Below are 114,048 nucleotides of genomic sequence, written 5' to 3' on the forward strand. Positions count from 1 at the left end.
AACAGAAAAGTTTACACAAACACATTTACTTGAAGAACAGTGTAGATACAAAGGTTGGTTCCAGCACAAAGGACCGACGCTGGAGAAAAGCAGGTTGAACATTTAATGTGGAACAGACGTCGAACAGGACAGGAACAGCGTCAGAACCAGGTAACAAAAATGACAAACAAACATTTATCCGGAAGCGAGGAAGAGAGATAGGGAATAGACAGATATAGGGGAGGAAATTAACACAGGTAATTGAGTCCAGGTGAGTGCAATGAATCAAGGGGAGCAGGTGTGCGTAATAATGGTGGCAGGAGTGCGTAATGCCGGGGAGCCTGGCGCCCGAGGGAGAGCGGGAGCAGGCGTGACACAAATCATGGAAGCATGCGCTTTAATCTTCGGTCCAGGAAACTGGCCCTAAGGACCCACTTATAATTCTTCCCAACCCTGAGCATGGATCATCAGCACCGCAGAGGCATGCATGCACCTGGCCCAGACCCACCTGTCCCAGACCCATCTGGCTCCAGACCAGCAGTTTAAATCCTCTCATTTCCTTTCCAGAGACAACAGGATGAAGGAGCTCTGGAGAGTCTAACAACAGTATTTTAATTGGGACAGGTGGCACTGCAAACCAACCACCTCTGCGACAGGTGGCACTGCTAACCACCCACCTCTGGGATTAGGTGCCACTGCTAACCACCCACCTCTGGGATTAGGTGCCACTGCTAACCACACACATCTGGGATAGTTGCCACTGCTAACCTCCCACCTCTGAGAGTAGGTGCTAACCAGCCACCTCTGGGATTAGGTGCCACTGCTAACCACCCACCTCTGGGATTAGGTGCCACTGCTAACCACACACATCTGGGATAGGTGCCACTGCTAACCACCCACCTCTGGGATTAGGTTCCACTGCTAACTACCCACCTCTGGGATTAGGTGCCACTGCTAACCACCCACCTCTGGGATTAGGTGCTAACCACCCACCTCTGGGATTAGGTGCCACTGCTAACCACCCACCTCTGGGATTAGGTGCCACTGCTAACCACCCACCTCTGGGATTAGGTGCCACTGCTAACCTCCCACCTCAGGGATTAGGTGCTAACCACCCACCTCTGGGATTAGGTGCCACTGCTAACCACCCACCTCTGGGATTAGGTGCTAACCACCCACGTCTGGGATTAGGTGCCACTGCTAACCACCCACCTCTGGGATTAGGTGCTAACCACCCACATCTGGGATAGGTGCCACTGCTAACCACCCACCTCGGGGATAGGTGCCACCGCTAACCACCCACCTCGGGGATTAGGTGCTAACCACCCACCTCGGGGATTAGGTGCTAACCACCCACCTCGGGGATTAGGTGCTAACCACCCACCTCGGGGATAGGTGCCACCGCTAACCAACCACCTCTACTACCCCAAATATTGTTTAATGTTCTCTCACCAGCCCTTTAGCACTATAGATTTCCCAAAGACATACAATCAGCTTTTTGTGGACGAAGTTGTCTGAGGTATAAAAGTATTCAACTTTGTAATGAATTTGAACAGCAACAGTGCCAACAAACTCTTCAAACACTGGACAACATTTAAACAAGCATTTAGCTACACTCGCAATAACATCTGCTAACCATGCGTATGTGACTAATAAAATTTGATTTGATTTGAAACACTGGGCAACTTTTAGCAGAACTGTGCATTTGGTGAAAAACCCAGGGGATATTTGCACATTTGTTTTGCATACGCTCAATACAGCCTAAAAAGTGAATCACCAACATACAGCAATGGAATCAAACAACAGAATTCCTAGTCTTGCTCCTACACATGTCCTCTTCTTATTCTGTCCCCGGCATGACTATATCTTTATATCGCCTCAAACTTTGCGGTAGCAAGCTGTTGACTTCGAAATACTAGCTCATCCCTATAAAAATGGTGCTAAAATGCCGCTGGTCTTGTGCTAGCTGCCCAGCTGACGCAATGACCCATGGTGTAGTGTGTTGTGGTGTGGGCAGGAGCCAGCAAGCAGGGAACGCATGTACAGCGTGTATGCATGGGCTGAGGAAGCATCAGCTTTTAAAGAGGCTAAATTTAAGTTCTCCTTCGGAATGCAGAAGGCTTCCAGAACAACATCAACTCCAAATAAGCACTCTGCTGCTGCTACTGCTACTGCATGGGGGCATGGGACAAGGCTAGGGTCTGGGGAAGCGTCCTCTCTGGATTTAAAAGGGTTGACTACCTTCACAGTTCTGCACATCACCTCTTGAGTTAATGACGAGTATGACATCACAGCCACAAAGTTTTGAAAACTCCTTCAAACTACAAGGGCTCTTTAATAACACTGGACTACAAAATATAGATCCAAGCCTTCGAACTTCTGACTTCGCAATCACACTTTGGAACTGAGATTATGGGAAAAACAAGTCCAATTTCATACAACTGCTTCAAATTCTTTCATCGTGTTGCTTTCTAATTTGATCATTATTTTTTTGCTGAGAATTTTAATGCACAGCAGGAAATGCAAACTTGTAGTGCATTCAAGGTTAAAAAGGCTCCTAAAGTTTGTAATTTCCATTAAAAAAAGGTAAGATTTGATTTGCCCTAACAATTTTTGTTGATCAAACCCTACAAAAATCTCCATTAAATATAATCAAAAGAATAATTCACATTTCCTGTTGCTGCAGGAATATTTTCCTGCTGTAGCAAACTGGCATAAATTAAGATCCTACATCTGTAGCTATCGATCTAAATTCTCTATCAGATCAATAATAAGGCCTTGGCTAGCCTATACATCAACTCAACCACTGCCACTACTGCAGAAAAGTCTCTGTTCAGGCCAACAGAAAACACGCTGATTGGCACATTTTGTTTTTCTGTTGCTCATTAGAAAACGAGATTTCAGTCTTGGAGGTATGTTTTCAGTCCGATGCCGTGTTTGGTTAATGTTTGTCCCCCATGAGACACTGTACACGCGGAAGACTATTCAATTCATCAAAATCCCCGGAATGATTCTAATTCAAGAAATGTGTAATTCATTTTGACGTTTTTGCCGAGGATTGATTTAGTTGTGCAATTTTACATCTAACTATGGTGTTTGGTGCAGTATTTCTCAAGTTAAAAAATGTGCACCGTGCTGTCAGAGTGTATGTGTGTGTGCGTGTGTGGCGTCAGTATGCATGTGGGCCCGTATTATGTGTGTGTGTGTGTGTGTGTGTGTGTGTGTGTGTGTGTGTGTGTGTGTGTGTGTGTGTGTGTGTGTGTGTGTGTGTGTGTGTGTGTGTGTGTGTGTGAGCGTGTGTGTGTGAGCGTGTGTGTGTGAGCGTGTGTGCTTGGCGTCAGTATGCATGTGGGTGCGTATGTAGTGTGTGTGTTAAGGTGTCTGTGTAAGGATAAAATAAAACATATAAATCTGTGAGTGTGTGGGTAGGGTCTAGTGTGTGTGGGCCTTCCTCTGACACCACCTGGCATACAGGTCCTGGATGGCAGGAAGCTTGGCCCCAGTGAAGTACTGGGCCGTATTCACCACCCTCTGTAGCGCCTTGCATTTGGGTGCCTTGCAGTTGCCATACCAAGCGGTGATGCAGCCAGTCAAGATGCTCTCAATGGTGCAGCTGTAGAACTTTATGCAGATCTGAGGAACCGTGCCCCCAAAAAATTCTGCCTCCTGATGGGGAAGAGGCGCTGTCTTGCCCTCTTCACAACTGGGTGGGTGTGTGTGGACCATGTTAATTCCTCAGGGATGTGAACACGGAGGGACTTGAAGCTCTCGACCCGCTCCACTGCAGCCACATTGATGTGAAATGGGGCGCCGCTCTGTTTCCTGTAGTCCACGATCTTCTCCTTTGTCTTGCTGACGTTGAGGGAAAGGTTGTTGTCCTGGCACCACACTGCCAGGTCTCTGAACTCCTCCCTATAGGCTGCCTCATCGCCGTCTGTGATCAGTCTTACCAACGTTGTGTCGTAAGCAAACTTAATGATGGTGTTGGAGTTATGCGCGGTCACACAGTCATAGCTGAACGGGGAGTAGAGGAGGGGACTAAGCACACACCCATGAGGGGCCCCCGTGTTGAGGCTCACTACCCGGGGGTGCCTCGTCAGGAAGTCAGGATTCAGTTGCAGAGGTAGTTGTTCTGTTCCAGGGTGCTGAGCTTGGTAATAATCTTGGAGGGGACTATGGTGTTGAATGCTGAGCCTTAGTCAATGAACAGCATTCTTTACCTTGGCGTTCTTGGGCACAGGGACTATGGTGGTCTGCTTGAAACAAGTTGGTATTACAGAGCGGGTCAGGGATAGGTTATAAATGTCAGTGGAGACACTTGCCAGCTGGTCAGCGCATGCTCTGAGTATATGTCCTGGTATTCCTTCTGGCCCCACGGCCTTGTGAATATGAACCTATTTAAAGGTCTTACTCACATCAGCTACGGAGAGCATGATCACACAGTCGTCCGGGAACAGCTGGTGTTCTCATGCATGGTTCAGTGTTGTTTGCATAGAAGCAAGATTTGAAGGTCTTTAGCTCGTCTGGTAGACTTATGTTGCTGGGCAGCTCATGGCTGGGTTTTCCTTTGTAATCTATGATAGTTTGCAAGCCCTGCCACATCTGTCGAATGTCAGAGCTGACGTAGTAGGATTCAATCTTAGTCCTGTATTGACATCTTGCCTGTTTGATGGCTTGTCGGAGGTCATAACGGGATTTCTTATAAGCATCCAGATTACTGTCCCGCTTCATGAAACCGGCAGCTCTAGCCAATAGCTCAGTATGAACGTTGTCTGTAATCCATGGATTCTGGTTAGGGTATGTGCGTATGGTCACTGTGGGGATGAGTCATCTAAGCACTTATTAATGAAGCCGGTGACTGATGTGGTAATCTCCTCAATGTTATCGGATCAATCCCGGAACATATTTCAGTCTGTACTCGCGAAACAGTCCTGTTGCTTAGCATCCACTTTATCGGACCACTTCTGTATTGAGTGTGTCACTGGTATTTCCTGTTTGACTTTTTGCTGTAAGCAGGAAGCCGGAGGATAGAGTTATATTCTGATTTGCAAAAAAAGGAAGGTGAGGGAGAGCTTTATATGCTTGTCTGTGTGTGGAGTAAAGGTGATCTAGAGTTTTTTCGCCTCTAGTTGCATAGGTGACATGCTGGTAAAAATTACGGAAAACTGATTTAATTTTCCCTGCATTAAAATCACTGACTACAAGAAACGCCACCTCTGAATGTGCATTTTCTTGTTTGCATATGGCCCTATACAGCTTGTTGAGTGTGGTCCTAGTGCCAGCATCCGTTTGTGGTGGTAATAAGACAGCTACAAAAAAATATAGATGAAAACTCTCTTGGTAAATAGTATGGTCTGCAGCTTATCATGAGGTATTCTAACTCAGACTCAGCAAAAATTAAATAAACAGATACTTCTGTGCACAAACTGGAAAAAATTACTTATTGTGGAACTGCGGTTGAATCATCTATAACATCTCTTCCGACGTGCAGAAATTAAGTTATACTTATTTATCTGATTATGAATGTCAATGAATTACATATAAATCAGATCCTAACACATTTACAATCAGTGCTTTAATTAATGCTAAGGAGCGTGTTTTTGTATCGACTGACTACCGATAATCTCTCATGACAGCCTGATTAGACTATTGATGTTATGTGTGCTTGGGGCCTGTGAAAACCCCTGGAATATGGCTGTTTTCGCTAGATAATCAGGATGCCATTGAGTGGTGTGAGTGTCAGGTGAATCTGAGAGCCATCAGGATCAGCATATCACAGGCCTGTTAAACACTGTAGGCCGTCAAATACTGCTGACCGACCTGTCAAACAGCCACCTCTAGGTCTTCTCTCTATCGTAACATACTGGATTGAAGGATCAACTACACATCTGTCTTCACTTCTCTGGTTATGGATCAACTACACATCTGTCTTCTCTACTCTGGTAAAAGATCAACTACACATCTGTCTTCTCTTCTCTGGTAAAGGATCAACTACACATCTGTCTTCTCTACTCTGGTAAAAGATCAACTACACATCTGTCTTCTCTTCTCTGGTAAAGGATCAACTACACATCTGTCTTCTCTTCTCTGGTAAAGGATCAACTACACATCTGTCTTCTCTTCTCTGGTAAAATATCAACTACACATCTGTCTTCTCTACTCTGGTTATGGATCAACTACACATCTGTCTTCTCTTCTCTGGTAAAGGATCAACTACACATCTGTCTTCTCTTCTCTGGTTATGGATCAGCTACACATCTGTATTCTCTTCTCTGGTAAAGGATCAACTACACATCTGTCTTCTCTACTCTGGTTATGGATCAACTACACATCTGTCTTCTCTTCTCTGGTTATGGATCAACTACACATCTGTCTTCTCTTCTCTGGTTATGGATCAGCTACACATCTGTCTTCTCTTCTCTGGTTATGGATCAACTACACATCTGTCTTCTCTTCTCTGGTTATGGATCAGCTACACATCTGTCTTCTCTTCTCTGGTTATGGATCAGCTACACATCTGTATTCTCTTCTCTGGTAAAGGATCAACTACACATCTGTCTTCTCTTCTCTGGTTATGGATCAGCTACACATCTGTCTTCTCTTCTCTGGTTATGGATCAACTACACATCTGTCTTCTCTTCTCTGGTAAAGGATCAACTACACATCTGTCTTCTCTTCTCTGGTTATGGATCAGCTACACATCTGTCTTCTCTTCTCTGGTAAAAGATCAACTACACATCTGTCTTCTCTTCTCTGGTTATGGATCAGCTACATATCTGTCTTCTCTTCTCTGGTAAAAGATCAACTACACATCTGTCTTCTCTTCTCTGGTTATGGATCAACTACACATCTGTCTTCTCTTCTCTGGTTATGGATCAGCTACACATCTGTCTTCTCTTCTCTGGTTATGGATCAGCTACACATCTGTCTTCTCTTCTCTGGTTATGGATCAGCTACACATATGTCTTCTCTTCTCTGGTTATGGATCAGCTACACATCTGTATTCTCTTCTCTGGTTAAGGATCAACCATCAACCATCATAGTTTGATCTGGTGACACACACACCAGCCTGTTGGATCTTTCTAACTCTATGGAAGTGTGTTATCCTCCATTGTATGACGCTGGACAGTTTATCAGCACAGCATGTCTAAGGTATCACAAAATATCACACTCCAAGAGATATGTCAGGACTAGCCTATACGTCAATGGCGAACCAACTGTGATGGATGGTTATTCACACCAGGGCAACATACATACTGTACATCGTATCGTTTACAAAGATAAATGCCTTGTAGCCCCACATGAACCCTATGTAGCATAGTGTAAGTAATCTTCATCGAACCACTAAAATAGCTCTAAAATAGCAGAGCCATGCTTGGGGTTATCTTACTTGTGAACAGAACTTATTAAAACACCTCTCCCTGAGTCAAAGCAAAGCACACAGGTTAAAATAGTTTTAGCTTTTATTTCGATGATTAAATCAACAGTAGCCTTTTCACAAGCAACTACAACCCACACACAGACGGAAAGCCAGAAGAAAATCAAATAAACATTATGTTCTTTAAGTTTAGTCGATATATCATTGTCATTATAGAGGAAAACAGATACAACCATACTCCAAACTCAATTATATTAGAATGATTATGCAAAAATCACTACTTTTATTTTACAATTATGTAGGCCTAATTTAAATGTGCCATTGCACCTGCAGCTGGGACTTTCATTTAAATTCCAATGTGCCTCGAGCTCTGGCGACAGGTGCTCTGAGAGCCAATATGCAGCTCGCTCACTGCACAGTAGCCCATAGCGTGCACCATACACCTAGGTCAACTTCCCAACAAGGGCAGAATCTCATGAATTATATAAAACACCCAAAATAAAACTGCACCTATTTTATTAGAAGTCAGAGCAGTTTTCATATCCTGATTTTGCATTAGTCCAGGTATTCAAGCAAATGATAGACTCTCTATCCAGCAGTGACACCAGTTGTTGCCATTTAAAGCCATATCCAAGAACATTTCCTTTCAAGACACCCGGTCCCCCCAAAAAACGCTTTGGTTATGCATAAAAAGTAAACAAATAATGTAGCTACTTACAGTTCGTAAGAACTGGATATCATCCTCTCCTTCTCCGCCCTCAGCCATGGCTGTGAAGGAGCCTGTTTAGACTATGAAAGCCACCACTGACTGGAGATGCAGTAGGCTAGACAGAAACGCGATGCTGTAGCTCTCCTGCCGATATTAGCATGGAGCTAATTCCACAACCATATAGGGCAGACCGGGCAAGCCCCCCCCCCCCCCCCCCCCCCCCCCCCCACCCCGCGTCCACTGCACACCTCACCGCGGATTGTCACTCAATGCCTACCCACCCCGGACTGTGTGCTCCCTGCGGCTGCCAATGTCAGCAGTACGCTGAGTGAGCTATGGTGGGTGCGAGAGGAGAGGAGACGAGACGAGCACGCCTCGGCAAGCGGACGAGGCTACTGCTATTTAATGATTCAGAATGAAATGACAAAGTCTGTCACTATCACTCTGCCAGCCGTGTTTAAAAAGCAGGAGTAGGTAGTTTTATGTTAATAATAATAATAATAATGGGTCAGAACGGAGAATTGAATAACAATAATTGTGTTGAATACAAAGTTAGATTGTAGGGGCACCTCTCTCTCTCTTTCCCGCTCTGCCACTCTCTGTTGAGATAGAACAGACAGCTACCATATAAAAGTGTATACAATTTTACTACATTGATTTCTTGAAAACAATGATAACAATCGTATTCTTCTCAATTGAAAATGGATTACTCTTGTCTGCAAGGATGACTGTCCTCTCTTCAAAAAATATGATTATCTTTTGTTTGCGTACATCGCTACATTATTTTTCTAAAGAAACGTAAAGCAATGTACGTACACAGCCTTGGCATAGCCTACCTACCCAAAACACTGGACCCCAGGCTACATTGTAGGAAATGAATTAGCCCTATCTGGTTGACAAAATGCTGCCTGCTTAGCCGTTTTCCTCATGTCCAGGTGTTGTAGTTACAATACTAACAACCATGAATTCAATTTATAGGATTAAGTCATCAGGGATGGGCAACTGGCTGGCCAATTTGACAAAATCATTTTTTAAATAAATATATATATTTTGTAAATATATACATATATATATATATATATATATATATATATATATATATTTTAACTCAGTCGTGGCTCAACATACTGTTGAGAGTTAGACTAATATAATACATCAGCTGTAATTCCGAACTGTGGTTGTGCATCAGCCGTCACTAAATTAGCCCATGTCAGCAAATTGTTTTTAGATTGGTAAATGAGTCTAGCAGCCAGCAATCTAAATGTGTGGTAAACACGATCAAATGACTGACTGGGGTGGGGCCCATTGATTATCAGTTATCATATTTAAAACGGCAAACATTTGCCTCCACCATATAGCACAATGTGTATAATTGCAAGTAATTAGCTGTCGGTATGCTGAGTTCTGTTTTTTTTTTGTGTGTGGCCCTGACCCTCATCAAAGATGCTGATCCCTGAAGTAGCCTAACATAAAGTAGTCCTAAATGAGATAGACTTATTTAGAAACTATGTAGCGGCTACATTAGCCGAAGGATTCCATTTGGTTAGTCAACTCCAACTTTGAACTCTCTCTTTGCCAACACGTGCACGACCACATGCTTGCACTGCCTTAATCACACTTGAAGAAATGTATGAAAAGTGTCCGTCTACAGATTATGACGTGATAGCACACACATAAGTGTTTTGTTGTTGAAGTCACTGCTGACATCTAGTGGAGTTCACTTAGTGGACCATTCGTTGTAATTTTAATGGGTTGAAAAACAAAGTCACAACAAATAGATAGCACTTTATTATTTTTTAAACCAACGTTTATTCGTTTTTTCAATCTAACTCTTATTTTCTACAGGCTTTGGCAGTAGTTAGTCCATAATTCCAGTAGATGGCGCTGTTGCACTATAGTCGTGGGGGAAGCAACAAGTACTGGCCAAGCGCTCACACCATTCCTCAGAATGTAGTGACAAGAACTGTGTAAGTTTCTTTATCACTAATGTTACATGTATGTAACAGCATGTTTAAAATGTATAACATTGAAAGAACATCATAACGTTTGGGAAAAGGTTTGAGGTGTTATTTTTTGTTTAAAACTGAGTGAGTGAAGAACGTGATTGAGAATGACTGTTTGCTTTATGCTAGCTGTGGTAAAAAAATGTAAAATTAAATATATATATTTTTCACAAGTCACATAGAGACTTTGGGTTTTTCTGAGTAAATAAATGTACATGATTTCCTGGAAGTTATTGTGGTAAAATGGCGGCGCGCACGCTGCCTGTGGAAACAGACTTTAGTGCAAGTAGTGCAGGTGCAACTTTAGTGCACGTAGTGCAGGTGCAAGAGAGACTAGTTCATGTTGGCTACACTGTTTCGAAGCTGAATGTAATGTTTATCCGTTTTCTACATGTGTAGCAATATTCAGACATGACAGTTGTTTATCTTGATCTAAAAGTGTTTCCATTTGGGGAATGAGGAGATATACTATAGGTAAAGTGCTCTTGTGTTGTGTAAGTTAATGTGTGCACTTGTATGTGTATTAAATGTTTTGTTGTAAATAGTTTTCAATCGATTGAAATGAATTAATAAGGACATATTTGAAATGAGAAAAGGTATATAGAGAATAAAGAAAGTGGCAGAACTGTCAGGACGATAACTTTTGTGTCCGTTTCTCGTTATCACTAAAGGCCACTTTCAGATTCAGTTTGAGGCTGGTAACATAATGCATATATGAAAATCGTAAATGCTACGCAAATTATTAGAAATGCTAAATTGGCACTGACATTACCCCATTGAAGTTGACATTTAAAATGGTTAAGGTTCAGGGTAGGGGTTAGGGTTAAGGTTCAGGGTAGGGACATCACAAGGATCCCGATAGCACTAATCATGGTGTAAGAGTGTGCGACAACACAGACTGTTAAGGTGAACTATACAGGACATTACTCGAGTCTAGTGTGTCAAGGTGAACTATACAGGACATTACTCGAGTCTAGTGTGTCAAGGTGAACTATACAGGACATTACTCGAGTCTAGTGTGTCAAGGTGAACTATACAGGACATTACTCGAGTCTAGTGTGTCAAGGTGAACTATACAGGACATTACTCGAGTGTGTCAAGGTGAACTATACAGGACATTACTCTAGTGTGTCAAGGTGAACTATACAGGACATTACTCTAGTCTAGTGTGTTAAGGTGAACTATACAGGACATTACTCTAGTGTGTTAAGGTGAACTATACAGGACAGTACTCTAGTGTGTCAAGGTGAACTATACAGGACATTACTCTAGTGTGTCAAGGTGAACTATACAGGACATTACTCTAGTCTAGTGTGTTAAGGTGAACTATACAGGACATTACTCTAGTGTGCTAAGGTGAACTATACAGGACATTACTCTAGTGTGTCAAGGTGCACTTGCTGCTCTGCAAAGACTCTGGGTCGGCCAGCAGGAGGTCTATTTCCTCCTTCATCAACCAACCACATGACAGCTGGCTCAGGTGTCAGATTAGCCTCATATAGTGCACTCAGCGTGTGTGCGTGCGTGCGTGCGTGTGTTTTGTTTCAGATCTGCTGACCTGAATAGTGTGGGCACACATAGATAGGTGATGTAGCTCAAATAGATGCTGTTTTTTTTGGGGTAACGGTCCAAATTGGCCCCTCATACCGTAAGAGATGAAAGTGTTTGTCGAATAGGGGATGAGAATTGGGATGAATGATTATTTAACTAGGCAAGTCAGTTAAGGACACATTCTTATTTACAATGACGGCCTAGGAACAGTGGGTTAACTGCCTTGCTCAGGGGCAGAACCTGTCAGCTCAGGGATTCGATCTAGCAACCTTTTGGTTACTGGCCCTGGCTCTAACCACTAGGCTACCTGGATACATAAAACTCTGTACAACATCAGTTGCAGGTGGTCACAGTATTTCAATAAGCCTACCTTGTAGGTTAAATTCATTCCCCTATATGTTAATCTGTCTCCAGGTTTATTCTATTAGATAGAGAAACCCTGCACGGATTAAGGTTAAGGTATTAGCTACCCTTAAATCCCCTTTCACCGTCTGCCTGTTTATTCTGTCTGTCTGCCCCATCCAATACCTGTCACACGGTTCAGTCACTGGATTTCAGCCAAATGCTCCAATTGGAGCCGTCCCAATAGCCGGTGGACAGAGACGATTGGTTCATGACCTGTCAGTCACAGCAGCAGGCCGGGTTCTGTCGCTTGTCAAACTGAAAATGTACATCTCAGTGCATGCTGTTATGCCAGCGCTCTTTGGAATGTAGGGTCTGAGGATGCAAAAGAAAAGTGTAAGTATTTATCAATAGTTTCTATGTTAGTGTTTTTGAAAATTAACTTGGAGACATTTTAAATTGTACATTTTCATCATAGCTTTTGACACTTTTGTCGTCTTGGGGTAGCTTTAGCCTTTGTGTTCACTGATGCAGATCGTTTTTTTCTGTGCGTAATGTGTGCGTAATTATGACTTGCCCATTGGTGGTCTGTATTCAGGACTATTAGCGCAAAACTCATATCGGATTGACCCGAACATGTTAAAAGTTGAATACCATTGAAACAGTGCATTGTAATAATAGTACAATAACTAATTACCAGACATTGTCAGAAAATCACAATAGAAACAAAAAAATATTACTTTATTTTAATTGTGTTTAGCTGTTTTTATTATTATACCATTTCAATTTACAATACAATAACACAAAAACATAGTGCATCACTACACATATATTTTCTCTGAAGAAACAAAAATAACATTATAAAGTAAAAAAATTAAATCACAACAATTGACTTTCAAAAGTTAAAGTACCTCAAGTAAATTGAATAAAGTCCAGGGGTTACAGTTGAACAAACCTATGATAGAGTTGTAAGAATACAGTGGGTTTTTTTTGTGTTATTGACTAATTCTAGAGATTTTATTAAATATTGGATTTCAAGGAAAAATATATTGCATTTGAGGACATATTTCAAACGTGTGTTTTTGTGTATATCCAATTTACCAGAGAGAATGAAAAAATAACGACTAATTCAGTAGTTTTGTTTTCATTTGAACAATAAGTAAGCATTTAACTGTTGTATTCGGCGCATGTGACAAATAACATTTGATTTGCTAAAATTATCTAATTAATGTATTATTACATTTGTTATCCAGCAGGGGGCAACATTCCAACATACATTGTGCATCTACCTTGACTTGTTCTCCAAAACACAAATTAGATTTAATTAATTTAGTAAATCCTGAAGGTATTGCTTTGCATATGGAATTACATTCTTCATAATGTATTGGGAAGTTTTATGTTTGTAAGAACTTCCTATAAGAGAGTATATTTCCTTCTTTATTAAATATCTCAAGCACAAATATCATATTTCTTTCAAATCAATTAGGGAAGAATGTAGACTTGTTTTTAACAACAATTTTGTGGGACGAGGTTCCTTGTGTGGGAAGAGGTTGTGGACATAACATAGTTTCCAGGCTATAAGGGCTTGTTCATTACATTTGGACAGTTTGATGGGTCATTTTGCTGGAGAATGGTTGCAATTCCACAAAAATTGAAGACTGCCCAATTTCATAAAAATATGACAGGGAATGAAGTCCCATATAGGTTCATAGGTCAGCATACATCTTTTATCCAGTTTACTCTCAAGGTATTGTTGATATCATTGAAATCTAGTACTTCAAGTCCACAATCCACGCTCTTTGGTTTGATATTACAGACTTCTTAAGTTTGTGTTGTTTATTTTTCCATATAAAGTCTAGGAAAGTGTTGTTGATATCCTTGCTGGTTTGATCAGCTACAGATAGGGATGGAGCAGGGAGGACGAAACGTGACAGACCCTCTGCTTTGTACAGTTATTTTTTAAGTGCAATAGCAACTCGATCCTTATCTTTCAGAAACAGATTTGTATCGCTAATTGAGATATTTTGTTATTTATTTTCCAAATATTGAAATACCTTCTAATTCAGGGATGTCTAATATATAGTAATTCTACAACTAAAAGGAATAAGAAAGCTGAGATAGGACAACCCTGGCGAAGACCACGGTGAATATTAAATATTCTGGTTGTGTTACAATTAATCATAATAGAACTATTAATATTGTTATAAAACATATTGATATCAGAGACAAAGATAGTCCCGAAACCAAAAGTGTACAAGGAAGGAATTAGGAATTTGTGTTCTATTGTATCAAATGCTTTACAAAAGTCGAGGAATAAAATAATAGCCTGGGAGTCAACTGAATCAGCTCAATCAAGTCTAAAACAAACCTAATGTTACAGCTGCTGTGGCGATGTGGGTTGACACCTGGTTGAGGAGCTGCTGCACAGTGGCTGAGAGAGACTCCATTGATTTGGAGGTAGACTCTGTTGTCTTTTCATTAATGGCCAGTTTCTCAAAGATGGCTTTGAGAATGTCAGGGTTGGTAGAATAATTTTCGACTGCCCTGTATTTGGCAGGAGGGCTCTTACTCGGCGTAGGTGGCAGTGGTGAATATAAGGAGTCTTTTACCATGAGTTCTGGGAGGTCTTTAACTGCCTTAATTTTGCTGGACCCCAGGAAGAGTAGCTGCTGGGGATCCATACTAAATACAAATACGAAATATGTGGGCTGCATGCTTCTGTCTCGCTGCTTGCATCTGAGGTGATTAGCATCTGTTCAGCCAATGGAGTCGTGATCACCGTGTTTTCCAATCACCTTCTGTTACTTCATATAGGTAAGGGTCAGTTTACAAAAAAAATATTAAAATCCATGAGTATTGATCATTATCTTCCTGGTTTATCGGGAGGTACGTTCAAATACACCCACTCAAAGTGACGCCATCTTGGCCCTGAAAAGATAACTTTACTGTCTATTGTCCGGCACAGTGTACATATCATATATACATATATACCCATAAAACCTAGCCGTAAAACCCAGTAATGGTTCCAATCAGTTTGCGTATGGGATATAAGAACTACTCCATATAAGGTCAGTGTTTTGTGTAGGCTTACCCTGGTGTGCCGTTTTAATAGCCATGTAAATTCTCTCTTGGGTAAGGTGAGTTTTATGAATATATTCACCTCAATTTACTCCCAAAAGTTCAAAATACTAATTAGCAACAGAAAAGACCTCAGCAACACTACAACTTCCTGCAGGAAGCTCCTGCACTTCATCTCTAGCCAACACTAAGCTACCATTCACCAGCGCGGGTTCAGAGATCTTTGTGCCCAATCCATGAATTTAAGTCCCCTTTCTCTGTCTTAGCTAGCCAGTGACTACACTTTAGCTGGCTAGTTAGCAGAGCAGTACAGTGCATTCGTAAAGTATTCAGACCCCTTCCCCTTTTTCCAAATTGTGTTACGTTACAGCCTTATTCATCAATCTACACACAATACCCCATAATAACAAATTGAAAACAGGTTTTTATAAATACCTCATTTACATAAGTATTCAGACCCTTTGCTCTGAGACTCGAAATTGAGCTCAGGTGCATCCTGTTTCCATTGATCACTCTTGAGATGTTTCCACAACTTGACTGGAGTCCACCTGTGGTCAATTAAATTGATTGAACATGTTTTGGAAAGGTACACACCTGTCTATATAAGGTCCCACAGTTGAAAGTGCATGTCAGAGCAAAAACCAAGCCATGATGTTGAAGGAATTGTCTGTAGAGCTCCGAGACAGGATTATGTTGAGGCACAGATCTGGGGAAGGGTACCAAAACATTTTTGCAGCATTGAAGGTCCCCAAGAACACGGAGGCCTCCATCATTCTTAAATGGAAGACGTTTGCAACCACAAAGACTCTTCCTTAAGCTGGCTGCTCGGCCAAACTGAGCAACCGGGGGAGAAGGGCCTTGGTCAGGGAGGTGACAAAGAACCCGAGAACTATGACAGAGCTCCAGAGTTCCTCTGTAGAGATGGGAAAACCTTCCAGAAGGACAACACTCAACACAAATCAGGCCTTTATGGTAGAGTGGCCAGACGGAAGCCACTCCTCAGTAAAAGGCACATGACAGCCCGCTTGGAGTTTGCCAAAAGGCACCTAAAGGACTCTAAGACAATGAGAAACACGATTCTCTGGTCTGATGAAACCAAGATTGCACTCTTTGGCCTAAATGCAGAGAGATCCTTGTTGAAAACCTGCTCCAGAGTGCTCAGGACCTCAAACTGGGGTGAAGTTTCACCTTCTAACAGGACAACGACTTTAAGCACACAGCCAAGACAATGCAGGAGTGGCTTCGGGACAAGTCTCTGAATGTCGTTGAGTGGCCCAGCCAGGGCCCAGACTTAAACCCAATAGAACATCTCTGGAGAGACCTGAAAATAGCTGTGCAGCGACTCTCCCCATCCAACCTGACAGAGCTTGAGAGCTTGGTCGTGTGGAGAAGACCACTATCAGTCTGGCCATGTGGAGAAGACCACTATCAGTCTGGCCATGTGGAGAAGACCACTATCAGTCTGGTCATGTGAAGAAGACCACTAGAAATCTGGCCATGTGGAGAAGACCACTAGAATTCTGGTCATGTGGAGAAGACCACTATAATTCTGGTCATATGGAGAAAACCACTATCAGTCTGGCCATGTGGAGAAGACCACTATCAGTGTGGCCATGTGGAGAAGACCACTATCAGTGTGGTCATGTGGAGAAGACCTCTAGAAGTCTGGTCATGTGGAGAAGACTACTAGAAGTCTGGTCATGTGGAGAAGACCACTATCAGTCTGGTCATATGGAGAAGACCACTATCAGTCTGGCCATGTGGAGAAAACCACTAGAAGTCTGGCCATGTGGAGAAGACCACTATCAGTGTGGTCGCGTGGAGAAGACCACTATCAGTCTGGCCATGTGGAGAAGACCACTGTAAGTCTGGCCATGTGGAGAAGACCACTATCAGCCTGGCCATGTGGAGAAGACCACTATCAGTCTGGTCTTGTGAAGAAGACCACTAGAAATCTGGCCATGTGGAGAAGACCACTAGAATTCTGGTCATGTGGAGAAGACCACTATAATTCTGGTCATATGGAGAAAACCACTATCAGTCTGGCCATGTGGAGAAGACCACTATCAGTGTGGCCATGTGGAGAAGACCACTATCAGTGTGGCCATGTGGAGAAGACCACTATCAGTCTGGTCATGTGGAGAAGACCACTAGAAGTCTGGTCATGTGGAGAAGACCACTATCAGTCTGGTCATGTGGAGAAGACCACTATCAGTCTGGTCATGTGGAGAAGACCACTATCAGTCTGGTCATGTGGAGAAGACCACTAGAAGTCTGGTCATGTGGAGAAGACCACTAGAAGTCTGGTCATGTGGAGAAGACCACTATCAGCCTGGCCATGTGGAGAAATGCGGCTATAGTGGGTGGTAACTTACTGGTTTGGTCTGGGCCAGCATGAGGGTTAAAGTTTATCCTGTGTCGGTGAATGTAGATATTAAGTTTGAGAATCTGAGCAATACAATGTGTTTTATACAGCTGCAAACACCACAAGGAAAGAGCCGCTTAATCAATTATATAATCATTATCCAGATTACTGAGGATATCAGACTTCTAGAATGTTGTCACTGATGAGAATGAATCCCCAAATCTATTGACATTCAGAATTGACTTGGTTAGAATGGCCTATTTATTGCCTTAACTCCCTTATCTTACCTTGTTTGCACTCACTGTATATAGACTTTTTGTTTTCTTTTTTTCTACTGTATTATTGACTATGTTTTGTTTATTCCATGTGTAACTCTGTGTTGTTGTATGTGTCGAATTGCTATGCTTTATCTTGGCCAGGTCGCAGTTGTAAATGAGAACTTGTTCTCAACTGGCCTACCTGGTTAAATAAAGGTGAAATAAAAATAAATCAATAAAAGACATCCAGTCTGTATTGTAGTTTCATGACCAGAGACAAAACTTCAGAGGCACAGTATTTATTTATTCAGAGTGGTACATGCATTCACACAGTCTTGATCTATAGGATACTTCCCACTATGTGATTAATATGTCAAGTGATTCCGAAATGTCAAGTGATACCGATATGATATGTCAAGTGATACCGATATGATATGTCAATTGATACCGATATGTCAAGTGATACCGATATGTCAAGTGATACCGATATGTCAAGTGATACCGATATGTCAAGTGATACCGATATGTCCAGTGATACCGAAATGTCAAGTGATACCAATATGTGATACCGCCTTCGTGAAGACCGTCCCTACTGGCACCAGGATCCCCGGTCAGTTCAACATCCCTGGAAGAGACACTTGCTTCTTCGTTGTCGTGGACCACCAAAGCCCCCATCACCATCCTAGTCCAGCGTGACGACCTCTGGCAGAGTCATAATGCCGGACTGGAGTTATTCAAGGAACACGTGCTCCCAAAGGTGGCAACAGTGAACAGTACACATCTTGTAAATAGTTTATTCCACATAGTCCACACACACACACACACACACACACACACACACACACACACACACACACACACACACACGCACACACACACACACACACACACACACACTAGGTTCCCAGAATAGGTTATATTACATACAAGGTTTGCTCAAAGCAGCCACCTAAAGTAATGTAGTTAACTTTATCACGGGCGCATTGAGAATGTATATCTGTGATGTTCAAATGATGTCTTACTTGCTGAAGGCCCCGGTTATTCCTGCCTATACCTAAGTTCAATCACAAAGGCTGGTCTGCTCCTTTTCTGGTAAATGCAACTGCCATGTTTCTTTCCCAATAGAAAAGGGCAGCTGCCTGATCATTTCCAGTATTTACGTTTTCCGTTGAGCTCATTTTGCTGTTATACCAGGTCATTTACAAATGTAACAGCACAGCATCATGCCACTTGTACTCAAACTATTAATTAGCCAGGTGAATTTGAAGATATATCTGCACAGTATGTTTGCTAACTAACTAACTAACTAACTAACTAACTAACTAACTAACTAACTAACTAACTAACTAGCCAGCCAGTTTAAGACAAAGCAAAGCAACATCTAAGCAAAAGGCAACCTGCTATCCCCGGCACCTGTCGTCATCCCTGGTGCCTGGAAGTTCAACGTTACCATTGAACTCTAAATAAGTAGAGTTGGACACACACTACTAACTAACTAGAGAGAGAGAGCAAGAGAACATCAAAGGATGGGAGAGGCATCAGCTACAGCAGATCCTCTTGCTGAGGGTGATGTAGATCACGTGTTGCTTCCGCAGGTCAAGCCTCATGTCTAAAACATGGGAGAAAATTGGGGACAAAGTCCATTTCGATGCAATTTACAAATTCAATGTTTTACACAATATTGTATCATATTTGATGAGTTACTGACCTGTTCATCCACTACCTTTTATGGTAAATACAAGTGTAACAACGTGCAAATAGTTGAAGAAAACTATAAAGAAAGAAAATAAATAGACAGAGTTTGTATTTACAAAGATGTTCGTTCTTCACTGGTTACCCTTGCCTTGTGGAAACAGGTCACACATATTGATGCTGTGATGGCACACTGCAGTATTTCACCTAATAGATATGGGAGTTTATCAAGATTGGATTTGTTTTCAAATTCTTTGTGAGTTTGTAATCTGTGGGCAGTATGTGTCTCTAATATAGTCATGCTCTCTCTGTCTGTCTCTTTCTCCCTCTCTCTCTGAGATAATATAATATCTCATCAGTTATAATCTAATCTTGCAAGGTTTCTATTTCTGTCAGAGAAAGTTTGTGGTCAGGTGCTCTGTGAAGAGACAGACGGGATGTTTTTGCTCTTTAAAAAAGTTTTAGGTTTACATAAAAAATGTTTCCTTCTTCATTGCCGTATGCGCTTCTATTCCATTCTAATCCACTCATCTACCTTGGCTGAAGAAAACGGTCCCACAACTCAAGCCAGAAAGATATCCTAACATAACCAACCATTTCTTTTTCATTAGGAGGAAACCATTCCAAAGGAAACGGAAGAAAGTCCATTGATGAGCTGCTAGACTACGTTGTTCAGACACTTCAAGACACTTTTCAGACAGTTTACATGCCAACTACCACAGCCGTTGTTGTCATGGAAGGGACCCACAGCACCTTGCGTCTGTACCAAACCATCAGGGAGAGGAGCTCTGTGAGGCCGTTCATCCTCACCCCCACCCCTATCCAAAGGGGCCCCGGATCCTCCCTCCACAAGACCGCCTCTCTTAGGGCTCAACCAATCATTTCCCACCATCCAACGGAGGAGGGGCCAGTTGAGACAGTGCAGTGGGATCAGTCAGGAGAACTTGGGTTTAAAAAACAGAAACAGAGTTTTGTGGAGGACAGCAAGGCGGATGGTTTAGGATCATCATCAGACTCTGAGCTCCACTGGTTGGCTGACCTCCACCTGCTACCTCTCTGTTCGGAGTGTAAGGCCAGGGTCGGGATGGGGAACCAGGGAGGTAAGCTCAGGCACCTGGGCTCAGAGGAGAGCCAAGATGGTTGCTCACCCAGATTACCACCAGACCCCCAGGCGACCAGGAGAAGGAGGACTGGGGGGATGAACGGCACCAGTAGCCTCCAGCACACCCTCACCCGGTCCCCTGGGACCCCACGGACAGCAGGGAGCTCCAAGAGAATGAGGCTGAAGAGGTTGTGGAAGATGAGTGCTCGCCCAGCCGAGGAGACGCTTCAGTGGGGTGCAGTGGAGTCGAGTCCAGCCTATCCTTCTGATGGTGTCTCCAACTCTAATTTCACAGAGAGGAGGAATACAGTCATGAGAGGAGGAGAAAAGGAGAAGTTGGACTCCGTCCAGGGAGGCAGAGAGAGGGAGAAATATTCTAAGAGTCCAACTATGACACAGGAAGCAAAGAGGCCATGCACCGTACCCTCCAGCGCTGTTCTGGATTCCCTCAGGGGGGTTCTACTCTCTGAGAACCACTCTTGTTCTCTGAACAAAGTTCTCCCATTTGAGTACCACTACAGTTCTCTCACGCCCCGAGAAGTTGTAACTCTGAAAGAAGAGTCTGTTCACATTGACTCAGATACGGAGCTCTCCGAGTACGACAACGAATTCTGTAACATCTCTCCCTTCCCATCTAAACCTCAAGAGGTAGAGGATGCCCAGGACAGCACCAGGCAGTCTCCAGAGGGGGGGTCCAACCAGGCCCTGAGCCCCAGCCAGGAGGGAGGCAGAGCAGAGAAGGGGTGGAGGATGGAGATGAAGAGGAAGGAAGCAGCCTGGAGGGTGATGGAGAAGATCGAGGAGGTGGAGGGGATCATACGGAGGGTCAGTCTAACCAGCGCTGACTGGATCAAAGAAGGGAGAGAGGGGAGTGTTTTTGATCTATTTACCTCTACGCCAGATGTGTCTGAAGAGGAGTCAGTGTCCGAGACCAAACCTGAATCCTCTTTCCAGCTCCAGCCAGAGCTCCAAGATTGGGGGACTACTCTGGAAGATTCTCTCCCAGCTGAGGAGATTCATGCCCTGGGTGAGGCGTTGAGCCAGAGCCTGCGGAGAGCCCTGAGGATGGAGGGTCTTGGGGAAGACGAGGACTGGGAGGCAGTGAGGTGTAGAGAAACAACCTGGAACTTCAACTTAGAGCAAACCTCTCCAGAATTGTCATGGGATCCCATCGACCTCTCCAACGGCAACACCATGACCTTTGACCCTATGAGAGAATGGAAGCGTCCCTCCTCGCCCTCTCTCTTGGACAACTCGTCCCTAAGGACCTCCAGTAGTTTTAACAGCATGTCCCCTATGATGTCCCCCATCCTGTCTCCTCTGTCCTCCCTATTGTCCAGCCCCCGGCTCATTCGCCGTCCCCTGCCTCGGTCCCTCTCCCAGCCTGTTGAGGAGATGAGCGAGGGAAGAAGAATGAGAGATGAGGAAGGTCAGAGAGGGACGAAGAACTCGGCACCAGGCCATCTTGTCCTGCAGGGTGGGAGTTGTAATAGAGGTGACAACAGTGACGTTAAGGTCAACAGAGGACAGGTAGGGGACAAAAAGGGAACCAGGAAGCGAGTAGCATGGCTGGATCTGAGGCTGAATGAGCAGAACCAGAATGACGGTCAGAGAAAAGGAGACTCCAGTTGGGCTGAGCCCGGTATTTCCAGTTTGTCCACTGTGCTGTCTTCAGGTGAGTGGTCACCTTATTCAATTCATCATGTCCAAATTATAACAAGAGAAATAAGCTTACAGAAGGGGGAAAAGACACTGCGTAGAAGTAAGACACGTTCTGTTACGTAACTCATATCCAGTGTTTTTGTCTTTGAGGATGTATACTGAACTGCACAGGTTAATTGACCCTTACAAAGTAGAAGTTGTTTCTCTCCGACAGACCAGACCAGACCGACAGACACACAGACAGACAGACAGACACACAGACAGACACACAGACAGGACAGACAGACACACATACAGGACAGACAGGACAGACAGACAGACAGGACAGACAGACAGGACAGATAGATAGGGGTGAATAGGTTCTGACAGTCAGGTTTACACATCGCTTAGTGATCTGCTGTTTCTGCCTCAACCACTCTGCATTCTCTATAGTCAGGTGACTGTTATGGGCCAAGGCTTCTCAGCAGGGCTCTGACACACAAACGTCTCTGACACACACACACACACACACACACACACACACACACACACACACGGATGCTGGGCCTTTTTTACTTTCCAATTTATCACACTCCCTTTTAGGCCGTTAACTCTCATCAACCAGCATGGAGCCATCATTTTCAGAGTACAGGTGTAGGATCCTAATTTGATGCAGGAAATGTTAAACTTGCAGTGTATTTGAGGTTTTAAAAATGCTTCTGAAGTTTGTAATTTCCACTTTGAAATTTCAGACTTGATTTTCCCTTTTTTGTATCAAATTTTAAAAAATCCATTAATTATAATCCACATAATAATTCACATTTCCTGTTGCTGCAGGATTATTTTCCTGTTGTATCAAACTGTCTCAAATTAAGATCCTACATCTGTACCATCAATCCTCTCTACCCATGTTTAGTGTACCAGAAGTGTGTGTGTGTGTGTGTGTGTATTTGTGCGTGTGAGTGCGTGAGTGCGTGTGTTCAAGCATGGGGTCAGTGGGCACCTGACAGCAGCTCTCTCTGGAGGCCATGATAGAATGTGCAGTGAGCAAAGTCAATCCAAGGTTCAGGATTAAAGACTAGTGTTTGTGTGAACAAAAAAAGCTGAGGTATTTTCAAATGGGAAGGAACAGTCAGGAGTGCAATCTAGGGTTAATCAGCATGGTTCAGTGTGGTTGTGCCGGAGCTTCAAGGTCTTATAGGTATAGTTAGGGTTAGGTATAGTTAGGGTTAGGTATAGTTAGGGTTAGGGTTAGGTAGAGTTAGGGTTAGGTATAGTTAGGGTTAGGGTTAGGTATAGTTAGGGTTAGGTATAGTTAGGGTTAGGTGTAGTTAGGTATAGTTAGGGTTAGGTATAGTTAGGTATAGGTATAGTTAGGGTTAGGTATAGTTAGGGTTAGGTGTAGTTAGGTATAGGTATAGTTAGGGTTAGGTATAGTTAGGGTTAGTATAGTTAGGTATAGGTATAGTTAGGGTTAGGGTTAGGTATAGTTAGGGTTAGGTATAGTTAGAGTTAGGTATAGTTAGGTATAGTTAGGGTTAGGTATAGTTAGGTATAGGTATAGTTAGGTATAGGTATAGTTAGGTATAGTTAGGTATAGGTATAGTTAGGTATAGGTATAGTTAGGTATAGTTAGGGTTAGGTATAGTTAGGGTTAGGTATAGTTAGGGTTAGTATAGTTAGGTATAGGTATAGTTAGGGTTAGGGTTAGGTATAGTTAGGGTTAGGTATAGTTAGGGTTAGGTTTAGGTATAGTTAGGGTTAGGTATAGTTAGGGTTAGGTATAGTTAGAGTTAGGTATAGTTAGGTATAGTTAGGGTTAGGTATAGTTAGGTATAGGTATAGTTAGGTATAGGTATAGTTAGGTATAGGTATAGTTAGGGTTAGGTAAAGGTATAGTTAGGGTTAGGGTTAGGTATGGGTTAGGGTTAGGTATAGTTAGGGTTAGGTATAGTTAGGGTTAGGTATAGTTGGATATAGGTATAGTTAGGGTTAGGTATAGTTAGGATTAGGTATAGTTAGGGTTAGGTATAGTTAGGGTTGGTATAGTTAGGGTTAGTATAGTTTGGGTTAGGTATAGTTAGGTATAGGTATAGTTAGGGTTAGGTATAGTTAGGGTTAGGTGTAGTTAGGTATAGGTATAGTTAGGGTTAGGTATAGTTAGGGTTAGGTGTAGTTAGGTATAGGTATAGTTAGGGTTAGGTATAGTTAGGGTTAGGTATAGTTAGGGTTAGGTATAGTTAGAGTTAGGTATAGTTAGGTATAGTTAGGGTTAGGTATAGTTAGGTATAGGTATAGTTAGGTATAGGTATAGTTAGGGTTAGGTATAGCTAGGGTTAGGGTTAGGTATAGTTAGGTATAGGTATAGTTAGGTATAGGTATAGTTAGGTATAGGTATAGTTAGGTATAGGTATAGGTATAGTTAGGTATAGGTATAGTTAGGGTTAGGTATAGCTAGGGTTAGGGTTAGGTATAGTTAGGTATAGGTATAGTTAGGTATAGGTATAGTTAGGTATAGGTATAGTTAGGTATAGGTATAGGTATAGTTAGGTATAGGTATAGTTAGGTATAGGTATAGTTAGGTATAGGTATAGTTAGGTATAGGTATAGTTAGGGTTAGGTTTAGTTAGGTATAGTTAGGTATAGGTATAGTTAGGGTTAGGTATAGTTAGGGTTAGGTATAGCTAGGGTTAGGGTTAGGTATAGTTAGGTATAGGTATAGTTAGGTATAGGTATAGTTATGTATAGGTATAGGTATAGTTAGGTATAGGTATAGTTAGGTATAGGTATAGTTAGGTATAGGTATAGTTAGGTATAGGTATAGTTAGGGTTAGGTAAAGGTATAGTTAGGGTTAGGGTTAGGTATGGGTTAGGGTTAGGTATAGTTAGGGTTAGGTATAGTTAGGGTTAGGTATAGTTGGGTATAGGTATAGTTAGGGTTAGGTATAGTTAGGATTAGGTATAGTTAGGGTTAGGTATAGTTAGGGTTGGTATAGTTAGGGTTAGTATAGTTTGGGTTAGGTATAGTTAGGTATAGGTATAGTTAGGGTTAGGTATAGTTAGGGTTAGGTGTAGTTAGGTATAGGTATAGTTAGGGTTAGGTATAGTTAGGGTTAGGTGTAGTTAGGTATAGGTATAGTTAGGGTTAGGGTTAGGTATAGTTAGGGTTAGGTATAGTTAGGGTTAGGTATAGTTAGAGTTAGGTATAGTTAGGGTTAGGTATAGTTAGGTATAGGTATAGTTAGGTATAGGTATAGTTAGGTATAGGTATAGTTAGGGTTAGGTATAGCTAGGGTTAGGGTTAGGTATAGTTAGGTATAGGTATAGTTAGGTATAGGTATAGTTAGGTATAGGTATAGTTAGGTATAGGTATAGGTATAGTTAGGTATAGGTATAGTTAGGGTTAGGTATAGCTAGGGTTAGGGTTAGGTATAGTTAGGTATAGGTATAGTTAGGTATAGGTATAGTTAGGTATAGGTATAGTTAGGTATAGGTATAGGTATAGTTAGGTATAGGTATAGTTAGGTATAGGTATAGTTAGGTATAGGTATAGTTAGGGTTAGGTTTAGTTAGGTATAGTTAGGTATAGGTATAGTTAGGGTTAGGTATAGTTAGGGTTAGGTATAGCTAGGGTTAGGGTTAGGTATAGTTAGGTATAGGTATAGTTAGGTATAGGTATAGTTATCAAAGGCCAGGTGTCCAATGGTGGTAACAGTAATAAAATGGTCATTACAACCCAAAGTTTGAAATAAACTCCAATGGCGAACGTTTATAAAGGTGGAAGAATTCAGATATGATGTAATTGTTTTAGCGCTATCCCCTGAGTTATTAAAAAAAAACATTGCCGGCATATTGAAGCTAAAATTGGGATCATGTAGACTCTGCTAATGACCATACAAAAACAAAATGGAATGGAGAGAAATGTACAATATGGAGAACTTAGCAAAACAATAAGTGCATTGTGGGCCACCATCTTTATGCAATGGAGTGAATTACAGTTTTTTTGCACAAGAGGTGGTTACTGGTAACGGCATCTTCTGTTCGCGCGTGTGAAAACTAACAGAACCACAGGGCCAAAGTAGCAGCTGTCGATCTACACTGACTATACAAAACATTAAGAACACTTGCTCTTGACCAGGTGAAAGCTATGATCCCTTATTGAGGTCTCTTGTTAAATCCACTTCAATCAGTGCCGATGAAGGGGTGGAGAGGTTAAAGGTTAAAGAAGGATTATTATGCCTTGATACAATTGAGAGATGGATTGTGTGTCATTCAGAGGTGAATGGGAAATACAAAAGACGTAAGTACCATTGTACAGGGTATGGTAGCAGGTAGCAGGTGTCAGGCACACCGGTTTGTGTCAAGAACTGCAAACCTGCTGGTTTTTCCACGCTCAATACTTTCCCGTGTGTATCAAGAATGGTCCACCACCCAAAGAACAACCAGCCAACTTGACACAACCGTGGGAAGCATTAGAGTCAACATGGTTCAGCGTCTCTGTAGAATGCTTTTGACACCCTGTAGAGACGAATTGAGGATGTTATCTCTTTATCTCTCTGTGTCTCTCTTTGCCTCTTTGGCTGGGCGATGCCTATTGAATAACAGCAATGTGCAGACGAGCCGTCTGGTGAATTTGGCTCCCACATGGCCATTGGCCACACCCACACCCACGATGTAGCTGACCAATTAACACAGTGTCCATCACCCTGGTACTCCTGCCAACCAGACGTCTTCATCCAGACAGCCTCACCACCTCTGTTATCTGCCTGGCACATACATACACTATATTTATACAAAAGTATGTGGACACCCCTTCTAATTAGTGGATTCGGCTATTTCAGCCACAACTGTTGCTGACAGGTGTATAAAATCGAGCACACAGTCACGTCATAGGATGCCACCTTTCCAACAGGCCCTGCTAGAGCTGCCCCGATCAACTGTAAGTGCTGTTATTGTGAGGTGGAAATGTCTAGGAGCAACAACGGCTCAGCCGTGAAGTGGTAGACCACACAAGCTCACAGAATGGGATCGCCGAGCGCTGAAGTGCGCAGAACGTAAAAATAGTCTGTCCTCGGTTGCAACACTCACTACCGAGCTCCAAACTGCCTCTGGAAACAACGTCAGCACAAGAACTGTTTGTCAGGAAAAAGGTTTCCATGGCTGAGCAGCTGCACACGAGCCTAAGATCACCATGCACAATGCCAAGCGTCAGCTGGAGTGGTGTAAAGCTCGCTGCCATTAGACTCTGGAGCAGTGGAAACGTGTTCTCTGGAGTGATAAATCACGCTTCACCATCTGGCAGTCCGATGGACCAATCTGGGTTTGGAGAATGCCAGGAGAACACTACCTGCCCCAATGCATAGAGCCAACTGTAAAGTTTGGTGGAGGAGGAATAATGGTCTGGGGCTGTTTTTCCATGGATCGGGCTAGGCCCCTTAGCTCTAGTGAAGGGGATTCGTAATGCTACAGCATACAATGACATTATAGATACTTCTGTGCTTCCAACTTTGTGGCAACAGTTTGGGGAAGGTCCTCTCCAGTTTCAGCATGACAAAGCCCCTGTGCTCAAAACGTGGTCTATACAGAAATGATTGTCGAGAACGGTGTGGAAGAAGTTGTCTGGCCTGCAAAGAGCCCTGACCTCAACCCCATCAAACACCTTTAGGATTAATTGAAACGCCGACTGCAAGCCAGGACTAATCACCCAATATCAGTGCCCGATCTCACTAATGCTCTTGTGGTCCCCACAGCAATGTTACAACATCTAGTGGAAAGCCTTCCCAGAAGAGTGGGATGCCCATAATTTTGGAATGAGATGTTCGATGAGCAGGTGTCCACAAACTTTTGGTCAAGTAGTGTATCGCAGTCATTCACATCTCATTACAGGTTAACATGAAGGACATGAGCTGATTTGACTTGTGATTACAGTTCCATGCTGTTATATGGGCTGGGGCTACCAGTGGGGTAAAGTAAAAAATACTTTAAAGTACTACTGAAGTAGTGTTTTTTGAGTATCTGTACTTCACTACTTATATTTTTGACAACTTTTACTTTTACTTCACTACATTCCGAAAGAAAATCATATAATTTTTACTCCATACATTTTTCCTGACACCCAAAAGTAAATTTGTTATGCTTAGCAGGGGAGGAAAATGGTCCAATTCACGCACTTATCAAGAGAACATCCCTGGTCATCCCTACTGCCTCTGATCTGGAGGACTCACTAAACAGAGAACATCCCTGGTCATCCCTACTGTCTCTGATCTGGTGGACTCACTAAACAGAGAACATCCCTGGTCATCCCTACTGCCTGATCTGGCAGACTCACTAAACAGAGAACATCCCTGGTCATCCCTACTGCCTGATCTGGCAGACTCACTAAACAGAGAACATCCCTGGTCATCCCTACTGTCTCTGATCTGGTGGACTCACTAAACAGAGAACATTCCTGGTCATCCCTACTGCCTGATCTGGCAGACTCACTAAACAGAGAACATCCCTGGTCATCCCTACTGCCTGATCTGGCAGACTCACTAAACAGAGAACATCCCTGGTCATCCCTACTGTCTCTGATCTGGTGGACTCACTAAACAGAGAACATTCCTGGTCATCCCTACTGCCTGATCTGGCAGACTCACTAAACAGAGAACAACCCTGGTCATCCCTACTGCCTGATCTGGCAGACTCACTAAACAGAGAACATCCCTGGTCATCCCTACTGCCTCTGATCTGGAGGACTCACTAAACAGAGAACATCCCTGGTCATCCCTACTGCCTGATCTGGCAGACTCACTAAACAGAGAACATCCCTGGTCATCCCTACTGCCTCTGATCTGGAGGACTCACTAAACAGAGAACATCCCTGGTCATCCCTACTGTCTCTGATCTGGTGGACTCACTAAACAGAGAACATCCCTGGTCATCCCTACTGCCTGATCTGGCAGACTCACTAAACAGAGAACATCCCTGGTCATCCCTACTGCCTGATCTGGCAGACTCACTAAACAGAGAACATCCCTGGTCATCCCTACTGTCTCTGATCTGGTGGACTCACTAAACAGAGAACATCCCTGGTCATCCCTACTGCCTGATCTGGCAGACTCACTAAACAGAGAACAACCCTGGTCATCCCTACTGCCTGATCTGGCAGACTCACTAAACAGAGAACATCCCTGGTCATCCCTACTGCCTCTGATCTGGAGGACGCACTAAACAGAGAACATCCCTGGTCATCCCTACTGCCTGATCTGGCAGACTCACTAAACAGAGAACATCCCTGGTCATCCCTACTGCCTGATCTGGCAGACTCACTAAACAGAGAACATCCCTGGTCATCCCTACTGTCTCTGATCTGGTGGACTCACATAACAGAGAACATCCCTGGTCATCCGTACTGTCTCTGATCTGGTGGACTCACATAACAGAGAACATCCCTGGTCATCCCTACTGTGTCTGATCTGGTGGACTCACATAACAGAGAACATCCCTGGTCATCCCTACTGTCTCTGATCTGGTGGACTCACATAACAGAGAACATCCCTGGTCATCCCTACTGCCTCTGATCTGGAGGACTCACTAAACAGAGAACATCCCTGGTCATCCCTACTGCCTGATCTGGCAGACTCACTAAACAGAGAACATCCCTGGTCATCCCTACTGTCTCTGATCTGGTGGACTCACATAACAGAGAACATCCCTGGTCATCCCTACTGTCTCTGATCTGGCAGACTCACTAAACAGAGAACATCCCTGGTCATCCCTACTGTCTCTGATCTGGCAGACTCACTAAACAGAGAACATCCCTGGTCATCCCTACTGCCTCTGATCTGGTGGACTCACTAAACAGAGAACATCCCTGGTCATCCCTACTGTCTCTGATCTGGCAGACTCACTAAACAGAGAACATCCCTGGTCATCCCTACTGCCTCTGATCTGGAGGACTCACTAAACAGAGAACATCCCTGGTCATCCCTACTGCCTCTGATCTGGAGGACTCACTAAACAGAGAACATCCCTGGTCATCCCTACTGCCTCTGATCTGGTGGACTCACTAAACAGAGAACATCCCTGGTCATCCCTACTGTCTCTGATCTGGCAGACTCACTAAACAGAGAACATCCCTGGTCATCCCTACTGCCTCTGATCTGGAGGACTCACTAAACAGAGAACATCCCTGGTCATCCCTACTGTCGCTGATATGGTGGACTCACTAAACAGAGAACATCCCTGGTCATCCCTACTGCCTGATCTGGCAGATTCGCTAAACACAAATGCTTTATTAGTAAATGATGTGTGCCACTGGCCAACCATTAAAAAAATTTAAAAAATTAAAAAAACATTGGTGTGCGAAATTACATTTACTTTTCATACTTAAGTACATTTAAAACCAAATACCTTTAGACTTCTACTTAAGTAGAATTTTACTGGGTGACTTTCACTTTTACTTGAGTCATTTTCTATTAAGGCATCTTTACTTTTACTCAAGTATGACAATTGAGTAGTTTTTGCACCACTGGGTTGATGTTCAAAAGGTCATGAAGAACTCATGTCATGGCTGAGAATGGCAGCAATTCCACTTCTAATTCTGAAGGTGGCGCCACAGCTTAACTTTTAATACAGAACCATACAGTATTGTGAGTGCTGTAGTGCCCTGGTTACTACGCTCAGTCAGAAATAATTTGTATGAATTATTTTGCATTAGGAAATGCATTAGGAAACTTAGGGAAAGATATGGCCTTACAGAAGGTTGAAGTATTAACTGGTGATGTCAACCTTGGCCAATTAGCATTACTGTAGTAGAACTGGACTTGTTAAGCACATTACACAATACCAACTTCTACCTTGCTTAAGAGGAATGGTTTCTATGATGGGTTTTCCATTCATTCATTGAATTTCAAGACATTTCCTGAATTGACTGAATTTAAAATGAAATGTACCCCAAATATACACTTCTACCAACTCTGATGTTCCGGTTGTCTCTTCTCTTTAGACGAGTCACTGAGGAGACAGGAGGAGATCTGGCAGAGAGACGAGTCCCTGAGGAGACAGGAGGACATCTGGAAGAGAGACGAGTCCCTGAGGAGACAGTCCCTGAGGAGACAGGAGGAGATCTGGCAGAGAGATGAGTCCCTGAAGAGACAGGGGGACATCTGGCAAAGAGACGAGTCACTGGGGAGACAGGAGGAGATCTGGCAGAGAGATGAGTCCCTGGGGAGACAGGAGGAGATCTGGCAGAGAGACGAGTCCCTGAGGAGACAGGAGGACATCTGGCACAGAGAGGTGGAAGAGTCTCTGTCCTACTGCCGGCCTCTCTCCCGCCCCAAACACGTCGACTTCCTCAGGATCACACCTCTGGAAGATGACATCACCAGCGACTCACCTTTCTCCCCACTGCGAGTGAGTGTCAATGATGTGGTAGATATTACCCCTCTTGATTTTTTTTTTAACCTTTATTTAACCAGGCAAGTTAAAGAACAAATTCTTATTTTCAATGACGGCCTAGGAACAGTGGGTTAACTGCCTGTTCAGGGGTAGAACGACAGATTTGTACCTTGTCAGCTCTAACCACTAGGCTACCCTGCCGCCCCACATTGTTTTAGGGACACAGATGCCAAAAGCTAACATATGAAGAAGTTTATTTCCAAAACGCTATATCCACCAATTTTTCACATTTGTGTTTTTTTTTTATCAGAAATGATTGATTAACTCAAAACATATTAACTCTAAGTAGTTATAGACCTATAGGTATATTCCCTCACTTTGGCTGGTGCACATTCTGCATCTGCGATGTTCCATATCGCAAAGCCATATCAAATATCTTGGTTGTAAAATAGTTTCTATTGAGCTGAATATTGACAGTACTTACAGAAAGATGAGATCCTCTTCTCTTAGACAGGGTTCATATGGACGAAGCTTTCAAAGCTGTGTTTTTCCCGCAATTGCGTTTTGAAATGTTTTTCTTTCTTCTCTTGAGCACATTGGGGTAGAGGAGAGTGGCTGGCTCATCCCAGCACCAGGCCCCAGCGAAACAGACAGAGGGGTTGGGCAGACACTTTCATTACAGGAATCATGAAGATAATGCACTTAACTGTTTGACCAAATCATGGTCTTAACTGCCCCAAAAAAAGGAAGGTTTGATTGAGGTGACAATGTGCTCTGACTGTGTTTATAGGCACCCTGTGTGTCAATTTCCAACAGCCAACCCAATCCAAATTGTCCAGCCCATATGGCATTTGCCAGAATTGCCAGATGGCCAATCGGCCCCCCGATCTCATATAAAACATTTTTTTTTTAAATCAGATATTGATATCACAAATGTATGACTTGTATCGTTATTTATTAAAGTTATTTGTTACATTAGACTGTGTAAAACCTATTAGTACTACTTATTTCCCAGAGAGTGTGGCGGACTCTCAGACCATGAGAAACCAAATTCTCTGGTCTGATTAAACCAAGATTTAACATTTTGGCCTGAATGCCAAGCGTCACATCTGGAGCACCATCCCTAAGGTGAAGCATGGTAGTGGCAGTATCATGCTGTGGTGATGTTTTTCAGCAGGAGAGACTGGGAGACTAGTCAGGATCAACGGAAAGATGAATAGAGCAAAATACAGAGAGATCCTTCATGAAAACCTGCTCCATAGCGCTCAGGACCTCAGACTGGGGCGAAGGTTCACATTCCAACAGGACAACGCCCCTAAGCACATAGCCAAGACAATGCAGGAGTGGCTTCGGGACAAGCCTCTGAATGTCCTTGAGTGGCCCAGCCAGAGCCCCGACTTGAACCCGATCGAACATCTCTGGAGAGACCTGAAAATAGCTGTTCAGCGACGCTCCCCATCCAACCTGACAGAGCTTGAGAGGATCTGCAGAGAAGAATGGGTGAAACTCCCCAAATACAGGTGTGCCAAGCTTGTAGCGTCATCCCCAAGAAGACTTGAGGCTGTAAATTTCTAAAACGTTCAAAAAATTTCTAAAAACCTGTTTTTGATTTGTCGTGATGCTGTATTGTGTGTAGATTGATGAGGGGAAATAACAATTGAATCAAATTTTAGAACCTTATTCTATTCATCAATCTACACACAATGCGGCATCACGACAAATCAAAAAACAGGTTTTTAGAATTTTTTTAGGTTAGGCTGTAACGTAACAAAATGTGAATAAAGGGGGGCCTCCCGGGTGGCGCAGTGGTTAAGGGCGCTGTACTGCAGCGCCAGCTCGCGCCCAGGCTCTGTCGTAACCGGCCGCGACCGGGAGGTCCATGGGGCGACGCACAATTGGCCTAGCCCGGGATAGGGAGGGCTTGGTCGGTAGGGGCGTCCTTGTCTCATCGCGCACCAGCGACTCCTGTGGCGGGCTGGGCGCAGTGTACGCTAACCAAGGTGGCCAGGTGCACGGTGTTTCCTCCGGCGCATTGGTGCGGCTGGCTTCCGGGTTGGATGTGCCGAGCCCGTACGGGAGTTGTAGCGATGAGACAAGATAGTAGCTACTACAACAATTGGATACTATGAAATTGGGGAGAAAAAGGGGTCAAATTCAAAAAAATAAAAATAATAATAATGTGAATAAAGGGATGGGATCTGAATACTTTCCTAATGTCTGACATGTCTGTCATTGAACAACCTCATGATTAGATGTTAAACAATAAAATATAACTTTACAACATTTCTAAAAATGAATATTTAGCGTTTTGGAAAGAAACTCTTCGTATGTGGTGAGTGATAGTAACTATTAGTAATGGAAATCCTATTACATCTAAAAGGGATTTATTTCATTAGAATTATTTATGTATTATTTTAGGTGATGTGTGTGAACTAACGAGATCAAATCAAATGTATTTATATAGCCCTTCGTACATCAGCTGATATCTCAAAGTGCTGTACAGAAACCCAGCCTAAAACCCCCAAACAGCAAGCAATGCAGGTGTAGAAGCACGGTGGCTAGGAACAACTCCCTAGAAAGGCCAAAACCTAGGAAGAAACCTAGAGAGGAACCAGGCTATGAGAGATAGAACTCATTAACCGCACCACCGATGAATAGTTGGTGTGTGTGTGTGGATTTCTGCTAGCCACCAGCTATCTTTTCTAGCAGCTACCCAATGACAGGCGCCTGGTCTGACTGTTTAAGCAGGGCGGGGTGTTGTTGGCCTGCTCTATACCGGGCACACCAAGTATCCCAGTTAATCTCTCAATGTCCATGTCTGTTTCTAGAGTAACTAATGATCTTTAAATGCTACGTAATGTGTAGTAGACTACAATGTTTGTTAGGTTTGGAGTTTTGCTGGTTATTAAAACAGCCTGAAAATCTGCACCAAGATTTTAGCAATAGTCAAAGATCTACTAACACACACACACCGTGTGACTCATCAACTTTGAACCATAAAACCTCTTTCCTTCCATTTTAATCCCTTATGACTAAGGTAGCTTAGTGGTTAACAGTGTTGGACCAACAACCAAAAGGTTATTGATACGAATCACAGAGATGATCTGCAATCTGCTAAATGACTAAAATGTCATTTAAAGCCTAATCATCAGCAGTACTGCAGTCTGGGTTAGGCAGCAGCCTTAGAGACTATACTGTAAGTCTCAACCCAAGTTATATACTTGACACTGTATGAATTTGGCCTGTAAATACACCATGTGGCGATAGCATGACAAATCAAACAAGTATGAGAAGTGAAATGTATAGAGTCATGGAAACTAGGTGCTTTTTCCAAGCACAAAGGACAACTATTACATTTTGGACGTTCTTATCCAGAGTGACTTACGTGAGCGATTAGACTGTGTGTGTCTTGCGCAAGTGCACAACATATACATTTTTCACCTTGTCATCTCTGGTGTTCAAACCAGCTCCTTTTCGGGTCGCTGACCCAATGCGCTAACCGCTAGGCTACCTTCCCATTCCTACCATAATATAGGTACCTTGTAATTGATTGTGTCTGTTTCACATAGCTCTAAAACGTTTCTGTTCATAACTCCTTTATACCTTTATATTACCATGTAAGAAAACAACAGTAACTTTCTATGTAAATAAGATTGAACAATAAGATTGAACTGACTAAGCAGCTGATTACTGTTGTGTTGGTCAGTCAGTTCACAAGAGAGATTGGAGACCTCCAAATCTACTTTTTTTAATAGGCTACCACTCCTGAGTTTTGGGAGAAGGAATTCTCTCTCTACTTCACAGTCTAATTAAGCTTTGTCGACGAATTGAGGAACAAAGTGGAGGTGTGTTAGATCCAGCCATGCTTGAAGGGGTACAACGGAAGTTGAATAGAATAGCTTACCAGAGTACATATCCTACTCCAGATCCTACTGCATCAACCCTGTTTAACCTACAATCAGTCAGCACGTCAATCTGGGTGTGGTGTTCTGTGTTGTACTGTTGTCTGGGTGGACACCACTCCAAAGGGGAGCTCTTAGGGTGTAGTCTGATTCCCTTAAAACACTGTGGCTACTACTGTTGTGGACAGAGTCTTCAGTGAAGAGGGAAGGAAAGGAGAGGCTGGAGCGTTGGAAGGGGAGGACTGCTAAAGTCTACTGCAGGGAAGGATTGTTTTTTAGTGAGAGAAGGAAGGAGGAGAAGCGTCAGGGTCGGTTGTGGAGGAGAGAACCAGACCAACTGTTTGATACTGTGGCTGCTGCTGACAGACTGTCTTCAGTGAAGAGAGAAGGTAACAAAGCTGGAGAGTTGGATGAGGTCTGCTACAGTCTAGTTGGAGAAAAAGCTAGAGGGTTCTGAACAGAAGACAGGGATCTGAACAGAAGACAGGGATCTGAACAGAAGACATGGATCTGAACAGAAGACAGGGTTCTGAACAGAAGACGGGGATCTGAACAGAAGACAGGGATCTGAACAGAAGACAGGGATCTGAACAGAAGACAGGGATCTGAACAGAAGACGGGGATCTGAACAGAGAAGATGAGACTGGTGATAGAGTTTTTATTAAAGCTAAATGATAGAGCTCATGAATGTGTTGCAAACAATACTGGTAACTCACTGCATGACTAAGTACCACTTCTGGTTATTTTTTCCATGCTGATGTTTCTTCCTCACAAAACATTCTGGTGGCATATGGTATCCCCATCAACACCTTCAGCTTTTGGAACTTTTCAAAGAATATAACTACTCAAACTTCCATCAGCTGTTACAGTGGCTACAAAAAAAGAGAAGAATCAGTTTGAATATTTCTTTTTTTAATAGTTGGATTTAGATGCCTTAGTTATTTTCCTCTGGAGCAGACACAGAATGTGTTTCTGGAGAGGTGTACAGATGTACTGTTTCCTGTCAACACTGAATGGCCACATTGTGTTGGACTAACACAGCATTACCTGGATTAGAGACAGATTCAAGTACATTAAAGTGAACGGTGTGTGGGGCGATCACTGGATCTGCTTTGGAACGGAATCCTATTAGATGTTATGATTTATTTTTTGATGATTTAGACCTGGATAAAGATCTCAAACATGGATGGAGTAAACATGAATGCTAACGGCAACACTGCTGCTGCTCAGGGGAAGGCCTCTTCCAACTCCACCATATTCAACCGCTCCGACCGCTCCGAGTTCCAGCGGCCTGATGTCGAGACGCCGGTCCTGAAGTTCTTCCGGACTCTCTCTGAAGAGACAGACACTTCTCCCGGGAACGTCAACAGCAGTCATGGAACATCTGTTGAAGTCAATGGAAATGAGAGGAGAGCAGGGGTTTCAAGTGCAGTAGGTGTGGTGCAGAAGAATGGAGAATCCACCACCCCCACCACAGTTGTACGGACCAATGAGAGAGAGGAAGTATTTGGAACAGAGGGCTGCAGGGAATTGGAGTCTGTCGATGGGATGCCACAAGGGACTAGCTGTTCTGTGGATTGTGACAGGAATGGAGGTCTGACTCAATGGATTCCAGAAGCACAGAGTGACATCATGGACTTAGAGGAGGAAGATGCAAATGGTAAATATATTGTCCAGTCAAAAGACTACATCGCAGATAAGAAGACCCATTTACAAGGATATGGTGGGTCAACAGACCAATCGGATGGCTGCATTCCAGAAAGGACATCTCACTTACAAGGATATGTGGGGCCAATGGATTCTTTAAAAAATGAACTGAGAGTGTCCATAGACAAACATAGGAACAGTGGAGCATCAGAAGACTGCAGTATGGAGGAGCCTATAGACACAGACACACAGTGTGCCTCAGGCAGCACCAATCAGGACGTAGACACTGACTGTCCCAGTACAGACCAGTCAGAGACAACTGACCAGCAACGTCTGTACAGATCCACAGACAAAATTCATCAAGATATGTTAAAAAGTGATGAAATCACTAACAATGATGACAAATACAACGCAAAGGATGTTCGCAACAACACAGATGAATTTACAGACAAGCACAACATACTGACCTGGTTAACAGACAGTGAAACCAATCCAGCAAGCAGCAGTACACAGGAAACATGTACAGATGATAAGCAAATCCAAGACTTACCAACACCTGATGATGATTTGACCAGAGACCTTGCTAACCCTACTGCAGTAAGAGCTGGTAAACCTCAAGACTTACCGACACCTGATGATGATTTGACCAGAGACCTTGCTAACCCTACTGCAGTAAGAGCTGAGAAACCTCAAGACTTACCAACACCTGATGATGATTTGACCAGAGACCTTGCTAACCCTACTGCAGTAAGAGCTGGTAAACCTCAAGACTTACCGACACCTGATGATGATTTGACCAGAGTCCTTGCTAACCCTACTGCAGTAAGAGCTGAGAAACCTCAAGACTTACCAACACCTGATGATGATTTGACCAGAGACCTTGCTAACCCTACTGCAGTAAGAGCAGGTAAACCTGACACCAGTGGAACACCATCTTCAAACAACACAACTGTGATTCTAACCATGATCAGGACTGAACCTGTTTCTGAGGAGCAGCAGCATACAGTCGCTGAAACAGAGACTGTTGTTGGTACTACAGGACAGACTGAGGTGCCAGGATGTGGGTCTAGCATTGAGGTGAAGGTGAGAGGGGAGACCTACCCACACTCAGATTCAGACAGTATCACTGGGGCAGTAGTGGAGACAGGAGAGACCGATACTGGGAATGACAGGGTGGTGTCTTGTCCCTCTGAAACTATGCTGTCCTCTGAAGTGATAGAGAGAGCACCTGCAGAGGCAAAGTCTACAGCCGGGCCTTCTCACCCAACAAGTCCCCAGGGACCAACCTCAACCCCAGGTCCAACCAGTGGCCCTCCCCCTGGCACCACCTCCATCCGAGCCACCTTCTCCCTCGGTTCCCCGGTGGAGAAGCCCCTCCAGCTGCCTGCCCTCTTCAGTGGTTTGAGGACCCTAAAGAAGGGAGCGGCAGGGTCGGATCAGGACATAGTGGCCCTGATCAAACCACCATCACCATCAGACCTGGGTGTGAACAAGCCTGTGAGGAGAGAGCAGAAGACGGTTCGCAGGAGGCAGGGGACTTTCTTGGACCAGCTCTCCCAGTTCCTGAACATGGAGAAGGATGACAACAGTAAGATGAAGGAGTCTACAGGAGAGGAGAGTAAGGAGTCTACAGGAGAGGAAACGAGGGAGTCTACAGGAGAGGAGATGAGGGAGTCTACAGGAGAGGAGAGTAAGGAGTCTACAGGAGAAGAGATGAGGGAGTCTACAGGAGAGGAGAGGAAGGAGTCCGAGCCGTCAGAAGAGTCTAAAGAATTCAGCGATGAACCTGAGGAAGAGAGGGAGGTGAAAGAGAAGACAGAGAAGGATACAGAGACAGAAAAGACAGAGCAGGAAACAGAGAAAGAGAAGACTGAAGGACGGTCTGTGATAAAGCCTCCGGAATCTTCAGAACCTTCTGAGACTCTAGAAACTAAGGAACCCAAGGAACCTCAGAAGCCTCCCTCCAGGGCGGAGGTGGCATTTGATGAGTTCAAGGCCTTTTTCGTCCCCAGGCCCCTGAGGCGGGACCAGGATGCAGTGAAGCGGAAGGCCTGGATCTTTGAGAGAACCTTCAAGACTCCTGAAAAGAAAACTGATTCAAAAGTATGTTGTCTTGATCTGACCATCATTTCTCTCTATCGTCTGATATGAGTCAATGGGGTAATCCAGTTGGAACGTTATTTTGTCGTTGTTGAAGAGTTCCCTAATGTCGTAGGAACTTTCATAGTTTGCTGGGACATTCATTTATGTGTTAAGTGCTTAATGCCTGAAATATAGACTGTCTTGAATTATTTTTTTAAAAATATTGTGGCTCTGCCCACCAGTCGCGGGCGTCGACCCCAGGTGATGGAGAGGACCGGTCCACCCCAGGCCGTCTGCAGGCCATCTGGCCCCCAACTAAGGAGGAGAAAGTGGGACTGAAATACACAGAAGCCGGTAAGGTCCTAAAGGACAAAAAGCAACGTATAGTAAACAAATATCCACTATGGGTGGAACCCTACGCTAACTTGAGGTATGCGTGTGAGATACCTCTGATTATATAACATATTTAATGATGTCAGAGAGAGTTGCATGAAAATTCAAGTTCCTTGTACAGGTCTCAAGTTAGGATTCAGCCAGTGGCCTTGACCGATGCAGCCAGCCAGGCCAGCTCTTAGCTGTGACTAACTGAGCTCTATGGGTTAAATTCCATTTTTATTACAGTCAATTCCAATTCCACATTTGCCTCATTGAAAATAATTGGAATTTCAATGTACTTCCTAAATTGGCTGGAATATAAATTAAATTAACCCCGTCTGAAAGTTACAGTATGCAATAGAGACAGAACAGTGGATAGGTAGAGAGAGAGAGTGAGAGTGAAATTGAGAGAGAGAGTCAATGTTCTCTGTAGTAAATGTAAAATCCCATGGTCTAACGGGAAGGTAAATAGTCATACTATACAAATGGGAAGGTCAACAATCCTCCACCCTGTCCCTGTGATTGTCCACAGCAGAAGGCTGCCTGGTCTCTAGACGACTGATGTCACAAGGGCATTGTTTTGGGACAGGGCTGTGTGTGCTGTGGTGCCAGGAACTGTTACGTTCACTTCTTAAATTCTTATCCATCCGATAACACATCAGGTGTGTTTGGCAGGGGCCACTCCTTGTGCTCACACAGGCACCAGCTGATTATCATAGAAATACACAGTACCAGTCAATAGTTTGGACACACCTACTCATTCAAGGGTTTTTCTCTATTTGTACTGATGCATCACTCTCCTTCTCCTTCTTGGTCAAATAGCCTTTACACAGCCTGGAGGTGTGTTGGTTCATTGTCCTGTTGAAAAACAAATGATATTGCCACTAAGCTCAAACAGTGTCACCAGCAAAGCACCCCAACACAATCATCCATTCACCTCCTTTGCATCTCACAAAGACACGGCGGTAAGAACCATGAGAGCCAGTTTCCTCAGAGCACTTGATGGTTCTTGCGACAGCACTTGAAGAAACTTTCAAAGATCTTGACATTTTACAGATTGACTGACCTTCATTTTTATTTAACTTTTATTTAACTAGGCAAGTCAGTTAAGAACAAATTCTTATTTTCAATGACGGCCTAGGGACAGTGGACAGAACGACAGATTTGTACCTTGTCAGCTTGGGGATTTGAACTTGCAACCTTCCAGTTACTAGTCCAACGCTCTAAGCACTAGGCTACCCTGCCGTCCCATGTCATGTCTTAAAGTAATGATGGATTGTAATTTCTCTTTGCTTATTTGAGCTGTTCTTGCCATAATATGGGCTCAAACGCATTAAGAAGAAAATTAATTCCACAAATTAACAAGGCACACCTGTTAATTGAGATGCATTCCAGGTGACTACCTCATGAACTGGTTGAGAGAATGACAAGATTGTGCAAAGCTGTCATCAACGCAAAGGGTGGCTACTTTGAAGAATCTAAAATATATTTCATTTGTTTAACACTGTTTTGGTTACTACGTGATTCCATATGTGTTGTTTCATAGAATTGATGTCCTCACTATTATTCTACAATGTAGAAAATAGTAAAAATAAAGAAAAACCCTTGAATGAGTAGGTGTGTCCAAACTATTGACTGGCAGTGTACATCTATAAATAGTTATAGTCATGAGAATCTTTAGGAGAACACATATAAAATGTACGGTAACCATATGGAAATGTATTTTTTGATTATACAGACTTAGCCTTGTGGTTCAGTTGTATATTTCATCACGGTCTGCTTGTCCTCCAGAACACCAGGCAGCCCTCCTGCAGCTGAAGAGAGAATGCAACGAGGAGATGGAGAAGATACAGGTCAGTAGAGCACAGTACTACAGGTCAGTAAAGCACAGTACTACAGGTCAGTGAAGTACAGTACTACAGGTCAGTGAAGCACAGTACTACAGGTCAGTGAAGCACAGTACTACAGGTCAGTAGAGCACAGTACTACAGGTCAGTGAAGCACAGTACTACAGATCAGTAGAGCACAGTACTACAGGTCAGTGAAGCACAGTACTACAGGTCAGTGAAGCACAGTACTACAGGTCAGTGAAGCACAGTACTACAGGTCAGTAGAGCACAGTGCTACAGGTCAGTAGAGCACAGTACTACAGGTCAGTAGAGCACAGTACTACAGGTCAGTAAAGCACAGTACTACAGGTCAGTGAAGCACAGTACTACAGGTCAGTGAAGCACAGTACTACAGGTCAGTAGAGCACAGTACTACAGGTCAGTAGAGCACAGTACTACAGGTCAGTAAAGCACAGTACTACAGGTCAGTGAAGCACAGTACTACAGGTCAGTAGAGCACAGTACTACAGGTCAGTAAAGCACAGTACTACATCTCCTTTGCTAACTGCGACCCAGACACAGATTTACAGACCTGGAGGTCCTACAGCTGTTTTTCCTCTTCCTTTACATAAAAGACAAACATTAGTTACCTAACCCTAACACAACCCTAAACCTAACACACTCCTAACACGACCCTAACACAACCCTAAACGTAACACACTCCTAACACAACCCTAAACCTGACACACTTCTAACACACTCCTAACACACTCCTAACACAACCCTAAACCTAACACACTCCTAACACAACCCTAACAGAACCCTAAACCTAACACACTCCTAACACAACCCAAACCCTAACACAACCCTAAACCTAACACAACCCTAACACAACCCAAACCCTAACACAACTCCAACACAACCCTAACACAACCCAAACCCTAACAACCCTAACACAACCCTAACACAACCCAAGCCCTAACACAACCCTAACACAACCAAACCCTAACACAACCCTAAATCTAACACACTCCTAACCCTAACACAACCTTAAACATAACACAACCCTAACACAACCTTAACCCTAACACAACCCTAACCCTAACACAACCCTAACCCCAACACAACCCTAACACAACCCTAACCCTAACACAACCTTAACTCCAACACAACCCTAACCCCAACACAACCCTAATCCCAACACAACCCTAACACAACCTTAAACATAACACAACCCTAACACAACCTTAACCCTAACACAATCCTAACAGAACCCCAACACAACCCTAACCCTAACACAACCCTAACACCAACACAACCCAAACACAACCCTAACCCTAACACAACCTTAACTCCAACACAACCCTAACCCCAACACAACCCTAATCCCAACACAACCCTAACACAACTCTAACACAACCCTAACCCCAACACAAACCAAACACAACCCTAACCCTAACACAACCCTAACCCAAACACAACCCTAACCCTAACACAACCCTAACCATAACACAACCCTAACCCTAACACAACCCTAACCTCCAACACAACCCTAATACAACCCTAACCTTAACTGCAGGAGGACTTTGGAAAGCAGCTGCGCCAGGTGAGAGGGGACAATGAGGAGCGTGTATTCCACCTGGAGTGCAACCTGGCCCGGCTACAGAGCGACCTGGCCCTGGGTGCGCACCACCGTCGTGGAGACCTCCGAGACGTTGCCGTATCCACGGGAGATGACCTCTCACAACGGACCGTCCACAACGTGTGCGTCCAGACGGACCGTCAAACCTTTATCAGAACCCCTGAGGATGAGGAGGGAGGTGTCAGGCTGGGCCCCCAACCCCCCCTCAACGTGCCTAAGAGACTGGGCCTGGCTTCTATCAGTCTAAATCTGTCTGGACAGGCTACCTCTCCCTCTTCTCCCTCTTCTTCCCCCCTTCTCCCTCCTCCACCTCCCCCCCCTCCTTTCCCAAAACAGACCCAGGGACTTGACGGCCCTCCTCCAACCTCTCCACCAGGTTGCAACCCTCAACCCCCTCCACCTCCACCAGGCTGCAGCCCTCCACCCCCTCCACCTCCACCAGGCTGTGTTCCCCCTCCCCCTCCAGGTGTGTTGGTGGATAAACCCCACAGGAAGCCTGCTGTGGAACCAGCCTGTCCCATGAAGCCTCTGTACTGGACCAGGATACAGATACAGGACAAGTAGGTGTTACATCTAACTATCAATCAATCAATCAAATGTTAATTTCCCCAAAGTTGTATTTTTCTTCTACAAGGTAACAAAGCTCTTCCATTTTTACACTGTAATCACCATAGTAAAGTTGTTTTTTACTTTGCAAAATACAGACCAACCACTGATCCCACCCTGATGTTCACGCTTATCACTGATCCCGCCCACCTTGATGTTCACACTTATCACTGATCCCGCCCACCTCGATGTTCACACTTATCACTGATCCCGCCCACCTCGATGTTCACGCTTATCACTGATCCCGCCCACCTTGATGTTCACACTTATCACTGATCCCGCCCACCTCAATGTTCACGCTTATCACTGATCCCGCCCACCTCGATGTTCACGCTTATCACTGATCCCGCCCACCTTGATGTTCACACTTATGACTGATCCCGCCCACCTCGATGTTCACGCTTATCACTGATCCCGCCCACCTTGATGTTCACACTTATCACTGATCCCGCCCACCTCAATGTTCACGCTTATCACTGATCCCGCCCACCTCGATGTTCACGCTTATCACTGATCCCGCCCACCTTGATGTTCACACTTATGACTGATCCCGCCCACCTTGATGTTCACACTTATCACTGATCCCGCCCACCTCGATGTTCACGCTTATCACTGATCCCGCCCACCTTGATGTTCACACTTATCACTGATCCCGCCCACCTTGATGTTCGCGCTTATCACTGATCCCGCCCACCTCGATGTTCACGCTTATCACTGATCCCGCCCACCTCGATGTTCACGCTTATCACTGATCCCGCCCACCTCGATGTTCACGCTTATCACTGATCCCGCCCACTCCGACGTTCACACTTATCACTGATCCCGCCCACCTCGATGTTCACGCTTATCACTGATCCCGCCCACCTCGATGTTCACGCTTATCACTGATCCCGCCCACCTCGATGTTCACGCTTATCACTGATCCCGCCCACCTCGATGTTCACGCTTATCACTGATCCCGCCCACCTCGATGTTCACGCTTATCACTGATCCCGCCCACCTCGATGTTCGCGCTTATCACTGATCCCGCCCACTCCGACGTTCACACTTATCACTGATCCCGCCCACCTCGATGTTCACGCTTATCACTGATCCCGCCCACCTCGATGTTCACGCTTATCACTGATCCTGCCCACTCCGACGTTCACACTTATCACTGATCCCGCCCACCTCGATGTTCACGCTTATCACTGATCCCGCCCACCTCGATGTTCACGCTTATCACTGATCCCGCCCACTCCGACGTTCACACTTATCACTGATCCCGCCCACCTCGATGTTCACGCTTATCACTGATCCCGCCCACCCCGACGTTCACACTTATCACTGATCCCGCCCACCTCGATGTTCACGCTTATCACTGATCCCGCCCACTCCGACGTTCACACTTATCACTGATCACTGAATATGACATCACCTAGTTCCATCATTGTCATGTTGAGAGAGCATGTTTTAATTTCCATTTTGATAAGATGTACATTTTACCTGCAGTAGCAGCAAAAAAAAAACAAATATTTTTTTGTTGTCGTGGCAGTTGATATTTAACAAGGTTATATCCCCTAACAACCACATCCTGGGGTCCTTTTTCCTAAAGTTCCCTAAGTATGGACAACTCCATCCCACTGGGTACAGACGTCATGTCAGCGTCTGGTTTTAATTTACATTTGTTTGAGTTGTCAACAATAAATGTCTTTGGATGTCGGTTAAGCGTTGGGTGATAAATAAATAAAAATCCCTCACATTGATGACTTTTTCCAAACCCAATCAGTTTTCCATGTTAATTCAACGTCACATTTCATTTCTGTTTTTTAATTATATGGAAACAACGTTGATTCAAGCAGTTTTGGCCCAGTGGGACATTTGTCAGTTATCTTATTATCCTACAAATACAATATATGTGGAGTAAAATAAATCAGATGTATACTGAACATATACTGTATACTGAAGCTTCTCATACGAATGCTGTAATTTTATCTAAAACATCAGGTGTACTTCGACCCCAGCTAAGTAACTCAGGCAAAGAGTTAAAGCGCAATTATGTGTTTTATCTCCAGTACTCTGCCATGGTTGTCAGTTATGTAGCTGCTCTACTGATAATCTCAGTGTGTCTTTGCTGGGATGACACTATCAGTCTACTACCAGGGAATACCAACACCAAACACATTGGTTCACCGTTCCACTGGAGCGGACAGTACACAGCATACCATAATGTTCTGAATAATGGCCAAGTCAATCCTCGCTCCCTATTCCACTGAACCACTTAGGCGTAACAAACACAGGTCCAACACTTATCAGAAACTTTTAAACTACCTGTTCACTACCCTCCTACTCTCTGGGGATGTGCAACTCAATCCTGGGCCTAACATCACCGAGCCAGCGATACGCATCGGAGTGGAGAGCGGTGGATGGCCTCGTCCACTGATTGTCGCCGCTGTGGAAGTGGGTGAGTGCTATGGTCCCATGGTTTCTCTCGACTCACCCGGCTCCAGGATAGATTTTGACTCTTCAAACATACTCAAGTCGCTATATGCGATCACTGACTCTGCTTCTGGTACGCAAGCTGTTTTAATTAGTTCCCCGCATCCAGTGCAGGCGGGGGGGATTGTTAATTGCGTTACCGAACTGCCCCTAATCAAAACGAAACCCAACCGCCAGAAAACACAGAAAATGTAACTTTTTTCAATGTGTCAATCCATCTCGAGTCATCTGGGACCCACGAGCTAAACCCAAGGGACTACTAGGGGGGCACTTGAACATTCGTAGTGTCATTCCAAAAAGTGATCAAATTTAACATCTACTCACAGACTCCAACCTTGACTTCCTCTGCCTCTCAGAGCCCTGGCTCCATAAAACATCTCCATATGCTGCTGTGATTGTGATTGGCCACAATGTCTTCAGGAGAGACAGGATTGGAGGAAGAGGAGGGAGGGGGTGTGATGATTTACATTAAAGAACATATCCGATGTAAACAAATTGAGTGGTCATGTGATAATGAACTAGAATGTATTGGGCTGAACGTTACACTGTCTCCGCAAATGTCTTTTTCCCTTATTGGAATGTAAAGCCGGATCAACTAAGAATACCTAAGAGTGAATTAAGCTATTTTGAAAACGCAATTCAGGGAATTAACTGGAATGATCTCTTGTCCTATACAGACGTGGAAGCTGATAGTCAGGTTTTTCTATCCACAATCCAGACTACAATAAATGGTTTCCTAAAGAAAATCAAATCCAAACCTGGCCAAAAGAGCACTCTTCCTTGGCTAAATGGAGAAATCTGGAAACTGATGAAAGAACGAGATTATGCTCTAAAAATAGCCCTAAGATCCAAATTAGAGCATGACAGACGTAGGTTTACCATGTTTAGAAATAAGGTGATGAAAGAAATCAGACAGGCCAAGGCAAACTTTTTTACTAACATAATTGGTGAAGCAAAGGGAAATTCTAAATTGATCTGGGAGAATCTAAAAAAGTTAACAGGGAAAGACCATAGTAACACTGCAAAAAGACTAGAAATCATGGTGAATAACAATCTAACACAGGATGCAGTCGAAATAGCAATCGCCTTCAATTCCTGCTTTATTGACTCTGTCAGGGTACTGACACAGAACCACTCCACTGGTTTCCTGGGCTCAGTGCTAGTAAATGACACTCAACCTGTCTTCATCATAAGCGAGGTTTCTGAGTCAAAGGTGAACACGGTGATTAGCTCACTAAAGAACTCTAAAGCCAAAGATGTGTTTGGGTTGGACTCTACCTTTCTTAAAAACTACAAAGAGTCACTTATTGGCCCCATTACTAAGGTCACCAACACATCTATTGGTCAGGTGGTGTTTCCAAGGGTCTGGAAGTCGGCCATAATAACGGCCATCTTTAAATCGGGCGACCCTGCTGACGTGAGTAACTACAGGCCCATTAGTATACTACCTGTGGTGTCAAAAGTTGTTGAAAAGTGTGTAGCAGAACAACTGATTGCCCACCTCAACAACAGCCCCTTCACATTACACTCCATGCAGTTTGGCTTCAGAGTGAAACACTCCACAGAAACGGCCAACTGCTTTCTTCTGGAAAATGTGAAGTCCAAGATGGACAAAGGGGGCGTTGTTGGGGCTGTGTTTCTGGAACCTAAGGAAGGCGTTTGATACTGTTAACCATGAGATTCTCATCACAAAATTGTCCAAGTTCTACTTTTCCTCCGATGCCTTGAGATGGATGAAATCATACCTTGAAGGCAGAACTCAGTGTGTCAGAGAAAGCAATGAGCTGTCGCCCACTCTTAGCAATGATGTGGGTGTGCCCCAAGGGTCAATACTGGGGCCCCTCCTGTTCAGCCTGTACATTAATGATCTGCCTTCTGTCTGTACTGGGTCTGAAGTTCACATGTATGCAGATGATACAGTGATATATGTGCATGCAAAGAGCAAACAACAAGCTGCACCAGAACTCACTACTGTAATGGTCCAGGTTACAAAGTGGCTCAGTGACTTGTGTTCGCATCTCAATGTGAAAAAAACTGTTTGCATGTTCTTCACAAAGAGGGCAACAGATGCTACTGAGCCAGATGTCTACGTGTCAGGGGAGAAGCTCCAGGTGGTATCTGGTTTTAAGTACCTTGGCATCATACTTGATTCCAACCTCTCTTTTAAAAAACATGTGAAAAAGGTAATTCAGATAACCAAATTCAACCTAGCTAATTTCCGATTTATACGAAATTGTTTGACTACAGAGGTAGCAAAACTGTACTTCAAATCTATACTCCCCCACTTAACATACTGCTTGACTAGTTGGGCCCAAGCTTTCTGTACAACATTAAAACCTACTCAGTCTGTCTACAAACAGGCTCTCAAAATGCTTGATAGGAAGCCCAATAGCCATCATCACTGTTTTGTGCAGTACACCGACGCATGTCTTGTATTCAAGATCCTAAATGGCCTGGCTCCCCCTCCACTCAGTATTTTTGTTAAACAGAAAACCCAAACATATGGCAGCAGATCCACAAGGTCTGCCATGAGAGGTGACTGTATAGTTCCCTTGAGGAAAAGCACCTTTAGTAAATCCGCTTTCTCTGTGAGAGCTTCCCATGTCTGGAATACACCGCCATCAGACACACATAACTGCACCACATATCACACTTTCACAAAATGCTTGAAGACATGGCTAAAGGTCAATCAGATGTGTGAACATCATCCCTAGCTGTGTATTGCCGCTTTCCATGTTGTCTGTTGTCTGTAGCTTGTGAGGTGTGTTGCTATTTATGAATTTTGCTGTCTTGCTGCTTTTTGTTCTATGTTGCTCTGTCTGTATGCTATGTCTTGCCTGTTCTATGTTGCTCTGTCGGTATGCTATGTCTTGCTTGTCCTATGTTGCTCTGTCTGTATGCTATGTCTTGCCTGTTCTATGTTGCTCTGTCGGTATGCTATGTCTTGCTTGTCCTATGTTGCTCTGTCTGTATGCTATGTCTTGCTTGTTCTATGTTGCTCTGTCTGTATGCTACGTCTTGTTTGTCCTATGTTGCTCTGTCTGTATGCTATGTCTTGCTTGTCCTATGTTGCTCTGTCTGTATGCTACGTCTTGCTTGTCCTATGTTGCTCTACGTGTGCTCACTGCTCATTGATTGTCTGTACAGCCCAGGGACTGAGGTTGAAAATTAGCCGGCTGGCTAAAACCGGCACTTTTACTGAAACGTTGATTAATGTGCACAGTCCCTATAAAAATAAACTCAACAACAAAAATATAAATGCAACTTGCAACAATTTCAATAATTTTACTGAGTTACAGGTCATATAAGGAGTCAATTTAAATAAATTCATTAGGTCCTAATCTATGGATTTCACATGACTGGGCAGGGGTGCAGACATGGGTGGGCCTGGGAGGGCATAGGTCCACCCACTGGGGAGCCAGGTCCACCCACTGGGGAGCCAGGCCCAGCCAATCAGAATTAGTTTTTCCCCGCAAATGGGCTTTATTACAGACGGAAATACTCCTCAGCTTCCTCAGCTGTCCGCGTGACTGGTCTCAAACGATCCCACAGGTGAAGAATCCGGATGTGGAGGTCCTGGGCTGGCGTAGTTACATGTGGTCTGCGGTTGTGAGGCCGGTTGGACGTATTGCCAAATTCTCTAAAACAACATTCAATTCTCTGTCAACAGCTCTGGTGGACATTCCTGCATATGGAACATTTCTGGGATCTTTTATTTCAGATAAGGAAACATGGGACCAACACTTTACATGTTGTGTTTATATTTTTGTGTTCAGTGTACGAAACCATTTTACATCAGCAGTTGTCACAGCACTTTACAGTAACCTGGTCTAGATCAGATCACTTAGCCTGTTCCCAGGTCTGTTAGTGCTGTATAGTATAGCGTACTTCTATGGTTGTTTTCATGCCAAACAGACCTAGGACCAAGCTAGCAATCTTGCCCTATTTTGTTCAACCACATCTTGGTTCCTGTTAAGCCTTTTCATTCCTTGTGGAATATGGGGTCCATTGACAAATTGCTTCCATCCCAACCTTTTTCTAGGTTTGGCTCATAAGAGCCTGGTATAAACGTTTTGGGTGGCTGTACAGTAGACAATTTAGTGTCGTCTGCCAGTAATACAGCAGGCATTGATTTGTGTGTCATCCAATCCATTGGCCATCCTCTCTACTGTTGCACTTTAATCTGAAACCTTTGGAACGAACTTGTACCCACCCACAGCTCTCCATCCAGCCAATGTAGACAACTGCAAACGGTTATGTTACGAGTGTGGCTCGTGTTAAGTTGCTGTTGTTCCAACAGCCTCCCTGGATGGTTTTTCATCCTGGTGGTGATTGCACGAGAGAAAAGAAGAGAGAAGGGAAAAAAATCAGTTGAAAGTGAAGAAAACTCTGGGTCTCCACACCATGTGAATGGATTTTCAACACTGTAGAACCTATTTATTTTTGTAAACTTAGATTTATTTATTTATTTATTTATTTTTTAATAGAAAATATGAACAAATGGCATGGACAAAATTATTTTCAGATCTCTCCATTGGGTTTAGATGGGATTTGATGGGATAGATGGGATAGATGGGATCTGGACTTTGCTGTCCTGGGTGCTTTTTAATGTGTGATTGGGGTTGTTGTCCCGCTGGAAGATCCACAACAGAGATACAGTACTTGGACACTGGGTTGAACATTGCACTCCAAAAAACCTTAATAATCTGCTCCTAAATTAAAATGATGAACTAAATTCAAATTGCTTCTGAAATGTTGACAACCCTATAACATTCTTTTCAATTTCAATTTATTTGTGAAGAAATAAGGGTTTATTTTAGAAAAGTGCCAGTATCTGGCCACAACTTGTTATTCTTAATCACTATGTTTTTGATCTAGACGTATTTCTCTCTCTGTGGGAGGGAAATATATGTTTCTTCTCTTGAGAGTCAGGTCTGTCTTCGGCAGCCTTTCTCAATAGCAAGGCTACACTCACTGAGTCTGTACATAGTCAAAGATTTCCTTAATTTAGGGTTAGTCACAGGGGTCAGGTATGCTGCCAATGTGTACTCTCTGTTTATGGCCAAATAGCATTCTAGTTTGGTCTGTTTTTTTGTAAATTCTTTCCAATGTCAAGTAATTCTCTTTTTGTTTTCTCATGATTTGGTTGGGTCTAATTGTGCTGCTGTCCTGGGGATCTGTGGGGTCTGTTTGTGTTTGTGTTTGTGAACCGAGCCCCAGGACCAGCTTGCTTAGGGGGCTCTTCACCAAATTAATTGATCTGTAGGTGATGGCTTTGTTATGGAAGGTTTGGGAATTGCTTCCTTTTAGGTGGTTGTAGAATTTAACGTCTGTTTTCTGGATTTTTATAATTAACAGGAATGAGCCTAATTCTGCTCAGCGTGCGTTGTACAGAGAGGATAGTTTTGCAGAATGCTGCATGCAGAGTCTCAATTTGGTCTTTGTCCCATTTTGTGAGTTTTGGTTGGTAAGGGGACCCCAGACCTCACAACCGTGAAGGGGAATGGGTTCAATAACTTTATTTTAGACAGATCCTAATTGGTATGTAAAATTGTATGTTCCTTTTGATGGCATAGAAGGCCCTTCTTGACTTGTTTCTCAGATTGTTCACAGCTTTGTGGAAGTTACAGGTGGCGCTGATGTTTATTTATTTATTTTATTTAACTAGGCAAGTCAGTTAAGAATAAATGATTATTTACAATGATGGCCTACCCCGGCCAAACCCAGACCAATTGTGCGCCAGCCTATGGGACGCCCAATCACAACCGGATGTGATGTAGCCTGGATTCGAACCAGGTACAGCAGTGATGCCTCTTGCCAGGAACACTATTCGTATTCATGGCAACTGGACCTTTTTTGGAACACCATTATTTTTGTCTTAGTGAGATTTACTGTCAGGGCCCAGGTCGGTGAAGCTGTAGGTCCTCCTTGGCTGGGGACAGAAGCACCAGATCATCAGCAATCAGTAGATATTTGACTTCAGATTTTAGTAGGGTGAGGCCGGGTGCTGCAGGCTGTTCTAGTGTCCTCTCCAATTCATTGATATATACACTACCGTTCAAACGTTTGGGGTCACTTAGAAATGTCCTTGTTTTCCATGAAAACATACATGAAATTTGTTGCAAAATGCATAGGAAATATAGTCAAGATGTTGACAAGGTTATAAATAATGATTTGTAATTGAAATAATAATTTTGTCATTCAAACTTTTCTTTTGTCAAAAAAATCCTCCATTTGCAGCAATTACAGCCTTGCAGACCTTTGGCATTCTAGTTGTCAATTTGTTGAGGTAATCTGAAGAGATTTCACCCCATGCTTCCTGAAGCACCTCCCACAAGTTGGATTGGCTTGATGGGCACATCTACGTACCATACGGTCAAGCTGTTCTCACAACAGGGTTGAGATCCGGTGACTGTTCTGGCCACTCCATTATAGACAGAATTCCAGCTGACTACTTCTTCCCTAAATAGTTTTTGCATAGTTTGGTGCTGTGTTTTGGGTCATTGTTCTGCTGTAGGAGGAAATTGGCTCCAATTAAGCGCAGACCACAGGGTATGGCATGGCGTTGCAAAATGGAGTGATTGCCTTCCATCTTCAAGATCCCTTTTACCCTGTACAAATCTCCCACTTTACCACCACCAAAGCACCCCCAGACCAACACATTGCCTCCACCATGCTTGACAGATTGCGTCAAGCACTCCTCCAGCATCTTTTCATTTTTTCTCCATCTCACAAATGTTATTTTTTGTGATCCGAACACCTCAAACTTAGATTAATCTATCCATAACACTTTTTTCCATCTTCCTCTGTCCAGTGTCTGTGTTCTTTTGCCCATCTTAATCTTTTTTTTTAATTGGACAGTATTTCTTTGCAACTCTGCCCAGCATCCCCGAGACGCCTCTCCACTGTTGACGTTGAGACTGGTGTTTTGTGGGTACTATTTAATGAAGCTGCCAGTAGAGGACATGTGAGGCGTCTGTTTCTCAAACTAGACACTCTAATGTACTTGTCCTCTTGCTCAGTTGTGCACCGGGGCCTCCCACTCCTCTTTCTATTCAGGTTAGAGCCAGTTTACGCAGTTTCTTGGCTATTTCTCGCATGGAATAGCCATCATTTCTCAGAACAAGAATAGACTGGCCATTTCGAGCCTGTAATCGAACCCACAAATGCTGATGCTCCAGATACTCACCTAGTCTAAAGAAGGCAATGTTTTCCTTCTTTAATCAGAACAACAGTTTTCAGCTGTGCTAACATAATTGCAAAAGGGATTTCTAATGATGAATTAGTCTTTTTTAAAATGATCAACTTGGATTAGCTAACACAATGTGCCATTGGAACACAGGAGTGATGGTTGCTGATAATGGGCCTCTGTACGCCTATGTAGATATTTCATTAAAAAAATCAGCTTTCCAGCTACAATAGTCATTTACAACATTAATAGTGTCTACACTGTATTTTTGATCAATTTGATGTTATTTTAATGGACAAACAAATGTGCTTTTCTTTCAAAAACAAGGCCATTTCTAAGTGACGCCAAACTTTTGAACGGTAGTGTATATTGAAGAGGGTGGGGCTTAAGCTGCATCCCTGTCTCACCCCACCGCACGGTGGAAAGAAGTGTTTTTCTTTTGCCAGTTTTAATCGCACAATTGATTTTAAAATGTTGTATGTTTTTCCCCCCAACACCACTTTCCATCAATTTGAATAGCAGACCCTAATGGCAAATTCAGTCGAAAGCTTTTGTGAAATCAACAAAGCATGAGAAGACTTTGCCTTTGTTTTGATTTGTTTGTGTGTCAATTAGGGTGTGCAGGGTGAATACATGGTCTGTCGTACGGTAATTTGTTAAAATTCCAATTTGGTTCCAAATATTGGGGAAGATGCCAGAGCTGAGGATGATGTTAAAGAGTTTAACTATTGCCAATTGGAATTTGCTGTCTGTATTTTTTATCATTTCATCAACAACAAAGGCCTTTTTTGGGTTGGAGAGTTTGCATTTTTTCCTGTAGTTCATTCAATGTAATTGTAGAAACCAGTGGATTCTGGTAGTCTTTAATAGTTGATTCTAAGATTTTAATTTGATCATGTATATGCTTTTGCTGTTTGTTCTTTGTTATATATCCAAATAGACTGTGTTTTACCCATACATCTCTGTTTTGGATAGATAGCTATTCGTGTTGTTTGTTTAGTGTTTTCACATTTTCCCAGAATCTTCAATTACATTGACCTGAATTCTGACGTGCTGTTCATTCTTTTTCCGTAGTGTATTTCTGTAATGTTTTAGTGATTCACCATAGTGAAGGTGTAGACTCATGTTTTCTGTGTCTCTATGTTTTTGGTTGGATAGGTTTCTGAATTTTTTTCTTAGGTTTTTGCATTCTTCATCAAACCATTTGTCATTGTTGTTCATTTTCTTAGGTTGTTTAGCTTGGAATTTCTAGATTTAATGAGGAAGCTGAGAGGTCAAATATACTGTTTAGGTTTTCTACTGTTAAGTTTACACCTTCACTATTACAGTGAAACATTTTGTCCAGGAAATTGTCTAGAATGGATTGAAATTGTTGTTGCCTAATTGTTTTTTGGTATGTTTCCACGCTACTTTGCTTCCATCTATAGCATTTCTTAATATTATTAAGTTCCCCTGGCTTTGATGTCTCATGATTGAGCATAGCTCTATTCAAGTAGAGTGTGATTTTTCTGTGATCTGATAGGGGTGTCAGTGGACTGGCTGACGCTCTAAAAGACTCTGGGTTGAGATCAGTTTATAAAGTAGTCTACTGCCAAGAGATGAGCTATAGGTGTACCTACCGTAGGAGTCCCCTCAAAGTCAGATTCTTGTCCAGTTCTGGCATTTACAGAAGGTCGCCACAGACTAGTACATGGCTCTGGGGCTGGAAATTGTTAATCTCCCATTCTAGGATGGAGAAGCTGTCATCGTTAAAGTATGGGGATGCTAGTGGGGGATATAGGTATCACACATGAGGACATTTTTCCCTGTTGAGATAATTTCCATCTTCATTTCTAGCCAGATGTAAAATGTTCCTGTTGTGATTAATTTAATAGAGTGGGTTAGGTCTGCTCTATACCAAATTAGCATACCCCCTGAGTCTCTTCCCCGTTTCACACCTGGTAGTTTGGTGGATGGGACTACCAGATCTCTGTAACCTAGAGGTCAACCAGTGGGTCCATCTCCTCTATACCACCCACCTGGTAGTTTGGTGGATGGGACTACCAGCTCTCTGTAACCTAGAGGGTAACCAGTGGGTCTGTCTCCTTTATACCATGTTTCTTGTAGGATGACAATGTCTGTATTTCCAATTTCTTTGATGAAGTCTGGGTACCTGCTCTTTTGGCCAAAGGCAGATGACCTCAGACCTGGTATATTCCTCTCTTTTTATCACTCACTCACTCCCTCTCTTTCTCTCTCTCTCTCTCTCTCTCTCTCTCTTTCCCTCTCTCTCTCTTTCTCTCTCCCTCTCTCCCTCTTTCTCTCTCCCTCTCTTTCTTTCTCTCTATCACTCTCTCTCTATCGCTCTCTCCACATCTCTCTACCACTGTCTCTCTACCTCTCTATCTCTACCTCTCTCTTTCTACCTCTCTTTCTCAGTAAGGACACACTGTGGAACTCTCTTGTGGAACCAGACATCATCAACACCACAGAGTTTGAAGATCTGTTCTCCAAGACCACCTTGCAGACCAAGAAAAAACCTCTGTCAGAGGCCTATGAGAAGAAAGCCAAGGCCAAGAAGGTACTGTGAGGCTCCTCTCTGATTCAGGGGATTGGGTTAAATGTGAAAGACACATTTCAGGTGAGTGAATTCAGTTGTGCAGCTCACCAGGTTTCTGCTTTCCCTATGTAGCACAATATGGAGTGACAATGTGTCTGTTGACCTCTAGAGGGGACTGATGTCTGGATTTACAGTTGCTGAAATGTAGCCTGGAAATCCACATGGAATTCAGTTTCACTATTGTTTAACGTCTTCATTAAATTAACTATGAATTCAGTTTGGATTCCCAGGCTAGATGAAGGTATGGTTCTAGTCCAAAATATAAAGTATTCATGTTTTATTTCTGGATACCAAAACGTGAATGTGCATTTGATCCTCGAAATGAACATGATAGTTCTTGATGTGAAGTAATTTTATAACTTTTGTTCCAGAAACCTGATCAGAAAATGCTTGTTTAAAAATGAGTTTATGAAGTCTCTATGGTCATCTATCTATAGTCAGCCATGATGAAGTCTCCATGGTCATCTATCTACAGTCAGCCATGAATAAGTCTCCATGGTAATCTATCTATAGTCAGCCATGAATAAGTCACCATGGTCATCTATCTATAGTCAGCCATGATGAAGTCTTTTCATTGTCATTGTCATACAGTGTTCCACTTTATAGGTCCTGTACACCATGTTGTGATCTTCAATGTGCTTATACAAAAGCACTAGTGAAAATTCTACATCAGAGATAGAAAGAGAGAGAAAGGGGGGAAAACAAGAGAATGATGGGTAGAGAGTGAAGAGGAGGGGGGAGACTAGAGCAAGCAAGGGGTGGAGAGAGAGGGAGGGGGAGACTAGAGAAATATAGAAAGGGAGAGGAGAGAGAGAGAGAGGAGAGAGAGAGAGAGAGAGAGAGAGAGAGAGAGGGAGAGAGAGAGAGAGGCTCAGGTCTCCATCAGGGAGTGAGAGAGAAAGAGAGGAGGTGGAGGGAGAGGAGAGAGAGAGGCTCTGGTCTCCATCAGGGAGTGAGAGAGAAAGAGAGGGGGTGGAGAGAGAGAATGAGAGGGGGTGGAGAGAGAGAAAGAGAGAGAGGCTCTGGTCTCCATTAATGATCAACCCCTCCATTAGTCTTCCATTAGTCCACCTCCCTTCCTCTTACCTAATATGATGGTCAGTTGAGCTCTACTGCTGTCATGGTGACAGTGTTGTCTTCTTCTCCCTGGTCAGGTCATCAAGCTGCTGGATGGGAAGCGTTCCCAGGCTGTAGGCATACTCATCTCTAGTCTGCACCTGGAGATGAATGACATACAGCAAGGTGAGTGGCATTATCAAGCCCTTGATTAGGTGAATCAGGTGAGCTTTTCAGGGTTACAGCAACATTGTGACATGTCTGGCGTCCCTGAGGTGAGGTTTGAAAACCCTGGCATGTACTGTGTACCTAAAATCATATCTGAGAAGAATGGTGCATACTCTCTCTACCCTCTTTTTTAAAAACGTAATTCAGAGATTCAATAGAGGCCTTTATCCAAAACTATTACATAAATAGTAGCTACATGTCTATGTGGCACATGTAGGATGCAAACCCACAACTTAATCTAAGATGACACAAGTAACAGTTTACACATACAGAATATTCAATATGTGTGGTCCGTGTAGGACTCAAACCCACACTCAAGCACTAGTCTATGTTCCAACCAAGTGAGTCATCTGAACCACAACTTAAAGTCTGACTCTGGACCCCTCTACCCTGTATCTGACTTCAGACAGACAGACAGACAGACAGACAGACAGACAGACAGACAGACAGACAGACAGACAGACAGACAGACAGACAGAGACAGACAGACAGACAGACAGACAAACAGAGAGTTAGACAGGGCCTAACTCCAACCACCACCAAATCTCCATTCAGCTGTACTGTAATACAGTCATATCTGATCTAGTCAGACCAAGTGGAGCATCAGGATAAACAGTGCATTCGGAAAGTTTTCAGACCCCTTGACATTGTCCACATTTTGTTACATTACAGCTTTGGTCTAAAATTAATTCAATAAATGGTTTTCCACATCAATATACAGACAATACCCCATAATGACAAAGCAAACAGTTTTTAATATTTTTTTAAACAGAAATATCATATTTACGTAAGTATTCAGACATTTGTTAAACGACTCGAAATTGAGCTCAGGTGCATCCTGTTTCCATTGATCATACTTGAGATGTTTCTATAACTTAATTGTTGTGAATTCAATTGATTGGACAGGATTTGGAAAAGCACACACCTGTCTATGTAATGTCCCACAGTTGACTGTGCTTGTCAGAGCATAAACCAAGCCATGAGGTCGGAGGAATTGTCCGTAGAGATCCGAGACAGGAATTTCGGGAAGGGTACCAAAAATGTCTGCAGCATTGAAGGTCCCCAAGAACACAATGGCCTCCATCTTTCTAAAATGGAAGAAGTTTGGAACCACCAAGACTCTTCCTAGACCTGGCCACCCGGCCAAACTGAGCAATCGGGGGAGAAGGGCCTTGGTCAGGGAGATGATAAAGAACCCAATGGTCACTCTGACAGAGCTCCAGAGTTCCTCTTTGGCGATGGGAGAATCTTCCAGAAGATCAACCATCTCTGCAGCACTCCACCAATCAGGACTTTATGGTAGAATGGCCAGATGGAAGCCACTACTCAGGAAAAGACACATGACAGGCTGCTTGGAGTTTGCCAAAAAGGCACCTAAAGGACTCAGATCATGAGAAACAAGATTCTCTGGTCTGATGAAACCAAGATTGCAGTCTTTGGCCTGAATGCCAAGCTTGACGTCTGGAGGAAACCTGGCACCATCCCTATGGTGAAGCATGGCGGTGGCAGCATGCTGTGGGGACGTTTTTCAGTGGCAGGGACTGGGAGACTAGTCAGGATCGAGGGAAAGATGAACGGAGAAAAGTACAGAGCGATCCTTGATGAAACCTGCTCCAGAGCGCTCTGGACCTCAGACTGGGGCGAAGGTTCACCTTCCAACAGAACAATGACCATAATCACACAGCCAAGACAATACAAGAGTGGCTTCGGGACAAGTCCCTGAACGTCCTTGAGTGGCCAGCCAGTCCAGACTTGAACCCGATCGAACATCTCTGGAGAGACCTGAAAATAATAGTGCAGCGACGCTCCCCATCCAGACAGAGCTTCAGGGAATCTGCAGAGAAAAATGGGAGAAACCCCCCAAATTCAGGTGTGCCAAGCTTGTAGCGTCAAACCCAAGAAGTCTCGAGGCTGTAATCGCTGACAAAAGTGCTTCAACAAAGTATTGAGTAAAGTGTCTGAATACTTATGTAAATGTGATATTTCAGTTTTTTTATTTTGAATACATTTGCAAAAAGTTGTTTTTGCTTTTTCATTATGGGTTATTATGATGTCATTATGGGTTATTATGATGTCATTATGGGTTATTATGATGTCATTATGGGTTATTATGATGTCATTATGGGGTATTGTGTGTAGATAGATGAGAGGAAAAAAATCTATTTAATCCATTTTAGAATACGGCTGTAACGTAACAAAATGTGGAAAAAGTCAAGAGGTCTGAATACTTCCCAAATGCACTGAAGTGCACTGCTTTTGACCCTGGCCAGGCAGTGCACTATATAGGGAATAGTGTACCATTTGGAACAGATTCTGAGAGTTACCATTTGAACTGGGAAAGACAGTACCTTAAGGGGAAGGAATCTACACTGTGGGTCTCTTTGGTTTCTGTGGCAGGGAGCAATTAGTTTCCCAGAAGTGGAGAGTTTTAGATTTGGTGTGTGTGTGTTTGTGTGTGTGTGTGTGTGTGTGTGTGTGTGTGTGTGTGTGTGTGTGTGTGTGTGTGTGTGTGTGTGCGCGCGAGCGCGCGCGCTCATCTGGCCCTCACACACCTCTCATCAGCCCAACATTGATCATGTGGAGACAGACCTTGTCCACTGGGATATCATGGATATATCAGTTTCAGCAGCAACTTTAAGAACAGGGAAACATCCATGTTCGGTTGAAATGTTTAATCTGACCCAGTCCTGTTGGATTTCAGCTCTGTGAAAGTACACCTTTGGGAATCGTGTAGGAGAGTTGGCTTCAGTTTTTTGTGTGAAAAAAATCTTACAATTACACCTACAGCCTCCGGCCAGTCGTAGAAATAACCTTATGTGACCCCACAGGCCGGTAGAGATGCAATTCACTGTATACTGTGTATCCATCCATGCACTACCTTCGCTCGTGACTCAATGAACCTGTTTACTCCTGTAGCTGTGCTGACGGTGGACAACTCCATCGTGGACATGGAAACCATCCAGGCCTTATATGAAAACGTGAGTACCACTCCTTTCTTGTCTTGTCCTTTTTTTTGCCTTTTGAGCTCTCTTCAGTTTGTTAAGTGTTGTTTGATGCCCTACCAGAGAGCCCAGCCCGATGAGCTGGAGCAGATAACGAGACACTACCACACTTCAGAGGAGGAACTGATCAAGTTGCTGGACAAACCTGAACAGTGAGTGTTCTCCTTTCCCTTCTCGTCACCTTTTTAACTTTCTGTGGAGGGTGATAGCTGGGGAAAACCTTGTGAGTAGCTCCACCTCAAGACACCATCTCCACGTCAAGACACCATCTCCACCTCAAAGCACCATCTCCACCTCACGACACCATCTCCACGTCAAGACACCATCTCCATGTCAAGGCACCATCTCCACCTCAAGACACCATCTCCACCTCAAAGCACCATCTCCACCTCAAGGTACCATCTCCACGTCAAGACACCATCTCCACCTCAAAGCACCATCTCCATGTCAAGGCACCATCTCCATGTCAAGACACCATCTCCATGTCAAGGCACCATCTCCACCTCAAGACACCATCTCCATGTCAAGGCACCATCTCCACCTCAAGGCACCATCTCCAACTCAAGGCACCATCTCCACCTCAAGGAACCCTCTCCACCTCAAGGCACCATCTCCATGTCAAGACACCATCTCCATGTCAAGGCACCATCTCCACCTCAAGGCACCATCTCCACCTCAAGGCACCATCTCCACGTCAATGCACCATCTCCACCTCAAGGCACCATCTCCACGTCAAGGCACCATCTCCACGTCAAGGCACTATCTCCACCTCAAAGCACCATCTCCACCTCAAAGCACCATCTCCACCTCAAGGCACCATCTCCACCTCAAGGCACCATCTCCACGTCAAGGCACCATCTCCACCTCAAAGCACCATCTCCACCTCAAAGCACCATCTCCACCTCAAGGCACCATCTCCACGTCAAAGCACCATCTCCACGTCAAGGCACCATCTCCACCTCAAAGCACCATCTCCACGTCAAGGCACCATCTCCACGTCAAGGCACCATCTCCACCTCAAAGCACCATGTCCACCTCAAGGCACCATCTCCACGTCAAGGCACCATCTCCACCTCAAGGCACGTCAAAGCAAGTGTCCACATCACTAAGGAATTGTAATGGTCTACACACACCAACACAGTAGTGAAGAGGGCATGACAATGCCTCTTCCCACTCAGGAGGCTTAAAAATTTGGCATGGACCTTCAGATCCTTAAAAAGGTATACAGCTGCACCATTGAGAGTATCTTGACTCACCACTTGGTATGGCAACTGATTGGCATCCGACTACAAGGCGCTGCAGAGGGTAGTGTGTACGGCATAGCTGGGGTCAAAAGCGTCCTACCATCCAGGATCTCTATGCCAGGTGATGTCAGAGGAAGGTCCTAAAAATTGTCAAAGACTCCAGCCACCCAAGTCATAGACTGTTTTCTCTGCTACCGCACAGCAAGTGGTACCGATGCACCAAGTCTGGAACCAACAGGGTCCTGAACAGCCCCCAAGCCATAAGACATAGTTAGTTAATAGTTACCCAGACTATCTGCATTGACCCTATTTGCACTAATTATTTTGACTCATCCCATATCCCGCTGCTACTGTTTATTATCTATCCTGTTGCCTAGGAGCTTTATCCCTACCTATATGTACATACTGGATCTACCTCAATTACCTCGTACCCCTGCACATCGACTCGGTACTGGTACCCCGTGTCTATAATAGACAAGTTATCATTTCTCATTGTGTATTTATTCCTCTGCATTGGTGGGAAGGGCCTGTAAGTAAGCGTTTCACTGTTAGTCTACACCTGTTGTTTAAGAAGCATTTCACTGTTAGTCTACACCTGTTGTTTAAGAAGCATGTGACAAATAACATTTGATTTGATTGTAAGTGTACGCATTGGAACAAAACGGAAAAGTAGGAAGTAAAAGTAGGAAGTAAAAGTAGGAAGTGTACCAATCAATATGTGCTGTGATTTGTTGGTTAAACTCAACTGACATTCCAAAATATACATTTATGCATTTCACTCATTTCATGAGCCACATCAGTTGGCATCATTTGAATGAACATTTTATTTTACCATGTAAATAATTGCCACACAGTACCAGGCAGCATAGACGGCACAACGGTTCACCAACAAAAAAATCCCCTTTATAATAAAGCATTCTATGCATCCTTGCATTTGCAGACTTACTGTATGTAAGATATACCACATGATCAAAAGTATGTGGACACCTAATCGTCAAACATCTCATTCGAAAATTATGGGTATTAATATGGAGTTGGTCCCCTTCTTTGCTGCTATAACAGCCTCCACTTATCAGTGAAGGCTTTCCACTAGATGTTGGAACATTGGACTTGCTTCATTCAGCCACAAGAGCATTTGTGAGGTCGGGCACTGATGTTAGGCGATTAGGCCTGGCTCGCAGTCGATGTTCCAATTCATCCCATAGGCGTTCTATGGGGTTGAGGTCAGGGCTCTGTGCAGGCCAGTCAAGTTCTTCCACACCGATCTCGACAAAAGATTTCTGCATGGACATCGCTTTGTGCACAGGAGCATTGCCATACTGAAACAGTAAAGGGCCTTCCTAAAATGTTGCCACAAAGTTGGAAGCACAGAATCATCTAGAATGTTATTGTATGCTGTAGCGATTTCCCTTCACTGGAACTAAGGGGCCTAGCCCGAACTATGAAAAACAGCCCTAGACCATTATTCTTCCTCCACCAAACTTTACAGTTGGCACTTTGCATTGCGGCAGGTAGCATTCTCCTGGCATCCGCCAAACCCAGATTCATCCATCACACTGCCAGATGGTGAATCGTGAGTCCTCACTCAAGAGAACGCGTTTCCACTGCTCCAGAATCCAATGGCAGCGAGCTTTACACCACTCCAGTCGACGCTTGGCATTTCGCATGGTGATCTTATGCTTGTGTGCAGCTGCTCGGCCATGGAAACCCTTTTCATGAAGCTCCAGACGAACAGTTCTTGTGTGCTCGATTTTATTCACCTGTCAGCAACGGGTGTGGCTGAAATAGCCGAATCCACTAATTTGAAGGGGTGTCCACATACTTTTGTGTATATATAGTGTAGCTTACTATTCCTAATGTGATGAACAGATTGGATAGTCATAAATTAGGCTAATAAAATATCTAATTTACTGTTCAATGCAGCACCTGGTGACGTAGAGTAGGTCTAAGCTATATCACATATGTTTCTTCTCCTTTCTTTGCATGGGAAAAATGTGCCCTTTTTCTAAACACATTTCATGCAATTCTACTGTAGTTGATATGACTGGAGACATTAGCTGAATCATTTGACAGGGTAGCCTACTCTGGGTAGACTACTCTGGGTAGCCTACTCTGGGTAGACTACTCTGGGTAGCCTACTCTGGGTAGACTACTCTGGGTAGACTACTCTGGGTAGACTACTCTGGGTAGCCTACTCTGGGTAGACTACTCTGGGTAGACTACTCTGTGTAGCCTACTCTGGGTACTCTGGGTAGACTACTCTGGGTAGACTACTCTGGGTAGACTACTTTGGGTAGACTACTCTGGGTAGCCTACTCTGGGTACTCTGGGTAGCCTACTCTGGGTAGACTACTCTGGGTAGCCTACTCTGGGTACTCTGGGTAGCCTACTCTGGGTAGACTACTCTGGGTAGACTACTCTGGGTAGCCTACTCTGGGTACTCTGGGTAGCCTACTCTGGGTAGACTACTCTGGGTACTCTGGGTAGACTACTCTGGGTAGACTACTCTGGGTAGCCTACTCTGGGTAGACTACTCTGGGTAGCCTACTCTGGGTAGACTACTCTGGGTAGCCTACTCTGGGTACTCTGGGTAGACTACTCTGGGTAGACTACTCTGGGTAGACTACTCTGGGTAGACTACTCTGGGTAGCCTACTCTGGGTACTCTGGGTACTCTGGGTAGACTACTCTGGGTAGACTACTCTGGGTAGACTACTCTGGGTACTCTGGGTAGACTACTCTGGGTAGACTACTCTGGGTACTCTGGGTAGACTACTCTGGGTAGACTACTCTGGGTAGACTACTCTGGGTAGACTACTCTGGGTACTCTGGGTAGACTACTCTGGGTACTCTGGGTAGACTACTCTGGGTACTCTGGGTAGACTACTCTGGGTAGACTACTCTGGGTACTCTGGGTAGACTACTCTGGGTACTCTGGGTAGACTACTCTGGGTACTCTGGGTAGACTACTCTGGGTAGACTACTCTGGGTACTCTGGGTAGCCTACTCTGGGTAGACTACTCTGGGTAGACTACTCTGGGTAGACTACTCTGGGTACTCTGGGTAGACTACTCTGGGTACTCTGGGTAGACTACTCTGGGTACTCTGGGTAGACTACTCTGGGTAGACTACTCTGGGTACTCTGGGTAGACTACTCTGGGTACTCTGGGTAGACTACTCTGGGTAGACTACTCTGGGTACTCTGGGTAGACTACTCTGGGTACTCTGGGTAGACTACTCTGGGTACTCTGGGTAGACTACTCTGGGTAGACTACTCTGGGTACTCTGGGTAGCCTACTCTGGGTAGACTACTCTGGGTAGACTACTCTGGGTAGACTACTCTGGGTACTCTGGGTAGACTACTCTGGGTACTCTGGGTAGACTACTCTGGGTAGACTACTCTGGGTACTCTGGGTAGCCTACTCTGGGTACTCTGGGTAGCCTACTCTGGGTACTCTGGATAGCCTACTCTGGGTAGACTACTCTGGGTAGACTACTCTGGGTAGACTACTCTGGGTAGCCTACTCTGGGTACTCTGGGTAGACTACTCTGGGTACTCTGGGTAGACTACTCTGGGTAGACTACTCTGGGTACTCTGGGTAGACTACTCTGGGTACTCTGGGTAGCCTACTCTGGGTACTCTGGGTAGACTACTCTGGGTAGACTACTCTGGGTACTCTGGGTAGACTACTCTGGGTACTCTGGGTAGACTACTCTGGGTACTCTGGGTAGACTACTCTGGGTAGCCTTCAACTACAGATTGAAGTCTTTTCATTGTCATCTCTTTACAACAGGAGCCATTTTCTTTCCAAACTATGTTTTCCCGCGATTGTATTTTAAAATATTGCGATCTGCCTGGCTGGGCTTCTCTACTTTTCAGTGACAGTCGCAACTCAACAATCATCTATTTGGCATTTGCCGTTCGCGGCCCAAATTGCCGATCCTTCAGACTAAGTGATTTAACACAATAAACAGCTTTATTTTATTAAAGAAGCTAATGGTCCAGCCTATTTTGAATGATTGTATTTATTTATGTATAGGGCATTTAAGCTCTATAATTTTGGCAAATGTAATTCAATTTACTTTAGGGGGAAGCTTAGCGGTTATGATGGTTATGTTATTTTCAAGACGGTCTTCATCCGTAACCGTCGGTTACACGGTAATTCTGCCAGCCCTAAACTCTAATGTAACTTCCATCATGTCTTCTTCCTGTCTCCCTGTGTTGTCTCTAGGTTCCTCTATGAGTTATCTCAGATACCAGACTTCCCAGGCAGAGCTTCATGTATCATCTTCCAGTCTGTCTTCATAGACGCCATCGCCTCCGTACAGCGGAAGGTTGACATCGTCTCTCGCGTCTGCAAGGTAGTTCCAAGATAATAAGGAATATTAAGAGATTCCCGATTCCCTACCAGGTGAATTGAGGAGCTTGCTGTGCTCATTTAAACACACATTCAAGCCTATGTGTCAGGCCTCATTTCCATGGTCTATTTCGGTGGCTCGGTAACAGAGTAACCACAGGAAGCGTGTGTACTGTACACCACATTGTTCAAAAGAATCTGTAGTGTTCTGAAGTGCAGTCAAAAGTCTCTAAGTTAACAGGAGGTTGGTATCTCTGAATGTAGGATCTGTTGGAGACCTCCAGTGTGAGGGAAGTAATGGGTCTGGTTCTAGCTCTGGGGAACCACATGAACGGGGGCAACAGGACCAGAGGACAGGCTGACGGTTTCGGACTGGAGATCCTGCCCAAACTGAAAGACGTCAAGAGCAGGGTAATGAAGTCTCAACTCTACAGTATTGTAGTGACTTTAGTATCATTCCTAACAACCTCATGTAAAAAGGTTCAAACCCCTTGGTGAAATGGCTAAAGTGTTGGACTGACAATCATAATCACAGAATAGTGTACAATCAGATTAGTGTACATTGTAACCCAGTATACACACATACCAAGGTTTAATTATTAGTTTGTCTTGTACACATTCACAGCTAAATGCTGTTCCTCTCCAGTACCATCCAATAGCATCATTTTTTCTTTTACCTTAATTTAACTAGGCAAGTCAGTTAAGAACAAATTCTTATTTACAATGACAGCCTAGGAACAGTCAGTCAACTGTCTTGTTCAGGGGCAGAACGACACATATTTTCCTTTGTCAGCTCATTGATTCGATCTAGCAACCTTTCAGTTACTGGCCCAACGCTCTTACCACCAGGCTACCTGCTCGAACCACTAGGCTTCCTGCTCTAACCACTAGGCTACCTGCTCTAACCACTAGGCTACCTGCTCTAACCACTAGGCTACCTGCTCTAACCACTAGGCTACCTGCTCTAACCACTAGGCTACCTGCTCTAACCACTAGGATACCTTCTCTAACCACTAGGCTGCCTAACCACTAGCCTACCTGCTCTAACCACTAGGCTACCTAACCACTAGGCTACCTGCTCTAACCACTTGGCTTCCTACTCTATCCACTAGGCTACCAACTCTAACCACTAGGCTACCTGCTCTAACCAATAGGCTACCTACTCTAACCATTAGGCTACCTGCTCTAACCACTAGGCTACCTGCTCTAACCACTAGGCTACCTACTCTAACCACTAGGCTACCTGCTCTAACCACTAGGCTACCTGCACTAACCACTAGGCTACCTAACCACTAGGCTACCTAACCACTAGGCAACCTGCTCTAACCACTAGGCTACCTGCTCTAATCACTAGGCTACCTGCTCTAACCAGTAGGCTACCTGCTCTAACCACTAGGCTACCTGCTCTAACCACTAGGCTACCTGCTCTAATCACTAGGCTACCTGCTCTAACCAGTAGGCTACCTGCTCTAACCACTAGGCTACCTGCTCTAACCACTAGGCTACCTGCTCTAACCACAAGGCTACCTGCTCTAACCACTAGGCTACCTGCTCTAACCACTAGGCTACCTGTCTCTAACCACTAGGATACCTGCTCTAACCACTAGGCTACCTGCTCTAACCACTAGGCTACCTGTCTCTAACCACTAGGCTACCTGCTCTAACCACTAGGCTACCTGTCTCTAACCACTAGGCTACCTGCTCTAACCACTAGGCTACCTGCTCTAACCACTAGGCTACCTGTCTCTAACCACTAGGCTACCTGCTCTAACCACTAGGCTACCTGCTCTAACCACTAGGCTACCTGTCTCTAACCACTAGGCTACCTGCTCTAACCACTAGGCTACCTGTCTCTAACCACTAGGATAGCTGCTCTAACCACTAGGCTACCTGCTCTAACCACTAGGCTACCTGTCTCTAACCACTAGGCTACCTGCTCTAACCACTAGGCTACCTGCTCTAACCCCCAGGATACCTGCCTCTAAACCACTAGGCTTCCTGCTCTAACCGCTAGGCTACCTGCTCTAATCACTAGGCTACCTGCTCTAACCACTAGGCTACCTGCTCTAACCACTAGGCTACCTGCTCTAACCACTAGGCTACCTGCTCTAACCACTAGGCTACCTCTCTCTAACCACTAGGCTACCTGTCTCTAACCACTAGGCTACCTGCTCTAACCACTAGGCTACCTGTCTCTAACCACTAGGCTACCTGTCTCTAACCACTAGGCTACCTGCTCTAACCACTAGGCTACCTGCTCTAACCACTAGGCTACCTGCTCTAACCACTAGGCTTCCTGCTCTAACCACTAGGCTACCTGCCTCTAAACCACTAGGATACCTGTCTCTAACCACTAGGCTACCTGTCTCTAAACCACTAGGATACCTGCTCTAACCACTAGGCTACCTGCTCTAACCACTAGGCTACCTGCTCTAACCACTAGGCTACCTGCTCTAACCACTAGGCTACCTGCTCTAACCACTAGGATACCTGTCTCTAACCACTAGGCTTCCTGCTCTAACCACTAGGCTACCTGCCTCTAAACCACTAGGATACCTGTCTCTAACCACTAGGCTTCCTGCTCTAACCACTAGGCTACCTGCCTCTAAACCACTAGTTTTCCTGCTCTAACCACTAGGCTACCTGCTCTAACCACTAGGCTTCCTGCTCTAACCACTAGGATACCTGTCTCTAACCACTAGGATACCTGCTCTAACCACTAGGATACCTGTCTCTAACCACTAGGCTTCCTGCTCTAACCACTAGGCTACCTGCTCTAACCACTAGGCTTCCTGCTCTAACCACTAGGATACCTGTCTCTAACCACTAGGCTACCTGCTCTAACCACTAGGATACCTGTCTCTAACCACTAGGCTTCCTGCTCTAACCACTAGGCTACCTGCCTCTAAACCACTAGGATACCTGTCTCTAACCACTAGGCTTCCTGCTCTAACCACTAGTTTTCCTGCTCTAACCACTAGTTTTCCTGCTCTAACCACTAGGCTTCCTGCTCTAACCACTAGGCTTCCTGCTCTAACCACTAGGCTACCTGCCTCTAAACCACTAGTTTTCCTGCTCTAACCACTAGGCTACCTGCTCTAACCACTAGGCTACCTGCTCTAACCACTAGGCTTCCTGCTCTAACCACTAGGCTTCCTGCTCTAACCACTAGGCTTCCTGCTCTAACCACTAGGCTACCTGCTCTAACCACTAGGCTACCTGCTCTAACCACTAGGCTTCCTGCTCTAACCACTAGGCTTCCTGCTCTAACCACTAGGCTTCCTGCTCTAACCACTAGGCTTCCTGCTCTAACCACTAGGCTACCTGCTCTAACCACTAGGCTACCTGCTCTAACCACTAGGCTTCCTGCTCTAACCACTAGGCTTCCTGCTCTAACCACTAGTCTTCCTGAGGCAGAAGACAGACAAATGTGGAGTTGGTTTGCAGTGATCTTTCTTTTGATTATGTGCATTGTGTTTTTTAACATTCTGCTTGATGTCGTTTTGATGTGTCGTGTCTTTGCTCGTTTCAGGACAATCGAATCAGTCTGGTCGACTACGTGGTATCATACTATCTCCGCAATCTGGATGAGGTAATGTCACTTTATTGGTCTATGGTGGTTTGGATGATCTATGATGGTTTGGGTTGGTCTATCGTGGTTTGGTTGGTCTATGGTGGTTTGGTTGGTCTATCGTGGTTTGGTTGGTCTATGGTGGTTTGGTTGATCTATGATGGTTTGGTTGGTCTATGGTGGTTTGGTTGGTCTATGGTGGTTTGGTTGGTCAATGGTGGTTTGGTTGGTCTATGGTGGTTTGGTTGATCTATGGTGGTTTGGTTGGTCAATGGTGGTTTGGTTGGTCTATGATGGTTTGGTTGGTCTATGGTGGTTTGGATGGTCTATGGTGGTTTGGATGGTCTATGGTGGTTTGGGTTGGTCTATGGTGGTTTGGTTGGTCTATGGTGGTTTGGTTGATCTATGGTGGTTTGGGTTGGTCTATCGTGGTTTGGTTGGTCTATGGTGGTTTGGTTGGTCTATGGTGGTTTGGTTGATCTATGATGGTTTGGTTTGTCTATGGTGGTTTGGTAGATTTCTGGTCATTCTGGTTTAGCTTTTTTGCTTCCATTCTAGAATGTTGATCAACATTGTTATTGCTGTTGTTGTTGGTGATGTTGTTGTTGTTGTCATCACTGGATATTGTTGTTGATGTTGTCACTCTGATGTTGTTGTTGTTTCCCTCCAGAACGCTGGGACAGAGAGAAGTGTCTTCCCTCTCCCCGAGCCTCAGGATGTGTTCCTGTCAGCCCAGGTCAAGTTTGAAGACGTCACCAAGGAGCTGAGACAGCTGAGACGGGACCTGACAGGTGGTGGAATCACAATGCATGAGTCATTATTGATTGGATGATAATGCCCTTTTCCAGAAATTTAACTCACTATTGTAAGAGAGAAACTCCCCTCGTTCACCACCAATGGTGAGAGGTCTTTTAGGCATCACAATACCCACTTGAATAACTGAAAAGTGTGACAGCATGTTTTTTGTGTTTCTGTGAATGTAACGGTGTTACTCTGAGGTTAGTGTGTTATGTGTTAGTGTTTGAGAGCCTCCTTCAGCCTCTGTAACTCTATCTCTGTAGTTAGTGCTGCTTCAGATTCCTCACAGCCGCAACCTCAGGCCCAGTCAGTCTGGCAGTGTTCTGTTCTCACCAGGCCGCAACCTCAGACCCAGTCAGTCTGGCAGTGTTCTGTTCTCACCAGGCCGCAACCTCAGACCCAGTCAGTCTGGCAGTGTTCTGTTCTCACCAGGCCTCATTCAGACAGCAATAGGAGGGTTTCCCGTCAGCCATTACTGGCCACAGCAGACATTTAAAAAAATAACAATTTTAATGCTAAAGTACCATCTTTGACCAACTCACAGTCCACTCCGCTTCAGAACAAAATAGTTCCTGTCCTCCACAGTCTACTCAGCTTCAGAATAAAAGAGTACCTCTCCTCCACAGTCTACTCAGCTTCAGAACAAAAGCGTGCCTCTCCTCCACAGTCTACTCAGCTTCAGAACAAAAGTCTCTCTCCTCCACAGTCTACTCAGCTTCAGAATAAAAAAGTTCCTCTTCTCCACAGACCACTCAGCTTCAGAACAAAGGAGGTCCTCTCCTCCACAGTCTACTCAGCTTCAGAACAAAAGCGTTCCTCTCCTCCACAGTCCACTCAGCTTCAGAACAAAATAGTTCCTCTCCTCCACAGTCCACTCAGCTTCAGAACAAAAGAGTTCCTCTCTTCCACAGTCTACTCAGCTTCAGAACAAGAGTTCCTCTCCTCCACAGTCTACTCAGCTTCAGAACAAAAGAGTTCCTCTCCTCCACAGTCCACTCAGCTTCAGAACAAAAGAGTTTCTCTCCTCCACAGTCCACTCAGCTTCAGAACAAAAGCGTTCCTCTCCTCCACAGTCCACTCAGCTTCAGAACAAAAGAGTTCCTCTCCTCCATAGTCTACTCAGCTTCAGAACAAATGAGTTTCTCTCCTCCACAGTCTACTCAGCTTCCGAACAAAAGAGTCACTCTCCTCCACAGTCCACTCAGCTTCAGAACAAAAGCGTTCCTCTCCTCCTCCTCTCTTTTATTCCACCTCAGTCATCCTGGAATGTCTTTAAGTGTGCCCATATGCCAGCCAACCAGCCCCAACTATGGTCGCCCTGAGGACAATGTATGGCTCACTCTCTCTGCCATTGTGTGTGTGCTTGGACATTTCTCAGGTTACTGTTTATGTGCATGCGTGTGTGAACACACGCTCACGTCTGCATGTGTGTCGTGTGGAGACTTCTTGGAGTCACTCTTGGAGTCTCTGTGATACTGTCCTGGCGCCTTTCAGATACAGCTCTTATCCTGCCCATCAGATCTGTCTCTGTGTTGTGCCTCCTCCTCCTCCCCGGCTCCTCATCCTCCTCCTGTTCCTGCTCCTCCTCCTCCTGCTCCTTCTGCTACTCATCCTCCTAATTCTCATCCTGCTCCGCATCCTCCTAATTCTCCTGCTCCTCATCCTGCTCCTCTTCCTCCTCCTGATCCTCCACCTCCTCTCCCTGCTCCTCCTCTTGCTCCTCCTTTTTCCTCATCCTCCTCCTCCTGCTCCTGCATGTCTTTGTGTGATTGTACTGTATGTTGCCAGTTGAACAGCTTCACATCGCTGCTCTGTCCGTATGTAATCTGAGGGGGGTACTCCTTATCAACCCAATCACACTGCCCTACACACACACACACACACACACACACACACACACACATGCAAGCACACACACACACGCACGCACACACGGAACACCCTACACACACCCCTTATCTTCTGTTTGGGGCTCTGCAGAGATACGCTACTCTACCCTGCTTCTCCGTATCACCCGGCCTCCCCTGTGGCCCCCAGATGTGTGTCACAGATTCCTTTCTCTACCTCTCAACATGACTAGGTCTTATCACTGAGGCGCTCAACCACCGTGACATCTCTCCATCTATCTCAGGATCCTTTTGTCCCGCTGTTTCAACCTCCCTCATGCCTGGATTGAACCGTGCTTTTGTTTTGCTTTGGTTTGTGTGTGTGTGTGTGTGTGTGTGTGTGTGTGTGTGTGTGTGTGTGTGTGTGTGTGTGTGTGTGTGTGTGTGTGACTCTCTTCTCCACCTTCTTGTATTGTTGTTGGACAGTGGTTTTGGTGGTGGCGTTTATCCCAGAGCATTATGCTGGGAAATATGAACCGCCGTAGAAAACGAATGACTCACTTTGTGTGTGTGTGTGTGCGCGTGGGTGTGTGCCCATGCAAAATACATTTTGAATGTAGTTTTTATATTTTCCCGAAGGAGTTTCCATTAAGTGTCATAACAACCTTTACCGAGCATGTCAAATCCCTAGGTTGTAGAATAGAAGCTGTTCCATTGTCAGGAAGGAAATCACATCTTTGTGGCAGCACTGATTGGTCACACAGGTCAAGAGCTCTAAGAGGGACTGCCCTATCACAGAAGAATTGTAACCTGAAACAAATCACCCAAAAACACAACTCAAAAAGTGGGTTTGATTTAGTCTCACGTTGCCACGTTGGCTGTGTGAAGAGGCTACGTTGGTTTTGCTGTGTCAAACAGTTGCTTCACTACAGTTACAGAACACTTTTAATGTCAAGTAGGCATGTGTTCTCTGTTTACCTGAGACGGAATTACCCTCTTCAAGTCTGACAAGAACAAACTCCTCTCCAGCACAAAAGACAGAAAAACAAACAAAGCAAAGAAAGACTCGCCACAATGAAGACACCCGCCTCCACAGTTTACACAAATCCTCAATGAAAACAGTATTCTTTGTAATTTTATCTGGGTGGTGATGATGGAGCGTGGCGTGGGGGACAGGAGGGAGGGGGTGTGTTACTGTGACTCCCAGCAGGCTGTATTATGACTGGGCCTGGAGACTGGCTCCTCTGGCTCTCCTGTGATGCCCTGATTGGACAAACAGTGAGCCAGAGGGAACAAACAGAACAGGGACAGGTCTAGGAGCCACAGAGAGAGAGAGAGAGAGAGAGAGAGATATCGGCTGCCGCCAGCTGTATGTTCATCGGTGCATCTAAACAGTTGTTATCAAAAAGAGAAACCATAACGATAACCTTCCCCTCTGGTACAGGTGGAGCTGACTGAAGCTCTGTCTGTCCGTCTGTCTCTGTGTGTTGATTTGGAAAAAGTGTATGAGAGAAGTCTAACAGTATATGTTTTCCTGTTTTTCCAGTGTGTGAGAAAGGTGTTCAGAAGGTGTGTTCCAGCTCTCCAGACGAGCACCTCCAGCCGTTTAAGGACAAGATGGAGGCGTTCGTTCTGATTGGTGAGTAGCCTATAGCACTGGGCAATAATGAGGACAACAGTAGTCCCCAGTAGTTAGTAGTATAGTGACACAGCAACAGTAGTTAGTAGTAGTTAGTAGTATAGTGTCATAACAACAGTAGTTAGTAGTTGTTCGTAGTAGTATTGTGACACAACAACAGTAGTTAGTAGTAGTATAGTGACATACCAACAGTAGTTAGTAGTAGTATAGTGACACAACAACAGTAGTTAGTAGTATAGTGTCACAACAACAGTAGTTAGTAGTATAGTGTTTTAACAACAGTAGTTAGTAGTATAGTGACACAACAACAGTAGTTAGTAGTACAGTGACACAACAACAGTAGTTAGTAGTAGTAGTAGTAGTAGTAGTAGTAGTTAGTAGTATAGTGACACAACAACAGTAGTTAGTAGTATAGTGTCATAACAACAGTAGTTAGTAGTATAGTGACACAACAACAGTAGTTAGTAGTATAGTGACATAACAACAGTAGTTAGTAGTATAGTGACACAACAACAGTAGTTAGTAGTAGTAGTAGTAGTAGTAGTAGTTAGTAGTATAGTGACATAACAACAGTAGTTAGTAGTATAGTCACACAACAACAGTAGTTAGTAGTATAGTGACACAACAACAGTAGTTAGTAGTATAGTGACACAACAACAGTAGTTAGTAGTAGTTAGTAGTAGTTAGCAGTAGTATAGTGACACAACAACAGTAGTTAGTAGTAGTTAGTAGTAGTATAGTGACATAACAACAGTAGTTAGTAGTAGTTCGTAGTAGTAGTAGTTAGCAGTAGTATAGTGACATAACAACAGTAGTTAGTAGTATAGTCACACAACAACAGTAGTTAGTAGTATAGGGACACAGCAACAATAGTTAGTAGTATAGTGACACAACAACAGTAGTTAGTAGTAGTTAGTAGTAGTTAGTAGTAGTATAGTGACATAACAACAGTAGTTAGTAGTAGTTAGTAGTAGTTAGTAGTAGTATAGTGACATAACAACAGTAGTTAGTAGTAGTTCGTAGTAGTAGTAGTTAGCAGTAGTATAGTGACACAACAACAGTAGTTAGTAGTAGTTAGTAGTAGTATTGTGACACAACAACAGTAGTTAGTAGTAGTTCGTAGTAGTATTGTGACACAACAACAGTAGTTAGTAGTAGTTAGTAGTAGTATAGTGACATAACAACAGTAGTTAGTAGTAGTTAGTAGTATAGTGACACAACAACAGTAGTTAGTAGTATATGGACACAGCAACAGTAGTTAGTAGTATAGTTACACAACAACAGTAGTTAGTAGTAGTTAGTAGTAGTTAGTAGTAGTATAGTGACATAACAACAGTAGTTAGTAGTAGTTCGTAGTAGTAGTAGTTAGTAGTAGTATAGTGACACAACAACAGTAGTAAGTAGTAGTTCGTAGTAGTATTGTGACACAACAACAGTAGTTAGTAGTAGTTAGTAGTAGTATAGTGACATAACAACAGGAGTTAGTAGTAGTTAGTAGTATAGTGACACAACAACAGTAGTTAGTAGTATAGGGACACAGCAACAGTAGTTAGTAGTATAGTTACACAACAACAGTAGTTAGTAGTAGTTAGTAGTAGTTAGTAGTAGTATAGTGACACAACAACAGTAGTTAGTAGTAGTTCATAGTAGTATTGTGACACAACAACAGTAGTTAGTACTATAGTGACATAACAACAGTAGTTAGTAGTAGTTAGTAGTAGTTAGTAGTAGTATAGTGACACAACAACAGTAGTTAGTAGTAGTTCGTAGTAGTATTGTGACACAACAACAGTAGTTAGTAGTGTAGTGACATACCAACAGTAGTTCGTAGTTGTTCGTAGTAGTATTGTGACACAACAACAGTAGCTAGTAGTAGTATAGTGACATACCAACAGTAGTTAGTAGTAGTATAGTGACACAACAACAGTAGTTAGTAGTATAGTGACACAACAACAGTAGTTAGTAGTATAGTGACACAACAGCAGTAGTTAGTAGTATAGTGACACAACAACAGTAGTTAGTAGTATAGCGACACAACAACAGTAGTTAGTAGTATAGCGACACAACAACAGTAGTTAGTAGTTGTTCGTAATAGTATTGTGACACAACAACAGTAGTTAGTGGTAGTATAGTGACATACCAACAGTAGTTAGTAGTATAGTGACACAACAACAGTAGTTAGTAGTATAGTGACACAACAACAGTAGTTAGTAGTATAGTGACACAACGACAGTAGTTAGTAGTATAGTGTCACAACAACAGTAGTTAGTAGTAGTATAGTGGCATACCAACAGTAGTTAGTAGTATAGTGACACAACAACAGTAGTTAGTAGTGTAGTTACATACCAACAGTAGTTAGTAGTGTAGTGACACAACAACAGTAGTTAGTAGTAGTTCGTAATAGTATTGTGACACAACAACAGTAGTTAGTAGTATAGTGTCACAACAACAGCAGTTAGTAGTGTAGTGACACAACAACAGTAGTTAGTAGTATAGTGACACAACAACAGTAGTTAGTAGTAGTAGTAGTAGTTAGTAGTAGTATGGTGACATAACAACAGTAGTTAGTAGTATAGTGACACAACAACAGTAGTTAGTAGTATAGTGTCACAACAACAGTAGTTAGTAGTAGTATAGTGGCATACCAACAGTAGTTAGTAGTATAGTGACACAACAACAGTAGTTAGTAGTGTAGTGACATACCAACAGTAGTTAGTAGTATAGTGACACAACAACAGTAGTTAGTAGTAGTAGTAGTAGTAGTAGTTAGTAGTAGTATGGTGACATAACAACAGTAGTTAGTAGTATAGTGACACAACAACAGCAGTTAGTAGTAGTTCGTGATAGTATTGTGATACAACAACAGTAGTTAGTAGTATAGTGACATAACAACAGTAGTTAGTAGTATAGTGACACAACAACAGTAGTTAGTAGTATAGTGACATAACAACAGCAGTTAGTAGTATAGTAACACAAGAACAGTAGTTAGTAGTATAGTGACATAACAACAGCAGTTAGTAGTATAGTGACACAACAACAGTAGTTAGTAGGTTAGTGACACAACAACAGTAGTTAGTAGTAGTTAGTAGTAGTAGTAGTTAGTAGTAGTATAGTGACATAACAACAGTAGTTAGTAGTATAGTGACACAACAACAGTTGTTAGTAGTATGGTCACACAACAACAGTAGTTAGTAGTAGTTAGTAGTAGTAGTAGTTAGTAGTAGTATAGTGACATAACAACAGTAGTTAGTAGTATAGTGACACAACAACAGTTGTTAGTAGTATGGTCACACAACAACAGCAGTTAGTAGTAGTTAGTAGTAGTTAGTAGTAGTATAGTGACATAACAACAGTAGTTAGTAGTAGTTCGTAGTAGTAGTAGTTAGTAGTAGTATAGTGACACAACAACAGTAGTTAGTAGTAGTTCATAGTAGTATTGTGACACAACAACAGTAGTTAGTACTATAGTGACATAACAACAGTAGTTAGTAGTAGTTAGTAGTAGTTAGTAGTAGTATAGTGACACAACAACAGTAGTTAGTAGTAGTTCGTAGTAGTATTGTGACACAACAACAGTAGTTAGTAGTGTAGTGACATACCAACAGTAGTTCGTAGTTGTTCGTAGTAGTATTGTGACACAACAACAGTAGTTAGTAGTAGTATAGTGACATACCAACAGTAGTTAGTAGTAGTATAGTGACACAACAACAGTAGTTAGTAGTATAGTGACACAACAACAGTAGTTAGTAGTATAGTGACACAACAACAGTAGTTAGTAGTATAGTGTCACAACAACAGTAGTTAGTAGTAGTATAGTGACATACCAACTGTAGTTAGTAGTATAGTGACACAACAACAGTAGTTAGTAGTGTAGTGACATACCAACAGTAGTTAGTAGTATAGTGACACAACAACAGTAGTTAGTAGTATAGTGTCACAACAACAGTAGTTAGTAGTAGTATAGTGACATACCAACTGTAGTTAGTAGTATAGTGACACAACAACAGTAGTTAGTAGTGTAGTGACATACCAACAGTAGTTAGTAGTATAGTGACACAACAACAGTAGTTAGTAGTATAGTGTCACAACAACAGCAGTTAGTAGTAGTTCGTAATAGTATTGTGACACAACAACAGTAGTTAGTAGTATAGTGACACAACAACAGTAGTTAGTAGTATAGCGACACAACAACAGTAGTTAGTAGTTGTTCGTAATAGTATTGTGACACAACAACAGTAGTTAGTAGTAGTATAGTGACATACCAACAGTAGTTAGTAGTATAGTGACACAACAACAGTAGTTAGTAGTATAGTGACACAACAACAGTAGTTAGTAGTATAGTGACACAACAACAGTAGTTAGTAGTATAGCGACACAACAACAGTAGTTAGTAGTAGTTAGTAGTATAGTGACACAACAACAGTAGTTAGTAGTATAGTGTCACAACAACAGTAGTTAGTAGTAGTATAGTGGCATACCAACAGTAGTTAGTAGTATAGTGACACAACAACAGTAGTTAGTAGTGTAGTGACATACCAACAGTAGTTAGTAGTATAGTGAAACAACAACAGTAGTTAGAAGTAGTAGTAGTAGTAGTAGTTAGTAGTAGTATGGTGACATAACAACAGTAGTTAGTAGTATAGTGACATACCAACAGTAGTTAATTATGTAGTGACATACCAACAGTAGTTAGTAGTATAGTGACACAACAACAGTAGTTAGTAGTAGTAGTAGTAGTAGTAGTTAGTAGTAGTATGGTGACATAACAACAGTAGTTAGTAGTATAGTGACACAACAACAGCAGTTAGTAGTAGTTCGTGATAGTATTGTGATACAACAACAGTAGTTAGTAGTATAGTGACATAACAACAGTAGTTAGTAGTATAGTGACACAACAACAGTAGTTAGTAGTATAGTGACATAACAACAGCAGTTAGTAGTATAGTAACACAAGAACAGTAGTTAGTAGTATAGTGACATAACAACAGCAGTTAGTAGTATAGTGACACAACAACAGTAGTTAGTAGGTTAGTGACACAACAACAGTAGTTAGTAGTAGTTAGTAGTAGTAGTAGTTAGTAGTAGTATAGTGACATAACAACAGTAGTTAGTAGTATAGTGACACAACAACAGTTGTTAGTAGTATGGTCACACAACAACAGTAGTTAGTAGTAGTTAGTAGTAGTAGTAGTAGTTAGTAGTAGTATAGTGACATAACAACAGTAGTTAGTAGTATAGTGACACAACAACAGTTGTTAGTAGTATGGTCACACAACAACAGTAGTTAGTAGTAGTTAGTAGTAGTTAGTAGTAGTATAGTGACATAACAACAGTAGTTAGTAGTAGTTCGTAGTAGTAGTAGTTAGTAGTAGTATAGTGACACAACAACAGTAGTTAGTAGTAGTTCATAGTAGTATTGTGACACAACAACAGTAGTTAGTACTATAGTGACATAACAACAGTAGTTAGTAGTAGTTAGTAGTAGTTAGTAGTAGTATAGTGACACAACAACAGTAGTTAGTAGTAGTTCGTAGTAGTATTGTGACACAACAACAGTAGTTAGTAGTGTAGTGACATACCAACAGTAGTTCGTAGTTGTTCGTAGTAGTATTGTGACACAACAACAGTAGTTAGTAGTAGTATAGTGACATACCAACAGTAGTTAGTAGTAGTATAGTGACACAACAACAGTAGTTAGTAGTATAGTGACACAACAACAGTAGTTAGTAGTATAGTGACACAACAACAGTAGTTAGTAGTATAGTGTCACAACAACAGTAGTTAGTAGTAGTATAGTGACATACCAACTGTAGTTAGTAGTATAGTGACACAACAACAGTAGTTAGTAGTGTAGTGACATACCAACAGTAGTTAGTAGTATAGTGACACAACAACAGTAGTTAGTAGTATAGTGTCACAACAACAGTAGTTAGTAGTAGTATAGTGACATACCAACTGTAGTTAGTAGTATAGTGACACAACAACAGTAGTTAGTAGTGTAGTGACATACCAACAGTAGTTAGTAGTATAGTGACACAACAACAGTAGTTAGTAGTATAGTGTCACAACAACAGCAGTTAGTAGTAGTTCGTAATAGTATTGTGACACAACAACAGTAGTTAGTAGTATAGTGACATAACAACAGTAGTTAGTAGTATAGTGACACAACAACAGTAGTTAGTAGTAGTAGTAGTAGTAGTAGTAGTAGTTAGTAGTATAGTGACATAACAACAGTAGTTAGTAGTATAGTCACACAACAACAGTAGTTAGTAGTATAGTGACACAACAACAGTAGTTAGTAGTATAGTGACACAACAACAGTAGTTAGTAGTAGTTAGTAGTAGTTAGCAGTAGTATAGTGACACAACAACAGTAGTTAGTAGTAGTTAGTAGTAGTATAGTGACATAACAACAGTAGTTAGTAGTAGTTCGTAGTAGTAGTAGTTAGCAGTAGTATAGTGACATAACAACAGTAGTTAGTAGTATAGTCACACAACAACAGTAGTTAGTAGTATAGGGACACAGCAACAATAGTTAGTAGTATAGTGACACAACAACAGTAGTTAGTAGTAGTTAGTAGTAGTTAGTAGTAGTATAGTGACATAACAACAGTAGTTAGTAGTAGTTAGTAGTAGTTAGTAGTAGTATAGTGACATAACAACAGTAGTTAGTAGTAATTCGTAGTAGTAGTAGTTAGCAGTAGTATAGTGACACAACAACAGTAGTTAGTAGTAGTTAGTAGTAGTATTGTGACACAACAACAGTAGTTAGTAGTAGTTCGTAGTAGTATTGTGACACAACAACAGTAGTTAGTAGTAGTTAGTAGTAGTATAGTGACATAACAACAGTAGTTAGTAGTAGTTAGTAGTATAGTGACACAACAACAGTAGTTAGTAGTATATGGACACAGCAACAGTAGTTAGTAGTATAGTTACACAACAACAGTAGTTAGTAGTAGTTAGTAGTAGTTAGTAGTAGTATAGTGACATAACAACAGTAGTTAGTAGTAGTTCGTAGTAGTAGTAGTTAGTAGTAGTATAGTGACACAACAACAGTAGTTAGTAGTAGTTCGTAGTAGTATTGTGACACAACAACAGTAGTTAGTAGTAGTTAGTAGTAGTATAGTGACATAACAACAGGAGTTAGTAGTAGTTAGTAGTATAGTGACACAACAACAGTAGTTAGTAGTATAGTTACACAACAACAGTAGTTAGTAGTAGTTAGTAGTAGTTAGTAGTAGTATAGTTACACAACAACAGTAGTTAGTAGTAGTTAGTAGTAGTTAGTAGTAGTATAGTGACACAACAACAGTAGTTAGTAGTAGTTCGTAGTAGTATTGTGACACAACAACAGTAGTTAGTAGTGTAGTGACATACCAACAGTAGTTCGTAGTTGTTCGTAGTAGTATTGTGACACAACAACAGTAGCTAGTAGTAGTATAGTGACATACCAACAGTAGTTAGTAGTAGTATAGTGACACAACAACAGTAGTTAGTAGTATAGTGACACAACAACAGTAGTTAGTAGTATAGTGACACAACAACAGTAGTTAGTAGTATAGTGACACAACAACAGTAGTTAGTAGTATAGCGACACAACAACAGTAGTTAGTAGTTGTTCGTAATAGTATTGTGACACAACAACAGCAGTTAGTAGTAGTATAGTGACATACCAACAGTAGTTAGTAGTATAGTGACACAACAACAGTAGTTAGTAGTATAGTGACACAACAACAGTAGTTAGTAGTATAGTGACACAACAACAGTAGTTAGTAGTATAGCGACACAACAACAGTAGTTAGTAGTAGTTAGTAGTATAGTGACACAACAACAGTAGTTAGTAGTATAGTGTCACAACAACAGTAGTTAGTAGTAGTATAGTGGCATACCAACAGTAGTTAGTGGTATAGTGACACAACAACAGTAGTTAGTAGTGTAGTTACATACCAACAGTAGTTAGTAGTATAGTGACACAACAACAGTAGTTAGTAGTAGTTCGTAATAGTATTGTGACACAACAACAGTAGTTAGTAGTATAGTGTCACAACAACAGCAGTTAGTAGTGTAGTGACACAACAACAGTAGTTAGTAGTATAGTGACACAACAAGAGTAGTTAGTAGTAGTAGTAGTAGTTAGTAGTAGTATGGTGACATAACAACAGTAGTTAGTAGTATAGTGACACAACAACAGTAGTTAGTAGTATAGTGTCACAACAACAGTAGTTAGTAGTAGTATAGTGGCATACCAACAGTAGTTAGTAGTATAGTGACACAACAACAGTAGTTAGTAGTGTAGTGACATACCAACAGTAGTTAGTAGTATAGTGACACAACAACAGTAGTTAGAAGTAGTAGTAGTAGTAGTAGTTAGTAGTAGTATGGTGACATAACAACAGTAGTTAGTAGTATAGTGACATACCAACAGTAGTTAATTATGTAGTGACATACCAACAGTAGTTAGTAGTATAGTGACACAACAACAGTAGTTAGTAGTAGTAGTAGTAGTAGTAGTTAGTAGTAGTATGGTGACATAACAACAGTAGTTAGTAGTATAGTGACACAACAACAGCAGTTAGTAGTATAGTGACATAACAACAGCAGTTAGTAGTATAGTAACACAAGAACAGTAGTTAGTAGTATAGTGACATAACAACAGCAGTTAGTAGTATAGTGACACAACAACAGTAGTTAGTAGGTTAGTGACACAACAACAGTAGTTAGTAGTAGTTAGTAGTAGTAGTAGTTAGTAGTAGTATAGTGACATAACAACAGTAGTTAGTAGTATAGTGACACAACAACAGTTGTTAGTAGTATGGTCACACAACAACAGTAGTTAGTAGTAGTTAGTAGTAGTAGTAGTTAGTAGTAGTATAGTGACATAACAACAGTAGTTAGTAGTATAGTGACACAACAACAGTTGTTAGTAGTATGGTCACACAACAACAGTAGTTAGTAGTAGTTAGTAGTAGTTAGTAGTAGTATAGTGACATAACAACAGTAGTTAGTAGTAGTTCGTAGTAGTAGTAGTTAGTAGTAGTATAGTGACACAACAACAGTAGTTAGTAGTAGTTCATAGTAGTATTGTGACACAACAACAGTAGTTAGTACTATAGTGACATAACAACAGTAGTTAGTAGTAGTTAGTAGTAGTTAGTAGTAGTATAGTGACACAACAACAGTAGTTAGTAGTAGTTCGTAGTAGTATTGTGACACAACAACAGTAGTTAGTAGTGTAGTGACATACCAACAGTAGTTCGTAGTTGTTCGTAGTAGTATTGTGACACAACAACAGTAGTTAGTAGTAGTATAGTGACATACCAACAGTAGTTAGTAGTAGCATAGTGACACAACAACAGTAGTTAGTAGTATAGTGACACAACAACAGTAGTTAGTAGTATAGTGACACAACAACAGTAGTTAGTAGTATAGTGTCACAACAACAGTAGTTAGTAGTAGTATAGTGACATACCAACTGTAGTTAGTAGTATAGTGACACAACAACAGTAGTTAGTAGTGTAGTGACATACCAACAGTAGTTAGTAGTATAGTGACACAACAACAGTAGTTAGTAGTATAGTGTCACAACAACAGCAGTTAGTAGTAGTTCGTAATAGTATTGTGACACAACAACAGTAGTTAGTAGTATAGTGTCACAACAACAGCAGTTAGTAGTGTAGTGACACAACAACAGTAGTTAGTAGTATAGTGACACAACAACAGTAGTTAGTAGTAGTAGTAGTAGTTAGTAGTAGTATGGTGACATAACAACAGTAGTTAGTAGTATAGTGACATACCAACAGTAGTTACTAGTGTAGTGACATACCAACAGTAGTTAGTAGTATAGTGACACAACAACAGTAGTTAGTAGTAGTAGTAGTAGTTAGTAGTAGTATGGTGACATAACAACAGTAGTTAGTAGTATAGTGACACAACAACAGTAGTTAGTAGTATAGTGTCACAACAACAGCAGTTAGTAGTAGTTAGTAGTAGTATTGTGACACAACAACAGTAGTTAGTAGTATAGTGACATAACAACAGTAGTTAGTAGTAGTTAGTAGTAGTTAGTAGTAGTATAGTGACACAACAACAGTAGTTAGTAGTAGTTCGTAGTAGTATTGTGACACAACAACAGTAGTTAGTAGTGTAGTGACATACCAACAGTAGTTCGTAGTTGTTCGTAGTAGTATTGTGACACAACAACAGTAGTTAGTAGTAGTATAGTGACATACCAACAGTAGTTAGTAGTAGTATAGTGACACAACAACAGTAGTTAGTAGTATAGTGACACAACAACAGTAGTTAGTAGTATAGTGTCACAACAACAGTAGTTAGTAGTAGTATAGTGACATACCAACAGTAGTTAGTAGTATAGTGACACAACAACAGTAGTTAGTAGTATAGTGACACAACAACAGTAGTTAGTAGTATAGTGTCACAACAACAGTAGTTAGTAGTAGTATAGTGACATACCAACTGTAGTTAGTAGTATAGTGACACAACAACAGTAGTTAGTAGTGTAGTGACATACCAACAGTAGTTAGTAGTATAGTGACACAACAACAGTAGTTAGTAGTATAGTGTCACAACAACAGCAGTTAGTAGTAGTTCGTAATAGTATTGTGACACAACAACAGTAGTTAGTAGTATAGTGTCACAACAACAGCAGTTAGTAGTGTAGTGACACAACAACAGTAGTTAGTAGTGTAGTGTCACAACAACAGTAGTTAGTAGTATAGTGACACAACAACAGTAGTTAGTAGTATAGTGACACAACAACAGTAGTTAGTAGTAGTAGTAGTAGTTAGTAGTAGTATGGTGACATAACAACAGTAGTTAGTAGTATAGTGACATACCAACAGTAGTTAGTAGTGTAGTGACATACCAACAGTAGTTAGTAGTATAGTGACACAACAACAGTAGTTAGTAGTAGTAGTAGTAGTAGTAGTTAGTAGTAGTATGGTGACATAACAACAGTAGTTAGTAGTATAGTGTCACAACAACAGCAGTTAGTAGTAGTTAGTAGTAGTATTGTGACACAACAACAGTAGTTAGTAGTATAGTGACACAACAACATTAGTTAGTAGTATAGTGACATAACAACAGTAGTTAGTAGTATAGTGACACAACAACATTAGTTAGTAGTATAGTGACATAACAACAGCAGTTAGTAGTATAGTGACACAACAACATTAGTTAGTAGTATAGTGACATAACAACAGCAGTTAGTAGTATAGTAACACAACAACAGTCGTTAGTAGTATAGTGACATAACAACAGCAGTTAGTAGTATAGTGACACAACAACAGTAGTTAGTAGTAGTTAGTAGTCAGTAGTAGTAGTTAGTAGGTTAGTGACATAACAACAGTAGTTAGTAGTAGTTAGTAGTAGTAGTAGTTAGTAGTAGTATAGTGACATAACAACAGTAGTTAGTAGTATAGTGACACAACAACAGTTGTTAGTAGTATGGTCACACAACAACAGTAGTTAGTAGTAGTTAGTAGTAGTAGTAGTTAGTAGTAGTATAGTGACATAACAACAATAGTTAGTAGGTTAGTGACACAACAACAGTAGTTAGTAGTAGTTAGTAGTAGTAGTAGTTAGTAGTAGTATAGTGGCATAACAACAATAGTTAGTAGTATAGTGACACAACCACAGTAGTTAGTAGTAGTTAGTAGTAGTAGTGTATATATATATCGCTCCCTCTCTCTTTTGCTCTCTATCTCTCTTTCTCCCTCCCTCCTCACGTTGCTCCTATCATAATTATTCAATTGTCTCTAGCTCTCAGATAAGGAAGCATACATCCTGTTGCCATGGCGAATTTCTTATCTGTTTTTTTTTAGAGGCTTGATATGGGTCTGAGGGGAAGATAGACAGCTTACGGTGAAGTTCAGAGGCTAGACACACAGATAGGGATCAGGCAGTGTGTACTGGGACTCTGGAGAGAGACAGATAGGGAGAACGTTCAGTGGGAGAAACTGTTCAGAGAAGGAGAGAGAGCGAGAGAGAGAGAGAGCGAGAGAGCGAGAGAGAGAGCGAGAGAGCGAGAGAGAGAGAGCGAGAGAGTGAGAGTGAGAGAGCGAGAGAGTGAGAGTGAGAGAGCGAGTGAGAGAGAGCGAGAGAGCGAGAGAGCGAGAGCGAGAGAGCGAGAGAGCGAGAGAGCGAGTGAGTGAGTGAGTGAGAGAGTGAGTGAGTGAGTGAGTGAGTGAGAGAGTGAGAGAGTGAGAGAGTGAGAGAGTGAGAGATCGATCTGTTCTGCATGGCTCTAAGTCTTTGGATTGAAATAGAATCATAGACCATTATAGTTACAATTAAGGCAGCAAAACAGCCCCTTTGTGGGAGAATTGCATGTAAAATGTGTGTTTTTAAGAAGAAAAAGTTTCCATTTAACTTGCAATTGTCAAGACCATTGTACAGTACAGTACCTTCTCAGTGCTTGTCTTTGCATGCCGGTGTATGTAGTTCATTTAAATGTTATACAATTGTGTATATTTCATTTGCAGCGCATAAAGAACATGATGACGTGCATGCCCAGTTGATGTTTGCACAAAAAAGGTTTGAAAACACACCTCTCTCGTTCTACTTCTACATAACCTTTGTAGTATGACGAAATGCGTTTAATTGAAGAGCTCCACAGGGCGTCGACAGTAATTAAATTATTACACGAGAGATTCACTGGACCAGAAGTTCAATTATTACACAAGAGATTCACTGGACCTGACGTTCTAACATCCTCTTCCCTTATCTCCGTTCCTCAGCTTCCACGAGCTGGTGACGTTCTTAGGGCTGAAGCCCAAGACAGGAGAGACCGAGGTGGCGACAGGTCACTTCTTCATGCTGTGGTTTGAGTTCTGTACCGACTTCATGACCAGGTGGAGGAGAGAGAACAAGAATATCTCCAAAGAGAGGTGTGTGTGTGTGCGTGCGTGCAAAAGAGGTCATTTGGAACCACCCTTGTGTGATGTAACCTTGCCAGAGAACTGATGACTTGCGGTAGCTCCCCAGGCTCAGTCTTGTGGCGTGCAGAAGACCCAGGTTCAAAACCCTGGTCAGTTACGGCTACAAACACAGTGAACTACTGTAGCTCCAAGACTGGAGTAATTTAATTCCCACAGGGATCACTTACACATACTGAAAACATATGTATTCACTTCAGTGGATAAAAACATCTAATTGACATATACAATATATATTACTTGGATTTGATCGTGTATTATTTGCTTATATAACTATATCCCCTTGAGAATTGACTAAATAAGGAAGATGGCTATCTAAGATGGCCGCCATCACCCATCTGCTACATCCAACAAAGACACTTCCGTTCCACGGACTGACTGATAGTTGAGTAACACTGTTCTACGTTTTATTAATTTAGCAGGCGCTCTAACCCAGAGCGACTTATCATACCCGTCCCTCGGTGGGAATAAAATCCACAACCCTGGAGTTGCAACCGCCATGCTCTGCCAACTGAGCTACACGGGACCAGACTGACTGACTGACTGAGACTGTCTGTCTGTCTGAAGATTGTGATCTAGTGGAAAACATTGTTCTATCTAGAACATCGGTCGAATCTCCTGTATGTTACTGGGTCCGGTCCGAGGCTGATGTGAACTTGTCTCCTGGAGGGGGGGGGGGGGGGGGGGGGGGGGGGGGGCGTACGTATCAAGTGTCTCAGAGTTCTGATTTAGGATCAATTCTGATAACAGTGCCTAGGATTACATGGATAGGGGGGGGGGGGGGGGGTAATCCTAGGTCAGCACTCTCACTATGAAACTGATGTGAACCTGCTCTTTTCCCCCATCCTTCCCTCTTTCTCCCAGACTGAAAGAGGCTCAGCTGTCGGTGAAGAAGATTACAGCAGACAAGAAGGTGGAAACTAGGAAGATCAACCCTAACAGTCTGGTGAGAACAACACAACTCAAACTTAAGATAGACATATAGTCAGGGGGTGCAACTTTGGTTTTAGAAGTGGGAGGGACATAGATTTTCTTTTATCTGATTGGATAAATAATCCAAACAGCCTCTCCAACCTCTCTGAGGTGTCCACATGGTCCTAAAGCACACTGTTGCCTCGTCTTGTATCAAAAATGTAATTTTTGTTCGCTCTCTCTCGCTCTCTCTCTCGCTCTCTCTCGCTCTTTCGCTCTCTCTCGCTCTCTCTCTCTCTCTCTCGCTCTCTCTCGTTCTCTCGCTCTCTCGCTCGCTCTCGCTCTCTCTCGCTCTCTCTCGCTCTCTCGCTCTCTCTCGCTCTCTCTCGCTCTCTCTCGCTCTTTCGCTCTCTCTCGCTCTCTCGCTCTCTCTCTCGCTCTCTCTCGCTCTCTCTCGCTCTCTCTCGCTCTCTCGCTCTCTCTCGCTCTCTCTCGCTCTCTCTCGCTCTCTCTCGCTCTCTCTCGCTCTCTCTCGCTCTCTCTCTCTCGCTCTCTCTCACTCTCTCTCGCTCTCTCTCGCTCTCTCGCTCTCTCTCTCTCGCTCTCTCTCTCGTCATGTTCCCCCCGTCCCCAGTGAAAGCTGCGCCCCTGCATACAGTATAAAGCTCTGAGCACCACTATCGACTATCCATCACATCTGATTAACCCTGACAGTGTGGAGAGTCTCAGGGAAACATTACCACTCAACTCAACACAAACAGAAAACATGTTAGAATGAATTTCATGGTTATTGCAGTACATTACTTAAGCAATAAAGCATGAGGTGGTGTGGAAGCTCAAATACAATTGTATTGGTCACATACACATGGTTAGCAGATGTTAATGGTCACATACACATGGTTAGCAGATGTTAATGGTCACATACACATGGTTAGCAGATGTTATTGGTCACATACACATGGTTAGCAGATGTTATTGGTCACATACACATGGTTAGCAGATGTTAATGGTCACATACACATGGTTAGCAGATGTTATTGGTCACATACACATGGTTAGCAGATGTTAATGGTCACATACACATGGTTAGCAGATGTTATTGGTCACATACACATGGTTAGCAGATGTTATTGGTCACATACACCTGGTTAGCAGATGTTATTGGTCACATACACATGGTTAGCAGATGTTAATGGTCACATACACATGGTTAGCAGATGTTATTGGTCACATACACATGGTTAGCAGATGTTATTGGTCACATACACATGGTTAGCAGATGTTATTGGTCACATACACATGGTTAGCAGATGTTATTGGTCACATACACATGGTTAGCAGATGTTATTGGTCACATACACATGGTTAGCAGATGTTAATGGTCACATACACATGGTTAGCAGATGTTAATGGTCACATACACATGGTTAGCAGATGTTAATGGTCACATACACATGGTTAGCAGATGTTAATGCGAGTGTAGCGAAATTCTTGTGCTTCTAGTTCCGACAGTGCAGCAATGTCTAACAATTCCCCAACAACTATCTTATACACACAGATCTAAGTAAAGGAATGGAATAAGAATATATACATGTAAATATATGAAAGAGCAATGACAGAGCGGCATAGGCAAGATAAACATTATGGCCAATATACCATGGCTAAGTGCTGTTCTTAGACACGACACTATGCAGAGTGCCTGGATACAGCCCTTAGCCGTGGTACGTTGGCCATATACCACAAGTCCCTGAGGTGCATTATTGTTATTATAAACTAGTTACCAACGTAATTAGAGCAGTAAAAATAAATATTTTGTCATACCCGTGATATATGGTCTGATACACCACGGCTGTCAGCCAATCAGCATAAGGGCTCGAACCACCCAGTTTATAAAGAGAAATAATGCACACTCAAAGATGCCCTTCAAGCCAATCAGAAACGACGGTTCAACAATGCTGTGGTATAAAGATATGAAGTACACCCTAACAGTCTGGTGAGAGTACGATAGATAGATGATGACATGATCCTATCACGCTAACCAGATTTTGGGGCTAAGTTATTAGCATCATCCATTTGATAGATTTTGTGATTCAGGCAAAAAAAAATGTTTATCTATCTCAGGAACCTGGGTTTGATTGAATAATTTAATTACTGTTCCATGCATAATAACTTCCACTGGGCCTCAAAAGTGTGAAATTCTCCTCCCCCTATGGGCTGTTCTGGCTCGGACAAGGCTTCCTTAATGACTTAGTTGGACAAGGCTTACTTAATGACTTAGTTGGACAAGGCTTACTTAATGACTTAGTTGGACAAGGCTTACTTAATGACTTAATTGGACAAGGTTTATTTAATGACTTAATTGGACAAGGCTTTCTTAATGACTTAGTTGGACAAGGCTTACTTAATAACTTAATTGGACAAGGCTTACTTAATGACTTAATTGGACAAGGTTTATTTAATGACTTAATTGAACAAGGCTTACTTAATAACTTAATTGGACAAGGCTTACTTAATAAATTAATTGGACGAGGCTTAATGACTTAGTTGGACAAGGCTTACTTAATGACTTAGTTGGGCAAGGCTTACTTAATGACTTAATTGGACAAGGCTTACTTAATAGCTTAATTGGACAAGGCTTAATGACTTAGTTTGACAAGGCTTAATGACTTAGTTGGACAAGGCTTACTTAATGACTTAATTGAACAAGGCTTACTTAATAACTTAATTGGACAAGGCTTACTTAATAAATTAATTGGACAAGGCTTAATGACTTAGTTGGACAAGGCTTACTTAATGACTTAGTTGGACAAGGCTTAATGACTTAGTTGGACAAGGCTTACTTAAAAGCCAGTACAGTATGTGGAGACAATTTGCTTACTGTCCCTAATGAAAAACAATAACCACTTTTCCCTGCCCTGACAGAAAGAGAGACTGCGCCAGAAAGAAGCCAACATGGTGGCCACAAGCTGAGAGACAGAACAGGACAGAGAAGAACAGGACAGAGAAGAAAATACATTAATGAGAAGAGGGCGCATGTGTGAGGGGACTGATGGGTTGATGTGTGAGGGGACTCGGGACTCCTCCCACCTTCTCCCGTCACCGCCCCTTAGCCACCCACACAGGACTGGGGACTCCTCCCACCTTCTCCCGTCACCGCCCCTAAGCCACCCACACAGGACTGGGGACTCCTCCCACCTTCTTCCGTCACTGCCCCTTAGCCACCCACACAGGACTGGGGACTCCTCCCACCTTCTCCCGACACCGCCCCTTAGCCACCTACACAGGACTGGGGACTCCTCCCACCTTCTCCCGTTACTGCCCCTTAGCCACCCACACAGACCGGGGACTCCTCCCACCTTCTCCCGTCACCGCCCCTTAGCCACCCACACAGGACTGGGGACTCCTCCCACCTTCTCCCGACACCGCTCCTTAGCCACCCACACAGGACTGGGGACTCCTCCCACCTTCTCCCGACACCGCTCCTTAGCCACCCACACAGGACTGGGGACTCCTCCCACCTTCTCGCGTCACCGCCCCTTAGCCACCCACACAGGACTTGGGACTCCTCCCACCTTCTCCCGTCACCGCCCCTTAGCCACCCACACAGGACTGGGGACTCCTCCCACCTTCTCCCGTCACCGCCCCTTAGCCACCTACACAGGACTGGGGACTCCTCCCACCTTCTCCCGTTACCGCCCCTTAGCCACCCACACAGGACTGGGGACTCCTCCCACCTTCTCACGTCACCGCCACTAAGCCACCCACACAGGGGGGTGATCAGGATCATACTAGTCTCTGATCCTGCCCACCCTGTTATGGACCAAGCCTGGAACACTGTACTGTCCTGGATGCCCATTGACCCTGCCCTCGCTGGACACTAGAGGAAACCCCTTTTACAATGGGTTCAGAGGTCACAAAGTTGCAGATGCATTCACTGACCAACGGGATACTGGCAATAGGATGATAAATATTTATGTTCATTTTGATTTTTTTGATTCTGCACCTCATCCTAGCATTGCCCTGTTAAAAAAAAACATATTTATAAAAAAACAGGCTAATAGCTGATTTAATAACTGGACAAATTAATAAGACAATGTATCTAGATTGTATGGTAAACTTTCTATGAAAAATAGATTTGATATTCAGTTGTCTGTTTTCTGATATTAAATATCAGAAGTTTTGTTTGTTTTATAATACATTTAAGTTTATAATCTTACATTTCCACTGTCAATCATATTAATATATATATATATAATTTATGTACTTTATCTTGCAATCAGTCTGTTGTTACAACCCCAACAACACAAACTAGTTCAATAAGGTGTACAATCATGAGTTTATTCAGCAACCACTTTATACACATGATTAATACAATAACAAGTACATTAAGTGACGTCTAACAGGGCAAAGTTTTAAAAGAAAAGCCAATATTCATGAAGACCACACTCGTCTAGCGCTCTGGAAGAGAACGCATCTACCAACTCATATTCCACACAGTGGAAACAATATATGCTCTCAACGGTTTACAAAAATAGTCTGTCAAATTCTTACACTGTGGCTTTTTCGACTTATTTTAAATGGCAATCATGCGCAAACCTTCTCGTATCCACAGTGATACTGTTATTTGTATTAGGCGCAAACCAACAATATCATTAAAAAAACATTACGCTCGAAGCCATAAGCCATTTACAATGTGCCAAACCAGACAATTATGCCAAACCAGTCATTATAGTCCCATACATTACACTGGGGAGTCTGTTGGGGTTGGCATAGCTACCAGTTTAGGGTTTTGGAATGGTTTTGAACAGTTCCATCCCTTGGTTTCGTTGTCTTTTGATCTCCCCTTTTCGGATTAAGATTGTATATTCTCTCCCTCGTGCATATTCGGTTTTTGCAATGGAAGCACATTTAATTGTATGCATTGGTCGGTACCTTTTAATTCTTCCCGTGGAAAGCAAACCAACAGAGACTGTGTCCATCTATGGTTTTAACTAGGCCTAATCCAGGTCTATGGAAGCGCAGCGGCACGTCTTCACGCGCTGGACGCGTTTCTTTCGGGAGCTGGGTGACTGGCCGGGACATATGAGGGTATAGGTGACAGTTGTGAATGTTTTCGGTTTACAGGTGGAACACGATTGGAAAGCCCCGTCATCTTCGTAGATGTGTCGGGGGATGTAGAAGGAGTTACACTGCCCGTAACAAAAACGATTGATTATAGTGCGGCTGAGGCATCCTTCCTCGTGGATCGTCTGTTTCAGCGGCTGCGTTTTGCACCAGTCCAGTTTGAGGTACCGGCGCTCCGTGACGTGTAAGGCTTCTTGGCTGGATTCTAGAACCTCGTCGTTGGCAGTTACTGGCCCCATTTGGCGGGAGACAAATCCGTTCTGTGGTGGCTGCTGCGGTGAGCGCTCAGACTGGTTGGGACTGGAGTTGTATTTGTATGGGTGCTGAAAGGAACCCTGGTAGCCACCTACCCCTGCGCTCCTTTGCGGACAGAAGAGTAGTCCCAACACCATGGCTGAGGCAAAGACTGACGTCTTCATCCTGATCTATGGAATATTACATAATTACAACTAAAGCCGTCATGGAAATCAACAGAACAAAGTACGCATAACTTTTAGGAAGGTTTATGCAGTAATGTCAAACCAAATACATTTCCAAGTGGTTATAGCGTACAGTTAAGACTAATAGAATCATTTCAACATCGTAATTGGTAGAGCGAAAACGATAAATAGCTAGATTGGCTCACCTGTGTCCTACACAAACGACACGACACAAAGATTCCCTGCGGGATTAAGATATTGCTTAAATATAATTATCCCTGTATGATCTCTTCTCGGAAGAGGCAAAACAAACTGCTGTCTAGCTGTACTGTCTCAGATTTAAGTACAGTAGAGGGATGTACCCGCCCCCTCCAACGCCCGTCATCCTCTGATAGATCCTACGTAAAAATGGCTCAAACCTGGGAAACTTGCAGAGTAAATCATTTATTTTAAATGAACAGAAAATGATCAGAAAGAAAACAGCAAGAGACTTAGTTAAGGCTTGAGCCACACAAAAAAGAAGCAAAACCAGATCAAAACATCAACAGCATATTTGTTTGATAAAAACAGAGAATTCAGCTTCACAGGGTGAATCATACATCACAGGCACACAAATAAACTGAATATCAATACTTTTGATAGATCAATGATTGATTGAGAACTGAAAATAGCAGAGTATAATACCTTTTTTTTTATGTATTTTTTTTTATACACAAGTTGTTAGTAGGCTACGCAGTTCAACATAATGTAATGGTGATTAAAGTAATATTTAGAGAACACTCCCAATACTTTTATGATGTCATTTGGAATATACTTTAGTTTGTGACATGGTGGGGTTAGTAACGTTAGAACAACGCGGGGTGGGGTTCAGGTGGATGTTCTATAGTCCTCCTCTTCCGGGTAGTGGGGAACAGACTTCTTGGCTACAACGTTGTCCAGCTTCTGACCCATCAGATAGGGGTTATTGACACTCTGGAATGAAAAGGGAGCAAATACGACATTGCGTTGTTGTTGGGATTTAAAATCAAATCTTATGACATTCTTGAAAAAGGTGTTGGTAAATAGGCTATAGGTGTTCCAGAGGCGTTTGTGATCATCGACGGAGAAATGAAAGAATGTCGTCTGGATTCAAAATTGACATTGGTCGGTCAACATGCAACTTAATCCAGAAATGTGAGTTTAAAAGGGCATTATCCCCTTCAGGGCATAACAACTCAATGGTGTGGATGTGGTTTCACAGATACAATTTATACAAAAGCTTAAACAAACAATAACAAAAAAAAGCTGAGGAAAAAACAGTTATAACCCTTTGTCTTCTTTTGGGTCCTCCCTTCAGTTTCTGGTACAACCGTTCCTTGTTCTGAAATGACAAAGTAAGTTAGTGACAAAGAATGTTTCTATTGTTTTAAAGCACATGATTTTATTTTCTGTAATCGTAAACACATAGCTTGAGCCTTTTCAGGGAACAAAGACCCTTCCGTGGTTGACTTGTCTAGTGTCCACAGATGGGGTGTGGTGTCAGTTAATACAAGCGGAAAAACATTTCCTAAAAGAGGGTAAGGAGATGGACTTATTCAATGGTACAAGGGGGCACAGCTTTGTTGTAACCACTCGAGCCTAGCGGAGGAGGGTGAAGTTGCCTGTACACTCTGAAGGCAATTTTACCAAGTTGCCCTAGTCACTCACCCACTTGGCCAGAGCAGGGTAGTCATGTTCTGGGTCGAACAAGTGCTGATGCTTCTGGAACTCTCTGCTGAACTCTGCTGTGTCTGGGACATTCTCCAGACAACCATCTGCAGCTACAGTAACAAGCAAAGAGAGGACATGGTCAACATTTTTTCAACATTGGATCTGTGCAACTCCTGCATCCGCTCTCGCTTTAAAAATAAAAACACATTTAAAAAAAAAAGGTCAACGAGGAGAGGCGGCGAGGAGACGGAATGTGGACAAAAATGGACTCCTCCACTCACGTCGTCAGGCAAATTGCTTTTACAGGGGTAGGATCCAAAAAATAACTGTCTAAAGTCAAAAACAAATGAAGTTAGTTGTTCAAGACATTTTATAGATAAAAACATTCTACTTATTCCTTTTAAACGTGTGTGTGATTTTCTTTAAAACAGCTGATTCAAAGGTGGTGTGGCAGATATCAAAACTCTGATGGAACGTGGTTAGAGGGGAGGACACTAACAAAACTGACATCGCCTCGACAACTCATCGGTTTCTGGTGCTACGGAGGAGAATGGATTTTTTTTCCCAAATGAGAAAAGGACATAGACAAGGCAAACCCTAGATTATTCTGCAGCAGTGGAGGCTCTTCAGAGGAGGACCATCCTCCTCAGTGAATTTCAATTATATATTTAATTGTAAAACATGGATAAAGTCATCCTTTTTTATATATACTGTATATATATATATATATTCACCTCACCAAATAATTGATAGAAACACTTTTACAATGAAGGTCTATAGTAGCCTCAACAGCACCTCTATAGGGTAACACCACGGTGTGTCTGGAGGACAGCTAGTTGCCGTCCTTCTCTGGCTACATTGACTTCATTACACAACCTAGGAGGCTCATGGTTCTCACCCCCTTCCATAGACTTGCACTGTAATTATAACTTCTGGAGGACATCTTCCAACCTATCAGAGCTCTTGCAGCATGAACTGACATGTCCACCCAATCAAAGGATCAGAGAATGAATCTAGTACTGAAAGCATAAGCTACAGATAGCTAGCACTGCAGTGCATAAAATGTGAGTAGCTGACTCAAAAGGGAACGACAATAGTTGAACAGTTTTGAACAAATTATTTTTCAAAAATGAAGGCGAAGCAAGTCAAAATTTGTCTCTCTCACTTAATTAGCTAACAAATGCATCTGGCTAGTTTAGTTACTCAAACACCCGGCTCAAACCGAGGGATGCTATGTTAGTTAGCTGGCTATGACTATCCAACAACACTGGAACTACAAGTCAAGGTAAGCTTTTGGTTTTATTAATGTATCGCCCCGGGGCCCACTGGTGTACTGCTTACTGACTATACACTAAAGTTACTGCATGATAGTAGCGGGTTTACTAACGCGTTAATTCTATTAGCTATGTTGACAAAGACGTTACTTTAGCTAATATGGAGACAACGTAGGCTGTGAATAGTGGCGTCACAATCGTCGTAATGAGGAGACCAAAGCGCAGGGTGGTGTGAATGCATACTTCAATGATTGACAAAAAAACACGAAGTACACTAAACAAAACAAACAAACTAACAAGACGAACGTAATTGCTATAGAAACACTGTGCTAACATGCAACATAACATAGACAATAACCCACCAACCACAATCCAAAGCCGGCTGCCTAAATATGGTTCCCAATCAGAGACAACGACAAACACCTGCCACTGATTGAGAACCATATCAGGCCAAAACACATAGAAATAGACAAACTAGACATACTACATAGAATGCCCACTCATTCACACCCTTCAAGGGCAGCGAAAGCAGAAAGGTGCCGGTATGAGGAGGCAGCACAGCAGCGCGGCTGGAAGCCCAAGAGGCAGTCCCAAAAAAATATTTTGGGGGGGCACAGGGAGAGTGTGGCAGAGTCAGGAGTCAGACCTGAGCCAACTCCCCCTGCTTACCGTAAGGAGCCAAGGATGGAACCAGAGCCGGTCAGGGCGGTATTGGAGGTGAGCGAAGCAGAGACAGTGAATGAGTTAATCGGGAGATTGGAGGAGAGAGTTATGAGGGAGGTGCTGTGTTGGTGCTTGAGGCACGACATCCACCCGTCGGAGCGTGTCGGGGATTTGATGTCACCTGGGTCAGCCCTCCATACTCGTCCTGAGGTGCGTGCTAGCCATCTGTTGAAGACTGTGCCAGCCCCACGCACCAGGCCTCCTGTGCGCCTCCCTAGCCCTGCACGTCCTGTGCCAGCTCGGTGTTACAGTTCTCCGAGCCGCGCTTACCGTGGCGGGCGTTGTACTGGTCAGGCACCGTGTTATGTGGTGGAGCGCATGGTGTCCCCAGTACGCGTGCTTAGCCCGGTGCGCTACATCCCAGCTCCCCGCATCTGCCGGGCTAGGGTGAGTATCCAGCCAGGGTGCTCTCAAGATCTCCAGTGTGCCTTCTCGGTCCGGTCTATCTGGTGCCATCTCCACGCACCAGCCCTCCGGTGGCAGCCCCCCGCACAGGCTTTCTGTGCATCTCCAAAGCCCAGTGCTCCCTGTTTCTCCTTCCCGCACCCGCCCTGAGGTGCGTGTCCATCGGCCCTGTACCACCAGTGCTGGCACCACGCACCAGAACCAACAGTGCGCCTCGTCTGTCCTGAGCCGCCAGAGTCTCCCGTCTGTCCTGAGCCGCCAGAGTCTCCCGTCTGTCCTGAGCCGCCAGAGTCTCCCGTCTGTCCTGAGCCGCCAGAGTCTCCCGTCTGTCCTGAGCCGCCAGAGTCTCCCGTCTGTCCTGAGCCGCCAGAGTCTCCCGTCTGTCCTGAGCCGCCAGAGTCTCCCGTCTGTCCTGAGCCGCCAGAGTCTCCCGTCTGTCCTGAGCCGCCAGAGTCTCCCATCTGTCCTGAGCCGCCAGAGTCGCCCGTCTGTCCTGAGCCGCCAGAGTCTCCCGTCTGTCCTGAGCCGCCAGAGTCTCCCGTCTGTCCTGAGCCGCTAGAGTCTCCCGTCTGTCCTGAGCCGCCAGAGTCTCCCGTCTGTCCTGAGCCGCCAGTCTGTCCTTAGCCGTCAGTCAGCCAGGAGCTGCCTGGCGGCGATATTCCCCTGGCTGTGCCCAGGGTCCTTCACCATCTAGAATCTCCTCCCAAGTCCACGAGTCCTGCGTTCTTTGCCGCTGCTGCTGCTGGCCGTTACCACGCTGCTTGGTCCGTTGTAGGTGGGTTTTTCTGTCACGATCGTCGTAGTGAGGAGACCAAAGCGCAGCGTGGTGTGAATGCATACTTTAATGATTGACAAAAAAACACGAAGTACACTAAACAAAACAAACAAACTAACAAGACGAATGTGACTGCTATAGAAACACTGTGCTAACATGCAACATAACATAGACAATAACCCACCAACCACAATCCAAAACAGGTTACCTAAATATGGTTCCCAATCAGAGACAACGACAAACACCTGCCACTGATTGAGAACTATATCAGGCCAAAACACATAGAAATAGACAAACTAGACATACAACATAGAATGCCCACTCATATCACACCCTGACCAAACAAAACATAGAAACAAACAACGCAAATCATGGTCAGAGTGTGACAAGTGGTTATGACAAGGTTTGGCTTGGAAAGGTTTTTTCCACCTGGTCACATACAGCTGATGTGTTCATTGAAGTCCACAAACAAAGGGGAAAAGTGAGAGGATGAGAGTGCACAGAGGCTAGAATTAATACAATGGGGCTGCTATGAAAGTGACTGTTTATGCGTGATCAGGGGTGTATTCATTCCACCAAATGTTGAAAAACGTTTCTAAAACAGAAGCAAATGAAACACGGATAAAAAATATTCCAAATTTGTCCAATAGAAACTCTCGTTTGCCACTTTTGGAATAATGATTACACCCTAGTTAAGCTAGACGCAGACAAGAGTGTGGAAGGCGGTATTGAATGTTTCACTGTATGTCCATGTGTCATTGTCATCTCAGATTTCTCTCGACCTGCGCACACCTATGTTCTAGACTTTAATTTGAAGGCCAGGTTGTAGCAACCTCATGATGGGTATAGGGGAAATGTGAGTATCATATAGTAACCTAAACCTATCGATGTTACATTGAACTGGGTGAATGGAATATGAATGACAGTAACCTAAACCTATCGATGTTACATTGAACTGGGTGAATGGAATATGAATGACAGTAACCTAAACCTATCGATGTTACATTGAACTGGGTGAATGGAATATGAATGACAGTAACCTAAACCTATAGATGTTACATTGAACTGGGTGAATGGAATATGAATGACAGTCATCCAACATGTTGTAATAGAAATAAGGCCATGCTGATACAAAAAAATAAATAAAATGTCCTCCATCACAAACGGCACTGACCGCCACTGATCTGCAGCTACAACGAGTCAGGGACAAGTACTAGGAGGATTCCTCAGATTATAAAATACATGTCAATGGAGCTGGAGGGGGTGGCTGCCATCTTACCGGCTCTTAACCAACCATGCTATTTTTTGTTTGTTTTTGCGTTGTTCATAACTTGTTTTGTACATAATGTGACTGCTACCATCTTATGACCGAAAAGAGCTTCTGGACATCAGAACTGCGATTGTTCACCTCAAACTGGACGAAGAGTTCTTCAATGAGTTGGACAGGAGGGATATACTACTACAGACACTCAACCAGGCCCAGATCCCCAATGAGTTGGACAGGAGGGATATACTACTACAGACACTCAACCAGGCCCAGATCCCCAATGAGTTGGACAGGAGGGATATACTACTACAGACACTCAACCAGGCCCAGATCCCCAATGAGTTGGACAGGAGGGATATACTACTACAGACACTCAACCAGGCCCAGATCCCCAATGAGTTGGACAGGAGGGATATACTACTACAGACACTCAACCAGGCACAGATCCCCAATGAGTTGGACAGGAGGGATATACTACTACAGACACTCAACCAGGCCCAGATCCCCAATGAGTTGGACAGGAGGGATATACTACTACAGACACTCAACCAGGCCCAGATCCCCAATGAGTTGGACAGGAGGGATATACTACTACAGACACTCAACCAGGCCCAGATCCCCAATGAGTTGGACAGGAGGGATATACTACTACAGACACTCAACCAGGCACAGATCCCCCGTGATTCACTGGAGAAGGAAACTGAGATTGTGGAAAAAGATCAACGTGCCTTGCGAGGATCAGGCAATGAGTGGCTAATCTTCCCTTGCCTTCCGTCCCGCTAGCTAATGTTCAATCGCTTGAAAATAAATGGGACAAGCTGAAAAGCACATAGCAACGGGACATTAACTGTAATATCTTATGTTTCAGAGTCGTGACTGAACGACGACATTAAGAACATACAACTAGCACTAAAACCTCACTCAATGAGCTGTATACCGCCGTACGCAAACAAGAAAAAGCTCATCCAGAGGCGGAGCTCTTAGTGGCCGGGGACTTTAATGCAGGGAAACTTAAATCAGATTTACTTCATTTCTATTAGCATGTTAAATGTCCAACCAGAGGGCAAAACAAATTATAGATCACCTTTACTCCACACAGAGACGTGTACAATTTGGCTCTCCATTTGGTAAATCTGATTCCTGCTTACAAACAAAAAGTAAAGCAGGAAGCACCAGTTGTCAGATGAAGCAGATGCTAAACTACAGCACTGCTTTGCTAGCACATACTGGAATATGTTCCGGGATTCTTCCGATGGCATTGAGGAATACTTGTTGAGAACTAACTTGCCTACCTGGTTAAATAAAAAAATAAAATAAATAAATAAATACACCACATCAGTCACTTGCTTTATCAATAAGTGCATCGAGGACGTCATCCCCTCAGTGACTGCACGTACATAACCCAACCAGAAGCCATGGATTACAGGCAACATTCGCACTGAGCAAAAGAGTAGAGCTGCCGCTTTCAAGGAGCGGGACTCTAACCCAGAAGCTTATAAGAAATCCTACTATGCCCTACGAACCATCAAACAGGCAAAGTGTTAATACAGGACTAAGACCGAATCATCAGGAAGTCATGGCTCTAGAACCTTCTGATAGGCTAATTGACATCATTTGAGTCAATTGGAGGTGTACCTGTGGCTATATTTCAAGGCCTACCTTCAAACTCAGTGCCTCTCTGCTTGACATCATGGGGGGAGGGGGGGGGGGATCAAAATACATCAGCCAAGACCTCAAAAACAAAATTGTAGACCTCCACAAGTCTGGTTCATCCTTAGGAGCAATTTCCAAACACATGAAAGTACCACGTTCATCTGTACAAACAATAGTACCCAATTATAAACACCATGGGACTACGCAGCCGTCATACGACTCAGGAAGGAGAGACGCGTTCTGTCTCCTAGAGATGAGCGTATTTTGGTGCGAATCAATCCCAGAACAACAGCAAAGGACCTTGTGAAGATGCTGGAGGAAACAGGTACAAAAGTATCTATATCCACAGTAAAACAAGTCCTATATCGACATAACCTGAAAGGCCGCTCAGCAAGGAAGAAGCCACTGCTCCAAAACCACCATAAAAAAGCCAGACTACGGTTTGCAACTGCACATGTGGACAAAGATTGTACTTTTTGGAGAAATGTCCTCTGGTCTGATGAAACAAAAATAGAGCCGTTTGGCCATAATGACTATCGCTATGTTTGGAGGAAAAGGGGGAGGCTTGCAAGCCTAGGAACACCATCCCAACTGTGAAGCACAGGGGTGGCAGCATCATGTGGGGGTGCTTTGCTGCAGGAGGGACTGGTGCACTTCACATAATAGATACAGTGCCTTGCGAAAGTATTCGGCCCCCTTGAACTTTGCGACCTTTTGCCACATTTCAGGCTTCAAACATAAAGATATAAAACTGTATTTTTTTGTGAAGATTCAACAACAAGTGGGACACAATCATGAAGTGGAACAACATTTATTGGATATTTCAAACTTTTTTAACAAATCAAAAACTGAAAAATTGGGCGTGCAAAATTATTCAGCCCCTTTCAGTGAGGATCTCCGAATGATCCAATGTTGACCTAAATGACTAATGATGATAAATACAATCCACCTGTGTGTAATTAAGTCTCCGTATAAATGAACCTGCACTGTGATAGTCTCAGAGGTCCGTTAAAAGCGCAGAGAGCATCATGAAGAACAAGGAACACACCAGGCAGGTCCGAGATACTGTTGTGAAGAAGTTTAAAGTCGGATTTGGATACAAAAAGATTTCCCAAGCTTCAAACATCCCAAGGAGCACTGTGCAAGCGATAATATTGAAATGGAAGGAGTATCAGACCACTGCAAATCTACCAAGACCTGGCCGTCCCGCTAAACTTTCAGCTCATACAAGGAGAAGACTGATCAGAGATGCAGCCAAGAGGCCCATGATCACTCTGGATGAACTGCAGAGATCTACAGCTGAGGTGGGAGACTCTGTCCATAGGACAACAATCAGTCGTATATTGCACAAATCTGGCCTTTATGGAAGAGTGGCAAGAAGAAAGCCACCATCCCCACTGTCAAACATGGTGGTGGCAGCATCATGGTTTGGGCCTGCTTTTCTTCAGCAGGGACAGGGTAGATGGTTAAAATTGATGGGAAGATGGATGGAGCCAAATAAAGGACCATTCTAGAAGAAAACCTGATGGAGTCTGCAAAAGACCTGAGACTGGGACGGAGATTTGTCTTCCAACAAGACAATGATCCAAAACATAAAGCAAAATCTACAATGGAATGGTTCAAAAATAAACATATCCAGGTGTTAGAATGGCCAAGTCAAAGTCCAGACCTGAATCCAATCGAGAATCTGTGGAAAGAACTGAAAACTGCTGTTCACAAATGCTCTCCATCCAACCTCACTGAGCTCGAGCTGTTTTGCAAGGAGGAATGGGAAAAAATGTCAGTCTCTCGATGTGCAAAACTGATAGAGACATACCCCAAGCGACTTACAGCTGTAATCGCAGCAAAAGGTGGCGCTACAAAGTATTAACTTAAGGGGGCTGAATAATTTTGCACGCCAAATTTTTCAGTTTTTGATTTGTTAAAAAAGTTTTAAATATCCAATAAATGTCGTTCCACTTCATGATTGTGTCCCACTTGTTGTTGATTCTTCACAAAAAAATACAGTTTTATATCTTTATGTTTGAAGCCTGAAATGTGGCAAAAGGTCGCAAAGTTCAAGGGGGCCGAATACTTTCGCAAGGCACTGTAGCTTCATGAGGAAGGTCAATTATGTGGCTATATTGAAGCAACATATCAAGACAGTCAGGAAGTTTAAGTGTGGGTCTTCCAAATATTGGAGTGGCCATCACAAAGCCCTGGCATCAATCCCATAGAAAATCTGTGGGCAGAACTGAAAAAGCGTGTGCGAGCATGGAGGCCTACAAACCTGACTCAGTTACACCAGCTCTGTCAGGAGGAATGGGTCAAAATTCACCCAACTTATTGTGGCAAGCTTGTGGAAGGCTACCTGAAACGTTTGACCCAAGTTAAACAGTTTAAAGGCAATGCTACCAAATACTAATTGAGTGTATGTAAACTTCTGACCCACTGGGAATGTGATGAAAGAAATAAAAGCTGAAATAAATAATTCTCTACTATTATTCTGACATTTCACATTCTTAAAATAAAGTGGTGTTCCTAACTGACCTAAAACAGGGAATTTTTACTAGGATTAAATGTTGCCAGGAATTGTGAAAAACTGAGTTTAAATCCATTTGGCTAAAGTGTATGTAAACTTCCAACTTCAACTGTATATTCTCGCGTTGAGGCAAGTAATGCATGAGAGCATCAGCTGTTCCAGATGACTGATCACGCTCTCTGCAGCCGATGTGAGTAAGACCTTTAAACAGGTCAACATTAACAAGGCTGCAGGGCCAGACGGATTACTAGGACGTGTACTCCGAGCATGACCAACTGGCAAGCGTCTCCACTGACATTTTCAACCTGTCCCTGAGTCTGTAATATCTGCATATTTCAAATAGACCACCATAGTCCCTGTACCCAAGGAAGCAAAGGTAACCTGCCTACCAACACATAGCAGTCACATCTGTAGCCATGAAATGCAGCAACACCATTATCCCAGAAACCCTAGACCCACCCCAATTTGCATACCAAACATCCACAGATGATGCAACGTCCATTGCACCGCACACTGCCCTTTCCCACCTGGGCAAAAGGAACACCTATGTGAGAATGCTGTTCATTGACTACAGCTCAGTGTTCAACACCAAAGTGCCCTCAAAGCTCATCACTAAGCTAAGGACCCAGGGACTATACACCTCCCTTTGCAACTGGATCCTAGACTTCCTGACAGAACGCCCCCAGGAGGTAAGGGTAGGTAACACATCAACCACGCTGATCCTCAAAACAGGGGCCCCTCAGGGGTGTGTGCTCTGTCCACCTCCTGTACTCCCTGTTCACTCATGACTGCCCGGTCAGGCACGACTCCAACACCATCATTAAGTTTGCTGATGACATCAGTGGTAGGCCTGAGCCCCGACAACGATGAGACAGCCTATAGGGAGGAGGCCAGAGACCTTACCGTGTGGTTGTTGTCCTTGCACCTCTCCTTCAATGTGATCAAGACATTGGAGATGATTGTTGACTACAGGAAAAGGACCGAGCACACCCCCATTCTCATTAACGGGGCTGTAGTTGAGAACTTGAAGTTCCTTGGGGTCCACACATTTTTTAAAACCTTTATTCAAGTCAGTTAAGAACAAATTCTTATTTTCAATGATGGCATAGGAACAGTGGGTTAGCTGCCTTGTTCAGGGGCAGAACGACAGCTTTTTACCTTGTCAACTCGGGGATTCGATCTTGCAACCTTTCGGTTACTAGGCCAACGCTCTAGCCACTAGGCTACCTGCCTCCCCAACAGCAACACACTAACATGGTCCAAACACACCAAGACAGTCGTGAAGAGTGCACGACAAAACCTATTCCCTCAGGAGTAATTTTTTGGCATTGGTCCTCAGAAGCAGCTGTAGAACCAACATCAAGAGCATCCTGATTGGTTGCATCCCTGCCTGGTATGGCAACTGCTCAGCCTCCGACAGCAAGGTTAGTGCGTACAGCCCAGTACATCACCAGGGCCAAGTTTCCTGCCATCCAGGACCTCAATACCAGACGATGTCGTTGAATTTTTTTGGGGGGCCGGTATTTTCTTAAAACTGCATTGTTGGTTAAGGGCTTGTAAGCAAGCATTTCACTGTAAGGTCTACATCTGTTGTATTCGGCGCATGTGACAAAACATTTAATACAGGGACAGAGAACCAACCACCCAGAAACAACGGATAGAGCCTCGCTGAGTGCAAGCCTGTTCCTGCTTTAGCTAACTTGATGTCTGTCTTGTGGTCTTGCAAGACTGTAACGGTACTGAAAGTTAGGCACCAAGCCTAAAGGAGAATTCCTTGTCAAACAGAAATATAGCTATGTGTTTACCCGTCTTTCCTAGTGGACATGGGTTGGAAGGGTTGGGGTAGCCATGGTCCTCACTGAAGTATTTGGGGATGTTGTCCCCTGTCAGCTCAGCTACGATGTTGGGGATGTTTCCATAGGGACCCAGGTGCTGCAGCCCCTCATGGGCTCCACCTAGTGGAGGAAACAGAACATGACAAGAATATATTTTTTTTAGTCATGACAGGGACAGACAGGGCATGTTTACTACCATTCTTACGTTTTATAGTGATGCTCCAGAACTTGTTGAATTTCAGCCAGTAGTTTTGAAAGTGGTGCTCACGAGCCAAATCAGATCCCCAGTTTTTTTTGTGTAGCATGTCATCCAATTGTGTACGACGTCAACCAATTCATATGATATGTTATAAATGTGTTGTGCTTATTAAGATCCAAGACTGCTGCTTTAACAATTTGATTAGCACAAGTAAAATTGAAATCTATATCAGAATACAATACTAAGCCTAGATATGTTATTGGTGTACAGTGCATTCTTTAAGTACCCTGTCTCGGAGCTCTACGGTGTGTGCCTTCACTTTCTTAATTTTATGTAACTTTTATTAAACTAGATGAACTAGTTAAGAACAAATTCTAATTTTCAATGACGGCCTACACCGGCCAAACATGGATGACGTTGGGCTAATTGTGCGCTGCCCTATAGGACTCCCAATCACGGCCGGTTGTGATACAGCCTGGAATCTAACGAGGGTGTCTGTGGTGACTGTAGTGCCTTAGACCGCTGCGCCACTCGGGAGCCCATTTCTTGTCCAATCGAATTTACAACAGGTGGACTCCAATCAAGTTGTATAAACATCAAGGCCGATCAGTGGAAACAGGATGCAGCTGAGCTCAATGTCAAGTCTCATAGCGAAGGGTCTGAATACCTTTGTAAAAACAAATCGAATCACTTTGTCATTATGGGGTAGTGTGTAGACTGATGAGGGAAAAACAATATTTAATCAATTTTAGAATAAGGCTGTAAAGTTTCAAAATGTGGAGAAAGTCAAGGAGTCTGAATACTTTGCAAAATCACTGCACATGTCCCATCTCCAAACACAATCCCAAGTACAGAAATCCAAGGCCTGAAATGTAAATGTGATCTCCACACTGGGAACTATAACCATTGGCAAAACATTTTCCTCGCTCCGAGATGCATGCCCTCTCTCCCACAGAATATATCCCCTCAATACTCTCGAACATTTGGCAGGAGCTTCGGTGTAATATAAAATAGCTTACTTGCCGGTCCACATCGATGTAGACCTGTTATTAAACTCCATTATGGCCATGTACAAAATGGAACCCTATACCCTATGAAGTGCACTACTTTTGACCAGGACCCATAACCCTATTCCCTATGAAGTGCACTACTTTTGACCAGGGCCCATAACACTATAAAGTGCACTACTTTTGACCAGGGCCCATAACACTATAAAGTGCACTACTTTTGACCAGGGCCCATAACCCTATTCCCTATGAAGTGCACTACTTTTGACCAGGGCCCATAACACTATAAAGTGCACTACTTTTGACCAGGGCCCATAACCCTATACCCTATGAAGTGCACTACTTTTGACCAGGGCCCATAACACTATAAAGTGCACTACTTTTGACCAGGGCCCATAACCCTATACCCTATGAAGTGCACTACTTTTGACCAGGGCCCATAACTCTATTCCCTATGAAGTGCACTACTTTTGACCAGGGCCCATAACCCTATACCCTATGAAGTGCACTACTTTTGACCAGGGCCCATAACTCTATTCCCTATGAAGTGCACTACTTTTGAACATATGGGATGTCGCTGAGTGATTTATCCAAGGCTATGAACTGGACACAAGACAGCTCTGTGGTGTAATTACTGGTAGGGAACATTTCAAAACAGATGTCATTTAATTTCACAATGGAAAATTGCCTGCAATAGAGTGGAGAGTATATTTCTTAGACATAACCCATGTGCCAAATCATGACACACCCCAGATACACACAGACTGGGCTTGTGGTCTTACACGTCATACTGTTTTATAGGTATAGTGTTTGATTACTAAACAAGTTGTCAAATACAATACAGTTACTGTACTTTTTGCTTCATTGACAACAAAAAAAAGAAGATTAACAAGCCTGAAATATACTTTAGGTCAAGCCAACTACTACAGCACTATGACTAAAACAGACAACTCCTTTAACTCAGATTATGGACCCCACCTTGGATACTCTGGGGACCCACGATGTTGGTGGCCTGGTGAGCGGGGTACTCGATCCTGTGCCGAGCGATGCCAAGCTGCTCCATGGCGCCGTGTAGGAGGCGTTGAATATCGGCCTCAGATACTTGGTCTGCCGTGCGGGGGCTCCGGGCGGATGCCAGCCCCGCCATGCACACTAGAACGCCCAGCAACACGGTTCTACTCAACCTGACCGTCGAACCCATCTCTGTCTGCAATAGGGAGATAAAAAATATATATATAACGTTGCTTATCAATCATGTATTTAGTAGAAAATGCAACTGAAAACGTCATTCTAATTATATTTCAGAAGGATGTCCACCTGACAGAAACCATCATTAACCCATATGTAAACAGTTGACTAACAGAAGCAGGTGCAAATAGACACTTTTGTTGTTCCTTCCCCCTGTAAGATAATAATATCACACACCATTCGGCCATTGGAATCGCTTTATGTCCAAACACTGCGGAAAACCAAATTAATGTAGACATTGGCTTAACCTAGAACCATCCTAATAAATCCATTATTACGCAGGTACGCTAAGTGTTTTATTTGTAAATTATGTCTAGAACATAAATACATGTACTATATACATTGCAAAATGTTGCACGCGTAATCCTAATTAGCCATATAAATCTAAATCAACCTATATCTGGAATTAAGGCATACGTGCGTTTGCATCTTTTCAGTGAAAACAAAAATGTGCGCCATCGGGCAAATATGCTACAGAGGCCGCAACAGTCATACACATTCAGGATATACCAATAAACGACATTCAACAGATGCAATATTTTCAATCTCATTGGCTACTGTTACACATATCGAAAAGGCCTACACGATATTTATCTGACTTCACGATGTATCGTTTTCCTTACGGTGTATCCTGGATGCGGTGAGAAAGAGCTTGTGATGCTGACGGAGGATGCAGTCCTCGCTCCACGGATCATTACCTTGCTGGCTCTTACAGGCACAAAAACAATCCCTGGCTTCTCAGTGAATGTCTTTAAACGATGTCGATAATTTAGCGCATCAGGGTGGCGTTTTCGTGTTCTTTATAAATTAGTAGACAAACATGCAATAGCCTAAACTGTGGCTAAAATAGTCGTCAATTTTCATAAATTTGATTCCAAAGAAAAATAATTTTAAAAGGCCTATTTATTAAAAAAGTAAGTTTTACAGACACATTGGACTACAGGGAATATGTAAAGGGAAATTAATTAAATATGCAGTCAAAAAGGCTCCAAAGATATAACAGAATGTCTTTACAATAAAATATGACATTGATAAACCCCCCATTTTTATCTTTAATGCAAAAATCATAAAAACCACGACAACTGCCATGTGGACCATTACATGTGATGAATATCAAAATCAAATCAAATTTATTTATATAGCCCTTCGTACATCAGCTGATATCTCAAAGTGCTGTACAGAAACCCAGCCTAAAACCCCAAACAGCAAGCAATGCAGGTGTAGAAGCACAGTGGCTAGGAAAAACTCCCTAGAATAGAACTCTATCCAGAGCGGTATGTCTCCTGCTCTTCCAGGAGGGTTCGGTACAGCTTCCTGCTCTTCCAGGGGGGTTCGGTACAGCTTCCTGCTCTTCCAGGAGGGTTCGGTACAGCATTCCCCAGACCAGGAGACAGGCGGACACGTCACTCAGCCTTTTGGCTCAAAAACCCCCCTACGTTTCCACGAATCCATTCTGAGGGCAGTAAAGAAAGGGAGTCAAAACGGTTAAGAGTTCATGGGTCCACCTATCATAAGTGGAACCATGAAGGACCCAACCTTGCTCTGTTTTCCTTTGCTTTGTAGGAAAGAGAATAGCATAAAATAATACATTTTTGCCCTGTACTCTGCAGCTCTGTCATCACTGGGGTGGAGCCTGACCTGGCCAACAGGGATGAGGGACTGGAGCCTGACCTGGCCAACAGGGATGAGGGACTGGAGCCTGACCTGGCCAACAGGGATGAGGGACAGGAGCCTGACCTGGCCAACAGGGATGAGGGACAGGAGCCTGACCTGGGGAAGCAGGCTGTGGCTCGGGGCATAGACCACAGCCAGGTTATTAGTCATCTGTTCTCAGCACACCTGAGAGAAGGAAAGAAAGGCAGAGAGGAAACAATTACATGACCTTTGCAGGAACTGTACAGTACAGCAAGACATTTTGGATCAAAGCATCTGCTAAATTTATACGCATCTCAATCTGGGAAATGCATTTAAATATATTTCACAGCACAGAACATCAGTTCCAAAATAGAATGGTAACTTAGCTCCCAGTATGTAAGTATACTACAGCCTCTTCAAAGAGGTCAGGACCTTACTGGCACAGGCTCTGCTCTGAACACATTACCTGGCTCTGCTCTGAACACATTACCTGGCTCTGCTCTGAACACATTACCTGGCTCTGCTCTGAACACATTACCTGGCTCTGCTCTGAACACATTCCCTGGCTCTGCTCTGAACACATTACCTGGCTCTGCTCTGAACACATTACCTGGCTCTGCTCTGAACACATTACCTGGCTCTGCTCTGAACACATTACCTGGCTCTGCTCTGAACACATTACCTGGCTCTGCTCTGAACACATTACCTGGCTCTGCTCTGAACACATTACCTGGCTCTGCTCTGAACACATTACCTGGCTCTGCTCTGAACACATTACCTGGCTCTGCTCTGAACACATTACATGGCTCTGCTCTGAACACATTACCTGGCTCTGCTCTGAACACATTACCTGGCTCTGCTCTGAACACATTACCTGGCTCTGCTCTGAACACATTACCTGGCTCTGCTCTGAACACATTACCTGGCTCTGCTCTGAACACATTACCTGGCTCTGCTCTGAACACATTACCTGGCTCTGCTCTGAACACATTACCTGGCTCTGCTATGAACACATTACCTGGCTCTGCTCTGAACACATTACCTGGCTCTGCTCTGAACACATTACCTGGCTCTGCTCTGAACACATTACCTGGCTCTGCTCTGAACACATTACCTGGCTCTGCTCTGAACACATTACCTGGCTCTGCTCTGAACACATTACCTGGCTCTGCTCTGAACACATTACCTGGCTCTGCTCTGAACACATTACCTGGCTCTGCTCTGAAAACATTACCTGGCTCTGCTATGAACACATTACCTGCGGGAGACCTTTGAGAGGAAATGGAAAAAGTGTGAGGAAGGCACAGTTCTTGTCAGGCAGTAGGCAGGACAGCAGCTGGGTGGCCCGAGGTCCTCTCCTCCACAGTGAGCAGTAGCTGGGCCTTTAGCAGGGCAGAGTGGATGTCTAGGAGGGGGTGTGTGTGTGTGGGGGGGGGGGGGGGGTTATGGAAGCTCCAGACAGAACAGCTTCAGTAGGCTGGCCACATCACAAGGGAGAGCTGTGGATAGGCAGGCTTCCCAGTGGTCCAGCTTAGCCTGTGAAATAGATGTAGCAGACAACACAGGCTTGAGTTGGTCCGTGGATCAACCACCATGACTCAGTTCCATTACACAAGAGTCATTGAATGAATGAGTCTTCTGTATGGGCGCGTTTTGTTATGAGCATTTCTCTACACCCGCAATAACATCTGCTAAATGTGTATGTGACGAATAAAATGTAATTTGAAATTTGACTTGGACCTCCTACGCTCGGTTTGAACATCATCAAGCATTGCTTTCGGTACGGTTGTGCAATCATAAGGACCTTCTCTTTCATTTAAGTGTGAAATAATTGTCAAAACACAAAAAAATACCACTTCGTAGGGTTACTGTTTCCACGCGGCCATATCGCCATGTTACACAGCACGTTTACGGAAGACAGAGGGACCGCCTGTGTTAATTTGCTATCTAGCATGCTCCCCACACCTGGGTATAATGGAAGAAGGCTGCCGGAAACATGGTGTCACTGAAAAAAATAAAACTAAATGTAAAATAGACATTATACACTTTTATTTTTTTAATGTGATATGAAAGTAAAGGGCTTTATTTCTAGAATTGTATCGCAATTGAGAAACGAGTCCCATTTAGATGGAATATTTGGCTGTTTAAGGCTGCCAGAGCCAGTCTACCTCTGAAAATAACATGAGGTCCTTGGACCTTAAGGAGTAACAGACTCTGTTAGAGCACATCTTGGGCTACCATGACCCATGCATTTAACACCAGAGAACCTATGGTTAACTCACACCACTTGCGATCCTCAGACGAACAACAGAGCATGATTTTTCTGAACAGGCCATCAGTACCAGCATGTTGCAGTTGTTCACAAGAATCCACATTGAAAGGGATATGAATCATTTGTCACTTACTTAAAAAAAAAAAAAGCATATATTGGAGGTCTATTGAAAAAGTTACTTAAATTGAAACGTGTGTGTTCTTACCAGGGTAGCAGCCATACTCAGCTATGTAACGTAAACTCACCCCATTCCGTAGAAATGTGCGTAACCGCAACATTCAAACGATGCTACAAAGAAAACTAATGGGACTGTAGCGACTGTGTTGACGTCAAAATCGGGGGTGTGAACTAGATTTCTATTCAAGCATTGATTGACATGGTAATGGATCTATAGTATTGGAGAAAAGTAAAAAAAACTGACCCTCCGTTACATCTTGACGTGCCATGTCGTAACGTACAGCACGCATAAATAAACTATTTCTGTCTTACAATCTCTCTCCACCAGGTGTAGCACTTCAATCATTCTTTAAAAACAAGAAATTGACAGTGACTGGGGCAAGGTCATTTTTTGCGTCATCACTGCATGCGATCATCATTCTCAAAGCCGCTGTTTACTTCTAAGATCACTTTAGCACCGCCCTAAAAACCCGATTCAAACTCGACACAAACCTTCAAATAGGTAAATAATGACACATTATATAAACTCTTTATAGTGTTTGATTTACATTTTAGAGGCGATAAGGTGATAAGTTGGACAGATCGAGTGAAAAAAAGCAATTTTCCCACACAACATCCCTCCTTCTCACTATCACGCATTAGCTTCACTTCCCCACCCGCCATTTTTAAAAAGAACCGACGGGGCTCATTGCCTGCTTGAATTATGCAGAAACGGGCAGCGTTTAGGTCATGTAATTGATTCTGTTGGAAAGGGGAGAAATTGTGCTTTACAATGGTATTGACATTACAGTTGATCTGGAAGTATTACGTTTTTGGGGCGCTAAAATAAGGGCAATTGTACGGACCAAGGCGATGTATGAGTTTACGTTAGCACTGTGGTAAACTCTCCAGCGGCACTCTAAACACCCGTGTTTCACCAGTAACTCCTCTCGCTTTCTTCCGACAGTTTTTCAGCTTTTATCCCATGAACCACACGAAGACGTTGCAAAACATAGAGCCAAACCACTTCACTATGCCTATCTGAAATCTTAACATTTCTGTAACTTTTTTTGCAGGTGGAAACGAAGCAATCTTCCTAAATGTCATTGACCAGTAACTGCCAGGCATACTATTTTAACACGATTGCGGCCGATTCTGAAAAGTCGCTAGTTGTTCTTGCTAATTAATTATTGCTATCAGAATCACCTGTGGCACTTTGAAAACACACCATTCAATTAAGTGCCTCTCTGGCAGATGTAATACATTCATCAGACTGAGGGTGGCGTTGTAGTATCATATTCAAACATGTAGTTCCGTCAAATACAAGTCAACCTGGGCCTATTTTCCCAGAAGCATCTTAAGGCGAAGTTAATCTTAGAACCAATTTATCCTTAAGATGTTTTTTTGGGGAAACCGGCCCCCGACTATTATTTCAGATGAGGTAAACTGGCTAAATGAAGGGTACTGCTTGTCAGAGGATTGATGAAAAGGGCAAGGATGTTCTGGGATGTGGAAGGTTGTGGCCTAACTTTCAGGAATGGGTCATGTTGGGTTTCTTTGCTAGGGTTGGAATCGTTGAAATCCATGGGCACACTGTTACTGTCATCTTGTTTCGGTAGCAATGCTTATGATTCCTCGTATGGTTGATTATTTACAACAGTTCGTTTTACTTAGGCTTTGTTTACAAAGGCAGCCCAATTGTTGGCAAAAGAGCTGATCTGATTGGTCAAAAGACCAATGGGGGGGGGGGGGGGGGGGGTTCGGAGTGGGGAGGGGGGAGTCTGAGTAGTGCGGCCTGTGTAAACGCAGCCTCACATGCTGACCAGACCGGACACGTCGCGTGCGCGAGCGTTGCAAAATAAATGTAGAAATCCATGTTATTCAATTATTGCACCCACACTGCTCGCGAGCGCCAACGAGCGTCCTCGACGCCAAGGGCTAAAATAGAACTCATTCCTATTTATGACGCAGAACGCGCTGAAAGTCATCTCCTCATTGGTTATACCCACGTGGGTGATTGAAAGACAAACTTTGTTGCCGGTTGTCGTGGTAATACAATGAAAGTTTAGATGCCATCACCATAAGTTCAAAGATGAAAAAGCCTGGGCGGAGAGATGACTAGAAACTATTCAGTTGGCTGTTTTATGTGTGGATTAATTCTCGGAGTAGAGGACCTTGTGCATTTCAGGTGAAATAACTCAATGTTTATATCCCAGGACAAATTAGCTAGCAACAGCAAGCTAGCTAAATAGGACAAGTTAACGTTAGCTAACCGGAAGGTTACAAGTTCAAATCCCCGAGCTGACAAGGTACAAATCTGTCGTTCTGCCCCTGAACAGGCAGTTAGACCCACTGTTCCTAGGCCGTCATTGAAAATAAGAATTTGTTCTGAACTGACTTGCCTAGTTAAATAAAGGTAAAAAATATATATATA

At 43.3% G+C, this 114,048-nt stretch overlaps 4 protein-coding genes across 11 annotated transcripts in view; 1 reads left to right on the forward strand and 3 right to left on the reverse strand.

Moving 5' to 3' along the window:
• Positions 1-8,625, reverse strand: part of LOC110529177 (ryanodine receptor 3) — a 250,062-nt gene extending 241,437 nt beyond the window's left edge. For 5 of the 7 annotated variants that reach the window (XM_090242494.1, XM_090242493.1, XM_090242491.1 and 2 more), the window contains exon 1: positions 8,076-8,483. In XM_090242494.1, the coding sequence (XP_090098620.1) occupies positions 8,076-8,123 (48 nt within the window). In that variant the 5' untranslated portion in view covers positions 8,124-8,483. Of the gene's footprint in view, positions 1-8,075 lie in introns of all 7 variants that reach the window. The other 2 variants (XM_090242497.1, XM_090242492.1) reach the window with 1 other exon arrangement.
• A 26,860-nt stretch (positions 8,626-35,485) lies between these two features.
• On the forward strand, positions 35,486-93,741 carry LOC110529313 (uncharacterized). Its single transcript, XM_036984665.2, has 17 exons — positions 35,486-39,130; positions 39,352-39,463; positions 41,276-41,337; positions 42,893-43,515; positions 55,647-55,788; positions 56,982-57,069; positions 60,028-60,089; positions 60,177-60,265; positions 65,589-65,718; positions 65,979-66,125; positions 69,247-69,306; positions 69,956-70,076; positions 73,456-73,548; positions 86,048-86,099; positions 86,303-86,452; positions 87,365-87,446; positions 90,335-93,741. Exons 1-17 carry the CDS (start codon positions 36,563-36,565, stop codon positions 90,380-90,382), a joined length of 4,629 nt encoding a protein of 1,542 aa, XP_036840560.2. The 5' UTR covers positions 35,486-36,562; the 3' UTR covers positions 90,383-93,741.
• On the reverse strand, positions 91,730-93,283 carry LOC110529315 (gremlin-1). Its single transcript, XM_021611439.3, has 2 exons — positions 93,162-93,283; positions 91,730-92,956 (listed from the first exon to the last, which is right to left on the reverse strand). Exon 2 carries the CDS (start codon positions 92,953-92,955, stop codon positions 92,410-92,412), a length of 546 nt encoding a protein of 181 aa, XP_021467114.1. The 5' UTR covers position 92,956; positions 93,162-93,283; the 3' UTR covers positions 91,730-92,409.
• Positions 91,730-108,363, reverse strand: LOC110529314 (neuroendocrine protein 7B2). 2 transcript variants are annotated; one of them, XM_021611436.3, is made up of 6 exons: positions 108,175-108,363; positions 107,282-107,510; positions 105,068-105,217; positions 94,642-94,754; positions 94,262-94,315; positions 91,730-93,927 (listed from the first exon to the last, which is right to left on the reverse strand). In XM_021611436.3, exons 1-6 carry the CDS (start codon positions 108,244-108,246, stop codon positions 93,823-93,825), a joined length of 723 nt encoding a protein of 240 aa, XP_021467111.2. In that variant the 5' UTR covers positions 108,247-108,363; the 3' UTR covers positions 91,730-93,822. The 2 variants fall into 2 exon arrangements, with proteins under 2 accessions (XP_021467111.2, XP_021467112.2); XM_021611437.3 differs by having other exon boundaries at positions 108,135-108,237.
• Between the last annotated feature and the right edge of the window lie 5,685 nt (positions 108,364-114,048).

The sequence above is a fragment of the Oncorhynchus mykiss genome, chromosome 8, assembly GCF_057628025.1.
Source record: "Oncorhynchus mykiss isolate SJ-2025 chromosome 8, ASM5762802v1, whole genome shotgun sequence".
Taxonomy (NCBI): Eukaryota; Metazoa; Chordata; class Actinopteri; order Salmoniformes; family Salmonidae; genus Oncorhynchus; species Oncorhynchus mykiss.

Bases quoted from the DNA above. Each gene is read 5' to 3' on its own strand.
- LOC110529313 (XM_036984665.2), top strand. From the start codon at position 36,563: ATGGATGGAGTAAACATGAATGCTAACGGCAACACTGCTGCTGCTCAG. The intron at 39,131-39,351 runs GTATGTTGTCTT...TCTGCCCACCAG, and splicing joins AAAAGAAAACTGATTCAAAA to TCGCGGGCGTCGACCCCAGG. The intron at 65,719-65,978 runs GTAGTTCCAAGA...CTCTGAATGTAG, and splicing joins TCGTCTCTCGCGTCTGCAAG to GATCTGTTGGAGACCTCCAG.
- LOC110529315 (XM_021611439.3), bottom strand. From the start codon at position 92,955: ATGAAGACGTCAGTCTTTGCCTCAGCCATGGTGTTGGGACTACTCTTC.
- LOC110529314 (XM_021611436.3), bottom strand. From the start codon at position 108,246: ATGATCCGTGGAGCGAGGACTGCATCCTCCGTCAGCATCACAAGCTCT. The intron at 107,511-108,174 runs GTAAGGAAAACG...TCCCTATTGCAG, and splicing joins CACCGCATCCAGGATACACC to ACAGAGATGGGTTCGACGGT. The intron at 93,928-94,261 runs GTTATAACTGTT...TTTTCATTCCAG, and splicing joins GACCCAAAAGAAGACAAAGG to AGTGTCAATAACCCCTATCT.